General features: G+C 32.8%; 2 protein-coding genes and 2 long non-coding RNA genes across 5 annotated transcripts; 1 reads left to right on the top strand and 3 right to left on the bottom strand.

Moving 5' to 3' along the window:
- Positions 1-1,333: 1,333 nt before the first annotated feature.
- On the bottom strand, positions 1,334-66,130 carry LOC149911198 (solute carrier family 7 member 14). Its single transcript, XM_090106544.1, has 17 exons — positions 65,921-66,130; positions 58,871-59,024; positions 54,591-54,718; positions 42,600-42,702; positions 36,804-37,012; positions 32,655-32,826; positions 30,791-30,974; positions 19,605-19,729; positions 13,227-13,378; positions 9,426-9,490; positions 9,042-9,142; positions 8,397-8,537; positions 5,121-5,292; positions 4,692-4,819; positions 3,964-4,159; positions 2,046-2,150; positions 1,334-1,430 (listed from the first exon to the last, which is right to left on the bottom strand). Exons 1-17 carry the CDS (start codon positions 66,128-66,130, stop codon positions 1,337-1,339), a joined length of 2,439 nt encoding a protein of 812 aa, XP_089962670.1. The 3' UTR covers positions 1,334-1,336.
- Positions 26,235-26,929, bottom strand: LOC149911200 (uncharacterized). The gene is made up of 3 exons (XR_016457715.1): positions 26,656-26,929; positions 26,467-26,528; positions 26,235-26,392 (listed from the first exon to the last, which is right to left on the bottom strand). It is a non-coding gene; the product is annotated as an uncharacterized LOC149911200 (long non-coding RNA).
- On the top strand, positions 44,847-45,442 carry LOC149911199 (uncharacterized). 2 transcript variants are annotated; one of them, XR_016458460.1, is made up of 2 exons: positions 44,847-44,973; positions 45,069-45,442. It is a non-coding gene; the product is annotated as an uncharacterized LOC149911199 (long non-coding RNA). The 2 variants fall into 2 exon arrangements; XR_016458466.1 differs by having other exon boundaries at positions 44,887-44,977.
- Positions 66,131-104,313: 38,183 nt separating the features above from the next.
- On the bottom strand, positions 104,314-108,416 carry LOC149911197 (uncharacterized). The gene is made up of 3 exons (XM_090106529.1): positions 108,161-108,416; positions 105,007-105,215; positions 104,314-104,754 (listed from the first exon to the last, which is right to left on the bottom strand). Exons 1-3 carry the CDS (start codon positions 108,414-108,416, stop codon positions 104,590-104,592), a joined length of 630 nt encoding a protein of 209 aa, XP_089962655.1. The 3' UTR covers positions 104,314-104,589.
- Between the last annotated feature and the right edge of the window lie 13,480 nt (positions 108,417-121,896).

The raw sequence follows: 121,896 nt of genomic DNA, 5'->3' as shown, positions 1-121,896 counted from the left end.
CGCTTACGATTATTGAATCGTGTGTCCGTTAGTTTGCCGTGTTTGAAAATGGAATGTTGTTGGCAACCCTCCTACACCTTTTTACTTATAATAAAATAGTAAACAACGATTTAAGGTAGGTAGTAATGTATGTTCTTCTATTTTCTTTAAGGTGTGAAGGTAACACACAATAAAGAAAATTGAAGAAGAAATAAACACCACTAAATAATTTTTTTAAACTTTATAAATAATTTTTAAACAAAAACTTTAATTCATTTGACTAGAACTTGACTAGACTATTAATTAAAAATAAACTTCTAGGTCTAAAAAATCTTTAATGAAAATCAGTCTAGAATATTTGTGCTGTTTTAACTAAAACTAAATAATTGTGTAAATCAAAATACCATAAAATACTAACAATATACGTAATAAATAGAACTTATCATAGAGAGCAGATGGAATATGTTATGTTTTAAATGCATGAAAGTGTTAAAAATTTCAACCCCTATAAATAAATAAATAAATAAATAAATGTCTTGATGTCTTCCGATGCTTTTGACTGTTCTATTTATTACGTAAAAAACTTTAATAACATAAATATACATTCATAAGATAACTCGTACTAATCCTATACAGTAGTTTTAAAATAAATAAATTTATAAAAAGGTAAAGGGTAAAATTCAATAGACCGATATCATACTGTGGGCTTATTGAATTCACGTCTGTACTATGAAAACTTTATGGAAATAAATATCTTGTTTTCGTAGGAATACCTGTTAAATCGAAATTAAAGACTTAAAACCGATTTTAAAGACTTTTCGACCACTTTTCAGTGATCGTTGGCCGTAGTCTGCCCGTACATAGTTTTTAATTTTTAAATATCAGGTATTCCTATGAAAACAAGAAAATATAGTGCCCAAAAATTAAAAAAAAAAAAAAAACAATATACCACTTAAAATTAAAACATGATCTATATATAGAAATTAAAAACGTTTTTACGAATTTTAAACGCGATTTATTCGTTATATTGTTTAAAATCCGTTCGAAAGTCTTCAATTTCTACATGTAACATGACGTTTAAAAATAATCAAACCAAGAAAATACTATGATTTACATAATTCATAAACACAAAGAGTCGAATAGACAACTCTTTTAAAGAAAAGAAATAAAAACTTCTAAAATAAGATAATTGGACACAAAATAACGAAATATCGCATCGAAAACTAATTTTAAAAATAGAATAAAAAAATACATAAGTATCAATTAATAACAAAACACAATTTTAAAACAACATAATTTGAATTAAACATAACGTTAAAACAAATTTAATTGTCTACTGCATAGCTATAGAAACAATTTAATCATCCCAGTTATCATAGGGCACGTCCGGGTAGGCCCAGGGCGGGCGGCTTGAGGTGTGCGATGTAGTGCTGTTGGTCTGGGCGTCATAGCTGGAAATAGAACTGAGTTATCAGTACAAGTTTAGAATTTAAGGAGTATAATATGTTTCAATAACTCACGCCCTGGAACCATAGACACAATAGAAAATCTATTGTGTCTGGGACCGATCGGGCCGCTTGGGGCTCAATGGGTTAAGAACATTTTGGCTGAGATATCACAATAGTTTTGTTATAAGTATTCATCGGATTATATGCACTAACAAAATTCCAAAATATGCATGCAAACATGCAAATGAATATAAGCTGATATCTAGTTATAAGCAATATAAAAAAGTGTAGCATAGTAACCATGAGAAAATAAATAATCATTGTTTATTTATTTTTATATATTATTGAATGATATTATTTATGATAATTCTATTCTAACACATTATTTAAGATTCATAAGTTATTGGTTATTGGTGATTAGGTATGCCTCGTTAAACACAGCCGTGATGCTCACAAAAAAAACCCAATCATCAAAAGTTGATCAAAAATATTTTCAGGTCAAGGTCTCTACCCTCTTTCATCACACCAACTTTAGATAAGTTTAAAAGAGTGACCAATTATCGTAGACCATAGTCTCCGAATAAAACATATATTTCAGAAAGATGCATTATATCGTACCGTGACTCCACTTGTTTGAAGGTAATATTGCCAGCAGTGCTCCGGCTGGTGGATTGCACCGGCTCCAATTCAGTTACATGCCAGCTGAGCAGAGGGTCGGGGAATCTGGAAGTAATTATTTGTAAGTGTTATTTATACGTACTTGAAAAAAAAAAAAAAATGTGTGCGTGTACTAGAGTACACACGTAAGAAGTGAAACTTCTTTATGACCTTATTTTTCAAAAAATAATTTACTATCTACAGTAATATTATAAAGAGGAAATCTTTGTTTGTTTGTTTGTTTGATTGATTGTAATGAATAGGCTCATAAACTACTGGACCGATTTTAAAAATTCTTTCACCATTCGAAAGCTACATTATCCACGAGTAATATAGGCTATATATTATCACGCTAAGACCAACAGGAGCATAGCCACGCGGGTGAAACCGCGCGGCACAGCTTGTATACAATATTACAGAAATACGTTAGTCTAACACGCTCGTCGTTTCGCTCCTTGCTACCTATTTAAATATTTACACCAGCCGCTGCTGCAACTCGCTCGCTTCGCTCGCTCGGCTCGTGCGGTAGTTCAAAAATCAAAAGTTAACCTAAGATGCTCGTCGCTTTGCTCCTCGCTACCTATTTAAATATTTACACCGGCCGCTACTGCAACTCGCTCGCTTCGCTCGCTCGGCTCGTGCGGTAGTTCAAAAGTTAACCTAAGATGCTCGTCGCTTCGCTCCTCGCTACCTATTTGAATATTTACGCCGGCCACTGCCGCGACTCGCTCGCTTCGCTCGCTCAGCTCGTGCGGTAGTTCAAAAGACCAAGGGAGACGCCAAAAAATTCGAGTTATATAGAGTTTTCAACTTATAAAGGATTTCGACTTAGGCGGATTTTGATTGGACATAAAGAGTTTGAGGTTTATTCTTATAAATATTGAATTCACAAAATCATAATTGAACACCAATCAAGCAAACACGTGTTAACGTGAGTCATAGATTTATTATCGTATACTCCTAAAATGTTTTCTAAGAAACAATACTGTACTTACATTGTCGGCAAGTTCTTAAAGGCGGTAACTTATTTTTGTTCGAACAATAGAGGTAATAAATATAAATTCCTAATGTCGAAATCTCGAAACAGTCAGAAATTAATGACGCACATAGTATATACATATTATGACAGAGGTTAAGCTTAAATAACTTGAAAAATAAATAACATGATCTCGCCCACGTGTTGGTGTTTTAAAAAATTCAATCAAAAACTGAGGTTAACTTTAAATACAATTTTAGAAAAATAAATACCACAATCAACATTCAAGTATTAGAAAAAATTGATACCATAATTCCACCCACGTGTTAGTGTATTGAAAAATACAATCAAAAAGTGAGGTTAATCATAAATAACTTAGAAAAATAAATACCATTATTACACCTAAGTATTAGAAAAATAGATGTAATTACTTATTTACTTTTTTTAGAAATTCACTGGAATTAGAATTAAAACAAACCCTTTGATTTTGCTGATCACTTTAATATAACATGTATAATGTATATAGTCACGAGTACGGCGTAACGCAAAAATGTCACGAGTACGGCGTAACGCAAAAATGTCACGCGCGCGGCGTAACGCAAAAATGTTACACAAAATTTTTGTCCACCCCCGATAAAGAAGTTTCACTTCAAAAAAGCAAAAGCGTATTCATAAGAGTAATTTGTAGCGTCTAGTGACTAGTCTGTATGTCTAAGAAGTTATCATAACTTTTAATTAAAACTTGTTAAAAGTACAAGTGTAGAGTCAAAGTCAAAGTTTAAAATATTGATGACATCAATAGATAGCACACGTAAATAAAATCGGCCAATGAAGCAGATGGTTTGCCACCAGGGCCTATCAGCGCTTGGCGCGGGTTGCACGGGTTGCAATAAAAGTACTTACTGGTCATTTCCGAAAGGTCCAGCTCCATCGCCTTGGAAGATGTTGCGGTCGCCAACTGGGTAGGATTGCGAAGGTCCAGGTAGCAGCATGGTGCGGTCGAGGGGGTTTGGTGGGGGAGGGGTCGGTTCAGCTTCCACGGGCGGGTTCGTCTCCAGTACCGAGTTCTTGATGCCGTATTTGAAGTACATGATCAGGCCTGGAAGCAGTGGTGTGTTAGTTTGGTGAATAAGAAGGTGTTGTTAGTTTGGGGTAAGTACTATAAGTAGTACATTTTGTTAAACTGTATTGTATTTGTTGTTGTTTGTTGTTTTTCGAGAAAAAAAATAGTACCTAATCTTATCCTCTCATTATTTTCAATCTCATTATCTCATCTTTTAAAAAAATCCCGATTAATAGATAAATTGCCGATTATGCCAATAATTAAATTAAGACATTTGAGATTTAAAAAAAAATATTATAGGAATCTGAATTTGAGAATGATAACGAAGCATTTAGGTTCATTTTTCTTATATTCAAGAGACGTATTTTAATTGATTTAGAGAGAAAGAACGAAAGATGGAAATGTTTATATGGTAACACAAAAAAGATAAGAAAAACAAAGAAGATACAATTTACAGCATCGAAAGTCTAAACCAAATTACACAGTTCAAGAAATTTAGAACAGCAGTTAACGATCAATTATTATTATAACATACCTAAGTTCATAAATAGAATTGAAACATTCAAACCTAAAGTCATCCAGACAGTGAATCGCACGAGGGTCAGAATGGATAGGTTGAGGATCAGATAGATGTTGACGATCACAGCGATGGCCGGCACGAACGGGACTCCAGGGGTCATGTAGATCAGCGCTTGACTACAACCATAAAAATGATTCAATGTTTAATTGCATAAATGGGAGAACGTAAAATATTGTGAAAAGCGGCAGTAATAGATACATATCTCTTCATACATAAATATTGGTAAAATTAAATATGTACAAACTTAAAATTGAATGCAAAGTTGTTAATTCTGCATTTTAAAGTTGTTTGTTAAAGCGGGTATTCATTTACAAAATAGAGATAACTTTATGTATTTACGTTGAATACAATTATGATGGAACTCTACATAAATAGATTAAAACTGTTAAGAATACAAAATACGTTTTTATCTCTTACCGGTTCTGTGGTTTACGCGAAATGATCAGAAGGATGGTAATAATCGCCAAAGCAAGCAGCACCATGACTACAGCAGTGAAGGTGGAGGATCCAGGGCTGGCGTAAGCAGCCAGGAGGTCGAACACCAGGACGAGCCCATACATCACACCTACAGCCTTGATGACGAACATTCCTGGAAAGATAACCTTACTAAGGAAAATAATTTTCTCGAAAAGTGATTCCTAAGTAACGAATCGAAAATAGAAACCGCTTCGATTTAGCAAACCTAATTGAAAAACTGGAAAATTAAAAATATGATGCCTAGATGTACAAATAAAATGAAAATAAATAAGCGATACTCGGTTGATAATGAAAAGTTCAAAATTCAAATTCATATTCGTTTATTCAATAAAGTTAGATCTACAAAAAAATATTCTTATCAGTTTTACTGAATGGCAATCGTTTTATTACTGCGTATTTAAAAGAAACAAACCAAAAGTCCTTCTTTATAACGTATACATAATGTATGTGAAATTTTATAAGTTTGAAAGTAGTTTCCCTCCTGAACGTAAACGGAGCAGATAGACCATAAAAGAATAGAGATAACTGATAAGCAAGAATAACAAAGCTTGGCGCAGACATAACTTTACACAAACATACGGATGAGAAGTTTAAACGCAATGTTTAATTTCACTGCGATCGCTTGTTTTAATAATTAATATGGGCAAGTTAGTTACTCACGTATAAAAATCAACATTTAAGAAACTGAAACGAAAATTATAGACCTCAATTCTTTCTGGAAATTTCAGTGTTCAAAAAACAACAATGAAATAAAAAATACTCGCTCTGAGCTTTTTATTTCATCCGTTTGAACAGAAAAAACTTATTCAACGTAACCCTGAAGGAAACCTCGTCGTTGTATAGCAGTGCCTACCCAATAGGCAAAGTTTTAGAAGAATTGCGAATTTACTTTACCTTAGAATTTGCTCATTTTTATTCACAATAATGTACACTTTTTTATGAAATTCTTGGAGCGTTATCACAATTTTCAAGTTACTAGTTATAATAAATTTGGTGTAGAGATTATTTAAGTGTTTTTGTAGAGATTATTAATGGTGGATGGTTATTGGAATTTTAATTAAATTTGTTTATAAATAAACTACGGCTGTTATCTATGGTTTTATTCGTGTTTTACTTCGGTACCTACTAACTAATTTGTGTAACAAACTGCTACCAATTACTCTTTTTCATTTATAATTTTAATTTAAATTGGTTACAGACATTCCAATTCAAACTGAATTATTTATTTATGCAACAAGACTTTTTTCAGCGCCTTTGGAACGTCATATTACACAGCAATTAGGATCCAATCGTTCAGAAAGATGTTTCTTCAGAGATGAGTAGAAGTTATTTTAAAAATATAAACGAGCGAGATCTATTGTGATCGTCAATAGCTATTATTTCCTTAGCTCAATAATATTGGTATAAGATTTGTAAGTTCACCTTTTTATAAAAATTATTCTTCTCGTTATCAGGGCCCGTAGACAAAGTAACAACTAAAAAACGATAACGAAGTTAGAAAAGGAAAAATGTATGGGATTGACATTAGATAGACCACGTGATCTAACGCGGCGTATGTCAATCCCATACATTTTTGCCTCATATTCGCGTAGAACATCGTGGGTTGTAATATCGGCAGGATGTTGTCTTTTGTTGTTTGAGCCTAGCGTAGCGAAATTTTAATAACTTGCTTGTGACCTATTATCTTCTTTTTATTTTTTATTCTTGTTACCTATCGATTTGCTAAAACGGCACTGAATTTTTAATAAGCGAGCGTAATCTCTTGAAATTATCTATTCGATATATTATGCCCCTTTAACATCTACGGTCGATTAGAAATCCTTCAAGCAAAATTAACTACACCTAAGTAGTCAAGATCATGAAGTTCGTAAAGGTAAACACAAAGTGGAAGTGCACTTTATGAATTAATAAGGTATTAATGAATGCCTTATTACGGCTCCAATTATCTCAACTCCACTTAGTTATACAAGTGTTAATTAACTGCTTAATAGTTATTGGCACACTGTATTGTACGTTTACATATTGTATTTCAGACTACGTAATTGAAATTATTAAATTATTCGTCATATCGGACTCTAAATGAAACAGGGATCTATTTTATTTAATTAATATTTGTGAATCGATATCGATTGTATTCAACTCTATTAATAATTGGTTTAGACTTCAGAAACTACATTTTGAACGCTAGTTATTACATAAAAATAACTACGTTTAAAAAAACCGACTTCAAATACGGAAAAGTAAAAAATAAAAAAGATTTGATATTAATAATTACTACATATTATTTAGATGTGCTATTCATAAAATCATAATACTGCGTAGGTAGTATATAGTATATATATAGTATATATAGTAGGTATAGTAGTCATTTTGCAAAACGAGACACTTGAAACATAATGTATTAAAGAATTATTGTACCACGTATCAATTATAAAAGATAAATGGCTATTACTTTGTCACGTTAAAAAATGGCGCAGGATAACTACGTGTTTTTTACTTTATTAATGAACTGGGATCGACTTCCCAGAACCTAAAAATAGAGCTATTTCCGTAGCATAAAAACGAATATGAATTCAAGAATTCCTGGAATAAAATAGACTGGAATAGAATAGTTTTTAATTGGCAGTACTTACCTATGTATTTTACTAAATTTAAACAATATTCAGAAATTAAAGACTTTTTACCGAAATTCAAACGATTAATTTCAAATAATGAAGACTAAATCGCATTTAAAACTTACTAAACAATATTTTTCACCAACCCAAAAATGTATATATACTTGAGCGTATATAAAAGTCTCTGCGTGTTGGATTTGTGTCCCCACGTAAGCCTTCCCAAGGACCGGGTATTTACTATTTTCCTTCTAATGATACCCGTGTTATGGAGACACTTAATTATTTATTTATTATAAGGTACCTTACAGCTAGTGATACAATTTTTTAAATGAATAGATACTAAGATGCGCCACTTAATAGGTAGGTACACCAATAGGTACCTAGTGATGTACGTATGTGAACAAAGACTCATAATCTTATATATAAAAATGAATCGCAAAATGTGTTGGTAAGCGCATAACTCAAGAACGGCTGAACCGATTTCGATAATTCTTTTTTTATTATATTCCTTGAAGTACGAGGATGGTTTTTATGTAGAGAAAACGTAAGTACCACGGGCGAAGCCGGGGCGGACCGCTAGTAAAAAATAAAAAGGACGTACCACTTTGTTCAGTAGCCGGGCCACAGTCCACCCAGGGCAGGAGGCCAGGGCAGAGGTAAGACATCGCGAAGAGTTGACGGTACACCGCGTCGAAAAAGCGTTGGCATCTGGAGACTCCTCCACAGCCACCGGGGACAGCTCCTTGTAGGAATTGGCATTTAAAATAGCGAATAAAGGTAATAATCAATTAAGAATTATGTTAGTTGCACAGCAATTAGAATTAGGTAAAATAGTAGGTACCTAACCTACCTATTTCTTAATAAGAACATTGAAAACAACTCTATAATTAATAGTTAAAATAAAATCCACATAATACCTAGTTGTACCTAGATGCTATTTTATTCTGTCTTAAATATGGAAAGAATGTTTAATCCGCTTAGTGAACGTTTATTTCGCTCCAGCTGTGTTTCGTAAACATGATTAAATAACAACTACTTTCCGAGAAAACGTAGTATACAAATATTTACAGATCGTCAATAATAAGTAAAATAAAAATTATATTTATACAGGTATCAAATATTTGTTAAACATTTAGCGTAATAGCATAAGACTGAAAGAATACAACATAGGCATATCATAAAATACGCGTTTCTGTGAATCTTAAAAAGTTTAAGAGCGTCTAATCCACTAATCGCGTAAGCTTACCATAGAACTTGTTTTCCGAGTTGGAATTTACAAGAAAAGTGTCATCGCGGCCGTATTCCTCGCTCTCGTCTCCGGGCAGAGTGTCATCCGAGTCCGGTGAGCTGTGAACACACTGAATCGCTTAGGGGAAAAAAAGGAAATGAGTACAAATATTAGGTGTCGGCCGGCCTTTCGCGGTGCAAATTACATACTTAATGATTTCGCGGTGCAAAAATATTTTGCAGTGAAACTTCTTTAGGCGTGTTGAGAGTAAAATCAAGATCCTGTCATGGCAATACCGTCACATCATGGAGTAAGTAAGGCGACGATTTTGCTATCTTTGAATCTTGTCAAAGAAGTTTCACTTCTGACACGTGTGCTCGGCGCATACGCTATTTTTTTTACCTGCGCGTTACGCGGCGGACCATGACGCGTTGGGCCGGTGGCATGATGTGGGTCTGGTTGGTCGCCTGTAAATAAATTTCATGTAATTACTGAATATTTTTGGTTTCGTTTCACAGCGATAGTGACATCATTAAAAGATACCCACATTATTTGTGTAGGTTTCATTTATATTTATAAATAAATAAAAAATATAACAAATATAATAGAAAGTTATAAACCTACACATAAATACATTTTTATAAACTGCTATTTATGAAAACGTCGTGCTTTAAATGCTTATTTAAGTATGGGTTCATTTAATTGTACTTGTACTTAAAATAAAACACGATGATCAATAAAATCCACTAATTCAATACTATCTGAAAACCATTAATCATAGTTTAGTTAAATAACTACAATCGAAATGTTATTATTGAAACGTATCATGGATTTATCGTTATTCAATTGAAAAGATAATTTGTGTTGAGCTTATCGTGTTTGTAGTAATTATGAGTAGGTGTTATCTATTTGAATTCAAAGTCTAGTCAATTTAGCCTGATGGTTTTAAAGCACGAATTTCTAGCTTTGTTAATAGAAAAAAATATAACTGATTACTTGTAGTATTCTGGAGATAGGTACTGTTTATCGGTATCTTTTTAAATAGTAACATTTTCTTTTCAAAGCATAACAGGAGCTTAAGTAACTTGTAATGTTTTAAATGTCTGTTTGTTAAATTTTGCATTTTACTCGCAATGAGGGGCGAAAGCTTTTAAGAAATAACACTGAGTGTAAAGCTGTTTCAAGACTAGTTTGAACCAGCGGCATCACTTGCTATTTTCTAATTCAGACTATTAGAATCTCTACCTAATAAAAATAAGATCAGTTGTGAAAGGGTTATAATTTATAAGCACATCCATACATTCTTACAACTATTCGCCTGTGAAAATGAAAATGAAATGAAAATATATTTATTTCATACACACAGTTTTCAATTACAGGAAATGGATTAGTCCTCCTAGTAAGTTTACAAAAACCTGTGTCAGGAGGACTCGCTCTTCCTTAACTAAAGTTTACAAATATAATATGTGTGCAGATGTATGTTTGTGAGTGAGTCAGTGAGTGAGTGTGTGTGTATGTTTGAGCTATTAAAAATGAAATATAGGTATATAATAATAGTATCTACTAGTAGGATGATAATCAAGATTATGTTTGAGATAATTTATAACTAAGTCCAGAACGGAGGTAGCCAGACCCCTCGCATTGCATTTGGCGTTTGTTTTGCTTTGAATTATTCACAAAGACCGATTTGAAAATGTTGGTCAGACTGTCTATTCTACTTCGCTTTTGTTCACACTTCATTCATTCAAGTTCGTGATTTGTTCGTAATGAATACATTCGGTGATTGGAATGGAAAACAATTGGTTTATAAGATTAGGAGAAAATCGTATGCAAATTAACAGACACAATGTAACAGGTATTATATTATGTATACGTATAGCTTTACGTATGAATTGATTATATGTCTGATATGAATATGATAGACGTTTTTCCCATTATGTTAATTAGAACATAGATGCACGTCTAACGTCGAATTGTTATCAGCCATTCGTGAACTAATAAAATGATTGTGTTTTTATTGTCCTATTATTTCATTAGAGACCTATTTATTGATCGTAAATAAATTGTAAAATATTATGAGGCGAATTCAGTTGCACCTGTTTTATCTTAAGGTATCTACGATAAAAAATAGTGGTCTAAACTATAAATAGCCATAGCTAATGCTTGTTAACATTAATTGTATTATCCGATGGAAGCGAAAAGATTTTCTCCGCCACAAAATAAAGAAAGACGGCTTACCCAGTTTCTTAATTATGGATCCGGAAAATAATTTAAAAAATAAGATTAAATAAACATGATGCGTCATGCATGTCTATTATATTATACTTTATAATATGTAGGTACTTGTATTAGTTGTGTAATTAAAATTATAAATTATGTTGAATAATTTTTTCACAAAGCTCTTTAGCGCTGGTTCGAAAATTCATCATTCATCTTTGTTAACTTATCTTCTAGAGACGAAATAAACCCACCAAATATAATATCTTTTAACACAGCTACTAACTTTGTACGCAAACAAAATACTAGTTGAAAAAAAAAAAGATCTATTGCTTATTCTGAAGCTGTTCTACAATAACGATAGCTTGCAGGTACCATAATATCATTCTTATAACGCATCTCTGAAACTATTCTTGGGCATATCTATCAAACAAGATGTTATGAATCTTTTGTTAACTTTTTCCAGTTTTCTTTCAATATTAGGTAATTTATTCTTCAAAGACGATAGAAGGCAGTTTAAAATCATATTTTCTATGAAACCTAGTTAATTTTAGCCGTTCACGTATAAACTTTAAGGCTATAGAGCCATTATACATAGCGGTTTAATAAAACTAAAGGGCTCGTATAACTTTTAGGTTTCATTGATCGACCTAATGTGGCTATTATCGATAAGCACGATCGACTTTCTCTCGTCTTATTGCCAAGTTAAATTGTAACAAATCGGACGATCTGAGGAACGTCACGTTGGAAAGACATTGGGCACTCAGTAATGTTCTTCGACCACGCTCGACTAATAGAGTATTCTTGTAAACTTTCCCAGTGCATGAGCTCTAACTAATACCGAACTATCCAGAGCGCGGCTTAAAAAAGCTTACGCGGTATCCCTTAATTGCTATCCGTCTCGTGTAAACTTCATCTCAATTTAAATATAACGTAAATGCTAAAGTAAAACGAAATACTTACAAGTTTTTATCTGTAATTCTGTATTTTGTTGAGCTAGTGATGAATTTTAATGCCTTTAAAAACTTCGCATTCACTTATTGAAGCTGAAGCTAATAATCTCGCGATGCAGTTGAAGTTAGAATGAGTTAGTACGAAACTAGTGAAATAAACGATTTAATTCAAGGTTGAACTTTTGAATGAAATGGTTTTTGTTTCGTTGAGAGAAGATGAATAAAATCTTATTTTTAGTGGTTAATTATGTATAACTAGCTGTGCCCTGCCATTTTACACGCAGTGTTCCACTCCTGATGGTCTTAGCGTGATGATTCGTTCCTTACTCGATAAATGTGCTATCTAATACCGAAAGAATTTTTCAAATCGGACCAGTAGTTCCTGAGATTAGCGCTTTCAAACAAACAAAAAAACTCTTCAGCTTTATAATATTAGTAAATGGTCTCAGATCCGAACATAAGGCGAAATTCAACGGCGTGATAATAGAATGAGACCAATTTTATAATTAATTTAGTCTATTAAAAAATGTATTAAAAATGGGTTGACTGGGAAAATCCTGGACAGGACATTTTTAATGAATTAAAATTTTTTTATTTATTTTTATTTTTTATTAATTGCAGTTTCGAGATAATAAAACAATTTTGTAATAAAACAGTGTTGACATAATTTTTTTTTTCATCATCCTATCAAGTGAAAGTAACTGGCCGACATATTATTACCTGTTTATACCTGCCAACCTAGCCGTTTGTCCCGGTAAATATTAGAAAACTATGACTGCACATTCTGTAGGTTTCATACTTTAAGTCTATTATATTTTTTTTTATTATCTTGATACTGCAATTAATTAAAAAAAAATGTTTTTTTTTAAATTCATTAAAAATGTCTTGTCCAGGATTTTCCCAGTCAACCCATTTTTAATACATTTTTTAATAGACTAAATTAATTATAAAATTGGTCTCATTCTATTATCACGCCGTTGAATTTCGCCTTATGTTCGGATCTTAGACCAAAAGATTTAAGTTTACTTACAACAAAGGTTGTTTCTTGTTGTCCGGACGCGGTTCCCTCAGGGTCGACGGGAGTTCGCAGACTTTGCGGCAGAAGTTCGATGAGATTGGTCGAATGCGGTTGGTAACGCAGGATCAGGACACAGGTCGACACCAGAGTGTACGCCAGAAGAGTACCTGGGAAAATACTTATATTAAGAAACTTTTTAATGAATGCAAATGAAATTAATGAATTAAAATGTTTATAGTATACATCATTTTAATTTTGAAAAGCTCAGTTGCTTCACGTTGTTTTTTGGAATTTATCCGTTCTATAATACATGTATAGGTAAATATTAGGGATGTAACGATACATGATTTTGCCGATACGATACCGATACCGATATTTGTGGTAATGTATCGGCGATACCGATACCGATACCGATATCGATGGCTTGGTAGAAAAATAAATAGTGAATTATGCATAAAAAAATACCAACATTTAACAGAGACAACTGTTAATCGTATTCTTTTAAATAAAAATGCCAAATCAAAAAACAACAAAACCATTTATTTTAGTATTATTATTTTACAAAGTCAGTTAAACTTTAAGTAATACACATACAATCAGTACCTAATAAAAGCTTACTATTGGTAGAGTTTTTTCAGAAAACAAAGTGCGCACGCGGCCTCCCGCATCGTTCATTGGGCGCGGGTTTTTGAATTTTTTGATATCAAAAAAATTGGTTGTTTGTAAAGTAGGTTTACGATCGAGATGTTTACGTACGTGATAACATAATGCAGTGGCAGCGTTCGAGATGAAACGGGAGATCGGTCCGTCTCTCTCTCGTTATACCTGCGTTCGCGCTCGTGAGATTTTGGTGTGACACAAGTTTATGAACATGTCACCCGACTAAAACGATTTTAAAAACGTTATCACGTTAAAAATTTAAAAAATTCAAAATTATTTATTTCTTTCCTTTACATAAACAAAGGAGATGGTCCAAAAATGTATGGACCAAAAACCCAGAGTCGATTTAGACAAATTGGGTATCATTGGCTTTATTATATTGCACAATTTACCCCACCGAAAAATTAATGCCCAAAAAAGTCATTTTAGTATAGTTGGTTTTTTGATATACTGTTCCTCTTGCTATTTCGGTTAGAGTCCGGGCTGTCTGGCTGGTCGCAGTGGTTGCGTTCTTTAGTGCGCATCTCATCTGCACAGGATAATTTCCTTAATTTAAAGTCATTTTTTAACGCGTAATTTTTAATATTTTGCCTTTAGATAGATCCATCAGACATAATTTTTTTATTGCAAGACGTTTTTTTCGTTGTTAAATAGGTGCCAGACGCAATTTTTTATTTCGTTTTTATAAAAAATTCAAATTATTTTAGAATGTCTGTAAATTTCATATTATTTTCTTCAAACATAACATAATCTAAAATTAATTAGCCAGACGCTAATTCGATTGTTAAGTATTAAATACGTACAAATAAAAACGTAGTGAAAGTAGGTAAGTATAACAATTTGATGATTGTGTATATGGAGAGATAGTTTAAAGTGCAAGAGAGATAGAAAGGGTCGGCCGCGAAAATTAAATAACAATAAAAAATAACTTTTTTTTTCGAAAATATAAGATACATAGAAATTGAATTGTTCCTACTCTAGGATTCCCTGTGTTGTGGGAACAAGTACCTTCCATTGGTACATTTTATTCCTTAGGCTAAAAAATAAACTATTAGGGTACATCAACAATCTTCTATACAAAACAATTTTTTTATTACTTAACTATTAAGTTAAGGGTTTAAATGAAAACAGCGATTACATAAACTTATTTATATTGTTTCCAATAGCACATTGCCTAATACCACACATTACACACCGCGTACAAGAAGAAAAAGAACCACAGACAAAATACAGTGTTGCCAATACAAGTTAAATTTTCTAATATATATCTAATATTAACTAGCGACCCGCCCGGCCCTGGCTTTGCACTGGTGCAATGCTGATACTAAATACACTATAGAAAAACTGTGAACGTTGAATATAAAAACATAGCGGCCCGCTCCGGCTTCGCACGGGTATAAAATATATAGCCGGGCGACCGGCTGGTACCGCCGCAAACGCTACGTCCCGCAATTTTTAAATCTGTAATATCTTCGAAAATATTCACTTAAATCATACGGTGTAAAAGGCCATATAGATCTATATTAAATGAACAATGTATTCAAGGTCTTTAATTGGTTAAGGATTAATGCTGTATTGGTTAAAATCGCTTCGAAAATTAGCCATTATTTGTCGTAAAAAGTAAATGACAAAAAAAGTTATTGTGGGTTATCCATAAGAGATAGACATATACCATCACGGACTTTTCTGTAGACCTTTTCAATGTGTACTATAGTTAGTACATTATTTTGATAAAACTCGTAGGGTGCCTGCGTTTGCACTGTAAGTGGAAAAAATGTAATTATTTACGAAATCACATTAGAAACCTCAAAAATAACAGTACTTCTCCACTATTTAATGGATGTTATTATACATATAAACCCCCCACTTGAATCACTCTATCTATTTAAAAAAACCACATCAAAATCCGTTGCGTAGTTTCAAAGATTTAAAGAGACATAGGGACAGAGAAAGCGACTTTGTTTTATACTATGTAGTGATGATGATAACAATATTAATTCATTAATCTTAATTCTTAATATATGTATATACATAAATCTCGTGTCATAATGTTTGTGATTTGTCCTCAATGGACTCCTAAACCACTTAACCGATTATAATAAAATTCGCACACCATGTGCAGTTCGATCCAACTTGAGAGATAGGATAGTTTATACATGTAGGTACCATACAGGCGAAGCCGGGGCGGACCGCTAGTATACCTATATAAATTCATGCTAACTACTTTAGTTAAATTCAATACAAACTTAAACATGCGAGTGTGTGTGTGTTCACGTGTGTGTGTCGTGTGTGGTGTGGTGTGTGTGTGTTGTGTGTGTGTATGTGTGTACATCAATATTTAAACAAACTTTCTAGTTGTTTACAGATGATGGAATATTGGAAAACAATAACAATTCCTTAGACGGCTTAGACGATAACATAAATAATTCTGACAGTGAGAGGGAAGATGATGATGATGATGATTATGAAGATGGCTTTTTAAATTTAACAATGTAATTGTTTAACCTTCATTGATATAGTTTTTATTTCATTCTTTTTAATGTATGGTAACTTTAATTTATTTTTCACTTTTATGTTTTTTTTTTTTCATTTTAACTTTTTAATTTATAAGAACAAGTGTAAATAATATTGTATTCTTGCAATTATTTCCTGTCGCATAATTAAAATACACTAGCTGATGAGCTGCATGCTTCATTACTTTGTTTTATTTATACTCATTTTTTAATACTTAACAATCGAATTAGCGTCTGGCTAATTAATTTGAGATTATATTATGTTTGAAGAACATAATATGAAATTTACAGACATTCTAAAATAATTTGAATTTTTTATAAAAACGAAATTAAAAATTGCGTCTGGCACCTATTTAACAACGAAAAAAACGTCTTGCAATAAAAAAATTATGATTGATGGATCTATCTAAAGGCAAAAGATTAAAAATTACGCGTTAAAAAATGACTTAAATTTAAGGAAATTATCGTGTGTAGATACGATGCGCACTACTAAACGCAACCACTGCGACCAGCCAGACAGCCCGGACTCTAACCGAAATAGCAAGAGGAACAGTATATCAAAGAACCAACTATACTAAAATGCTCACTTGTCAACGTTGGTAGCTCCTATACGAATATCCATGGGGTATAACAGTTATAGGGTAATAAAGTATATTATATGGAAAAATCATGAGTAACTTGTTATTTTTACCACTTTACAAGACATGTCAATGTAAGTTTGTGTATGTGTCTGCATGGGTGTGTGTGTGTGTTTGTGTAGCTCATTGTACAGTCAACCGCAGAAAGATTTGATAACAAAAATAGACATTTAATGATTTAGATTTTTTGGACACTTATTAGTTCCTTTTGGTGTAACATCTTTTTACGGTTGACTTTACCTGTTTTGTCTCATATTATTTTTCAGTTATTTTTATTTATTAAAAAAAAAGAAAATCGTGGGAAACATATTTATTTATTTCAATTATTTAGGCTCCGAAACTACTGGACCGATGGCGATGGAGAGGGCTTGGAGTTTCCCTCCGTGATCGAATTAGGAATGAGGAGATCCGGAGACGAACCAAAGTCACCGACATAGCTCTCAGAATCCCAAACCTTAAGTGGCACTGGGCGGGGCACATTGCTCGCAGGACCGATGGCAGTTGGGGCGCGCCGCGAATCGGAGGACGTAGTGTTGGTAGGCCCCCCACAAGGTGGACCGACGATCTGGTGAAGGTCGCGGGTAGCCACTGGATACGGGTGGCACAGGACCAATCGCGGTGGAAAACCTTGGGGGAGGCCTATGTCCAGCAATTGACGTCCTTCGGCTGATGGATGGTTTAATAGTATACTGCTGTTGTAAAAACTGGTAAAAATAACAAGTTACTCATGATTTTTCCATATATAGTTTGTTAGCCACACTCATACCCCATGGATATGGGCATAAATTTTTCGGTGGGGTAAATTGTGTAATATAATAAAGCCATTGATACCCAATTTGTCTAAATCGACTCTGGGTTTTTTTTTGGACCATCTCCTTTGTGATTGGAACACTCCTAGTAAGCAAATAAAATGCTTGTGTCAGGAGGTTCCGCTTTTCCTTAACACTATTACAGAAACAGAAATAAAACAATATGAATGAATACAATGCAAAAACATAAAAGAAAAGAAAGAATTTAATAAAAAAATATCGGTATCGGTTGATTTATTATCGGCGATACCGATATATCGGCTTGCCGATATATCGGCCGATATATCGGTATCGGTATCGGTATCGTTACATCCCTAGTAAATATGTATTATGTTACTATATTATGCTTTAGGTAATTCGTTAAACTGTTTAAAGGACAGGATAGGACAGGTAGGATAACTAAGCCACTTAAATGAGTTACTACATTAGGGAAATACAAAATGAACACCTTTAAATATAATCTCGTATATTTGGATGCTCTTTGCATTTCTGCGCAGAATTGTGGTTTTCAAAATCGATGTAAATATTTATAAGTACCTACTCATTCATCAATAAGTACCAATCAGTAATAAATACATTTTGAAACAATAATTATTCCATTTAATTGCATTAACATACTTGAATCGTAGTTAGTATTCCTGTATCGACAATAGTGCACTAATAGCTTTTAAGTTTCAATTGCTGGTTTTGATATATTATTTGGTAACGGTTATAGGCATCGGAAATGGACTTAAAATTAAATTGTTCGCAAATTTATTGTTTTGGTTATAATTTCCATGTTAATACTAAATAGAGAATGTATTTTTAGTTGAAGTGTACTCATTAAAGTAATCCTCATATAATGAGGTACATGCGATTTTGCATACATTTCCTATAGTTTCACTAATCGATGTTTTTGTTAACTAATTGGCTGGTGAGCTTTTAACGCATACGCTAACGACTTTCCTCTAAAGTCTAAATCGAGATGGTTTATTAATTGTTTTTTGATATTATTCTATTTAAAAAGTAGCTTAAAAGGCTACACAGAATACGGATTAAATCACCGTTATTTAATAATTGATTTGCAATAACTATTTGAATGGCTTATTTTTCATATGATATCAGAATTACCTAGTATTCATTCTAATACTGTAGAATTTAGATTATAGAATATAAGTTGACAAAAAGTATCGTTTTTATTCGTAGTTACGTAAAACTGGACATGGATTTATAATTACATCAAAGCGCAATATTAATTGCATTATAAAATATTAAATTATTTTATATTATGGTATATAAATTTGATTAATTTTATATAAATAAAAGGTTCCGTGTTTTAATTGTATGCTTTGATATTATATACCGAATACTTTTCAATTATGTATAGTTAATTAATAAATAAATTCATATTTAACCTTTCCCAATAAATTATTTTTATGAGTAGATAGGTATTTGAGTAATGAAATAATGAAAATATTGGCGTTCAATTTATGCGGTAGTAGATTTTAATTTAGGCACAACTGCGTATAAGGTAGGTACTTGGTATTTATTGTTTATTTAATCTAACTTAATGACTTAATTACTTACGTTTATTAAAGAAGTAAATCACAATATTTAGGGACCAATAATCATTCTGTTATTTTTCACCCTACCTTTTTACCTCGCCGTACCGTCTCACATTAAAAATTGTTTTATGCAGATAACAGATAAAAATGTATTTAGGTACTTAAATAATAAGTTTGTAAAAATTAAACATAAGTTAATTAATATAAAATTTATAATAAAATCATTTACCAATGCTCATCATCTCAACAAGGACCTCCAGTTGAATCATGAGGGCCACCACAGAGGCAACGCTGCCTCCGCACACCGTAGCGAACGCGGGAGTACCAGATGTTTCCGAAATAACCGCCAATTGCCTGATAAATAGAAGAATATTATAAAATATATTATTAAATACATTATAATAAAGACTGTGAAATAATTTCACTCGTAAAAATAAAAATGAAATCAACCAGGAAAACAAACATTGTTGCTTAAAATTAGGGATGTAACGATACATGATTTTGCCGATACGATACCGATACCGATATTTGTAGTAATGTATCGGCGATACCGATACCGATACCGATATCGATGGCTTGGTAGAAAAATAAATAGTGAATTATGCATAAAAATTAAAAAGTTACCAACATTTAACAGAGACAACTGTTAATCGTATTCTTTTAAATAAAAATGCCAAATCAAAAAACAACAAAACCATTTATTTTAGTATTATTATTTTACGAAGTCAGTTAAACTTTAACAGCCGTACAAATAAACGAGTTATAACATTTTATGCAAAGAATAAACTAAGAATATGGAAAAATCATACAAATAAACACGAAATAAATGTAACCTAGTATAACTTCGTAATAAGTATTCATACTAATGCTATTCCGTCCTTATTACGGCTACCACTCTAGTATAAGTCTGACATAACCGAGTTATAACATATCTTTTAGTACATTGTGCTGTGTTTTACAAGTTTTAGAAGCAATTTTCAATCTAAATTTGAGATAATAGCAATGAGAGTAATACGAGAAGTAGAAAAAGTTGAGCAAATTAATAATTTCATTACGTACCTACCTATTGAAATGGAAAATTTTGTATGAAATGTCAAAATATACGAAATTATGAAAAACCCTTTTGATATTTATAATGATTTATTTATTTACAACATGCGCCAAACCATACATACATAAAACTTATTTCTAAACTTATCACAATAATATACACTTTCGTTGAAAATATAAATCTTCTAAGCCTGGAGTTGTATGTTTTGAGTACCAGTTATTTGGCAACTCTCTATCTCAAGGTGGGTTTATCTTCTGTTCTCCAGATATTGGATAGCGTTATCTATCATTTGCTTGCATATTTAATGATATATTTAAATTATTTCCAATAAATATTTAAAAAATAAATAAACAGAACATCGTATGATGAAACTTCACAACAAATTCGATGAAGTCAAACGAACGTCAGCAAAATGACAGCACCAAGGCTTAACCGTAGACAATTTCAATGTTTTTCATAATTTTGTGAATGAATTGCTACGTTGCCGCTTCGCGCCTATTGCATAGCGTGAGCATAGTTACATCGACGTTATTCCAAATTTATTTGTAAGAAATTATGACATCCTTATTCTTTATTTATTCTTATCATATCTATGCATTGCATAAGGTTTGAATAAGCAAGTTTTTATTTGTACGGCTGTTAGTAATACACATACAATCAGTACCTAATAAAAGTTTACTATTCTGCCGTCCTTTAACTAGAAAGCCGTTAAGCCCACGAAGTGAGTTTCGAGTAAAAATTTAGTAATAAAATGCTTACCTAAAACGTCGTTAAGCTACTATAACTACTTTTAAGCTATGACTTTCGTTTTAATTTAAATTTCAAAAACTTTATAATCAGCGTTTAAGGGCTTTTGGATGCTTTTGTACTATGATTCTATATAGTTGTTCTAAATTTTAATCTTACTAATGTTAAAAATTTGCTGCTGTCTGAGGCTTTGCTCTCGGGAATTACATCCTCTAAGTCAACCAATGGAAAGGAAAAGGATCAAAAGCTTTTAGGTTTAAGTATTAAGGTTTTAAACACTATCTAAATTAATGGTTTTAGCGTCTTATTGTGAGTAACAAGTATTTTAAACTCTTTTACTAAATGACTCTTTTAAGTTTTCGATAAAATTAACCTTTATTTCTCGGCATGTTCACGTTTATTTCATTACAGTGGCTCATTAAGGGGTTAAGATTGAGATAAATCTTCTCACTTTTCTTTTTTGGAACCGTATATTCATTTAGAATTGCAATTTTAACGTTATTTTATAAATATTCTTCTGCGAAGCCATCATACGAGTCACGGATATGTGAGTACATATAGAACCACAAACAATGTAAACATAAATCGTTGCCTGAAAAAAAAATTAAGACTTGTGCACAAGGTTTTTGAAAAAATACACCCTGGTTTCAATAGGGCTTCAAGCTCTTACATGTGGGATGCTCTTAATAAATAATGTAGAACCGCTTATCAAATGATTAGAAGACTCTTTCATCCACATTCAGAAAATATAATATACCAGAATATGTGGAAAATAGCAGGAGGTAGAAAACTTTTTATTTGCTACAATGTAAAAAATACAAATCTTAATAATCTAATACATATAAAGATAAGAAAAAATAGCAATAGTTGCGAAATGGACTCCCCGTCAGCGGGTCAAAGGTAGTGTACTCCTAACAATTTTTGTATCACCATCTTTAGTACATTGCTTGACAGTCGATTACTAATTCCACCCAAGGGGTAAATTACATAATTAATAAATAGTTTTAAAAATTAAATAGTACAGACTGTCTTTCTTCTCTTTCTCGGTTACAGAGACAAATCAGAGTCTAAACAGAGAAGTACGATTGAAAGTTCGCACTGTCGTAACCATTACCTACCAAATTTTCGTAACTTTGACTTGTTATATTTTCCGTAATTTAGCTGCTAGATTGTTTAAAACTTAGTAAACCAGATCAGAAACAATACGTCTTGTAAAAGAAAATCAAAAACAATCGGTACTCTGCTTGGGAGCGACATTATTTCATCATCACTCTCATCCCCAAAACTGATGCATCACCAGAATCGGGTAACTACCTTTTAGCTAAAAAATGAGGGTTAGCTGCTTTGTAGCTAAGCAAAAAAGTGTTATTAGAATTTTTCCTAAATAAAATTACTTAACTAAAAAAGCGTTAAGGGCGAGTAACTGCAAATAAGGTAAGGATTTCCATTGGAATCGTTATATGAAAGCATATCATAAAGCAGTTATAGTCCTTTTGCGTCCCTATAGTCAAGTATAATCTGATAACGTACTTTTAGTCAAGTAAAAAGCTAGAAAATAATTATTAAATCTGGCGGTTAAGGTACTTTAAAGGAAATTTAGCGAAGTAGTGTTGGTTAGACGCTTTCAAGTTATGGAATCGCTGAAAATTGTGTTACTTAACGGCTTACAATATTTTCATATATTTATAACTATTAATGCTAGAGAAATGATTCTTAGACAGAAAGATAGAGGATTCTGAAGTCTATCACCCTACATTTAAAACTGAAAATTGACCATTTGAGGGTTAACGGCTTTTTAGTTAAAGGACGGCAGTATTGGTAGAGTTTTTTCAGAAAACAAAGTGCGCACGCGCGGGCGGCCTCCCGCATCGTTCATTGGGCGCGGATTTTTGAATTATTTGATATCAAAAAAATTGGTTGTTTGTAAAGTAGGTTTACGATCGAGATGTTTACGTGATAACATAATGCAGTGGCAGCGCTCGAGATGAAACGGGAGATCGGTCCGTCTCTCTCTCGTTATACCTGCGATCGCGCTCGTGAGGTTTTGGTGTGACACAAGTTTATGAACATGTCACCCGACTAAAACGATTTTAAAAACGTTATCACGTTAAAAATTAAAAAAATTCAAAATTATTTATTTCTTTCCTTTACATAAACAAATTTGTGATTGGAACACTCCTAGTAAGCAAATAAAATGCTTGTGTCAGAAAAGAAAGAATTTAATAAAAAAATATCGGTATCGGTTGATTTACTATCGGCGATACCGATATATCGGCTTGCCGATATATCGGCCGATATATCGGTATCGGTATCGGTATCGTTACATCCCTACTTAAAATGTTAATTAGGTATGTATTAACTATTAGGGCCGATTTTTCAATGCTTGTATAAAACTTATCTACACTAATATTATAAAGAGGAAAACTTTGTTTGTTTGTTTGTAATGAATAGGCTCATAAACTACTGGACCGATTTTAAAAATTCTTTCACCATTCGAAAGCTACATTATCCACGAGTAACATAGGCTAGGTTTTATCCCGGAAATCCCACGGGAACGGGAACTATGCGGGTTTTTCTTTGAAAACGCGGGCGAAGCCGCAGGCGGAAAGCTAGTCTGTCCAATAAAGTATTATACAATAATATTAAAATGACACGTAAAATGTCAAATACGGGCAATTAGAATACGTTTTTAAAACAGTAGGTAGTTTTATACATTATTCGACGAATTAGTTTTATCCAAGCATTGAAAAATCGGCACATAATGAACTTTAAGTATGGACGAAAAACAATTTTAAAAAATGTTACCTTATTTCAAAAAGTGGAAATATTTTTTGAAATTTTCGTACAGAATATACATTTTTCGTTTAACAAGAAGCTCATTAATTTACCTATTATTTCTGTACAAATAGTTAGATAAAAAAAATCTATTTCTTTTCTTCAGAATAACGACGTTTTTATGTTTCTAATAAGGGCCGATTTTTCAATGCTTGGATAAAACTTATCCGTCCAATAAAGTATTAGACGATAATATTAAAATGTCACGTAAACTGTCAAATACGGGAAATTAGAATACGTTTTTAAAATGGTAGTTTTATACATTATTCGACGAATAAGTTTTTACAGAGCATTGAAAAATCGGTCCTAAATCCATTGTTATCTTAAACTTACCATTTGCTTATTATAAACCTGCTTTAAACCTCTGTTATTTTGTTAATATTGATTTTATTAGGTATAATCTACCAAATACCAATGTAGGTACCACAGAACAGTAAAAATATAGTAGGTACCCTTTTCTTTTCTGTACAATATGTTGTATAATATGTATTTCTAACTTTCCAAATTACAATTCTACTATTATTTTTCTTCTAAACGTTGGGTATCTCTTCCGTGCAAACAAATCGTGAAAAGTACGCTCGACTTCCACTTTCGAGAACAAATTTTAAGAATTCAAAATACAAAATGGCTATCGTTAGTATAATGACGTTGCCGTTTTTTCTTATAAATATCCAATTGTGTTTTCACGTTGGAAGACCTTTCATAATTTAGGCGACGAAAATATATTTCTTACGTTTTATTATTTTATTAAAAGAATTAAGACTTATGAATATAATATTATATAATTTATTCGTATACTAATTGTATATCTATACATTTATTTAGAAAATATAATTTGGGCAAATGAGATTAAATAGGTATATATGTCACGGAGTACATAAAGTTAGTCATTAGGTATGATCTAAGGGTAAAATTAATGATTCCGTTTAAAGAATCTAAATCCAGTTTTGTTCATATATTGATAATCGTAGATAGATAGATAAAAGACTTAAGACGATACACAAAAAAAAATCCACTGCTTGGCGGGCGGAGTCTAATAGCTCGCTATCGCGAACGCGGGTGTGCGCGAAGTCATTCTTGCAAACTCGCCGCGCTGCCGCTGGCCGACTCGGGACAAACATGTATGGAGTCGTCATACAGTTATAATATTGTCATACATTTATTTAATTGTTGATTTATTGGTTTTATTTTCTTGCTTATAAACAAATAATCTTCTTTTTAACAACTACTTAGACATTATTAATAATTATTATCATTTCGTAATGTTTACTTTTTTACAAAATAATACAGGTTATAAATAATCTTTAAAATAACAAAAAATATTGTTACTCTGAAAAAATGAAATGGTACTCAATAACGCGGACTACTGAATTGATTTAGATAGAATTTGATGCTGACGTAGATATTACATCATGCCCAGAAATGAAAGGTACTATTTCTGAAAGAAGTTATAAACCCTAATTCTTCTCAGTCAAAGTCAAGAGTGGAAGATATCACTAATACAGTAAAACTGATGCGAAACTTTGGATGTTAATTTGTATATTTTTTTGTTAGTTGTTACTTAATCACGTCAAGACTACATTACCAATTTTGATAAAATATAGCTAATTGCCTGGATTTACACATAGGATACTTTTTATCCGAACTGAACACTTCTGTGGGAAAAAACAGGATTCACGATATAACCTAATTCCACGCGGGCAAAGCCGCGGTCGGAATGATATTTTTTTAAATAAAAAAATTGTTTAAAAAAAAAACAAAATATATTGACGCATGTATTTATTTTTTGCACTCTATTATAATTGTAATTATTCATTACAAATAATCAAAATAAAATAGCCAGAACAAAGTTAGGCCCTGGTAGGGTAGGTAGGCAGGTACAGCAATGTGAGACGAACACTGGCTTATTTATACCAATAATAATGTATTATAAACATTAAATTAAGTTTACAACAAAAATACATAATATTAGCTAATGTGAAAACGAATCAACCAATCATCCCACAACAATGAAATGTGCACACAAATATTCATCCAAATCGGTTCATGTGATTAGGAGGAGCGACTGCAGCGCCATCTTCCGGGCCCAATTATGTTTCCAGATCACCCAGGAACTCAATTTAATATACTTACACAAAATTTTTCGAAATGAAAACTCACATTACTATGTAAATATGAATATAAACCTGTTTTAGTACTAAGCAATTTCCCGCACATATACAACATACTTATCTACCACCTACTAAGAAATGTAATTCTTGAAATTTTTTCGTATTTTTTTAAATATAATACTACTCCAATGAGCTCCTGTTCCATATTACGGCCACCATACTTCCACTAAGTTCACCATGATTTTTTATTTCTTTGCACTTTGTTGCTTTTTGCTAAAAATGGAATCATGCGATAAAACCAGTAGAGCGTTGATAACATACATTTTTGACTGAATAAAGGTACTTACGAAGGAGTGGGTTCACATTGTGAACAATCAGTGGGTTTATTTTCCTTCTGGATTCCGGATTTCTGAAAAGATTATCTATGCTATAAATGAAAAAAATCTTACACATTCGTTATGTACTTAAAACAGGGGTACATATCAAACATCGTCTATAATACAATTATCATCAAATTTAAAATAAAACCAACTTACTTCATTAATTTGTTCCAATTGTAAGCATTCTTTTTCCTCCAACCTTTATGTTTCTTCTTCTTATTTTCTTTATTGTCCCCATTTGTCTCATTTTGTCTTATTGTGTTGTCACCCTTTTTTACGATGGCGCGAGCGACACAAGTTCCCCGTGTGACGGCCGTAGCGGGAATGACTCGTGCAGCGATCGGGGTGGGAAGGTACAGGGCGGCTCTCGCTATATTGGCTGGTCGCGCGCTAATTTCAAGTATTTCTTGTTTATTTCAAAACCATCGCATATTTCAAAATTCTAAATCGGTAGACGTATAGGTTGTATGTTTTATAGTTAATATCCAAAAAGTCGTAACTTTACGTTTGTTATTTTGAAGATGCCAGAGATTAAAAAAAAATAACAATGAGAACTTTGTATTTTTTTTCTATCGAGAAAATATCATGGAATCATGTTTCTAAAACGGTAGACGTATTGTGTTACTATTGAACTTTCTTGTCAAGAATTTTCAAAACGACAACTTTAATAATATAAAAATTACGAAGGTTTAAAAAGGGCCGTAAATGTTAGAAAAATTAATTCATCACCTTAAGATTCATCAACCTCTCGACCGACTTAGCCCTTCTTTGAACTTGATCGATATTTTAATATAACCTCTATGTCTAAATATTTGTAAAATGTTAATGACAAATAATACTTACAACTACAAGATGTCTTCACCGTTTGCCCAGTGAGCTACAACTCTTCTAGCCTAGTCGATACACCCTTATAAAATTACATACTAACATTCTGGAAAATTTATTCCAAAGCTACGTTCACGTAGGAAATGTCAAGTATAGCTTTTAGTATAGAGTTTTCAAGAGGAAAATGTTATGTTTTCTTTCGTTTGTATAAATATTGTTGTTTGTGTTTTTATAACAGTACCTACTCATAATCGATTCCAAAAAAATTATTTTATAAAATGACATATTTATTTTACTTTAAGTACAGCGTTAGTAAGGGATATATTTTTTTTAATCGATGTTTTGATCATTTATTAATATAAATGGAATACCATAAACGGATGCCATAAAAATACTCGGGTAATTGTGATCTCACGTGGGTAAAATAAAAAAAAAATAGTATTTGTGCTACAAGTTGACGCACTCGTAAATATACAAAGTTTTATTTTTAAGCTGATTGTAGTAAATAAAACATAATTACATTACATGTTACATTTACTTATTTATTTATTATGTATTAAATTGTCATGTGTTTGGTGTTTTTTATTTGTATTTTTTCTATGTTAAGTATTGTGATTGTCAGTTGTAATAATGTGTTATTTTTGTGAATAAATGTTTGTCTATTGTCTATTGTCTATAGTAATATTTTTTAATTGTTAGAATTGTCACCTCCGGAGCCGGTGCGAGGAGCTATATTATATAAAAGAAAACTATTTTAAAAGTAATTCCTTATTATTACTAATTTAATTCGATAAAAACAGGATTCGGTTCATGAATATATTTGCTTTGTTTTACTTTTGAGTTTGATTCGTCGTTTCAAAATGTAATTATTTAGAAAGAAATCAGAAAAGGGGAAAGAATACAGCTACCCGAAGTTTACTAAATGAAAATGTTTACTTTGATACATTTTTCATTGGAGTGTTAAACTTTTTTATAAGTTATAATGCTTTTGAACCGATCTCTCCATCGATTTCTTGTTTAATTTACCACACAGACGTTTGTTCAAAAATGTTTTAGCCTAATTAGATGCTTACACGTCTGCATTAAAAAAATAAATGCTAAGAAATCTAGTTTTCAAATAAGACGCTATTCACTGTGAACAAGTTCTTATGTAAACACATCGACGTATATGAATAGGTTTCCGTGAGTTTTTAAGTATTGGCAAATGTCAATAACGCATTTACTATGTACATTTTTGATACAGAGTAACACCAACTGTAATGATGTCAAATTGGAATTTATTTTCATATAATGTTCGTTTCAATTAACTATTAAGTAATTTAATTGATTATATTCTGTTATTTAATATCATTCGTTCGTAAATTAGTGATACATCCAGAGGGTTAAATGAAAACATATTTGTGAAATTCTGATGAAATGTAAAAACACACATGACATGTACTTTTAATAAATTTTGAATTAATAGAGGATAATGAATTTGTGAGAATCCAATAAATTTAATCCTTGTGTTTCTATATGCCCTCAATTTGCAGTGAAATTAGCTCAGTATGTTTACAATTTAATATTCAGTGATTTCCATCAACGTGAAACTGCGCAAATAACTAACAAATAATATTTGCTTACCGGTTTCACATATCATTAGGCTCGGACACGTATCACAGGTAAAAGATAAACAAATAAGAAAATTTGTTTCGTAGATATTGTGATTTTGTTGTTTAATGGAAAGGGTAATTAAATTTTAAATTCACGCGATCTCTCACATGGATGATGGAGGCTTGTAGTTTCATGTTAAATTCATTAATAAGTATTTAAATTAATTAGTGTTAATTAAATCATTATGCGCAAAATGCAAATATTGATTTAATACTCTTAATATAAATACAAAAATTGTCGGTACCTACCTAACTTAATACCTGAAGTGAACGCCAAATTATTATTTTAAAAATCTTCTGGTTTAATGTTGTAATCGTTTCATAAATCTCCACATTAAATTATTAATTGATACAATTGCCAAAGTTACAAGTTTGAAGTGCTACCCTACGTATCTAGTAGGTACACCGCACAGCATTTGCGCAAATGTCGATGTAAAAATAATTTTTCACGGTGCTACATACTATTAGAAAGTAGGTACACTTTAATTAGAAAGAGAGAAGCCGCAATTTCAAAGTTATAAAGGGCGTTTAAATATGAAACAATGAGGTCTAAGGGACGAGGTCAGTAACCTTATTTAAAAATAGAATTCATTTTCTCGTTTATTATTTCTTGTACGATAAAGATCTACTGTCACAAGCCCATTCGAAAACTTTTGTAATTTCACTTCATATTAGTTTTTAGACGCGCTAGTGCATTCCTCATTGTTTTTCAACTACGAAATTGTGGATTTGTGGAATGTGAAATAATAATTTTATAAAAGTAAGTACTAATAATGTTTGTGAAAGCTCTTGGTATAAAGTGTCAAAGTCTTAATGGGCAAATAAGAGAGTAAGCTATTGAGCTTTTGAATACCAATCTGTTTACGTGTCTGCAAAGGTCAACGAACCCGTCTCAATAGGTACTAATCCTTATTCCAATAATAACGCTAACCTTTAAAACAAGAAAACGAAAAATTCGTATTCATTATCGGCATAGCGACGATAATAATCTTAGGTTTTTTAAAGAAAAGAAAAGAAAAGAAAAGAAAAGAAAAGAAAAGAAAAAAACGTTTATTTAATGACACATAGCCTCACACGTTATTTTCAAATCTTTACAAACAATTCATACTAATATTATAAATGCGAAAGTCACTCTGTCTGTCTGTCTGTTACTCGATCACGCCTAAACTACAGAACCAATTTTCATGAAATTTGGTATGGAGATTATTTGATAACCGAGAAAGGACATAGGCTACTTTTTATCCCGGGAAAATGACACAATCCCGGAAATCCCACGGGAACGGGATCAATGCGGGTTTTTCTGTGACTGCGCGCGCGAAGCCGCGGGCGGAAACCTAGTTTTATATAAAGTTTGACACTCTATCAATTAGTAGATTTTTCAGAATCTCATAAAATTATTTAACAGTAAAATTAAGTTTCCGTTAACAGCTCAAAAGACAATAAGTACGTACTTAAGCACCGTTGTAGCTCCAAAGAGGGAACAACATTCTCTTTTAATTAATGTCTACGATAGTGTTGAATCTTAATGCTATTATATTTCGAAGATAGACGTCCCGTCCTTTTCGCCTCTCGATATAAACGATCTCGCTTCAATATTATTTTCATTTAAACTTCCAATTATTTATTTTAATGAGGTGATGTTGAACAAAGATGCATTTTCTTGTTAAATGTTTCTATTCAACCGCATATTATAATATAATCAACAGTTCAATTAGTTCAAGAATTCAATAACAGCTGCTTTGTCTACCTCAATACAGCTAAATGTCTTACCATTTCTAGCAGTCAGGTGGATAAAGTATATTGTACACACTTACTTAAAGATCAGTCCGTCTTGGGCCATCGCATACACCACACGGGGGAGTGGGAACATCGAACCAAACATGGAGACAGTCAGGCCGGCGAGCGCTCCCAAAGCAACGATATACTTGCAAATAGGCGCTCCCACGTATCCAAACATATCCACAAGAGCCGACTCCGTAGACACTTGATCGTATGGCACTGCGTAAAACGAAATCCCTTATTACAAATGCTTGAAATTCAGCGTGAAATTTCTCATCAAACGAGTCAATAGAAGTCAACCGAACTGCTACATGTCACAGAAGTTGTGAAGCAAAAATTCCTTTAAGCTAGGATTTGTTTCGGAACTATTATTACCGAACTTTTATTAGCGTTCACCAAAACGGGCACTCAAAGGCTTTTTTGAATTCAATATTACATATTTGTACGTCGACACTAAACTAGGTTTTAAATTTTAATCAAAATTTGTTGCAGTGAAACTATTCTCGTTTCACCTGACTCGACCACCGGCCTCATGCTAACCGTGTGCATACCTGTGTAATATTTTACTTTTTTACATGTATAGTATATGCCATATACCAATAAAAACTTACTCTTTCAGAATACTAATTAGATTATTTCTATATCTTACTTTTCTGCGATTCTAATAGAAAATGATTCATTTGCTAATTTAAAATAATTAATTGAAGTAACACTTGCTTCCATTTCATTAGAAAGAGTTGCATTTAATTCTATTATAATAAATGTCTATCGTATAGGTTTCATCTACCGCACAAAGGGGAAGGAAAATTTTGCAGGAAAATCATTTCTTCAATTTGTATTTATTTAATCCATATGTCTGTATAAGACAAATGTTTAGAGAAAATATTGGATGTGAACACGTAAGAGTACTTTAAGATGATAGCGATCGCTACGAATGTTATTCATTGTAAATTGGATATACCAAGGTACATAATTTTTATTTTCAAGAAAATATCCCGTTTTGATGCCACTGTTATACTCGATACTTTGTGATCATAATGCAAGAGCTTTATAACCTTCTATTTCGATCAGCAGCTTTGCTTTTATACATTTTTAATTAATAAACGTAATAAAACTAAGAAATAAGTTTCTTTAAACATTTTTCATAACTTTCATTAGAGTTGAAAGCGGTAAAATATATTATTTATTATAGCTTTTCCTTTCAAACCAATTTGTACTTTAACAATTATATTTTCTTTAAGCTTGTATTCTACAATAAGCTCTTCGATAAATCCCAATAATTAACGAACAGGCGTGATAAGAATTCTTAATATTTAGAATTAAGTGTGATAAGACCTTGTTAATTCTGAACATAAAAGAGGTAAATTGTATGGTAAAAAGAAAGTTAATTTTACAAAGAAGAGGTAAATTGTATGGTAAAAAGAAAGTTAATTTTACAAAGATAGATACTTCTTTAACTTTACTCGTAAAGTTCGTTGTCGGACCGGATTGATAGCGGAAGCACTTCTTTAAAAGATTTTAATTTAAAAACTAGAAACTAGAGATAGTTCGTTTATTATCTACTATCTTCTCATACAAAATTATACGCACGTCGCCTAGCGTAGATATTTAGCTTTTATAATTCAAATAATATGAGTAAAATATTTTGAATCCATACAAAATCATGTAATATCTACAAAGATCAATTAAAAAACTGTAGAAATGTAATAAGTCATTGCGATATTGATTTGATACTAAAGTAATGAGATTATCTTGATGGAATGACTTTACTCACTACTTTACATTGACTCGTGTTGGATCAATATTCAGTCGCTTTAAAAATAGCTAACGTATTACCGTGGTATTACGACTAATTCATTTCAGTACATGGTGGCTAATGGCTGGGTTTCCATGACTTACCGATAAGCGTGAGCATTAGCGAGCAGCTCACGTACGCCACGAGGATGATGCCGAGGCTAGACACAATGGCAAGAGGAATGGATCGCTTCGGATTAGTCGCCTCCTCGCCCGTCGTCGCGATGATGTCAAAACCAATAAATGCGTAGAAGCAAGTCGCCGCCCCAGTGAATACCTACATGGGAACAATATTTATATTAATCTATCTAGAAGTTGTGTGCCGTTAAGAATACAACACGATTTGATCGTGGGCATATGCAGCTATAGACCACCATAATCTAATCGTGTCGATTTATGTTTTTTTCTGAATGCTTTCATATATGGCTTTTGAAGTGAACCTTCTTTAGGCGCGTTGATAGTAATATTTCAAGGTCGCGTCATGGCAATACAGTCACATTGTAAGTAGGAGTAAAGCGACGATTTTGGTATATTTTAATCTTGCCACAGAAGTTTTACTTCTGACACACATGACACACGCTTTTTTCTATTAATAAATGGCTAAAAAACTTACAAACAAATAACATTTCACCTCACTGTGCATCGATCGTATTCCTCATGGAATCGCTCGGATTCGATAAAGTTTATAATTTTTTTATTGGAATTTTAGTGGGCATTTTTGAACTGCTTTCGCTTGAAACGGTTATTGGAAAGAGAATTTAAAGTATTCAGATTTCGAAATTTTGTTATTAATAAAGACAGGCAGTTTTAAATGAAACGAATGTATTTTATTTTTATTCACCCGTTTTTCAATAAAAATTGTTTTTAAAATAATCCGATTAAAATTTACACATTCACCGATTAGGTACAGACCCAACACGCGTGAAGTATCAAGTGTATGCATGTGTTAGATAATTTTATGGATATAACACATTCGGGTTCAGACAGGCTAAGCCTTGAGGCCTATGCTCGATCTGCTTCGATATTAAGTGGAAAAATTACAGATTAATTTTAAAATAATGCCAAACATAAGCCTTAACAATTTCAATATTCTACTTATAACGATACGTTACAAATATTCCTTTCTGTCTTCCCCAAATTGAACATTCAAAGGACTTGCCTCTGGGCAATTAATTCTGATACAGAGTACAAGTAAATAGTTCAAATATACCATTGATTGTACAAAGCGTATTTCGGCGTGTGACACATGTGTAAGAGAAAGCTGTGCGATGTATTTTTACAAGTTAATTACTCAGAAGTTGTACAGAATGGAGCTTGTTAAATTGAAACCTATTTGTGTAACTGTTTGTGGAAGATATACCTCGACATTTCCTTTAAAAGGGAATCCATTCAAAAGTCGAGTGGATAACACATTTCCGAGCAAATATTGCAGTTGTCAGAAAACTTTCAAAAATGTTTACGTATTGGCGTTTAGTGGAAATCGTGTCAGTTTTATTTTAAAATTGTTTATAGACTACAGGCCCGTGTTGAAAAAATTATGGGTCATTTGACCCACCACCTGACCTATCTAGAACGATATAAGAGCATAAAATAATAAGATTCAGCACTATGACGTCACTTGTAAGCTGTCCACCTGAGTGCAGATGAGAATTCGAAGGTTCAGGTAGAGGTTTTCTCCCCTTGTCTCCATGATTTTTGTACGGCGTTGCGGAATAATTGATTAAAAGTAGTATAGAAATAGTATGACACAGAGGCCGTACAAAATCAAATGACCAAATTTACCCCGGCAACTGTCGAAAAATAAAAATAAATTCCGACTTTGTGGACCACCATTTTTGTACGGCATCTGTGTCATACTATTTCTATACTGCTTTTAAGCCATTATTCCGCAACGCCGTACAAAAATCATGGAGACAAGGGGAGAAAATCTCTACCTGAAATTTCGAATTCTCATCTGCACTCAGGTGGACAGCTTACGAGTGTCGTCATAGTGCTGAATCTTATTATTTTATGCTCTTATATCATTCTAGATAGGTCAGGTGGTGGGTCAAATGACCCATAATTTTTTCAACATGGGCCTGTAGTCTATTATTACCAATCAAAGTTCGCAAATAAGATTTTTTCTGAAAGCGGTGTTTCCACGAATGCTTCGGGAATATTTGTAATTATATATTACGTCAAAGGATTTATTAAACTGAAATTCAATTTTTTGTAAAATATACATTTTTCCCAGTACAACAAACAACAAGTAATAAACGATACCTACCTAAAATTTACCAAAAAGGATTTCGTAGAATAACATTATATCATGATAATAATATTACACCGGTTAATGCATATTTAAGCAAATCTCAAACTGTATTTAAGGAGTTAGTAATGCAATAGTACTACTGAATTCATAAGATCCAATTGTATGTAATTATTAAGAATTAGGTATCGATATCACGATAAATTATGCAATAAATGTAAAAGAAATTATATTCGCCTCGTGAATATGAAAGTAGTAATGGATTTCAGTAATCTATACTTATATTATAAAGCTGAAGAGTTTGTTTGTTTGAACGCGCTAATCTCGGGAACTACTGGTCCGATTTGAAAAATTCTTTCGGTGTAGATAGCCCATTTATCGAGTAAGGTTATAGGCTATTTAACATCACGCTACGGCCAACAGGAGTGGAGCTACGGGGGTGAAACCGCGCGGATCAATTAGTTTTAATATAACTTGAAAGATTTTTTATGGAATTGGAGTTTTCAATTTCGTTAACAAGATAATAACTCTTTAGTGCTTTTAACAGATTTTAATTCCCTCGCATCGCGTTGCAATGCAATATTGTTTCAAGTAGCAGAGATTAAATATATCCGATTGGCGATCGTTATTAATATCGAGAATGCTCTCCAAGAGTTGTAGATCAAAAATAATTTAATTGTTTGTAAAAACCTGATCCTATTTGATATAATCTTAATGCATTTATCGTTTATTGGATTATTAATAGAAACGAAGAAAACGTTTTGCTAATTTATTTATTTTTTAATGTAATCTGTATTATTTTAAACTTTTTTATTAAGGTATATTATATTATTACATTTCTCATAAAATAAAGATTAACAAAACAATGTCACGCTTCTAAAACAAATTCAGTGAAGCAAATATCACTAGCTCAGTCTGAAGTTGAGCACCATTATGATATTACTGCGATCTTTTTAATATAACAATATGCTTGTTTAATGAACCAAGATTTTCTCATTTACAACATCTTTTGCTAGCAGGAATGCTGTGGTAATATAAGAGCAATTAGACGATGTAGGAACATGTTCATGATAATAGTCTCACCACATTTCCTTATAACAATGAGCGATATAATATAATTAGGTAATATAATGTTGGAAAAATATACTCTCATTTATATTTTATGCGATGCATTGGTTTTGACGTTGCTTCTTTTGGCGTGTTTTAGTTGTACTTCATTATGTTGAAAGTTTTCTTGGAAGTTTTCAACAGTATTAAAATGTGGTATGCATTATAAAAAGTTTCGTAAGGATCAAGGTTATATTATATTTTATATGAACACATTAATTTAATGTGGAATTGGAATTTTATTATAATCGGTTAAGTGGTTTAGGAGTCCATTGATGACAAACATTGCGACACGAGATTTGTATATATTAAGATTCTTCATTAAATGTGGCTAAATAATGTCAGCTTTCAGTATGTTATATTTGTAATATGAGGAATCGAGTAGAGCTGTAGCCTGTACCGGATGAGAACCAATCGTAGGCCGGTAACTTGCATTAGTTTCATAGGACTTTAACGAAGTACCTAGTTATAGAGCGTTTGATAATTGTTTAATTTTTTTATTTATATGAAAATACTGACTTAAGAAATTTGTACTGCATAGGTAATATGACTTTAAATTTCACACTCTCTCTTGAAGTATCTTTTTGAAATGTATATTCCTAGTGTGCTTACATAACCGTTGTTAAATATAGGTACTTATATTAAACTGTTTCAACTAAAATTAAAAAACTTTATGATTCAACAAATCTTGCTTTAGTTTGCGTCGTCAAAATAAATAATTTATTTACCACATGTTATATTATGATGGCTTAGTTACGTAACGCTAATCTAGGAAATGAATATAAATCTCATATGCATAGCAGTAATATCTAAAAAATCATACTCCTAAGTGATAAGAGTAAGGTAGATCAACGTTTACAATGATAGCTAGTATATTATAACATGATCATGATACTTACGCCACTCCATCCAAACGGTAGGAATCCATTATGCGCAGACCAGTTATCCCACTTCGCGTAGAACATTCCAGCAGCGACGATGAACACCCACACGCTCAGGTTGATGATGTTCAGCACGTTGTTGAAGAACAGCGACTTCTTCACGCCAGCTACCAGCACCATCGTCATCAGGATCGTTATCGTAAAAGCCAAGAAGTCCGGAGGTTTGCCTGTTAGAGAAAAAAAAATATAAAGTCTCTTTTTTATGGTTATTTTTTGTAAACGTTCCGAATTTTTAATTGTTATGTGCACTGCTATACGGGCTTTTTATATGAATTTTGATTCATTTCCGAAATAGGTACTTTTATGTAAATATTGTAGAGTATGTTAGTAGAAGTGTTATTTTATGATACTTTATTTTACTCAAACTTCCATGAAATATAATATAGTAGCCATACACATACTCGATTATTCGGTTACTATGCTAAATTAATATTTACATTATGCCAACCAATATTATACTAAGGAGCTTATATGTTACGACGTGAACCTTACGAATGAATGAACACGGTAAACGTTATTTAATGATACGTAAACATTTTTCACAGCACATGCATAGAGATAATAAATACAGGGTTTAAAATATATTATAAAAATTCTGTACTGGGTTGCTAATTGAGTTAAATGAATGTTTACTGGTGGTGTGTCGTATTGAGCGTAATAATTTACATATTAAATAAGAGTTGAAGGATAGCCTTGCGGTTATATTAATGCATGAATGAAGTTGTTAACCCAATAGTGATTCATTTGTTGTATGTGTGGATGCTGTATATCTATAGTTCTTACTTGTAGATGAAACTGTATTTTAAATAATCTAACAAAGATTAGAATTTTGTACACATGGTGGTAATATTTGATTGTTATATTAGAATAACCCTATCTGTGAAATATTATTGGATAATGAAAATAAATAGGCATTTCTTTCACAAAATAATCCATATACATAAGTATAATTTAGATCGAGCTCATATCATAGAATTTATAGCAGTTTCAGAAGGCTTTGCATTCCTTATCACCATGCATGTAAAAGAAGAGTTATTATTATATTGCTTTCATATCATTTTATATCCTTTTTTTATTATAAGGTATAATGTAGGTATGTAGTTATGAATAATTCATTGAAATACATATAATCACTATAGTAGGTATAAGTCTTGATTAATTTGTTCTATGTAAACTTGTGTGCAATGTCTGGAAATATTAATTATATTGAAATTTATTAAGTACACTAAATAAATTACTAGTTACGCTAAATAAATTTAAATTATATTTTTACTTTGTCTACTTAATTACTTTAGAAGTAAATTATTACGTCTCAACACGGCCTCAACTGAAATCTTGAAAGATCGAGAAGAAATATATTAATAGAAACAAAATTAATCTATTTGGTTGGCTCTAAAAATAATTTTATAGGCATCCACGTGCAGCCAACAACAAAGTATATGTCAGAAATTCTTACGGACTATTTCCTATTAGGAGATTCAACTTCTATTCGCCTTTTACATCTTCATGTGTGACCTTTGCACTTCAAGCTATTTCTAGTTGATAGATCTAATATATTTTGCTCGTGAAATTTAATTTAAAAATTCTAATAACGGCACATCTTTGAGGAATCGTAAAATACCTTTCGATATTTGGATCGTTTCGGTTTCCGATAACAATTTCGAGACCTATTTATATATAATAAGATTTAGGTGTGATCTCGGCGATGCAGATGTATCAAATCTGGGAGCGTAGCACGTTTCCTTTGATGTGGATACAATCGACGAGCGTCCTGCTTTTGGCCTTTGAATACATAGGTTAGTCGACTGTGAAAATAGTCCTGTCTAGGAAGGCATGTCACATGCTTTTAGTACCAAAGTGAAACGAACATACGGAAGCGACGGTGTCTACTGTCTAGTCACTATTGAACAATTTCTAAGATAAGCATAACATTTTCCTCCTCTGTAAATAATACCATTATAATGTAGGTGGAAGCGATTTGTTTGAAATAAGATTGGGTGTATTGCACGAGACATGGCTTTGTTTGGATTTGTTCTTTGTTATTTAGCTTGACTCAATAATATATTCTTAAACAACAAAGACAAACTGACATATTGTATTAAGTATTCGTATTGAAACGAGCTGGTTAGGTAGGTACTTACTAGGTACGTACAAAGTAACACGTACAATTACATTGAGTTTTAGTAAAGAGCTGAGGTGAATGAAATTTATTAAAGGAATGAATAATAGTGAATCGAACTATAAAATACCATGAGATGGCATGGCATTTAATAATACTATGCAGTATACATTTAATGGACATAGGTCAATTGATATAATATCATTTATACAATCATTTATGAAAACACAATGAAACACAACCTTCAGTTTAATTACGGAACCAAAATAAATATAATTGGGATAGTTTTGTACAAAATCTCATTAGCAGCTCGCAATCAGGAAGTTTGCGTTATTAGAGCTCGGTGCCTCGGATGGCGCGTAAGGCAGTGTCGAATGTTCTGTCCCATCAGAGTATGTAAGCGAGAATGCAATTTTGTTCATTAAGACACGAGTATAAAGAAGAAAATAACATTTTAAGCATATTATAATCTACATATATAAAAACGTATTATTTACAGTCAATAAGTCTCATGAACTAACTGTAACCACGTTTCAATATTTCAAACAATAAAGATCAAAGATTGTTTACAGAAACAGGATATGAATTGTGGCTTATTGATTGAAGTACAATAAATTAAATTGTAAAGAAATAAACGCGGCAGTCAGTGAGCAATTCGTCCTAACACTTTTATTGAATTTGATCGCTGCGGACTGACTGACTGACCCATTGTGATAACTTGCCGAATGCAATCAAATATTATAGATTGCCCGTTACAATCCAACGATTTATTATTATCAATTTTAATCTCCTACAAACGAATGTATCGTGGAAATTTTTAGAGTTTTGCTGGGATTATTTTAGAAAATTATGTGATTGTATTATTAATATAAATCTATTTGAATACCTACTATGAAACGTTTGAACATTTTTTTTCGTTACAAGCGTATATAAGCTTTCAATACATTTGTCATTAGTGCAAACGTAATGGCACTTGCGCTAATTAAATTTGTAGGTACTAGGTATAAGAACATTATTTAAAATGAAAAATTGTACATTTTATTAATTACGAAACACAGAGTTTCAATCTCTATGTTTCGTATCAATCAAAAATCAAAATCAAAGTTTGTATCGAAAATTTAAATATTATTCCGAAGCTTGGAAAGTTTGTATAAAAGTGACGTCTGCTTTAAGGAAACTTTCACAGGAAAAAGGTACTTACAATATTTTAACTATTTTCTTTGCAATTTTCCTGGAACGTTCTTTTGTAAATACTCAGTATCGGTCAAAACGCAAGACATTATTTTTTACTTATACCAAGTACCTATGTATTCTGTGCTACAGTATCAAAAAATAACAATGCGCTTGTAACTTCTATAATATGTATATAATATTTAAAGTGGCAATTGCATATTGTATTGCTATTACTTATTAATATTGTGTCAGGATTAAGAATCGAAAATGTATCATGAAATCTCTTACATTCCCAATTACGGCCTATAATTACAAATAATTTGGCCATACAAAGACAACAATAAAACTGAAATAAGTACACAAAAGAATAATAAACGAGAAACTGATAATAGTTTTATGAAGTAATAATTCGTTTGTATGATTATTTATGTCAACGTCTATTCTATTTAATATGTCCACAGGGAATAGTGGTTGAACGGATGTAATAATGTTATGTCATATTATATTACAGCGATTTGCGATTACGGCCACCTACGGTGTTATATATCCGTTTATACTGTGTGAGGTTTTCCAGTTAATTCGTGAACCGTAGGACCGCTATACTTTTGGATTTATTAAGAGCAATCAAAAGAGCCGTTTTTCCATACAAACGTAGTCCCCTGTTTCCTCCCTGGATTGTGCCACTAGAGCAATACATTTTTTACTATTAATCTATGGTAATTTTAGCCATGTTCTTACGTTTTCCATTTTGTCGTAACTTAATTATTAAAATAGATATGACTCTTTCAAAACATAAGAAATAGGACTAATTTTCCGTTATGTTCCGTCTTCCATAAAACTAATTTTTGAACATTATATAAAAAAAGCAAAACGTAGGAACATAGCCTATACTTTTCTCTACTAAATTATGAATTATGTTGGCTCTTAATTAATGAAGTTTCAGACTTTCTGCTTGTTTACGAATAGATGTTAGTTTTAAACCTATTGTAACTACATATTTTAATATGCACTGGTTCTTTTGTTCTTAAAGTGGTAGGTAACAATATAACTAAAAAAAAAACGTAGATAATAAATAACGATTTAAATGTCAACTATTCTTAAAATATGTGTTAATATTTATCTACCATATTAAAGTATAAATGATATTCCTTTTCGTGTAATGTGCCCTGAATTGACTTAATACTCCTAGTGCGTCACAGCAAAACGTTCCTCGATTTGATCATCTATGGTGGATAATAAGACAAAGAACTGTCTGATAAGATAATCGAACAAATAAAATGGATCTGCCACATACAAAGGGGGACCACTTTTAGCGTCAAATGAAAGCTTTAATTTGAAATCTGCAATTCAACGTAAAACCTGACCGCTCTGTCGAGAAAAAGTCTCCAATCTGATTTGTCTCCTTGCCGTAGCAGAGGGTTTTTTTTTTAAATTTAATTATATTATTATTACCCTCCACGACAGCGGCTACATAAATTTTATCAAGCTACTGCTATTTATATTAAAAGACCATACAAAGGGTATAGTTATTTATAGTTTTACATACAGGCGCGAAGCTACAGAGAAAAGTGTAGCCATTTTTAACATTTCTCTTTGAAAAAGGTATTGGCGCGTATTTTGTGAATGAAAATGTACTCCGTTGGGATTTCATTATCAGAACCATTATCATCAATATCACATGTCAAATTGTGTTACTTATTTTTTATAATATAAAACTGATTTAGGAAACGTTTTTAAATGCTTTATAAAGCAGTTGCACTATAAAATAAAAATGATAATTAGCTAGTCTATAAAAACGTTTCTATTTTTATTTTTTTTAGCTTAGTTGTTAAAATACTACAAGTTTTTTATAATATTTCATCAATCAGAACTTCTGCATAATCACAATTACTCCGTTTATTTTCATAATTTTAGCATAATTTTTTATTATAAAGAATTGCTTGTCAACACTTTATGTTGTTTAGACTAAAATTACCATCAAAACAGCTTATTATTTAAATAATAATAATTTTAAATGTGAAATAAATACTTATTCTGACTAGACTTCTTTCAGATTATAATTGTTAGTTTAGTTTTTTTGCATTTATCTACGCGTATTATTATCGCGTACGAGCACTTTTTATTTATATTAAGCTTTACTCATAATATTATGTATTTATTAAAACTATTTAAGAAGAATGTTGAAAAGCGATGCTGAAACTATCAAGCAGTATTGAAACTATCAAGTCAATAAAAGTCATTTTAGTTTCAATAATCCTTTTGAGATAAATTGATAGCTCTAAGCTTGTTAGAGATTTAATGTAATACTATAGATAGGTAACTTATATAGACGGATAGATTTTATTCATAAAATTGTACAAATCTTATTCCTTAATTAATATTTTGTTAGAAAGAAGGTGTCTTTTCGCAAATTAATTCAGGTGAAACCGTAGGGCACAGCCAGTTAATAAAAATACACTTACCAAAGACAGTACCGACGTGTAGAGCGAAATAGCTCGTCAGAGCCCCATCACACAATGCGTCGAAGCAAGCACTCAGCGCGCGAGCGCACGCGCTTGTCCCAATCTGAAGAAAATTCTTAATTTAGTACTCTTTAGACCAACTATATACTATATTATGTGATAATAAAACAAAAATATTATGTCAATTGTTGTAAAATGTTTAGTTCTTTATGTGCCGCTCTTTTATCCGCTATAGAATAAATTTGTGATTAAAAAAATAGAACGTATGGTCAATATATATACCTAGGTATTATATCGCAATCAGTATCATATTGTCATCGTCATCGCATTTGGAAAAATATGCTTTATAGGAACGTGCAGAAATAATTAAAATATTATCGCATAGTCATACAGTCCATTGATATCTTTCTTACTATATAAATTTATTTGAGCAAGATTCTCGTAAAATCCCTTACCAAAATTGACATACTTACTCAGGTGGAGCACACGAGTATCAGTTAATAAAAATAACTAAGCACGATACGTCTAAATCGACGTCCATACATGTCGTTCTTAGAAAACTTGCTGTGGAATATCACTTTTATAGAAGCGCTTTCAAAGGTAATTCCACTAGAACGATGTCAAAGAAAGTTAGTTCTAAATAAACGGCTTGTGTCAATTATAAGACAATATTTTTAAGTCTTTACTTAGCAAATAGATGCACATTCTCATGTGACGGGGACGGTTTTAAATTGTGCAGCTTTTATAAAGTCCTTTGTTGATTTTTGTACTTTATTCTTTTTATCATAACGCCCGTTTTACTCCATGTTTTCATACGAAGCCGTGGATTCTGTATAGTAATAAATATGAGATTATTACTGCATATTTTCTAGAGTTATTTTTACACCTTATTCTTACTACGCTTAAGTAAAAATTAGCTTACCTATGTTCGCTTAGATTCTATTAATAGAGTTTTTACAATCTATACGTATTAAGTCAGAAACAACTTATTTAAACCAGTTACATTATAGATTTTTACTATTTTTTTTATGGCAGATAAACAGTATAAAATATAATGACGTATACTGTAGTATACGTTTTTATTGAATGTGATTTATTATTTATTTGTTGCGACGTGGTTGCGACAAAGATAATCAAACCATGGTAACCGACACTCGTGATCCATAAATTTAAATTAGTTACAGATGAAGTAATGTTAACTTGAAATGGGATTGTAGATTGTAAACTGAGTCACGTGTATTCTCTGGATAGCACATTTATTTATTTTATGTTACATCTGTGCATTATATTGCACATTTCATGTAAGTTTTTAAAGAAACTACATTAACCTACATAAATATAGTAAACTAGTGGTCCGCCCCGGCTTCGCCCGTGGTATACATATTTTGCAATAAAAGGTAGCCTATGTCCTTTCTCGGGTATCAAAATATCTCCATACCAAATTTCATGCAAATTGGTTCAGTAGTTTAGGCGTGATTGAGTAACAGACAGACAGACTGAGTTACTTTCGCATTTATAATATTAAGTATGGATTAAAATATTTTCTTTCATAATATTAAATTTATCACATGCACATTCATTTATCAATTATTCTAGTTGCATTGAATTATTTAATTTGATAAATAGATATCAGTATCACTGAAATATATCATACATTTAAAATATCAAACATTACCTACACTAAAAGTAATCTATACTAATATTATAAAGAGGAAAAGTTTGTAAGTATGTATGTAAGTATGTATGTATGTATGTATGGTTTTCACGCAAAAACTACTGGACCGATTTCAAAAATTCTTTCACCATTAGAAAGCTGCATCTTTACTGAGCAACATAGGCTATATTGCATTTTCAAAAAAATTAGAGATCCTTACCAAAAATGCAATAATGTAACCCAAGGTGTAAAAAAATCCTCAATAAAACTTCTGTCATCGCGTGCGCTGCGGAATCTATTGAAGATAGAACAAAAAAATGTTCTACAGTATTATAGAATGGATCAATATCTACAAGAAAGTCCGCGATACCATATGTCCATCTTCAGTAGTTATGTTACTACAACAACTTTTTTACGTTTTCAAAGTAAATAGAAGTGCCGACAGTAATCAAACCATGTTATCCATACACATATATTAATCCTTATCCCATTAACCCTTAATTACTCGCGTGGGGTATATATAACCCCACGGCGTCTTTGAAGCGTCGTATCTCCACCATTTTTAAAGCTACCTGCGTGCCTTTCTGAGTAGCTGCCTAAATACCTTCCCCTGCCGTGAATCACTCGCGAGCGCCGCTCCATGTCGTGTGGTTGTGTCAGGAGATCGCGTCTGGGGTATATATTGCCCCACGCGAGTATTCGTGCAACTTTTTTGGACGAGTGAGTATGTGTATTTTTATTTTATAATGTGCAGTACATATACTAAATGGTTCGTTTTTTTTTACTTATCTTTGTTTTATGTCTATTTGTTTTAGGTTAGAACGCCTAAAATGGCAAGTAAGCGTCTTTCTGACTACCAGATTGTTGAGCGTTTGGAAGACGACGAAGAAAGCATCATAGATAGTTCCGATGAAGATGATGTAGACGAGGACGTGATCCAGAGTGACCACAACTCAACCAAATGTGTGCAAACTATAACGTCGGCAGACGAACAAAAAGATGGCCTATGGTTATATTTACCACACTGCCTAGGGCCATACAAAAACGGCTAAAAAATGCTCAAGTTCAGGATCCTAGCCCCACTTCCAGAGGTGGTCCATCGACAACTTATAAAAGGTGCCATATCTGTCCAAGGTCAAAGGATAAAAAAATAAGATTTATGTGTGCCAAATGCCACCAGCAAGTTTGTCACGACCATTTTACTAAAAATTAATGAATAAAAAGTTCCTAAATTTAAAGTTTCGTCTTTAAAAGTTTATTATATTTATATTGATTAAAGATAGTATTATAATTTAGAACAATGTTGTCTCTTTCTAATTTTTATAATAAAAATAAAAGTATGTCATTAAAAATATGTTTTATTGTACCTTTAAAATTGGGGTTAAATATACCCCACGCGAGCGTAAGTGTAACTATATGGACGCGAGTAATTAAGGGTTAAATGATGTTTTATTATAGACTGTTTCAATACCAGCAAAATACTTTTTACTTTTTAAACAGTATAAAATATAATATTTACTTTTTAATTGGATATTCCATTCAAAAGATATAACGAATTTAAAAGTGTCAATCTACAGAAAATAGTAGGTATACTGTTCGAGCAGGCCGTAGTGCGGGGGTCACGGAGGAATTCTACCAATGCGTCTTGACGGAACACAGTGGGGTTTTGGTCGGTAGGAATCCGACATAACCCACGGCCCCTCCCCTGGAGGCCGTGGGTATCTATGAAAGATTTCCCCACTAAAACAAAAAAAAAAGGCCGTAGTGCGGGACGGGGTAAAGGTGATTTTCATGTCCGACCTATAGTAGACTTTTCACTGTAAAGATATCGCTATCTATGCGGGTGAAACCGCAGGGCATTGCTAGTCTTCTATAATATAAAAATGAATCCCAAAATGTGTTGGTAAGCGCATAACTTGAGAACGGCTGAACCGATTTCGTTAATTCTTTTTTTATTATATTCCTTGAAGTACGCGAGTGGTTCTTACGAAGAGAAAACGTAAATATGTACCACGGGCGAAGCCGGGGCGGACTGCTAGTCGTTAATAAATTTGCTTCGTTAAAAATTTAGTACATAAAATATTCAACGACCTTTAGATAAATGCATAAACAGTTCGCATCTTTAAATTGCTTTGAGAACTGTTTTATTTGCAATGAATCTTATCTTTGTACAAAAGATGCGAGTAAATTGAATACACGGTTCATTTATGTTGACATCAACAAACTGTAAGGGTTGAGAGATGGTTGGGTCATCTACCGTAAATATAAAATGGCACTAATAAAAACCCTACTATTTACGAGATACACTGACATTTTTCCAAACCCAATGTTTTCTTTATGAGTTTAGTTTTTCGGAATTAATCCGTAATTTACGTAAAACATTGTTGTAAAGCTGTAGTGCGATAATGTTACTCAGTAATAACGAAGCTATATTTCAAAGCTTTTTAAAACATCTCATTATGCGAAGGAAAATTATTAACATACTAGTTTTCCGCCCGCGGCTTCGCCCGCGCTTTCAAATAAAAACCCGCATAGTTCCCGTTTCCGTGGGATTTCTGAGATAAAACCTATCCTATGTGTTAATCCAAGTTACCTTCTATATGTGTGCTAAATTTCATTGTAATCGGTTCAGTAGTATTTGCGTGAAAGAGTAACAAACACACATATATCCTCACAAACTTCCGCATTAGTAAAAAGTCAGATAAGATAGGTTAATAGGATAGGATAGGATGAACTATGTTCTGGTATTTGAAAAATTATTTCAGTACATATATACAGTATTTATATTTTGAAACAAAAGTTAATGTGTAAGTATTATTGAAGTGAAACTTCTTTATCGGGGTTGAAAAAAACTTTAGAGTAACATTTTTTCGTTACGCGTGACATTTTTCCGTTACGCGCCATCTTTTCTTATCGCGTGATTCGACATATTTCTGTAAAGTTACATATAGTAAATTATTTTTTGAAAAATAAGTTTATAAAGAAGTTTCACTTCTTACGTGTGTACACTAGTACACGCACACATTTTTTTTAATAGTTTAACGTGTGTGTATCAATATTAAATCAGCCTTACTAAACATCTAGCTTATCATTTATATATTTTGTAAAAAACAAAGTCGATAGAAAAATCTGTTTAAAATAAATTATATTTTACTAGCGGTCCGCCCCGGCTTCGCCCGTGGTACATATTTCGCAATAAAAGGTAGCCTATGTTCTTTCTCAGGGTCTAAAGATTATCTGTGCCAAATTTCATCAAAATCGGTCTAGTAGTTTATGCGTGAAAACCATACATACATACATACATACATACAAACCTTTCCTCTTTATAATATTAGTATAGATTACATTCACATCAAATCCGTATGCAATTAATAAAGCCCGAGTTATCAATGTAAACTCAATTCAATATCTATCGGATTATGATGTGACAAAATAAAATAATAATAACAGCCTTTTAAATCCGCGCTTAATGTGATTGCAATACTTGAAAGAGATACCATTAATATTGCTCATGACGAATATCATTTAAATAAAATAAACAAATAAATAATTCCTGTATTTAACAAGACAGGATTATTACAATATGGTGTATTTCACAATATTAATTAATTTAATAATTTGATATTATTAATATAATTTTGAGATTCATTGGTTCCCGCACTAGGCGAAGCCTGTCCTGCGGGACCAAAAAACGAACAATATAATATAATTTATAACAGAGCGGCATAGATTATGTGGTAAATATTTAAATTCGTATTCAAGTATTACATAAAAATATTATTTTAATTCATTAAATTCATTTAAATTAAATTAAAAAAAAGAAAAGAATAGAAGGAAAAACAAATATGTCAAATTAAATTAACAACAATAGCTACTCAAAAAGCCTGTCACATACTTATTGAACACAACAGCACTTTCAGGTAAAAATCTCGAGGATTTCCATAAAATAAATAATAAATTAGGAATCAGAGTAATTTCTTTCATTTAAGTAATGAAATATGGAAAAAACAAGAAGGTAGAAAATCTCGTTATATCTTATTTATGTAACAGTGTTAAAGTATTGCCGACGAGGTAAAGAGAAAATAAGAATAATTTAACCTTTAATGTCGGAATCGCTCGTAGTTGAGCAATAGCTGAATAAAGATTGTAAGAAAATTGCAGCTTTCTTGATTACAGAGTGAACTACAACGAAAGCAACTACACGAGGTTAACGGTATATATATGGGTGATTATACAAAAATGGGGTAACTCGATGTCATCAGCCAATTTAAACAAATTCTTATTATATTTTATTCAAATAACAATCTATTTTAAAACAATGAAGCGTCCTTTATTTGGTCACTCAATTTCACTTCTTTATTTAAAATACAAATGAATAAAAATAATAAATCAATACCTCAAACGTCAGTACTTTGGCATGTCACAACTCCGAAAACCAACAATCAAGTGACTATCGTTTAAACATTATCATCGATTTAAGAAAACTTACTAATTCACTACAATCTTTGATGTACATAGTATTATATACTACAACTTTCATAACGCAATGTTTTCCATTTTATTTAAAAAATAAAATTAAACTTTGTCATCGTTTTCACTAGTCAGTCCGTTGTGTGTTTTTTAAATTCGAAATTCTCGCTAAATATCACCAAGTCGAGGTCAAATCCCTGTCTAAGTATTAATGTTGGTAATGAAGTTACTTGTGCACCGCATATTTTGACGGCCGTCATAACTGTACCAGCGCTAGGGTTGTGTTTGTCCTCTAAAATCTTGCTGCGCCAGTCAACATTTCAGTCCTATGGTGAGTCGTTATTTTATTGTTAATCCGATTTTTATTTTCATTTATAAATGGTTAACTATGATTTGTAAAAATATAGTTTGTTGATATTAGAAATTAGGCAAAAAAACCTAATTTGTGATTATAACCTCATATTAAGTCCCTTTTCATCAATCCGCTGGCATCAGTCCTTTGTCAGATATCGCGCCAGAGGACTGACGGGGCCCCATAGTACTGATGACTCTATCATTTTTGAGAACTTTTATCTTGATTGCTATTGGTATAAGCATTTCTATATTATATTTCAGTTAAAAACATCATGCGCCATGCTAAAAGAAACTGAATTTGACTAGGGAAGAAACATTTAAAAAAGAGTAGCAAAGAAAAGAGCTATTGAAACAAACTACTAATAATTTTATTAAAAAGATCTTATTTTCTTTTAATTATTGATTTTGATGCTTTCAGGGCATAGCTTTTTATATTTATCAGATAAATACGTATACGTATAATACTGTGAAGTAAAATTACCTCAAAATAACATAAAAGTTAATTAATATACTTAATAACATTATAAAAATGTCAAGGGGCTCTTATGAAAACTCAGATGAGACTTTCATTCGAGCCTTTGGTTTTTAATTTTATAATAATGAGTACTTTTAACATAAATATTGGTAGATTTTTAGGGCTCCGAACCTCAAAAGGAAAAAAACAGAACCCTTATAGGATCACTTTGTTGTCCGTTTGTCTGTTAAGACGTTTTTTTGGAACGCGTGGAGGTATCAATCTGAAATTTATATTGGATACTCAAGATTAAGAACCCTTGGGGCTGTAAAAAAATCAAACTTATAACGCAACGCAATCAAAAGATACCTACATCCGTTAATACTGCAAATTTCCACAAAATTCAATATTCGCAAGGGAATAAAAAAACACACAGGATGCTTGCCGTGTATACAGTCTACTATAGTTTACTTCTACTCGGTAAATAGCAACGTCTTATAACACAGATAAAGGAAAAATTGCTAAAAGTGTAAATTTTAAGTTACAAACATAATAAACAATAGGTTTGTTAGGAGTCCAACTCACACTTGGCCGTTTTTTTGTTTCTATTGTTTGTGAATTACTTAAAATATCAAGTAAAACTAATTCAAAGTAGTAAAAGTTAAGTAAGAGAGTAAGAATATTCACGTTGCGTTAAATGTCAGAAGGCTGTTTTAAAAATTGAGACATTGTTTTTCCCAGTATCACATATTATTAATTATCATTTTTAAACATGTTAAGTACGTAAAAGACATGTGCCATTATTAAAACTGAGAGATTTGTAGTAATTTTCATTGAATTTCTTTAAGAATATTACAAGTTATAGTTTTTTATCAGTACCATGTTAGCCTCGTCAGTCCCCTGGAGGACAAATCCAGAAAATTTAAAATATCTCATAATCTATTTAAAAAAGTGGCTGGCCCGATTTGGAACAATATATTCATTAGATTAGCTATCATATACACCCTAATTTGTAACAATCTGATATAAAAAATATAGTAAACAAAATATCCTCAAAAGTTACCCCATTTTTGTATAATGACCCATATATATGTTACGGCTAAAGGTAGGTGAGAACATAAACTTAAGATTAGCCGGCTAAACTTAGGTTTATTTTCTACGAGGTGTTAATGTTAGTTTGTTCTATCTTTAGCCGGCTAAACTTAAGTGTAACCGCAGGCCCGTGGCTAAAAATGTCGGGGTGGGTAGATTGGGTGGGATATATATATATATATATATATATATATATATATATATATATATATATATTTAATCTTTCTATTGTGATCGAAGCTTCCTAGATATGGTGATTTTATTTGATGTTTTATATGAAAAAAACGGCTTTATATAAATAACTAGCTCACGCCCGCGGCTTCAGCCGCGGCCCGCCCGCATAGTTCTCATTCCTGTGGGATTTCCGCGATAAAAACTATCCTATGGGATTATATATCCTAACTTGGATTAAAGTTACCCTATATGTGTGCCAAATTATATAAAAATCTGATCCGCAGTTTTTGCGTGAACGAGTAACAAACATATAATATTACTAGAATAATTAGTATAGAAGGCATTGAGGGAATTATTTTACTTTTTACAGCACAGTTTATTTAAAGTATACAGAAATCTGAGCCTCCGCAACTTTTCCTTATCATTATATGCTTAGTTACGGAATAATGCTGTAAAGGAGAATCTGAGTAGCTACTGGAAATGCTAATGGAAATTGAAACAATCAACGCTTTTATTGAAAATTGCTTAAAATATATTTACAAAAATTCTTGCGCGAACCGAGGCGAAAATCTGAATATATATATTTTAAAAAACTAACAAAAAATATTTTTTTAAGTAAGTAGCGTTATTTTTATTGGAAAATAGCTTCAATATTTTGTAAAAATATTTCACCAAAAATTTTAAGATACGTCTACCGAAAAACAAATTTTGCAATTTCATAAATCATTTAAAACCTATCGATCAATATTTTAAATGTTTTCTATTTTTTAAAATACTTCAATGATATTTTATTTACCTATAGATTTGTAAGCAAAAATAACATTTGAAATTTACCCTGTACAAATGTACATTTCATATTTTTTAGCGTAGCTAGTAAGTTCAAATCATGTATTGTTACATATACATTTAAAGCTTATTGAACCGCCACGAAAATAAAAAATAAAATTAGAGTTGGTCATTCCTTAAAACTGAAACTCTACCAAGATCATTCATGTTACGCCAAAGTTTAAAACAGAGTTATAATGTTTGACAGTAATTAATATTTTTTTTTCCTTGTTAACTTACAGACTAAACATATAAATTACGATATTTTAATAGAAATGACACATGAACAGATATCGGATTCCATTCTTTCAGAACCACGGTCCACGGCCGCAAAAGCGATACCACAAATCCATGTAAAAAGGCTTTGATTACAAAAGCTTGCCTAAACTGTGGAGTTTATTGGATCCGTGGAAGTACACTTTACTGGTCTCGTCGTTACAAGCCTTTGTGCCATACCAATAAAATATACAGTTCACAAGTCCAGGTGACTGCGCTCACAAACAGATTTTGTTGGTGTTGCACTAGGTTTCTATGGACAACACTAAATTATTCAGAACTCCAATGGATAACCGCTTTGATCCCAATTGTACTATTGCGCGATTCAACGGATATTGCTACACTGTTTATTTGTTTGTAAAGAGCTGCAAGCGTGAAACTAATACAAAATAAAAGCGTGCTAAACACGCGCTACACAGTTCGTAGAATATGTAAAAAATAGACACAAATAAAACTAAAAATAATGTTGTATTAATAACGTTGTTGTGATAGATGTGATTGGTTGATATAAACCTTATTGAATTGAATTATGAAATTTTAAACAACACTCACATTCAGGACATAAAGAGGCTTTATCCCAAACAAGTATTTAATATGATCTACATTTATTAATTATTCTTTCCTCCCAAAACCTTTTAACATGTTAAATACGATATTATCTATTTTTAGGAAAAAGATTAGTGTACCTAATTATGACGATATTTATTATAATAAACTACAACATCGATTCTGATACTTGAAGGCTTTAACATATTTTTATTAGGTATACCCAAGTTAAAAAAACTTATTAAAATCTTTTTCCCTTATTTAGAAGTCACTCTCATTGTCATATCACCATAGGTAGTATGTAAAAGGTTTTTTTTATATTCAAGATTAGGCAAGCATTTGACCATCGCTTCGCCTGATGGAAAGCGATAAACATGGTTTAGGATGGAGCATGCTGACCTTTTTTTTTTTTTTTTTTTTTAACGTTGGGAAATGCATTTACGCATCCCCCTCGGCAGTTTTGCTGTCCAAGGGGGTATGTGGGACTCGCTGGAAGCCATACCCACTAAAACCCAACGGTGGCCGTCTTTCGCCCTGGGCGGCGGGGGTTAACAGCCAGGCCTTGTACCCCCGCCGACCGTGTGGCGACTGCCGCTTCATCGCGGCCCATCGACGCCCGAAAGTGTACAATGGCCGCCGATATTGAATAATATCGCCGTCCATTTCCGGACCTAACCACCTTATGACGCGGGGGGATCCAGTTTCCTTGCCGCGAGCATAACTACAGTATGCGCGTATCTACGGAAACCTCCCCCCGTGTTTTTCCCTTAAGTATTATGTTACGGCTGGCGCTGGTCATATAGACGCCTGCGCCTACCGGGTCTGCGCCGACGTAGAGGGTCTGCCGCTGGGTCGTTTTCCCGGGCCCTCTCTGCGTCCTCCTTTCTTTTCATTACCGTCGTGCAGAACGTGACGACGGTCTTCCATGAATGGTCAGTGTCGTCCGTGACCATTGCCTCTACAAGAGCTTGTAGGGTAAGCTGAGTGTCTGCTCCCAGCAGGCTCCGGAGGGACCCACGTTCGTCTGTCCAGGAAGGGCACTCCACCAGGGTGTGCAAAGCCGTGTCTTGGAGGCTGCTACAGTGATGGCAGGCGGGAGCTGGCTCACGACCTATCCTGTTCAGGTAGCTGCCGAAGCACCCATGCCCAGAAAGAACCTGCACCAGTTGGTAGTTGATCGACCCCCATCGCCTTTCCACCCATTCTCTGAGTACTGGTCTGATTGCATTCAGAGTCCAGGCCCCCACGCAAGACGAGTCTAGTTCTCGACGCCATCGGCGAAACACCGCGTCGTGAGCTTCCCGTTTCCATTCTTGGAGTGTTTCGAGAGGCAGGTTCTCATCTCTCCCTCTTGCATCAGCTCTGCGCCAGTAGACCTGTGAAAGGGCAGCGGCTTCAAGGTGCCAGGGTGCTGTTCCGGCGATGACGCAAACCGCATCGTAGGAGACGGTGCGGTACGCCCTAGCAACTCTTATGGCTACCACTCGTTGTGCCCGCCGCAGTACGATTGTATTGCGTGTCAGCAGTTTGTCCGCCCATATCGGACACCCGTACAATGCTTGTGATCGCACAACACCAGCGAAAAGTCGGCGGCACCCCCAACTCGGCCCTCCAATATTTGGCATAATGCGGCAGAGAGCCGCTGCCGTGGTGCTGAGCTTGGTGGCCAGTGCCGAAAAGTGAGCTTGGAATGTCCATCGCGGATCGAGCACCAAACCAAGGTATTTCAGTCTGGGCCCAATTCGGATGGGCACTCCGCTCACTACAATCTCTTCCCCCGGTGGTGGGGCCCTCCGGTGGCCATGGAAGCATATAGCCTCGGAGCATGCTGACCTAATAGATGCCTATTCACATTTTCTTTTCAATAAGTTCAGATTATAATGATCAGGAAACACGAAGGCCGGAAGATTGTTCCATTCCCTACTGGTACGTACGAGAAAGGAAGAAGCGTAACGCTTAGTGCGTATAGGTGGAATGTCGATGACATAACATTAGTCTAAGATCCGACGAGGGGTGGAGACTAGCACCGCGTCAACTCGACCGGTGGTAAAAAGGAGAAGCAGGTATATGTAAATATCTATCTATTCACATTAATATACTAAAAAAATAAAATTTCCAAAGTCACAAATAAAAACAAATAGCTTACCAGATATTCCAAAAGCATGTTCCAGCCAATGATGAAAGCAATGAATTCGCCGACGGTCACATAGGAGTAGGTGTACGCGGAACCCGTGGTGTTCGGGACACGGACCCCAAACTCAGCGTAGCAGACACCTGGGATTATTGTTTTAAAACATATTTAAAAAGTTATAATTATAGTAAGCTATGCGAGAATTTTCTTTTCCTATAGAATATAGATCGTACAAAACAATTACCTATTTTAATTCTGAAGTTATTAATATATCATCTGTTATTAATATTAGTTGTTAGAAATAAAAACCATATAAAATATTATTTATTATATGATTATATTAAGATAGATATGGTAATCACAGATTATTTTATTTCACTACAACTTTAGATTTAGTAACTCGAATTCATCGGAAAAATGTCATAAAATGTTCACTATGATCGAACATAAAACCTTATAGAACCTACTGATAACCTGATAAGTTGTTAAAATAACTCGTAATTATAATGGCCTATATGAAAATGACATGAAAATAGAAACCCCGATAACCGGAGGCAATTGTAGTCTGAATGTAAAAGTTGTGGGATGAATGGAAGGGCATTACAATTTTGAAGCCTTTGTCGGACTAGACTGGGTACCTACAGACAAAGGCGTCGTATTCAAGCACAGATAATATATTTTATCTGATAGAACACGCTGCTTTTTTATTTACCTTATTTACAATCATCTGGTGCCATACTTTCTGGAATTTTTATACACGTATCAAGGTCAAATTTGACATCGGTGTGAATAGCAAACTGCTTTTCGATTGACGTGAAATTCTGTTTTAAGTTTTGCAAATTTTATTAGTTCGATGCAATAGAAAACCTACATACATACGAAACAGTTTCTTGCATTTCCATATGTATTTATTTTATTGTAAAAGAAAGTACAAATCAACACTTTTTATTACCTATAGTTGAGCCAATTTAATAGGCAACATTTGACGTCTATTAATTTTATCTTCATAGGGTGGTTAAAAACATCGATTAAAGCGAATTAATCGATACGGACTTGAAACAATTGTCAATCGAACTTGAAACACATGTCAATAATTTATGATGATTTTTATTCCCAAGTAATCAATGCATTCGATTCTAGATGTCAGATTACGATTTTTAGAGTAACGTCTCTGGTATTTATAAAGAAAAAAGGTTTATTGACACAAAATTGTAGCGACGTCAGTTCTTTAAATAAGAAAATGTTTATTATGTTTAGAATGGTTTATCAGTAAAATCAAATCTTAAAATTAGTTGCATCGGTCATTATTATTATAAATATGTAATCGTAATTGAAAAAAGTTAAGCAAATGTGCAGTTCTAACAAAACGAAATATCATGTTATTCTATGTCGTCGTTACTAGGTTACGTTGTTGAATTTTGTTGAACTGTCAAATGTTGCCTATTAAAATGGCTCTAATATAATTTAGATTAAGACGTCTGAAGTTCTAATGAACTGATTAACTAACTGTTAATTGTAACTCTCAAACTTCTGGAACTAGGAAAAAGGCTTGCAAATAGATAGAAAGTGAACACTAAAATAGTAGAAGCTATTAAAATTAGCCTTTGTAGAAAATAAGAACGAAAGTGAACTTTCCACATCAAGAGAGAGCGTATAAATTATTTTAGAAGAGAATTTGACTCCGATATCCCTCTGAGAATAAAATATCTGTGTACCGTGAATGTAATATTGTTAGAACATTTATCTATTGATGGATGTGACGGTTAAATACAGGTCACGACTCACGACGTATTCCTGGATACCCATATTGAAGGAAACCTTAGCAAATATTTCTCAGTGAGTCTTGACAACACACGCGTTGTATTGTTGGTTGCGTTACCGACTGTATAAGCATTTCAAATACTTCCCCTTTAAATGTGTCACAGCATTGAATAGTGAGGTGTATGAGCAATACAGGTCAGGCTTCTGCTGTAGAACTCTGAACCAAGATATCGTGTTGAATAGAATAATATTTGAACATGCGACGGTTATGTTTCAGATGAGTCTATAAAGAACATACAAAATGTATCAATATACGCAAAGGCTTTTTATAGATGAGCACAAGAGTACAAATCGAAATATTAATAAATGAGATGGCGTCTAAGATATAAGCTAAATTTTGTTAGTATGTTGTATCGCCAATATTCAAGGGAATTGAAACTTCAAACCAAGATTAGAGCTAGTTATAAGCGGCAATATGTGGTTTTATTGATATGACATGATCGAGTTATCATTAGCTACATAGCTACATGATATGTCATACGTCACCGGTATGATATATAATTTTCAGTTGCATTTTTTTTATCCGACAACGATACAAATGGCTTTTATCACCTACGCAATTACGCATGTTTTACCGAATATGAAAATAGAAAACATGATTAAATATTGGACAAAGAAATAATAAATATTCAATTTCAATAGGTATTGTTCTGAATGTTGACGACACAGCGGGAAATTTGCAGTTATATTTGCCAAATCGGAATATTTTTCTATTTATATTGTAATCCTATTGCCTTTGACATGTGGAAATTGATTGTATTATTATTTTTCTTTGAAGCAGCATATTTAAACAATGTATTTTTAAATTAAAAAGTACGAACGAAAGAACTATAGGCAACCTGCAATATTCAGAAAGTACGCACCCAGAAACAAATTTGTACTACTCTGTCTGCGAAATATTGAGATAGAATTCAAAGAAATAAAATGAAGAGTCAAAGCAAAGATGTAATAAACGTTTCAGATAAGCTCTTAAAATGTTGCAATTTTTTAAATTAAAAATCTCTTGGTTTTATACGATTTAATCTGATATTTGAGACTAAGTTATTTATAGCAAGTTAAAAATAATAGAGGCTACCAGCAACAGGAAAACTCTGGTAAATTTTATGAAGAATCAATAACTTAATTTAAAGAAGACGTAAAAATCAGAAAACAAAAATCAATCACTCAGTTTGTATCCAAAAATAGGATGTTTGATATTAGTTCTAATCATACGTCAATACGTGGGTGCTCAATATATTCTTTGGCCAAGAAGCTTATATCTAATACACTACAGATTTCAGTATGAACATTAACTTGTAACAAGAAAATATGACGTTGAATGACGCCTGTATGTTTTTTTATCCCTTTCACACCTAGGTAGTTAGTTAGGTAGGTAGTTAGATAGTTGAAAATAGCCGCAAGTTAATATAGTATGTTTACCTATAAGCTGTAATAAAGCCTAATATAGCTGTGTTTACCTATAAGTGTTTTTTTACATTGATCATATAAAATTGTATTTTAACTTTGATGTTTTATCTGTGATGTAAAGAAACGTTGGTAAATCAAATAAATAAATAAATAAATAAATAAATAGTATCAATTTATATTCATCTAGTTTTTTCAGGAAATCAATACTTTTCCAATATTTTTTAAAACAATTCATGTATAGGTATTAGGTAACCTTGAGCTACTATCCAGCTCTTAACTCCAACGAAATTACTTAATGATTCTTAGTAATTGAAAACGGAACAAAAAGAAACGTGTCGGTATTTCTGACTCAATGCCTCCATTGTTTTTTAAGTACGTTTCAGCAAGACGTAGTCAGAATTACTCTTATTTACGTGAAGACATCTTGACACCGTCTTTTCTTTTGCCTTAAAAGTCCCGATATTGTTATATCAATAATTTCTCTTTGCTAAAGTAATTCTTTGTAGTAACTGTTATATTATATGAGTAAATTCTCGAATTACAATTATTATTTATACTAATTTTAGTTCATAAGTACCTACTTTATTGATGGAAATATTAACCTTTACCACAGTAATATTGTAATATTGCCTTCAAAAAAAGGGCATACACATTTCATAAGGCCGGCAACACATTCGCGGTGCCCCTGACAACGCGAATGCCTATGGGCGGCGGGCATCACTTTCCATATTCAGGTGACCCGCCTGCTCGTTTGCCCGCTTAAGTATAAAAAAAAAAAATACTGTGCCTTTACTGCATAATTTGTTATAGTCGCGTCGTCAAATTTAATGACCGGCAAATGAAAATCTTTATAATGTTCTCTGACAGTTACAGGTTAATATCAAGTAGACGTTTAATTACAAAAATTTGGAATAGTATTTAACTAATGAACTAGTAATTTATGTCCCTATATATTTTATTAACTCTTATGGTGAACGAAAAGCATCAAAATTGTTAAAAACTTAAAACTACACGGAAAACTGCCATTCAATTTTCCGTTAATAGTTTATACAAACAATGACATTTACCAGAAAAGATGCTCGCCACTGCTGCTATGATGAAACTCAAAGCTGCTCCCGGGCCCGCAAACTTCTGCACAACCATCCCGGCCACTAAGTACATCCCCGTTCCAACGCACGAGCCGACCCCCAGCGAAGTCAGGTCCGTGGTAGTGAGGCATCTCTGCGAAACAAGAGCTCAATTTAAATTTGCCATCGCTAATACCTCCAGCGTAACTGTTTGAGTTCCGATGCGCGACGTGACTGTCGCACTTCCAGTGGACTTTTATATTTATCACTAGAAATGCATAGTTTATTAAATGTAAACCATTTGCGTCTTAGTTCATATCTCTCGCAGTGCTAGTTGAAGCATGCTTCGGCACGAATTAGGTCAGCTACGTTATGGTGCATCATCCTCGAATGCAAAATTCTATTTACGTTGGAATTTTCATACAAATACGCGTTTAAATTAATGATATGCGTGCTTTCAATTACATCGATATTAATATAATTGATTTGAATTTAACAAACAAATAGCGAACATTCTCGTATTGTGGATACAGTCGAGCGCTATATGTGTAGCCAACTCATAATTTGAATTAACCCTTTGAACCAAGTTCTCAATATTGCTCAGAGTTGTTGCATCAAAGCAAACATATAGAGTTTTACTGTGTTAGCAAGTATTAATCCAATACACTCTTGTTACAGATCTTCTATTCCCCTAATCTAGAGCTATACCGATAATTATATCTTTGAACAGCTTTAATTAAGGAATTTATAAGACACTTTGAAGGTTCATAATAATCTGTTTTATCGGTATCTATTATTAAGATAAAGATTCGAAGTGCTATAAAGGAACACATTTATAAATGTTTTTATAATAAAACGAAATGTAAGTATCACGTTCAGTATAGCTAATCCTGCTAATACCTGCTATGAACGTATTCTAGAGAACATTATAAATATTTTAGGCGCACTAATAACTAAATATTTATTTGCAGGATTAAATTGTGTCTGTGATTGTTGATTGCAAAAACAATATTACTTTATTAAGCGAAATAAATAGGTTTTGTTCACGACTGTAGTTTGCGGTTCTTTCTTTCCCGTTTTCATGATTGTCAGTCATAACAAGAATAGATGGATTTTACAGTTTTTAAATTTTGTCTCATTATTTTAAAAAGGAATGTTCTTACAAAACAAAAATGGTAGATAATCCAGCCCCCGGAGTCACAGACACAATAGAAAATCTATTGTGTCGTGGCCCGATCGGGCCGCTCGGTGGTCAAGGGTTTAAGTTGTAAATCTGAATCGGAAAATTTATCCACCGATAAAGAAGTAGGATTTAAAAATAATTAAGTTTATTGAAATCAATATTCCTACGTATCATTATTTGCACATAATTGGATTCGATGGATACTAGGTATTAGGTATTATTATCGACATACATTAAAAGCACGTGAGTCTAGGAAATCATTATAAACAGGATCAAAGGATGGTGCCGGAAGGGACTTTAGCGCAAATCCTCCAAATTAGCTGACCCTTTCATGGACTGGCCTTCCGCAATTCTTATGAAATCCCGAGGAATAATATTTACAGAGTAAATATAAAAAATCTCAATCTCGTCTCAGTAAAAGAATTTCATTATTTCCTACTGACTTATTCACTATAACGTTAACAGAATATTGATATGGAACAGATATAGATTTTAAATTGAAATAATTAACGGACATTCTGTATATACCCATTGATTTAAAAGAGAACCTCATGTAGGTATTTTAGGTAAGTTCAATAAAATGATAATTTTAGTAAGTAATAAATTTATTTCAAAACGTGATAGTTCTCTTTCATAAAACTACTACTGAATTAAAGAAATAGTTCTTTCGATGTTAATATGCAACGCTTCTATGAAACGTTCACAGACGGCTTTGTCGAAATATACATAAAGGCTAATGAAATATTCAAAATGCTATAAATTCATAAATACCAACGATGTCGATATCAAGAAAAAAAATCCGCGTTATTTTGTTAAGCATTTCATCACATTGATTAAAAAAGGCTGTGTTAATTGCCTCTATCGACGTATAAAGTTTAAAACGAACCGTTTGTACACTTTGACAACATTAAAATAATCTGAACATCACAAATGTACATTTATATTTATCCAGACTATAGCTAGACAATAGAATGCTTGCGGTTAATGTGGTTTCTAGCACAGGCGTGACCTTCACCCCGGAGTCCCGACCAGCAGATTTCATGCGTAATTTAACCGATAGGTATGATTGTTCAACAGGCCTTGAAGCGCATCCATATGAGCCTATATATACATAGTTACATCTTATGAAGTACTGATCTATTTTGGGTTACTTAATTGAAATATAAGGAAGACTTTTCCTCTTTGTGAATAGAATACTTACTAAGGGTTAAATGAGAGGAGAATTTTATCCGGTCATATAATACATTTGGGTAGTTATTAAAACGTTGATAACTATTCGTACTTCAGAATGTAAAAATATTTTTAAATACGATTTACCTACAAGAAAATGTATTAAATACATATACTTAATAGTTTAAAATACAATAGTCAAGCGTTAAAAATTCATAGAATAAAAAAATGATAATACATATTCTTATGAATTATTTATATTCCTCGAACTGTCCTTTCCACGCCTATATTATTATCACGTCCTATTACCAAGAAAATTGCTATGCAGAAAAAATTATATTCGAACAACGTCACTTAAAATATGCTTTATTATATTTTAAGATACTTTAATCAATACCATGCAATTTATCTTTGTGAAATTCCGACTCAATATCTACAATATCTATACAGGAAATATCCATATGTAATACACATGGTTACTGTTCCTGTTAACAGAACACGTCAGTCTGAAGCAAATGGATTAAAGAATGAAAAGAATTTGCAGAAGGCAGAACAAAAGCCACCTCTGTCCATAATCAGTAAACTTTCTAGAGATAAGCGTGTTTTTTATCATCGAAATAATAACATTGTAAGTATATTTACCATATCCATTAGTTAATAAATAATGATATTATTTATCCTAAGTACACAATATATAGAACGATATAAAAACACTATCACCACACATGTTACAAATTAATATACCCATACAATAAAATTGCGTTCCAAAGCTAAAAAAGCTCCTTCTTCTACGAAAATTAGTGAAAAAGAAATATTACATTATTATTAGTACCTATTATTTAAATCAATACCAAAAGTAAGAAAAACACAACTGTCACAATATTTTCCTAGTTGTAGGAATAGAACCAAAACCATCTGTCTGCGAAAGTCATTAATCACTACGCCATCTGCGTGTTTCGGATTTATGCCTAACTATAATATAAGATCAAATAAACTACAAAATTATTAACCTTAAAGCAAAGACCTCTATAAAATTTTATTCTGTATTTATAATTCAAGGAAATTAATTCACATTTCACATATAATTTAGTTTCGCTCGGAGTAAATTTAATAGGAAATTATAATAAATGGGTTATCATTTTAAGTGTGAAAACGACGTCGATTTTAGTTATTTTCGTGACATTTTACACGAGCAATGAATTCCAGAAATAGATATTATGTACGTAAATTTAATTTGTTATGCTTTTCTACGTAAATCAGAAATTAATTAATGAGTACCACAAATTTGCCGAAAATAGATTTGACAAATTTGCTAGAAACCATTTTTGTATACATAAATGGACCAAATGTAATAAAATAATTATTTATTAATATTTCTCGATGAATCACTTTTACAAAAAAATAATCATTTTGGTATATTATCTATAACGAATGTGAGTTGTATATTCTCTATAAGATTTCATCTGAAAGTAATGAAACTCCTACGAGGAATTCTATAAAAAACCTATCCCACTCTGTTTTGCCAATGTCAGATAATTATTGAACTAAACATGTTTTTCAAACGTAAGTAATCAATTCTTGAGACGACCTTCAAGCCGTTATTCAAAGGAAATCAAGATTGTTATAACCTAATCAATAAGAACAATTCAGTTCTGATATTTCATTTCCAAAGCTCACTTTCGGTGCGAATGCGAGATGCGGATGCGAGTGACAGATAAGTGGAGGCTTCTTGGCATAGCTATTAAGTTCATGGAGTCATGACATTTTCCATATTACGTTATTTTACTCGTGAACGCAATTTAACAGAGATGAAATTACTAAATAAATTTCTGGTTTAATAATTAATTAAAACTATTTACATTAGATTAATGTAGCTACAGTTGAGGATTGCTTGTGAGTTTTTAATAAAATATTTTCCCATGATAGGATCAGATATTTTAATGGCTTTTGCTTAAAAACCAACGTATTTTCCTAATTAGGTGCGAAAACGTTTCAAACTATGTCTCAAACAGAGAAGAATGTCGCCCTGCATGTTCTTTAAAAAGAAAATATTTTTACTTACTTACACCAAGAGTTTTCTACGTAAATAAGTACAGTATTTCACTATAAAGGCTTTTCCTTGATATGGTTCATAAGAAGTTTACAAGTATTTAAACCGCCACTTCAAGACTTTAACTTTTAAGCGTTTATTTTATGATTTTATAAAGGAACACAGTTTTTATACACGTTTCAAGAAAGCTAAGATGTAGAAAAGACCCCTACATAATAATATATATAATATAATAATAGTAATTTTAGTTTTTACAATCTTAGATAGGTAATTGAATAAAACATGCCCAAAAAAAAACTACCGTATTTATAATTCACTACGTTAAAATGTTTTTTACAGTACAATTGCAGAGAAAATGTAAACCAATTTACATATTTTAACATTCGAAAGAACAATACTAACGCTGTAAAGCTCTAAAGTGTTTGTGTATCGGAAATAAAAATCTACATATTATTGTATTATGGATATATTATGTATGTGCCTATTAAAATGTATAGTCTGTGGCTGTAAAAGGTTTACAATTTCTGCACGTGCCTATCCAGGATCCAGGAATTGCGGACTTACAATATTAAAACTAAATAACATGTATGCTTCACTATACAGGAAGTTCTTTTATGATTGAGTGGTGACAATTGATATGAAATATTTCTTTATTTTAACAAAAAGACGCAAAACCGCCGTTGAATTCATGTCAGAACTAAACCAAATTTAAATGGCAGGCACCGGCTTTCAAATAAAAAGTCAAAAGGTAAAAAGACAAAGAAAATATAAAATCGATTTATGAACCTGCACCCTTTTTCTGAAGTCGATTAACAAAAATAAATCGCGATAAAATCTTATTTGAATAATACAATCCTTATTCGAAATATTGTTTCATACACAATAAAAAAGAAGATATTTACTTTACACTTTAGTTATCTTCAACATTATAAATGCTTCTTCAGTAAGGTCAACCGCAGGTATGATATCTCAAACGCTTAACTCATTACGGAACATCCTGTATAGTATGAATAGTTCTGTTTATGTTATCCGGCTAGAGGCGGCTTTGAACGCGCAAGGAAAGCATCTTACTTTCTGCTAACTCTTTAAAGTTATTAAACTTTAAAAACATGAAAGGGGTAATTTAAAGTAGGTAAGTGGCACATAAAATTTGAAGTATTTTATGCTTGGATGTTATCACATGCACTAAACTTTGTTATCTTGTCTTGACATCAAGATATTATACAGGTAATTTATAAATATTTCAACATTCACAATATCGATTAAATGTTCTAAGAAACTAAATTTAATTGTAACGAAATTAAAAGAAACTAATTGTACGAATATAAAGTTCGCTTTACACAAACAGAACAAAGAAACTATTATGTAAATGACCTTTCGAGTGTTTAAACGTATTTTCCGCAATGACCGCATTTGTATGGACCGAATCTTTCAACGTTTGGGTAGCTACATTCCGCTACACTCAACGGCTTAATACTAGCAGGACAATCCGGTAATCGCGCACTATTTGTCTATAAGCTTTCGCATACGTGCTGCCACATGCATAAATAATACGTGAACCATGTCCCAATTACACAGCTTAATGCGCCGTTATTTCTAGAACGAAATTTCATAAGTGCAATTCGGGGCATTAGAATGATAATAGCGCGCTTGAAATTCACTTACACGAGCATTATGATTGGGACAATCGCCCAATAGATCTTATATAATATCTAATAATATCCCTCAAATCGAATTCAGGCGCTGTAGACAACCTTTACTTGGCTAACAAGCCCCGCTTTGAGTGATTAGAAATTTCAGATATCTTGCTATAATATATGTATTACTTTACATTTTATGTTGCAGAACTCTCATAGACAGAAAGGAGAGATTATCTGTTATGATTGGAGAGGACTCAGCAGTCAGGAATAGTTTTTTAAAACTTTATGGATCACGGGTATATTCTAACTGTTCGTAACTGGTATTTTTTTAACTGTTAGCGTTTGGCGAGCTTTTTGTAAAACTTTTACGTTTTCATGTTTTTCAAGCTCAATAAATGTAGTTCAACTACAGACTTCTGAGCGATGACGTGTTTCGTTTTCATTTCCATTTCTACGGCTATTTTCATTGATATAAATATGTCTACTTTTATTTTAAATAAATATTAGCTAAATATATGTAAATTTATGCTCGATAGTCTAGTGACGATATAGACGATCTATTCTTAATTTTTACGGTACATTGGCGGTGCACGTGGTCGCTAATCGCTAATACACTTTATGAGAACTTCGCAACATAATAGTAATTTTACTTCGAATTTATTATCCATCGCATCGGAGTACTGCGGTAATAAAATCATGGGCAAATTGCTTCTATAAAGGTATTCGTAACTTATCGATGTATCATTTTCTAGCAGATTTGTTTTTCTGTAGTTTTGTGTAAATATACAGAAAAATCGTAAAATCTTGATAGCCTTGTTCTTGGAAAATATATTTAAATCTATAGTTAGTTTAGTTAGCTAGCATACATCGAACGCACGTAATTTAAAGTTGATAATATTGAAGATATTTCAAGCTATTGAAAGGGATTTAAACCCGAATGCAATAATAATCTCTATGAAAGGCGCTCTAGACATAGATCAATATAATATAAATAAACATAAGCATACCGACAGCCGCTGCTTCCCCGGCCCCGGCAGCTCCTGGCCCTCGATGTCCTTCGGGTTGCGAGTCCGGATCAGCTTAGTGAAGATGTTGTGTCCATCACGGCGGACGGTGCCCCAGTCCACCGCCCTCAGGCGGTGTAATGCGCTGTAAAGAATATACCATATTATAGTTTCATCATCATCATCCCTTTTGTTCCCACTGCAGCAGGACATTATATAGTATACGACCGAGTAATTTACTAGCAGCTTCACTTATATTAGGTTGGCTAGAGATAAGAAAAGTTAGTTACCAGATAATAAATAAAGTTTAAAAAAAAACTCGCTTTATTAAGAACCCATTTAATTATTTTATAATCACCGATAATTGATAAGTGTGCGAAGTCGAAGTTAGACAGTAGATTAAAATGGGTCAAAATCGAGTCTTACACGTAAGACTCGATCGTTTATATACAAAAATACACATTATGATTTGAACATAGACATAACATACAAGTAAAAGCTTGGTTAAAACCATGTATGTTATTTGAAAGCTTTCTAATAGTAGAGCATGTCTTAAAATCGATCGAAAAGTTTTTGAGTTAAGTCATAAACACACAAATATCAACTCAAACTCAATGACTGTTGAAAATAAGAGGAGTTACCATCAAATATCACTCAGCTCCTTGAAAGTTATTTGTTATTGCTATTGTTTCTCTCGATCGATTTTAGATCTACTATGTATTGTTCAATACTATATTGATAAGTTTAAAATGTTTATAAACAATTATTTACAAATAACTTAATTAACAATTAGTATCCTGCGTCTTTTTGTTCTTAAAAAAAAATTCTTATCTTATTCCTTTATATAGTATAATTTCAACGATATACACATGCACTGATATACAGTATGATTACGAAAGCTTATAATAATTTATACCTTCATGTAGAAAACAAAGAGATGAATAAAAAGCAGTTTTATAATGATATAAAATTACCGTGTTGTAATAATTTTCCAACAGCAACGTAGGTTATAATTTACCTATGAAAAAAAAAACAATCTAGAAGGACAAAGCCCAGTAATTACTCGTGAAGAAAATCGATTTGTAAAGTTGATGTAAAAGCATCCGACCCCCCCCCCCCCTCGTCTAAAGGACACATAATAAAATTTGAATCGGAATCGAAAGGAAAGGAACGAAGCGCATCGGAAGCGCTATTGGTGCGCATTGAGTGCGCTATTCAAGTTTTTGATTTTGCTCTGACAAGATGTCGTCCTCTGACGATGAAGATATGCTAGCCCTGCGCGGCGCAACCGTGGCGACTGGCGTGCAGCTGTCTCGACGCCTTTCCAAAGTTCTTTCATACAAAATGTAGAAGAAGGACGTGGTGCAAAACAGATTGAATGAGGTGTGCTAATGGCACGCGCCGCTTGTGTTTGACCCGCGCCTAACCTATATGTCGTAGAGTCTGTAAATTGAAGATATCGAATACCGAAATACCAAATCATCTCTTACTTTCACATATTATTTTTTATATACTATTCTTTTCAGCGATGTTTGTGCGACCAGACTTGCAGGAGTCTGTGACTTTTAGAAGTCTTATAAATGTGATTCAAAAATTAAAAGTGTCGCAAGCGACTTTATATTTAAAAGAAACCTGTTTAATGTAGAAAAGTATTTCTCTCTGGCTGTGGCGTAAAACTTGTATATCGTTAATATAGGTTATTCTTGTTATTACTTTAATACCAATATTGATATAGAATTAATATCCATTAAATAAATTAAACACGAATTGGATTTGTTAAACTTATTCACTTGATAAATTAACAAATAGTTATTTTCGTACTCGTCAATATAATTTACTTTGGTGAACCATTAATGTTTATTGTATCAATTCATTTGGATCTGAGTGACGTTTATAATAATTAATTAATAATATGGTCAATTTGCTTTATTCGATTACAGAAATTATCGTTTCATATGCGTTATACATGCGGCGCAGTGCTTAGGTTTTTTTCTGCATAGAATTATATCAGTAAAAGTTTGGCCGTGACAGCGAAGGTATATAGTAGGTAATATAGGTAAACTACATTGATTATTTATTAACTCATACTTACACATACAAATTACCTAGCAAAAATGAACTAGGTATAGGTACTTACATACTAGGTATACTTTATACACTTAAATGCAAAATACTTTCAGTACACGACCACCGAATTTGTATTCGCACATCCGATTTCGCGTGTTAGCTCGCAAAACAGTATTTAAATTTCGTTGATTTTCACCTGAAATACAATTTTAATTCAGGATGTTGGATATCGAGAAGTTTTAATTAACTTGTCCATCACTTTTATATGTAGTTCAATTAACGTGATGGCTCAGAAGCTATAGGTCAAGTTGGAGTGTATATGTATAATATCCGCTAAGATGATTGAGATCTCACCTGTACACGTGTGGCAATATACATATTGCTGTATATATTTGCTTTCCACGTATTTGCTTCGAGGAAAATCTTTTTAAGATAATACCTAGCAGTCTTCTTATCTTTGTATAAAATGATATTATATCATTTAGCATATGTATCGCATCTTTTAAATAAATAATAGAATGATGTTGATACAAATTGTACACTCAAGATCTAACAAATTACGTATCAATTACTTTTAAAACGCAGAAGGCGTAGATAAATAAATCAACTCGTTTCAATAAAGAACAAAACAGATAAGGCAATATATCCACTGAACCGATAAATGTAGAAAACTAAACCCGTTTGAATACCATATTTTTCTCTCAATCTAATGTTCCCACAATTTCTTGAATAAAAACAAAAAGTTTAATTTCTTCACTAACAACGTACCTCGTCTAGCTAATAATTTAATATTTCACAATGTTGTTGTATAACTAAGAACAATGTTTCAACTCTACTACATGAGGCATTTATACATATATAATTAAATTCCTTCAAATACCTGCTCATTCTTTTTTTGTTCCGTAATTGATTTGTGGAATAAGTTATTGTTTTCTTTTTATTAATATTAAAATGAAAACCATCAATACAAAGAGCTTTATCCGGCGATACATTTTTATAAAGCTGCGTTCATCCCGAATAATATACTTTTGTCTCTATTGTACCTCCCACGTTGGAAAGTGCTATTAGTCTGATAATCCCTTCAATTCTCAATTCATGTTACAAGGTAGTCATAAGCGATGATAGCTTTCATCTGAATGATCTTCAATGGGAGTTTAGTGCTTTGACAATTTGCACATATCGACTTGATGCGAGCCAATACGATTCTCATTCCATGAAAGCGTTAGTTAGCTTTGTACACATAAAATTGTAGCCGTCGTATATCTCTCTATTATCCTATATAATGGACAAAGGCTATAAGCCTAAGAGGACTAGACTAAGAGAGCTGACAGGGTGTGAAAAAGCTTTTAGATAAAATATACGTGGAAAACAAATCCCACTCGCACCGGCACCAATTAGTCGAAGTTAGGTGACATTAAGAAGAATTGACGCAAAGGTCAGATGTGCATTGTGCAGGATACGTGGAGGTAGACGGAAAATAACGGTTTGAGACTAAACGAATAAGACTTATCTGGAAAACTACTCCAATCCGACCTTCTGAAGCTTTCTCGTTGTCCATTCGTATGTTTTTTCAGAACCTTTTTGTAAATATATCTTATGACCTGAACTTTTACATCCGTAGAATAAATGAAATGTAATTTTACTATGATGATATCTGACTTTATTTATAAATGATAGTTTAAGGGGATTACTATGGTCAAAACCGAAAAACACCTTATACATATTGAATTTTGTTGAGGAAACTGTTGGTACGATTGTGTTAAAAAAAATATATGTGATACTCAAGGATATAATTAACAAAGTGTATTGTTTACTTTTCATTTTAGAACGGCCTAAACATAAAAAAAATACATACAAATCAACCCCTTTTTGAACATAAAACGCATTTTGTTAGGAAAACGGCTACATATTTATACATGAAATTTATACCAAAAAATATGTTATGATATTTGTAACAATTTGTATTGATTGTTTTTTCAATTTTCATTATTATCGTTAAATTATCAAGAAAAAACTCGAATTTATAATAAAACCCACATAAAACCTCACCTCTATTGCATATTTTCGACGAAATTTGACGGTGTCAGTTCGACTCGGACGGGGGACTGTACGTGCGGTTTTTTTTGCAAAATAACGCTAAAATTCACCGAATTGAATGTGTTGTTAAATTAAACCAGATTGTAATAGGAATTTACATGAGCAGTCCATGAAATGAAAGTTAAAAATAGGTATGTAAAGATATAAAAATCTGTTTGTAAATTAGTTTTGTTTTTGAAAGGCGTCATTGAATAACATACAGTGTTGATAATTTTTGACAGTAAAATATTATCAGAAAACACATACCTATAAAACAGTAACCAGACTTTCCCTGTGTCTTGAATATTTTTTAAAAAAGATTAATTGCTGTTCTATCGTATATTTTAAGGGTCCAAAACAATCCAAAGCCGGGAGATACTGACAAAATTTTGGGTCATTTGTAACAGGATGGCGGTTCTACAGTGGTCTTAGTACGCAATGACAAAAAGAAAAATCATGGTCAGAACAGTGGTACCGGCAGACTAGTCGCGTGGGCGTTAGTCGAACTCGTCGGATAAATTACGGAAGGCAAACGATTTGTAACACAAAAATTTTAGGATTTACCGATAGCCCATAAAAAAGAAGTAGGCGGTAGTGTCATGCCATACTTTTCCGGTGTAATTTACAGCCCACAATACCGACGTGAATGCGTTGATTTAAAAAAAATCAACCATTTGTACCAGGCTAATTTTTGCACAGGTAATCATCGTCCAGTAGCCATGTACGAAAATCGCCATGCCATACTTTTCAAACAGTTCCAAATGGCCGCCATACATCCGAAAATCAGCTTTTTTTTTATATTGTACAAAATCATTTAATTTTATATTATTGTATAAAATCGTAGGAAAGTCAAAACTGACATACCTAAACGTATAGCAACATTTTTAGCCGACGCCATTATAGGACGAAATTCTCAATTCAACTGAATTTTTTGTTGGTTCCGTTACCTCCGCACTTTTAACTGGGTGAACCGATGATTTCTTCTACACTAATATTATAAAGAGGAAAACTTTGTTTGTTTGTTTGATTGTAATGAATAGGCTCATAAACTACAGGACCGATTTTAAAAATTGTTTCACCATTCAAAAGCTACATTATCCACGAGTAATATAGGATAGGTTTTATCCCGGATTTTCCACGAGAACGGGAACTATGCGAGTTTTTCTTTGAAACCGCGGGCGGGGCCGCCGGCGGAAAGCTAGTGATTCATAAAAATATAAATTATATAACAATAATTCCTTTGCAGTGACTCTCCGAGGAAAAAAGAAATAGATTCGTGTTACAAATTTTAAAATCATACATAGAACATTTCCATCGACAAGGTTTTCTGGTATTTACAATCTACCGCCTTATAATTTATAATCTACAACTTAACCTCCCCTCCAGTTGGTTAGTTGTCAGTCGATCGCTTACATTTTTTGAAGAGACGATCAGCGAGCCAATTGATCTTAAACAGCCGACCAGTGCGGTCTATAAGTGCCATAGCCGTGCCTTGTGATTTATGTAAGATTTAAGAAAACTATCAAGTGAATGTACCAAGTGAAGGAATAATAAAATATGAATTGTGACGAAGGCGTTTTTATGCTACAACCCAACATTCAAATTAGGATTTAAAAAATTAACCCCGAACTAACTACAAAATACATAACAAGTCGAAAAAAACGTGATTTCTTGTCCGTTCCCCTATTTTTTTCGGTGTGTGTAGGTTGCATGCATATATTCCTACTAGGTATGAAGAGATATACAGAGAACGCTAAATACATTTGCCTGGTCAACATTACCATGGGGTACATTGTTGTTACCATGGGGTACAACATTTGGGGTACATTGTTGCTCGCGTCCGTAGGCTTTGACTCTAGATTCCCTACACGTGTACCCTGGGTAGTGCCAAATGAGCAACCAACTGGTGGGAGACTTCGGTCGTGGCTCGCAACCACCCACCGGATAGAGACGTGCCGCCAAGCGGTTTCGTGTTCCGGCATGAGTTCCGGTGTAGCCATCTCGGGGGTTGGGTCTGGTTAGTTGTTTAGTGAGTTACGGTTCTATGAAGCGGCGTTATTGGTGTGCCGGGTGCCTAGCTTTGGAGGGTAGCGGGATCCGTAGCACGGTTGACCGCTGGCCGACCGTTAGTTGTAGGGGGCCCAAGTAATAGGAGAGCCACCTGTGAAAGGCTGCCCCGCCGCTTTCGAAAAATCCCAGTTTTGCTCCATCGTGCCGGTTGGCGACCGGACGGGAGGACCCGATGGCGATAACTGGGGGGGTACGGGCGTCCCCGCAGTCTCCATGCTAGCCCCCCATCAGCACACCTTTAATGTTTGCTTCGACTAACCTACTCACTAAACCTCGATCAACTTCCAATTTCCCTGTCTATTCACTCCACATTTTAAAAAGAAATGAAAAGTTCAAAAAGGAAAAGAAAGTTTCTACAGCGGTTGCACTTCCTCCCCTTTAAAGTGCACCATACTAACATTCGTGGTTTGCACTCAAATCTCGACCCTGTCCACCACCACCTGGAGACAGAAAAGCCGCATTTACTTTTTCTTACCGAAACCCAGATTAAACCACCTTCTGACACGGCATACCTTGATTATCCAGGGTATGTCCTGGAACATAATTTTCATCCAAAAGCCGGTGTCTGTGCTTATATATCCGACAAGATCTGCTATAAACGTCTTCGTCATTTCGACAATCCTGATTTCTCCGTTCTTTGGCTTCTTGCCGACATCGGTGTTGATAAGATAGTATATGCCATTGTTTATCGCTCCCATACTTCAGACCAGGGCATCACCAAATTCTTCCAATATCTCAGTGTAGCCGCTGACTCCGTTCAAAAGAAATTTCCATCTGCTCAACTTGTTCTTTTAGGGGATTTTAATGCCTGTCATCAAGACTGGCTGTTTCCCTTTAAGAAAACCGACCATGCTGGCAGAGATGCCTACAATCTGGCTTTATCCCTTAATCTCACACAACTCGTCAAAGAGGCAACTCGGATTCCTGACGTTGAGGGTCATACGGCTAATTGTTTGGATCTCTTGCTAACCACAGATCCTGGTAGGTATTCGACCAGTGTTTCATCACCCTTAGGTACCTCAGACCACTGCCTTGTTAAAGCTGTTTCTGTATATTCCCCACCGGAACCTAGCACTGTGCAAACTAGGCGTATTTGGCGTTACTCTCAAGCCGATTGGGATGAGATGCGCCATTTTTTCTCATCTTACCCTTGGCGGAGAGTATGTTTTTCTTCAAACGACCCGTCGATCTGTGCTAGTGCTATTGAAGATGTTGTCCGGCAGGCTATGGAATACTTCATTCCATTTAAAGACGTATCCACCGGTGGTAGAGAACGGCCATGGTATAATACCGAATGTGGACGAGCTGAACATCGGAAACACGAAGCATATCGAATCTGGGCCGATGCTAGAGCACGTAAAGACCCTGACATCACAAGCAAAAAGAGAGAATTCAACAAAGCTGCTAAATCCTTCAAAAGAACGCTTAAAAGATCTCGCGTTGATCGGATCAGGCAAATTGGGGACAAGCTTATTTCTTACCCTTCTGGGTCCAAAGCTTTTTGGTCCCTTGCAAAAGCAGTTGAAGCTAATTTCTGTAAGGCGTCTCTACCACCATTGCAGAAACCTGACGGTGCACTTGCTCATACTGCAAAGGAAAAAGCGGATCTCTTTGCAAATCTCTTCGCTAATAATTCCCGTCTGGACCCTAGTAATAAGCTACCACCTTCTCTACCTCACTGCGGTCAAAATATGCCTGAATTTCGCATCACTCAGAGAGAAGTTCTTAAAGCTCTCCAAAGTCTAGACGTGAATAAAGCAAGTGGACCTGACGGTATCCCTGCTGTGGTACTAAAAAGTTGTGCTCCTGAACTTTCACCGATATTAACACGGCTGTATCGTCTCTCATATGACACTGGTAAAGTTCCCAAGACCTGGAAAATAGCCAATGTCCAGCCAATACCCAAAAAAGGAAGCCGCAGCGACCCAGGTAACTACCGGCCTATCTCAATCACCTCCATTATCTGTAAAGTTATGGAGCGTATCTTAAACAACCGGCTTCTGAGGTATCTAGAAGGTAACGATCTCCTCAGCGATCATCAATACGGATTTCGACGTAAAAGGTCTACTGGGGACCTTCTGGTTCACCTCACTCATATGTTCGGTTCTGCTATCGAGAAGCTCGGGGAGGCAGTAGCCGTATCCCTCGACATTTCAAAGGCATTTGACAGAGTCTGGCATAGTGGTCTTATCAACAAACTTCCAGCATATGGGATCTGCCCTAGCCTGTGCAACTGGATCTCTGATTTCTTGTGTGAACGTTTACTTCGAGTGGTGATCGATGGTTGTGCGTCCGATCTACTACCCATTAACGCCGGAGTTCCTCAAGGATCAGTACTATCTGCTACTTTATTTCTGCTTCATATAGATGATTTGTTAGGTCCAAATATTTACAGTTATGCCGATGACAGCACAGTTATTGACAGTTACGCATCCGAGGCGCAGACGGTCAATGTTTTGGCGGCCCAAAGAAAGGCTTTAGTTGAGCGATTGAACACTACTTTAAAATCGGTTTCCGAATGGGGCGATGCCAACTTAGTCAGGTTTAACTCCTCGAAAACGCAGGCTTGCCTTTTTACAGCTAAACGTACCGACTTCAGTTTAACACCTACTTTCCAGGATGTGTCCTTAGAGTTGTCCAATGAACTGGAGCTTTTAGGCCTAACGCTCTCCTCCAACCTCAACTTCAAGACCTTCATTGAGTCCAAGGTGCAGGTTGCCGCTAAGAAGCTTGGAATACTCTCCAAAGTGGCAGAATTCTTCACACCGGAACAGCTCCTAAACCTTTATAAAGCTCAAGTTCGGTCAGGTGTGGAGTACTGTTCCCACCTTTGGGCTGGTGCAGCAAAATACCAACTTAGCGCCTTGGATTCAATTGAAAAACGAGCGATTAGGCTAATCGGGAATGAAGCCCTTACCACCTCGAAACTGTATAGCTTAGAACATCGTCGAAAAGTGGCTAGTTTGGCAGTGTTCTACAGGATTTACCACGGTGAATGTGCTGAAGAACTGCACAACCTGATACCCGCTTCTCCCTTTTATCTCCGGGGGACTCGACGCCGTGCTGGTCTCCACCCCTATGTCATCGACATTCCACCCATACGCACTAAGCGTTATGCTTCATCCTTTCTCATGCGTACCAGCAAGGAATGGAACAATCTTCCGGCGTCCGTGTTTCCCGGTAATTATAATCTGGACTTGTTCAAAAAAAAAGTGAATAGGCATTTATTAGGTCAGCATGCTCCATCCTAGACCTCGCTTGTCGCTTTCCATCAGGCGAAGCGATGGTCAAATGCCAGCCTAATCTCAAATTAAAAAAAAAAAAAAAAAAAAAAAAAACCATTCGATACACCATGACATGGTAGAGGCCGTTCTATAGAATTACGTCAAATAATGTACTCCATCTTTTATATCTCTGTAGGTGAGATGTTCTCCACCCTAGCCATCATCAGGTCTCCAGAATATAGTAGAGTCCGTGTTGAATAAAATTAATTTCTAAATCGGTGTTTTCTTAACTGTTCCCCACTCTAGAACTTATAATTACTTGCTTAGTCATCTTAAGGTCTCCAGAATGGGTCATGTAGTAGAGACTTTGCTTATAACGGTTAATGTTGAAAGATGAGTCTTTCTACATTACATTTACAACATACATAGTACACAATATTTACTATTCATAAATGTAATATGTTAGATACTGCCTCTCAGAGAAAACATAAATTAGGTAGAAACCACTAACACATTACGATACAACAATGATGTATATTATAGAGGGCGGTTAAAAAAACAAATTCAAATATAGTGACAGAATCATTAAGGGCGTTGAACCATGTAATTGCCTTAATTAAAATTCAATTCAAGTAGGTGCCTAGGTACTTTAGTATTGCTATGTCTTTTGCATTTCCATTCCTTCATTAAGCTTTTAAGAATAGAGTATATGGTAATGTTAGAATTTTATCTATTGCAGAAAAAATGTTGTGTGGTTTTATGAAACCACGGTAAAAGTGAAACTGTTCGAACGGTTCCGAACACTGCTTTGTGTAGCGCATGTCGCGTGACGGTCGGCTGCCGAGTAGGTATACCTACTCTACACAGACCAAAAAGTTTGAGACGATGTAATAAAAGTTTCACTTTAATAAAAATATACAAATATTGTAGAAATCCTATAGTTGGAACACAATATCATTTGAAATCTTTAACATACGTTGACAGGGCTGTTTTAGCAAAATCAGGGCAAATGTCGCCAAATCCTATTATATAACCATTTTAATGGTCAGCTCTGCCAATTTCCATTACTGGGAAATACTAAATCTGTGTTTTATTCATAACATTTAACACAGTATAGTGACAAGATTTATACGTTTCTTGATTGACGCGACGATTGTTTGCAGGAAATTTAGGTGTCATAATTTAATTGAGAAATTGCTAATTTTTATTTTGCTTAGGATTATTTATTACGAATAAAAGTTTAATGCGGTCACCCTTAGCCACACTGACGCCCTTGTCGCATGTCCATGACAATGCACTAAAATAGCCTTGTCGTTGCTTGCTGACACGCCCGTCGAATAAAGTCGTTTGTTGTTTTAGGTTCCAACTACTTGTTTCTCAAGTGGGACTTGGGGCGGATATATTTCATTTGCTTCAGACATCGATTGTCTCACTTTCCGAATCAATATTAATTCTTTTAATTCCCTTTGTATGAAATATAATATGCCTTCGCATTAACGAATAGAGCGGAGGGCCTTTTCGATTAACATTATTCTGTCATTTATTATTCTATTTGCACATCGGTGTGTATCCATACACACTACCCTAAAATAGCTTTTCATCGTTATAGAGGCATAAGTGACGTGAGGGTCAGGCTCGATACCTAATGACCTGTCCGTTTGCTTACTTTGCCATTTTATAATGACAATACAAACTAGATAATTCAATGTCGATCCACCTGGCACTATCGCATTATACCAGAATATACTATTAGTATTTGCAACAAAGCAGTGTAATAACATTAAGACAACATGTAGGTCACGCGTCCACGTAATTATTATAACATCGATAATTCTAATTGTTATTCATTTACCGGATGACATTATTACGCTTCAATGATTAAGGGCACACGCTTGTTTAATAAGGGTTAAACGGCAAAAACAAGCTTCTAAATAATTCATGTTTAACTAATGTAAATGATGTTACATGTAGTCACATTATTGAATCCGACGTGTAAGGAAAAGGAAGGACATATTATTTAAATTTGCGTTTGCTCAAAGTTATATGTATGTATTTAAAAAATATTCTATAACTAGGTATATAGTCTGTCTTTGAGTCTCGTACTCCTCATATTTTAAGTACAAAAATAGACTTGTGTAATCGAATAGGTACCCCGCTTTCAATTAGTGAAAATACATTTTTGAATCCATTCCGTGTTTCTGTAACAAGCGTAACAGCGCCTTTTTTCATTTATTACGGACCTACTCTTAGCGCTCTAAATAATCATGTTGTTTATATCAGGACACGGATAACAGTATGTGGTTATAAAACAATCTTAATTACTTACAATATTCATTATAAAATAATTCTTTGAATTTTATACACGAACGATAACGTGCGTAGGTACTTATTGTTTTTTTTAATGTAAGTATTAAAACCGTATGATTATTTATTTTTGTAATTTAGTGCAATCATTGATTATTCTGTAAGAATATCTGCAATATTAATTCCGTAAATTTTTTATTTTACCATTAATTACAAATAAAATTTTGATAAAGAAACCAAGAAAGAAAACAATTAAATTTAATTAATGCAGTCTACAGCAAAAGACATTAATATGCCCAAAGAAACAGCGTATACAAAGAACCAATAACTAAGGAGCATCTGGTAGATACAACCTGCGACATGGACGACGAAATATTTGCCCAGTTTTCCTTAAGTTTGTCTTGTGCAGCGAATTCTCTGTTCGGCCTTTTACAGTTTGTTCAGCAGAACATATTATTATGTATTAAATATTTAATATACTGAACAAAATAAAAACACAAACCTTTTTATATACCTACATCGACAGAAAACAGAGCACTAAATTTATTTACGGAAATGTATTCGGCTGGTAATGTACAAAGTTAGAATAGTATTATTAATAGTAGATATTATTTTGTATTTGGCGTATATGGGTCTCTAGCTATTAATTTACATTTTTGTACTGTTTGGTAATAAATTCTTGTTATTGATATTTTAACCAATAACAGAAATAATCTAATAGCTTTATTATATTAAATTTATTCATAATCATTATTTTTAAACTTATTCAATATTCATCTCTACGTTATGTTTTCAGAAATACTTAGACTACTTACACGAGCATAATATTATAACGTTTTACCAGTTTTAGTTCATCGCATAGATACGGCTGAACGAAATCAATTGAATATAGAAAAATAATTTCTTATCATGTAACAAGGAATGCTTTTTATTCCAACACAGCGAGCAATGTCTTAGAAAACTAGTAGAAATACAGACCAGGAAGAAATACATTCTAGTATTTATTTTACGAAGCGGTACCTACTTTTTATATTTCATATAAATAAAAACGTAAAACTTTCCGATACACTTTTTCAAGCGGTATGGAATATTTTTATTGAATGTCTAGGTAGAACTGTCATCTGAGAAGTCGCCGACCGGTTGTTCTTCGTTGATAGCAATTAAGTAAACTGTTTTGTTTGACCGGGCTTTTTATACAATTGGCATATTATTATTTACTTTTCACAAAATTGGTATAATATTCAACAATAATAAATTCGATGCTAACTATGACGTTTGATGAATAAAACCTGACAAACATATGAGTAGTTTTTGTCCTACATGTAGACAAGTATAGATATTATAGGTACCTTTACGTACGTAATCACTTTCGTCAACTATTAAATAGCTATGTTTGGGATAGCTTACGCAAATTGGCTATTAGCATTTGGTGTGAAGCAAATGGAACCGGTAAAGGGTCGGTCACTTAACTGACGAACACAGGGATATAGATGATCTAATATAAAGACCATTAACCAGGAGGCCAGGAGCGTAGCTACCGTGATGGAATCTATGAAGTGTGAGATTGATCGTGGACCAATCAATGTAGGAGCAACTTACTCTGTCCCATCTAGTTATAGTTAATAACTCGACGAACAGATACCGTCAAAACTTCGTGTATTATGTAACAAATGAAGACCCAGTCTACCAATATTATCCAATTATTTCAAGTATAATGTCGATACGTTTTAATGTGAAAAAGATGGCCCATCAAGACGTTATTTACGAGGATGATTTGGATTACAGTCTTGTTTCTACTTCTTTGTTTTTGTGAATTATATGAAGGTTTATTTTTATTACTTTTGTACTATTAAAAAAATAATGACATGTGGGTCTTAATAAAAGTTAAAATGTTAATACTTTATATTATGATCATAGTAAATGTGCAAAAGCTTCATAATAATATGTCATGTAAAAATGTGCAGCGAAATAGAATGAATGTACGTCTTTTAAAATATTATGCAAATACGATATAGTCCATAAACCAACGCGTCTATGACAAGCAAATTTATGTAAATACACCCTGCTTACAAGTTAGCACCCTCGCTCCACTTCGGCTCTATAGTAAAAAGAAAAGTCATTAAATATTACCAGTCAACTGAAACCTACACGAGTATGTTAGCGCGTTCATATAAATCAACGTATTAATTCAGAGCTATTTTTGTAATACGAGTTATACGATCCAGTTTGTAAAAGAGACTTAAATTATTCTAAATTTAATAAATAAATTTCTAATCATTATCTAAGTTTTATCATATTTCCGTCATATTTGGTTTAGGTTACAAGTAAAGATAATATTTTAGTTCAGTAAGTATTATAGGCTTGGTTATTAAATCGCGAAAAATAAGCTTCAACACAGTATAAAAGTGGATCACCTACGTTAAAGAAAATCGATCAGTGAGACGGATAAGATACATAATATCGGCTCCACACCCACGAGCGGACACTGGATTAGCTTTATAGAAGAATGAGATGATATATCACGATTTTTTTTTAATAATTTTGAATTAAATACAAGGGCATTTTAAATTTTTAAAGCTCCGAGTACAAGCGATCTAAGATTGTGTTATAATGTACAGGATTCTTGTTTGACTCCTTCGATTTCGTATGTAATGTGAAAATTGCAAGTGTATGTAAATGTTTTATTGGACTAAATACTTCTAATGTTTGAGTGTCGGTTCGTATATTAAATAATAAATCATTGATATAGATTCATTCATTATCCAATGCTTCACGATATCAAAAATAGCGACGTCACTAAGCAACTTGTTAGGCTTGATAATCATTAATCGCAACAGCTTGTACGAGTATATTCAAATACAAAGGTTATCTTATACCGTTGAAGTCATTCACCCCGATTATATCACGCTCTGTACATGACTGTAGCCAAAGTTCTGTTTGTCTCACTGATCGATTTACACAACGAGGGTTGTATCTCTTACGTACTAGAATAAACGTTAGATAAACGCTTTCGCTAATATAAATTAAATGGATGTAAGTGTTAGTGTTTGTTGCAACCAAATTATTTACTCACTAACTATTGCTTAAACGTCTTTTATATGGGAGTTGTTTAAGTCTTTGAAATACGACATTATTTAACTATAAATATTCCTATTGAATAATTAATCGCATTTGCAAATTTCTCACCGGCTGTGGAGGTTTTAACGCCCTATAAATATAATATTTCTCTTTTCTATTTATTTCTTTATATTGATTTCTCAAATATTTACTAAAAGGAGCATAACATTTTATCTAATTAAGGCCTTAATCAATAAAATAAAATATAAAAGCTATAAATCTTTTTTCGCTTTATGGAGGACCCAGCGAACAAATTTAAACAGACGGTGATTATGCATTTTGGACCGATAATTCTAAAATCTAGTTATCCAGTATCCTACTAACCTAAAGCGGTGCGATGGTTCGTAGTATTACCTAAAAATACCGTAGTGCTTTCTAAAAATGCTGTGTCAAAGCTCAAACTCAAAAGTGCAATAGTCCCCCTGTGAAGTGTACGTGAAAAATGCATAGATTGAGGGATAGTGCTCGCTTTGCAAGTACAGATAACACTTCCGAAAATATGGGTAAAATCTTTTACCATTAAGGAGTAATAGCAGTACCAGTAGAATAGTTTAGACTATTGCGAAGGTTTGAACTAGCATAAATCTCATATAGCATACCGCTAGATTGGTAAACTGAGGTTAAAATTATTATGTTAGGCTAGCCGTTCAATTTCCGCTAACCCATAGCTTCCGTTACAACAAAAACGACTCAGTACTTTATACTTTATATATGTTACCTCTAAATCCTGTCCAAAATTCCAGTCTATTTTGCCTTACAAAGGATGTTTATCCTCATCAACAAAACAGTAGAGCTTCAACGTATAAACTGGACAAAGGCAAGTAATTTGTTACTTTGAATGATTTATATTATTTTATCCTCATACTATTTGGCGTTTAATTACCCGAGCTTTAATAAATATTTTTTTATATAATTTGATTCACTGGACTTAATTAGACGCTTTATAAAGATTAGAGGATTTTACATTTTTTGTTTATTTGTATTTAAATAAACCTATTATAAAAATGTTTTTATTGTGAAATAATTATACTATAACGGATGGTATGAATCACTTGCCTTAAATGAATACTCGATGCAATTTCGATATTTTAATGTATACCTACCTAAAATACTAATGTCTTCCAAATTACTCAAAATCATAATAATAACTAAAAGTAAATAAGCTGTCGAGCATTAATATACATAAAACTGGGCCTCATATCCGTTCAGTTTATTCTAGTGTAGGTATTCCTCGGATATTGTTTGAACCCAAAACGTCAAAATCAAGATAGATAGGTTATTGTGGTTATATCTTTATATAAAATAGTCTAAAATAAAAATTATTTTCATAAGAATAAAAATATTTATACTTTTCATGTAATTCTGCGATTCTTACATGCTGTATAAAATTAAAGTATTTACCAGTATAATTCATAATATTTAGGCCCAGTTTCATCATGCTCTGTTAGTTAGTTTAACACGCTGTTAACTCTTTTAACGGGTCTTTAATGTAAGGGAGTGTCCCACCATGACCTGATGGAGGATTAGTTTCCTTAACACGGCGTTATACTTAATTACTGGTATAGAGGCTCTTTAAATTTTTAACAAACGATTAGAAAAAATGATTTGACGTTTTCTTGCTGTCAAGATGGACTCAGCACTCTGCATAGGCTGCTTATTTTTGAAAATGAAGATGTGTTGGATGATTTGTATAATGTGGATAATATAGTGCGACCGCGACGACCCAGAATTTATAAAGAACGTCGTCATTATTTCGAAGAATATAATGATGTTGATTTTAGTACAAGATTTCGTTTATCAAAACAATCGGTTTTGGAAGTATTGCAATTAATTGAAGATAAACTCGAATAACCTTCGGATCTGTAAGTAAAACTATCTCGTGAGATAATATTTATATTTATGTGCTTAAAAGGTTCCTTCCTACATACTGTATTATTTTCAATTAAACCATAATAATCCTGTGAGTCATGTCAAATCTAGTATTGAATACCAATATAGGTACTTAAAATGTAAACTTCACCACTACTCAGGTAAGGCTCAGGCCTCCTCATGATTATGAAATGTACTTATCTTAATTTTAAATTCTGTTTTAGGAATCAATCAGTTTCACCTACAGACCAACTGCTTCTTGTAGTGCAGTACAGTGATGGCTCAGTGGTGAAAAACATCGTGAGGAAACTGACATATCATAAGATACATATACAACATGTGACATCTCCCAACCCACACTTGGCCAGCGTGGTGGATAATGACCTGATCCCTTATAGCGCTACCAATCCCATGTCCCAGCAGTGAGAACGTATATGGGTTGACGATGATGATGATCCTTATTTAATTTAAATGTGACATTGTAGAAATATGTAATTTTTCATGTTACCAAAATAAATAAAACTTGTGTTTTTATAAAACATTTTTATTGTACCTATCAACATCATTCAATAAATAGGTTATAACAACTAGATACTAGGTTATTACAAACAAGAATTTACTATTAATTTACTTTAAATGTATCTTGCTGCTTTCTTTTATCTTTGTCTTTATTTTTCTTGTTTTAATTGCTCTTCTAGTCTTCTCTCCACTTTCCTTCAAATTCAGAATTTTTTTTCGTAATTTCAACCAGATCCAGTTTACCGTCTACCAAGTGAAATTGAACCGCAATTTTTCTTCAACATTATTGTTGTATTCAACTCAGAATAAAATTAAAATAACACAAGAAAAATCACAACAAAACAATCTCCAAATAGCTTCAAACATTTGTAACCATGGTAACCAACAAATCGTTTGACATATAAACCAGTAAACGTAAAAGTTACTACATGATTATTAAATTTTATACTGTATTAGAACATTTCTATTTAGTCGAATTACCAAACATGACAGTTATTATACAACTAGAACAAATAGCCCCAACGTGCGAAACTATGGCATTGTCAACTATGAAATTTTGTTTCGGGCGGTTTAAAATACGAATGAATGATTCGTGAGTCGGTCAGTTAAAGGTCGATTTGTTAATGGTCTTTTAAATTTCCTTCTTGGAACCTGTAGAGTTGACAACGATGTTAAAATACATGTTTATTTTGAAGCTCCGTTAATAAATGTCTGATTTAGAAAATATTGGTGAAATTGGGTCTTAAAGTGTTACAATGTAATTCTAGTGTTGCTTTAAAGACTACCTACATGTAATTATTTATGATAAGATATTATAATTTTTTAATTAATATTTGCATAAACAAGTGTTAGCTCTTCAAGACCTTTAATGAAGCATTAGTTATGCCTTATGTAACTGGAATATTATTATAGCATTACACTAATGGATTTCAATTAAGTAGGTATAGAATTTCTAAATTAGGCATAACCTTGTCTTTAGAAAAACTCTCATTTTATTAACATTAAATCTTAGCATCAGCTATGATGAAAAAAGAAAATTCTGTTGTTACTTTGGGTGATTATTTAATTCCGTAGGAACTTTGTTATATTTAATTGTGAGGAAAATATCTATTACGCAATTGGCCCGACTTTGAGGAGAATGGCGAAGTTTAATAATTCTTAATGTGATTGGATGGACATTATACAAATTAATATATAAAAATCATAATCAATTAACAATATATTTCTGCTATCCAATATCCATTGTTATCAGAAATAAAAACATGTAGGATGTAAGCAAACAAATTTAAAGGAGTATTTTAAGAAAACTATCATTTAAGATACGAATGGAAATTAAATGTCTGTAAAAGATGTCTGTGGTCCCTTGACATTTGCTGTATAATTCTTTATGTCCTAAGATGATCCTCAAGATAAATGTTACCGATTAGGAAAAGTTTCACATCAGTTTTTCTTGGCAAATACAAAAACTAGTAGATCGAAATGTGACACTATTGAATAATGCGACCTTCTGAAAGACAAATATCAGACGAATGATTTTTTTGTATCAAATTATACGGTAATAAGTAGGTAGCAAGTATAGGCAGATTATAATCCCTTCTCATTTAATATAAAATATCTATTTTATGCCCACAAAATGCATTTTTTGCAGCTATATTGAAACATATTCCTACTGCATTTTTGCATTTTACACAACACACGAACAGTATATTTCATAATAAAAGGTATATGAAACCACATTTTCTTCTCACATCTTTCATACTGAATTTTGTTGTTCAGCAAAATATTTGATCCTCTAATCAGACGTTGCTATAATCCGTATTATTTCCCCGGACTGTAGCCTGCGGTGCTTGTAACCTATGCAAGACTGTAGGAAAGATTTTATGTTGGCTTCAGACCAAGCAGAAAATGCAAAATGAGTAAAAAATACTGTACCTTTATTAATAGAAGAATGAATTCTTCTTTTAACATGTACCTATGCTATTCGTGTATGCGGCTTTTGTGATTTTAGAAAATCGTTTTTCTTTAATATCCTTAAGAATTCTACAAGGCAAATCAACGTCGACTTTTCTTCATTAAGCAATGGATAAAAAATGCATTGTACGACCATTTAACTTTCATGGTCTGAAACGATAATGTTCCGTGTTTAAACCAACTAGCCTTTGTTCAATATAAAACAACACAAAACTTAACCTAACACAATTAACATTAAACCTGTAAAAACAGACATCACGAGCTATAGAAGGGAGATTAAATCTATAAGACCCTGACTTTAAGCAAATTCAGGAGTAATTACAAGGTGCAGTAATTGCCGAAGCAAATATTATGCATCGGAAGTTGCGAGCTTATAGCCTCAAATTTCTCGCTTCCCCGTTCTACATTAGAATCAATTTAACGTAGTTTACACGCTGTTAACTGCATTGGATAAAATTGCGGTAAATGGTTTCGTTTAAGTAATACACTCTTTTGATTTATACGGTGTTTTTGATATCGATTATTCCAGTAGTTTATGGTCCGTTTAAAATAGGTCACAATGAGTTATTATAGTGAGTGAATAAATATTTTTCAACATCATAACGTTGAGTTATACGCAAACAATAAATAATATAATATATGTACTTAAATAATTAATGAAATATTCTTGTTGGTTAAACGTAAACAAACCAAAGTAAAGTGCGTGTCATAGCGTGTAGGTACTGTCTTTACAGATTTACAAACATAACTCAATATCGAGTTTTGGTTGAGACATGCAATCGATAAATCTGTGTTGTAATACGAAAACCATATATATCATAGCGATACGTGCAGTGGACCGCAGGCGAGAGTCGTTAGAATGCGAAGGTCGAATGTCGACCGTCGATGGGCTCTAGTATACAACCCTCCTATTAATAAATAGACTCTAGAACCTATATACACCAATGTATGATGAAATAGTTTATTACATATAAGCTTTCCGCACGCTTTGTTTAAAACCTCATATGTAAATAATATACTAAAATCTTCATCGAGAGTCACTCTACCTTTTTAAAAATACCGCAGATCTATATAAATGTTTGTTTTACATCCAATGTGTACCTATTCAGGGTCATTCGAAATTTAATAATTATTATTTATTACTATTATGAAGAAAAATATCAATGTTTATTAGTTACTTAACATAATGATTGCATATTTAATGCTCTTAATAATTGTGTCACGTTCCTCTGTCTTTTATATGAATGCAAGGATGTATCACGACTCGAATTTTTATGTTATAATGTTAGCTAATTCGTAAATATTTGTTATCGGTTTAAAATCTACTCTCATTTTGAAACATATTTATTTTCTGGTTTGAGTTGCTGTTATACTGTACGATTTAATGTTCCTCCAGTTTAATGCAAATTTAAACAATAAGCGATTTTCAGCTATTTTTCCAACACTTTAATTAAATTTACTAACGAGATATTGAAAGTTAATGAAAAGCTGGATGTAATGAATTGATTCGCGCCTACAAAATGTTCAGAGTTTATTAAAGAGAGGAGTTTCATTGAAAGAGATGAAAAGGGCATCCAGCAAAGGTAGAGTTCAGCCATTGTTTGATCATAGGTCGAAAAATTTAAAGCGCCCGCTTTTTGAAATATCAACCGTGTTCGTTTGTTGTCAGACTTGAGAACGAAAACAACTTCTCACGTACGATAGTTACAGAGTTTCAAAGCACTGAGTGTGTATTATGTTGAGATAACCTTTTTAACGTTGTTTGTGAACTGGGCATTGAAGTATATTTATTATGTATCACAATTGGTATAGCAAAGCCTCTTTGATCGTTGTACGAAACATGCTCAATGTATGAAACAAACTTTGTAATGAACACGTGTATTCACATGTATATTATGAAACTTTTAACTGTTGAACATATTGAATTACTATTCTTCCGATACTGGTTAAACATATTCACATTTACTTGTATGGGGATGCGTCGGTTTACACTCCACACTAAATAAGAATAAACTAATGTAAATATACTCCAATGTTCAACAAAAAGGTTAACCGAGTGATTGAAATAGATCCACGATTTTACGTCAATACTGAATAAAATGCCTATCAAATTGGACTGCGCTCGGTAAACATGAAATTTCTTTTATATAAAGATTACGATCGTCATTAGAAGCGAACAGCAACAAGTGTTGAGAATGCTCATTTTTCACTGGATATTATATCGAGGTTCATAAGAATAAATAAATGATTGAATCGGGTGAAATATTACCCTATTATTTGTGTCCGTTCTGTAGCGATCCTATAAATAAAACGACTCGAAGGTGATATGGGCTTTATTGACATCGTATCACAGTTACTATCTTCGGGCCGTATCGTATAAAACAAAGATTTGAATATGTACTAAAATGTATTTGTATTATTGTCTTTCTCTTACGTACAGAATATAGAACGACTGATTTAGGTGCGAATACTTACAAGGTAAATAATGCTTTAAAGGATGTATTTAAATTATAATAATTTCAAATATTTATTTAAAATAAATATGCATTGGCATTTATATTTTCATGCCGATATAATAATAACAAAATAAAAAAAAATATGATCAATTAGTTTATGTAAAATTCTAAAACTCAAATATTTGTGCATCATATTTGAGCTGTGGAGCGTGGCAGTTTGTGGATTTACGTAAATGAAATAAAAAACAAATAACTTTACCCACGTAGCCATACGCGCACACAAATAACAAAGATTTTTTTTAAATATTGCAGAAATGGTTCCCCAAAAAAAGCTTGATTAACTACTAGCTTGCACTTTATTTGAAAAACAATTGTAAAGGCTCGCCTCTATTATGATTGTATCTATGAATTTGTATCTATCATTTCTATTTCGAGTAAATTATACCTCACACACAACGAATTGAATCCATTACCGTATTAGAACTTTCTTGTGTTTTGTACCACACTAGCAGGGACTGGTATCATTATAAATCTAGTTCATACTCATACATTTACGACTTAGGACCTTACTCTACTCAAGGGGCGTTATTAAAATAGTAAGCTTGCTTAATGTTGCTTTAATATTTTCCCACTAATGTAGTCGGTAGAGTTTTGTTTCGTCTGTTATTTTAAGTTGTCAATAATAAAATAGATGAGTCTTTGAGATATGACGTGGTGCATTAGCGTGAATGTAAGATTATATCCTAGTCTATCTGGAACAAAGGAAAACTCAATTACAGAGTATTTGATTAATTGATGCATATTCATGTCCGAACAAAATAATGGAGAATGAAAAATATTTCGTATTTCGGTGAAAATCTTTGAATTTTAGATAAACTCCAAGTTGATATTATTATGAATATACACCATACATTGAAGGCTTAACGTTACAAGGCGCAGACGTAAATAAAATAAATCACGCAGATAGAATTTTCGATACTGAGCATTACTGAACAGATCGAGAATAAACCCTGAAATATCGTAATAAAGAAAAGTTCGTGTCGAATACAAACGTAATACGGGTTTTGAATAAAATAAGTCTTTTTTGTATACAAACTGTTCACATTTTAATAAAATGTCTTGACACGGCATGTTGATACATAATATATTAAGTAGTGAGATGAAAGACTGAATTTGAGTACATAACTCCACAATGCCTCCCTATGGGAGTGTTTTGTCTGGTATTTTGCGGTTAGAAAGCGACGGTTATATAATCTACTAGACATCTAAAATATTGGAGAGGCACACAAAAATGGGTCGTCTTGTACGTGACCAATTTTCAATCATAGTTTAAAACACTTGAGTTCTTGGACGTTCTATTCGAGCAATAATCAACGTGATATACGTCCCCTTTCGAACTTTAACTTTCCTGTAATCTTTGACTTATCAAGTATACCTTTGATTCGCAGGTCAAGATGTTTTCCTTCAATGTTTTGTTTCACAGCAAGATAAATTCAAGTTATAGTACGACAGTTTTCTGAAACCACGATTCTTTAATAATTTTTCAATGCTTACCTACAGATTGTAATTATTTTTAATCAGATTCTGCTTTATTCAAAGTAACAATTTATATAGGTACAACTTTAGATTTCTTCTCATATTCATCGACCAAAACAATGAAAAATATAAGTAGTCCTTAACTATGTGTATAAATAATATTATCAAAAATATTGTTTGTTTCAATAATATTTTGTCTGTGTTGTTTAATCTAATTATACGGTACTCATATTAAACGAAAACAATAATAATACACAGAAGAAAATAAAGACAACAGTGGAATCAAATATTATCTCATATACTTGTAACATGTTTACATCAAACCCATAATAATCATCGGCCTAATAAGGGTATTTTCCACTTATTAGCTCTGTATTAATTATGATTTGTTACCAATTATGGCACAACAAAAATCCCCTGCTTATTATAACATTTCCAATATATACGTATCGATAATAGATGCTATTATCTTTTTCTGTATATTAAAGGAATGTATGGGTTGGATTCTTGAGCTACTGAAGGTCAGCCTACAAATTTAGTTATTGAAGGAATGTAATTACTTGAATACCACGGTCTAAAGATATATGTTAGTTATATTAAATAGGTTTGCTTGCATGTAATAGCACATAAACTTGTTATTTGCATGTTTGGTCGCAAAGCTTCCCTTTGGTATATTTAGATACGGTACGGTAGCCTTCCCAAGATTAAACTCCAGTTTAACTTTTTTAGCCTCAAAGAGCTGGAAATCTCATTTTCCATTAAAACTCCAGTAAATGAAATATATCTCTATATTTAGGTGGCTGGAATATTGAGCTAGCATGAAATTTCAGAAATGAGAAACTTTTACGACCTGTAAGAAATAATAAATTGTAAACCTATCGGCACAAGTACCTTATGAACATATAAACATTAAAAAGAATGGTCAGAATCCTCAACACTACGCCAATAAATGTTGCAATATATCAATAAAATTTCAGATAAACTTTAGAATAGATTTTGAGCGTACTATTTCAAACTAAAAGGAAAACAGGTGAAACATTTTTCGTGATTCGCTCAAATGTCCATCAATCTAGGTAAATTCGTTATCAATTTTTCAAGCACTTGTCGGCATTCTATGTATCGGATATTGGGCCTAACTTGGTTACGTCACCCATACCATTGACAGCCGTACATGGATTTTATATATTTTTGTCATAGAAATCTGTTACAGCGTTCGATAAAAATGAACTTTCAAATCATACCTATTGTTGTCTGTATTGATGAGGTGTGCGAGAAAGATTTGTAAAATGCAAACAAATGTCTACAAAACGTATCAATAAATATTATAGATATATATATATATATATATATATATATATATATATATATATATATACATACATATATCCATTAGTAACATTTTTTTAAAAGTTCGTTTAGTAATAGATTCATTGTGGATTTTGTTAAAAATACGTTCCTAGTATAAATGCAATTCAATCTTTTATACAATAATTGAATCTATTAACTCATTATTTACTTCAGTATTTACATAAAACGTAGTTGTTACAATAAAATCTATTAAAGCTTATCAGGTTCTTGCCACAAACAGATGGGATTGGAAAAGCGACATAAAATTAAAAGCATTGATATACATTCGCACTTGTTAAGAATTCCAATCTACGACTTAGATGTTGAAAGCGTCTCTCATAATAGATTAACGCGCTATCTCTTTGCCAAAATAATGGTAAAGTGGTTTATTTTCCAATTATTTAAGTTTCCTTATAGAAAAAGATATTGTTTGTAGAATATTTGAAACAGCCGATACTTGTGTAGTGTATCTACGCTAGAACTTTATATAATTCATAAATAATAGATGTTTTCCGGGAAGTTGTTTTATAACAGTGAGGTAGATGATATGTAAATGACCAACCCTCTCCGAAAGCGAGATTTCTTTCAACTGCAAGATAATATGTACCTACGTATATTCACACTGCAAGGTTAGAACTAATGAAAATGCTCCGTGAGCACGTAATGACGGCGCTAAGTAGCCCATTTAGACTGCTAACCTCAATCCCATTCAGCCTGAATGAGATATCTTCATATTCCCACTCAAAAATCCTACATATTTCTGACTGTTTCAAAAAGGTATTTCACCGTTTTATAAGAAATCAAATCGCAAAATTATTTATGTATAAGATTTTGTTGGAATTGAAAGTATATCTGAAATACCTTTTATCTCTAGGCAATACTGACGTGTTTATTTGATGAATGATACCAGACGTATAAGCATTATTCGTATAAGTAAAATTGAATGGTATTTGCAGCGCATTATTTTCTTCTCTGCGGTTAAATTTTAAAACGAAAATCATTTAATGTTTGATGTTGTTTGATTTGGTGACGAACTACCGTATTTTTCGTATTTATTCGTGTCATTTGAGCTGGTATAATCAACAGGTTAGAAAGACTGAATGGCTGGCGAAATGTCGACACTCCAAGCCTCTTCACAGCGTAGCTCAGCGAATCTAGTGTTAGTTAACTAGTTAGCCCTTTCCATGCAATTTTATTCACTCTATCGCCATTCACACACTGACCTATTTTAATCACCCTGCTAAGTGCAATGTCGTTTTGTTCCTCCACACTGTGTAGTGTGATGCAATGGACAATGGACATGCTTCTGACAAATATTTCACGATTTAAAGCTGTCGTACTATGATCCGATTTTAAAAAATAACGGGTATCCGGAATACCTACGTTGTGATTTTACCAAGGATTTTACCAATTCAAAATGTCATGTCAAATGGAGTTCTCATTTAAATCTTTGCATTTGTATACCTCGTTTATCGAAAATTTAATCACGATATCCGTAAAAAATATTGGTTATGTATTTTGGTCATTATTTTGGCTATTAAATCATGTGCTAAAATATTCATGATATTAACATGGGACAAAGAGTACCCAAGTTAATAACAACATGAAAACTATCTTATTCCACCCTTCAAACTCACATGCATAGAAATCTATAATAATCCCTAGTTTCAGCTTGTTGCATTTAGATATAAGAAGCTTCGAATGTGATAGATCATCCTATTCATTGAAACACGTTAAACTCTAGCATTCAATGGATCGATCGATATGTTAGGAAAGTAACTACAGTGAATCTCCTTTCACGTCTTGAATTTTTAACATAATTCCTTTCCTATTCGTCCGATATCTTACGAAGCGATATCGAACCTTGTTAAGTTTGAAGGCGTTGAGAATATAGATGTATATGATTTTGTTTATTGCTGTATTAAAGAGATGACTAAACGTTTTTATAGCAAAGAGCTTCACTTTAATTAAAAACGGTCAGATAAAGTCAAAATTTTTAAACTTAAATATATTTCAAAACTATTGTAAAATTTTAAATATCACTAGATTAACATTAATTAATCTTACATTACTCTAATATATTCCTAAGTTTCTGCTGCACTGGTAGTAATAGGTAATATTCAAAACTGTTTGATATGGAAATCTTAAGACTTATACGGAGATTAATAATTTATCATTTGACAAAATGCAAAGTCAAGACATCTAAAGTTAATTGGCCGTTAATATTTATAATTACATTTTATTTTACTGCTTTATTTTATTATAATGGTTTTTGTTTTCATAACAAGACTTCTATCAAGCCGCAGGCAAAACAGTACATTAATGATCATAATATTTTCCACGAACATAATATTATCCCACTAATATTATCTCACTAATATTAAAAACAGATAACATTTTGTGTTGTTACCGAAACAAATTATAATACTTAATGATTTTATGAAACTACATTATCCCTACTAATGTTTAGGTACATAACTGCAAATTATTTGTTTTATTTGTAATAAATTTTCAGAAACAATGCGCTAGGAATAAATCGCATGATTGAGTAATGAGTACCTAATTATAATAATAGGTAGTAAAATTGAATTAGTAAAATAAATAATCTTATAACCCAGTCGAACGTATTTTTGAAGTGAAAACTTCTTTAGCGGCGTTGGGTATAAAATCTTAAACTCGCGTCAGGACACGTGGCCTGATAGAAAAAGCGTAAGACGGATTTTTTTTTAGCCCTTATATTCCATGCGTAAGACGGATATTACCATTCCAAAATATCAAAGATGCTGAACGTTAATAATCAAGTTTTCACTTCTGCCGGCACTCCCGGAGTGCAACCCGTCTTTTTTTATTTTTATACAAAGTAGGGTAATTTGAGTAAAACTAGGAACGGATAGTAAAAAATATAATTAATAAAACACCTTGCAAAACGATGCCCGTAAAGTTGGCCAGTGAAAGAGCAATATCCATTTTGCCAGTTTTCATGTTATCTTTAAAATATTAAATACTGTTACTGTAAAGTTCAAGAACCTTTTTTTTTTAAAGTGAAAACTTCTTTAGCGGCGTTGAGCACTTTTTCTGTAATGGGTATAAAATCTTAAACTCGCGTCAGGACACGTGACCTGATCGAAAAAGCATAAGACGGATACCATTCCAAAATATCAAACATGCTCAACGTTAATAATCAAGTTTTCACTTCTGCCGGCACTCCCGGAGTGCAACCCGTCTTTTTTTTATAGTGGGGAAATCTTCTTAGATACCCCCGGCTTCCGGGGATGGAGCCGTGGTTATGTCGGATTTCTACCGACTACAGAGTGGGGTTTACTCTGTTCCATCGCGCTGCTTTGGACGGAACTGCGGGAACGGTTACGACTCTACCGCGTGTCCCGCCCAGAAAGTTCAAGAATCTAACTTTTTGTTAGAATATTAAAAATATATACAAATGTAGTTTTTAAAAGGTACAAAAATAGGGAATATAGTCTTCTGTACATCTTATATTATTATATTCTCATTTTGGACTTGAATACCTACATAATAAACTATAAAATATATTAATTATATACTTGTAAGATTAAAATTGAGTTTCCCATAATTTAGTATTATGCGTTAATGGCTTGTTAGCGGCATGAATATCACAGATTTAATGTGAATTCAGATATATTATAAGAGTTCATAATTAACAAACGACAAAGCTAGAAATCATAAAGAGCGGCGGAATGCGCTGTGGCATTACAACAAAACGAATTATTACCGAATTTACATGAAACGCGTCACATTTGAATTCAAAGCTGATATTGTAGGCCTACTATAACGTTGTTTATACATAATTTTGTTCGCGTCCACGTTAAAACGTAGAAGCCCTTCTGGCTAACATTGAGAGACACTACAAAAAAAAAAAACAATAATTTTGCTTCATTTCAACATTTGTATTGAATTCGAGCAATAAAAAATACAAGTAAATTGATGTTAAGATCGATTTTGTTTATTAATGTATACGACCTTTCTACGAAGTATAAAAGTTTCTGATTTGTTTGAAAGAAAATAATGGCTTTAGAAAAAGTAAAGTTTAAAACAACTTCTATGTAAAAATTAGTCGATTAAGGGTGCACTCACACACATCAGTCACCGTCACGGCACGTCACCGGACAGGATTAAAAAAAAATATGTATCAATAGTTCTAGTATGACTCTGTTCCCACACGACAGTCGCCGGCACGAAATCTATCAGTGACGTCCCCGGTCAGGCACGTCAAATAATCTTTCCATACATGTATCATACTTTTATCCCCACTCACCCGGTGCCGTCACGTCTCAGTTCAGTCAGCGTCGTGCTACCGTCAATTGCTACATGTTCTCTAGCGTGACACACGTCTAATCACTCACTAACCTGATGTATGTGTTCAATGATTCAGTCAAACCGGCGACGTCACTGACGGACAACATGACGGTGACTGGTGTTTGTGGATACGTACACAAACCGTCACCGATCAGTCATCGGTGACTTGACGATGACTGATGTGTGTGAGTGCACCCTTAATTGAAAACATGTGCTATTTCCGAGCCAAATATATAGTTTGAAAATCGATAATGTTGTGGTTTTATTTCTCTAAGGGCCGATTTTTCAATGCTTGGATAAAACTTATTCGTCGAATAATGTATAAAACTACCATTTTAAAAACGTATTCTAATTGCCCGTATTTGACACTTTACGTGACATTTTAATATTATCGTGTAATACTTTATTAAAAAATATTAAATTTAATTACTACATATTTTAGAATATAAATTTGAATTAAATATAAAATCTAGGCTAAGTATTTAAGTTGAAAACATGACCAACTAAACAAACTTAAGATATAATACGATTATGTGAGCGTGTTGTATAATTTTGTGAGAACGAATTCCAGTTTTCATACCATTAACTGGGGTGCAATTTTAATAAAACCTGGAGGATATTGATATGAAAGTTAGTACTTATTTTAAATTATTCCACATTTCTTATATTATTTACGTTCAGAGTACCTCACGATAACTATAAAATTAATTTTTTAACTCCTACTTTCTTTCCCATCAGTTATCACACATGCATTGTTTTCTTAACTGGATAACAAATTTATAATTTACTTGAATCTGGTACCTCCAAACAATGAAACAAAAAAAAAAACTAATGAAGGATAAGAAAATAATTATGTATTTTAAGTAATCGTCGATTACCAACTGTTAACATATTACCTATTATTTAAGTTGGTTTTGTTTTTATTTACATTTATTTTTATCTTATAATTAATTAAATATGTATGATGTGAAATAAGATCGTCCCGGAAATTTCATTCAACTGTATTTAGACACGAAGAAATGCTTATACTATAAATTAAACAGCTGTTAAACACGCTAAAAAATGTTTGCAATAACGTAATTATGATATGTTTTTGAACACCTGAAAGATACTAGAGAGACAATATTTTTCAAAAAGTGTTGATCGAACCAACACTCCTGAGAATTGAGGTCAGCATCCCTTGCTCCACTCAGTTCGTCAGAGTATTATAGGTATAAAATACTTTATTCAAGTAATGAAAATGATTACATACTTTATTCAAGTAACGAAATTGAAAGTAAAAGCTATTCAGTAACATAAGCATGTATTTGTAACACAAAGGCTTCGAAAATTATTTCTTTACGATACTGAACGTTACGCACGAGCATTAAGCACGTACAGTTCACACGAAAATCGAGTTTGTGTGATAATTTTCGATATTCAAGTACGTATTACGTACAATTATTAATAATGTAGGTACGTTAAGTACCTCTCATTTTATTTTCTCTCTTTAAATCTTTAATATGAATATTGGTGTGATGTAAAAGCGTTTTCCGTGTACTTTTAATCAATAACGTCATATTACGATATCATATTATAATATAAGGGTAATTTTTATATTCCATTAATATTTCAATAAAATTTATTATGGACTATTTTATATAAGAGAGCGCATTTAAAAAAAAATATTTTTTTTATACTTATGTTTATGGTATAATGGCTTTTGTTAATTAGGTATTTACTCAATCTATGAATTAAATCAATTAAACAACGCCTGATGAAATAAAAAAGAAAGAAAAGGAAGGAATTAGAAAAAAGATTAATCTGGCGAACCTCACCTATAATTTATTTATTTACTACAAAATTTTAATAAATATTTTGTTACTAAATTATAATTATAATATTTTGTTATTAAAAATCTGCTTGAGACATGGAATTTAACGCATTGCCCCAAGACATTGCCATTTGTCCGCCATGACAGTAAGAATTCCTGGCACATTGCCGGATTTGCCGTATCATAGACGATAGATCTAGAATATGTAGGTTTGTATATGATTACAATAAAAACGTTTAATTGTTTAACATATTTGAAGTAAAACCGAGAAAAAAAGTCGAGAGTAAAATAGTAAGGCAACGATTTTATAATAATAATAATAATATATATTTATTTCAGATAATTATCCATAATTGTGTTAGTATACATTAAACTTAGAAACTATGTTAGTAATACATTAATTATAATTAAATTACATACAAATCAAAATCATACAATTAAAAAACAAGATTAAAACCATTAAAAATTATCCATTATCATAATTATTATATTGCATACAATGTAAATTTGCCCACCGCTTAAGGAATGGACCGTCTACTTTATCAATTAATGTCTTCAGAATACCATTGGAACTCTCACGCATTCTCCTCATCATAGATGCTGCCCTTTTCCTCATTATCGCGTAAAAATCGTCGGTCTGGCAATTTGCAAACATCTGAGACGCGCTACAGAAGCGCGGAAGCCCCAATAGTACCCTAAAGCCATTATTGTATTGTACACGTAGGACATTGTAAGCCCGCTGCGTAAAAGATAGCCATAGGCTGCAAGTATAAAATGTTTGACAGTACGCTTTAAATAAAGTAACTTTAACCTGTGGAGAACAACGAGCAAATTTCCGTGCTAGCATATTGCAGCGGACTGCCAATGCCCTACGCTCCCTCTCAATATCTTGTATGTCATTCATATCTTCTGTCACAATATGCCCTAGATATTTAAACTCAACTACTTGTTTAAGAGGACTGCCATTAATAAACACAGGTGGTATGTCATGTACAGGGACTCCCTTACTTTTAAACACAAGAAGTTCGCATTTTTTTACATTATATACTAGACCATGAGAAGCTGCATATGACTCACAAATTTTAATGAGCTGCCTGAGAGCACCAATCGATGGACTCAGCAAGACCATATCATCCGCGTAACTAAGATTATTTATAGTTAGTCCATCGATAGAACACCCGATACCAGTCTTGCTGAGTTCATCAATCAGCTCGTTCACATATATGTTAAAAAGTGTCGTAGACGTCAGGCCGCCCTGTCTAAGGCCACACTCTAACACATATCTATCAGAATACTCCCCCGCCCATCTGACTGAGTTAAACTGGTTGTTATACCAATATTGCAACACTCTAACAATCTCAAAAGGAACTTCAAGATATCTTAGTTTTTCCCATAGCTTTTCGTAAGAAACACGATCGTAAGCCTTAGACAGATCAAGAAAAGCTGCGTAAACAGGTGTCTTCCTGTCTGTGTAATATTTCACAGTCTGTTTTAATGTTAATATTGCATGCTCTGTGGAGAGGCCGTGCCTAAACCCAAACTGTGCATCGTTAAAGTTTACATATTTTTGGAGGCGTCGATCGAGCAAGCAGTCAAAAACTTTGCCAAGAATCGCGGCTAGTGAGATTGGTCGGTAATTACCTTTATCTCCGATATCGCCCGATTTGTTTTTAACTACTGGAACGACGACGCTCTCCATCATGTCTGCAGGCAGATAGGAATGACGGATACAAAAAGTATACAACATTGCTAAGACTCTGTAAATATGTTGTCCCGCGTTTAAAAGGTGTTCTACGCATAAACCATCGTGCCCTGCTGCTTTCCCTTTCGCTAGATTTTTTACAGCGAACTTAACATCATTGGCATTAAAAGATAATGCACTTTCTTTTATAGGTAAGCAAGCATGAGACATCCGCTGGGACGACGGTGTATTTGAATGTACATGGAAATAATCTTTAAATATATTTGCTATACCTTTTGGCTCCGTCTCTCCATCGACACTCATAGGGAGGCCCGCCCTACACTACATTTTGGTATCTTTGAATCTCGCCAAAGAAGTTTCACTTCTGACACAAGTGCTCGGCACACACGCTCTTTTCAGAATTCAGATTATTATGTAAATTAATAAGGAAAAAAATATCGTATTTTTAATTGCAGTCGAGCACGACTGTCATTGGTTTAAATGTACCAGTAATTATTTATGCAAACAGGTGATGTTTCACAAAAAATAATGGCTCCCATTACTGAGGTTTGTATGTGGGATAAAATGTTTATATCAAATTTTATAATATTTTCAACATACAAATTTGCAGCAACTAGATACCATAAATAAGGTTATTAAAAAAGTGCCGTTTAAAAAAGAGACTAGACTTTTAAATAAAAAACTGATTGAGTTAATTCGTTGCGACATTTCCGTAAAACTATAGAGAAAACTAAAACTCTTTACGTATATGATAAATTAAATTTATTTGTTTCAATTACTGACTAAGGTCTAAGATAAGTGGTCTATCGTTTTCTGGGTAGTTGCCCTTTTAGAATGTATTTTTAAATTCAATTGCATGTTAATTTTCCTATGAAATGAATCGTAAAACATGTTCAATTTAACTAAGGGGACTATCTACAGTCTAATCAAATACCTAAGTTTACTACACATCCTTTCATAGAATTAAAAAAAAACATTTAACTCTATGAAAAATTGAAAAGGCATGGAGTTTATCTTTTAACAAAAAATTAAACGACCTGTAAATGGGTGTAACCGCTTTCAAATAAAAAAAGAATCATCAAAATCAGATCACCCAGTCGAAAGTTCTGATGTAACATATAACAAAAACACAGTTGAATTGAGAACCTCCTCCTTTGAAGTCGGTTGAAAAAAATATGTAGTTTTATATAAAATTCGAATGCGATTTGTGGCAGTATTCAAGTGACAAAGGCCAATGAAAACTGTGGAATTGAACCAACGTACGAACGTGACCTGACCTCCATTTTTCAAATACAACCACCCTTGTGTTCGTGTCAGGAATAATAATTCAACGTAATTACGGCATGCAAATAAAAATATATTTATCTTAAACGCTTATATGTGGAGCTGGGAAGGTCGAGAAAGGATCTCTCTCCTTGTTACTAAGAAGCTAGGCTCTATATCTCTACCATGCCAAAAATACTTGCAATAATACCCTAAAAGTTAACTTTCACATCACCTTTATGTAAATATTTTCATAGTAACTAGTACACAATTTGTTTTGCATAACATTTTTTTCTCAGCGTTTCCAGCTAACACAAGCATATAAACACACTCACACGCACACTGTGTGAGTCTACGTGTGAGCACACGTACGCACATAAACTTCAGCAAACCAATAAGGTACCTTATATCAGCAGGTAATTAAAAAAGCTAATCTGTACGAGGTGTCGTGAGTATTTTCCTACTTACGTCGTTTATAAACGCCTATATCAACGAGTGACCTGAATTACCCACAATAATAGATTAGACAAAAACGTTATGCTACAGTAAGGTCCGTCAGTAAGGTCATTTCCTTTGACGTATATTCTACGTTAAATCGAATTCTAACTCAACTTTTGTTCTGAAGTAAAATATCTAAACATAATATTATTTCACATTGTGGTTTTCAAACTAGGCGAGTCTTTGAGTTGCAACCCCATCGTGTGCATAGTTTGCTCTTTGAAAGACGTGTTTTATAAATAAAATATAAATGGACTAAATTTTCTTGAAAGAAAGAAATTGAAAATTCTAATGAACATTTATAATTAAAATATTATGTAATCAAGCTTTTTTGTTGTGTAAAGCGTATTTTTGCGGTAGCTGTTCAAATGCGGGCCTTTAATTATTTCGTCATTATGTTACTTTTAAAATAATGGGCCAATTAGGATATCTTACTTTGTATCCATGTCAACGATCTAAGTATAAATAAAAAATAATTTACCTGTTAAACACCGTAAGTCTTAATGGGTTTTATAAATTAATTAAAAAAAGAGAATAAACAAGCACAATAAATATCATTTGTTTTTTTTTTTAAGTTTAAATAGGGTTCAAAATAGTTTTGTAGAATGGAAGAAACTTATTACTTATCATGAAATGTCTAAGATAAAAATAGACCATCCTAAAAATTGACAATCTACCACTTGGAAGAGGTATTTCATTTTACGTGTTCATTACTTTAGTCAGGTAGAGTATTAATTGAGTATTATAACATTGAAGCATTAATGTATCTGAAAATAAGTGACTTGTCGTTTAGAGGTGTGAGATTTTTTTTCGGTGGTAATTACCAGCTAACAAGTGGAACTTGTTAAAAATGTTTGTGGAAGTTATGAGGGCTAAATGTTGCTTGTTCACCTAATTCCTAATAGGAAAATAATTACTTCATGTACGCCCACACATGTACTTTTGCTAATTACGTAGTCCTTAGAGGGATTATTTTCTCTCGTAAAAATGCCCAACAATGTAGCATAAACTGTGAAACAACAAACGATATTTTTCCATGCGGAGCGAGAGTCATAAAACAAATTACTTTGCCCAGTAAGCGTTTAAAACGATGATATTTTTCATCGGCAACTTTTAAATAGTTATTCTAATTATATTTACATTCGTTCCATTTTAGGGATGACAACATGCCAATACCTTACGTAAAAACTAAAGATACTTTGACCTAACCACCCAACCACGAAATCTTATATAGATAGACTGTAAAGTCTTTAATTGATACAAATAATGCTCAAACAACACTTTTAAATTTGTCCTTTGTCACATTATGTTGATTAATATTTTATATTGGTAATCGCTTTATATCGATACGTTGTGTATTATTAAAATTAATTTTATTTTATAGCAAAGCTGTCCCAAAATATACGCGCAATAAAATATTGTAGAGTCGATAGAATTGTTTCTCAGATACTTTTATGTTTCTCCATTGAACAAGCCGAAATAAATTCGTATCTATCATAATTTATTTTTATTCGTCTAATAATATCTATCGATATATCTTTTATGACAAAATATTGTGAAGCGCAAATAATTATTGATTACGGCAGATAGAAAGAAAGACGGATTTTAGTTTATTATTATCTTTCGGTACTAGATAAAGTTTAATGTATTTGTAATTCGTTTGCGGAACTTGAAAAACCGCTGATTGTTTACGGTTGAGGTTTTGCGTGTTTTCAATTACACACTGTATGGTTGGTTAGTATCCTTGTTCCACACTAACCGCACAATCCTTCTCGACTAAAATATTTTCTTCCCGAGATAAATTAAAATTGTTGCATAATATGTTCCAATTAGTAGTCTTTTACATAATTACTGAGCCATATTTCCTGAACATGTTTGTGTAATATAACATAATAATATAGATAATATAGATGTCGATAGTGTGTTTGATATAATCGATTAGCGATTTATTAAACTAACAACTAAACAGTATTGAATGGGACTTGAGAATGTTCGCACTAGTTAAAGTTTAAGAGTTTCTGACAGGCTTCAGCTTGATGTTGTGTTTGTTTTTAGATTTCTAAAGCTGTATAGTAATATAAATGGTTATATTATGTAATATTATGCCTGTATATCGTGTGAATTTAACGATACCATAGTTTTCTAATATAATATCGAAAATATACGAATTAAATATTAATTTCCGCGGATTATTACGTTCACCGCAGCCAATTTAGAGACTAGCCAACTGAAGGATCTGGAATATCCTCTGAAATATTCCTGTTTTAATCATAAAATTAAAGAAAGATAATTGAAAACATATAGTAAATTTTTTCAAGATTATATAAATACAGGGTGATTCAGTGATTGCAATACAGCTAGCATCGTTAAACCCGCCGCGGCCTTGTGGTTTCATCATCTTAACTTGCATTTAAACCGTCCTTATAATCCGTTGTTTGAAATTTAATCAACAGAGTTTGCTTTGACTTGTTAGAGCTATTTAATTTGAACGTATAATATTTGGTTTGTATTTAATCAGACCTCTATGTGCGAGTTCTCGATAGATTACAATTAAATTATGACTGCACTAGACTCTGAGCTCATTATGAAAATTTTACTTTTTATGCTTTGTTTGTGATTAAGAATTGCTATTCTTACGTGCATAGATTGAATAAAAATAAATCAAATACACATTATTTGTACTAATTAAATAATTATTCTGAGAAATACATATTTACTTCTCCAAAGATATTTATCGCACTTTCACGCTAAAACTATGGTGGTACTAATTACTAAAGTTTTACCTTAAGTATGAATTATCATATACAACATTTTATTTTTAATTATCCTACAAATCATGTTTAATAATTTGCTGGTGAAAGTAAAAAACGAAGCCAAGTTACGAGTTACCTAAGATTAAGACATTTTCAAAATATTTTCTCTCGTTATGTTTATCATTAATTTCCAATCAATGAAACAACCATACCAGTATAGATAGTGTACGTAATCTCAATAGTTTTCAGCGAATAAGTATTCAATTAACCAACACATACAATCGAAGATTTACAAGCAATTCGGCTCAAAACCAAAATCAAATTCTACTAAGCCGGCGTTGCTTTAACTCTCAGTAACGATGAAGCTTCAAGCCTATCCAGATTAATACTGAACTGCGCTGTTAAATGGTTATCAAAATGTAGAATACACGTTATAAATGGATGATATTTACATTGCTCGTAATGGAGAATTCTAAGTTTATTTAATGAGACATAGCTCTAGACGTTTGCGTGTTGCCCTTTTCTAATAAACTTTGTCTCTGTATGAGAAATACTTATTATTTAAATAGAGGGGAAATGTTGATTTGTTCTTATTAGATAATCATAAAAAGACAGAATGAAATGAATTTAAATTCTTAAGGTGCGGTAACTAACTTCTCTGGTAAATTATTTCAACGATCTTCGTAATATGAAGTTCATTCGAATTGAGTTCAGTAGATTATTTCGTATTACTCTACAAGTACTGTATAAAAAATTTAAAGAAGGTGTACGAGTAGCATCTGTATTATAATTCAATGAGTCATACAGTCTAAAGCTCTCTCAAAATGAAGTAATTTTTGAATATTCCAAAGTTACCCAAAAAGTACCCCAAAAAGTTGCTATTTTCCTTCCAAGAATCTGAGCGCTGGTAACGAAATATTTAATAACGTTAAAATTTTAGTGTATATAAAGTTTATTTCGATGGTCTAAGTTGAGCGTATTTCTTAATTGCTTCGGCGCCCTGAAATCGAATACGTAGGGGAGATGGGCCCAAAGGGGGCACCTTACGGGAAAATTAAAAAAAATGAAGTTTGAAAAGAAGTAAATCCATTTATTTTTTAGCCAAAAGTTCCATTAATAAATACTTTTGAATGCTAAGTGGTTAAATTTGTCAAAAGTTAAAGTATATAATAATTATTAACAGATTACTAAAAGCCTACGATTGCCCGCTTTGCCCGAAGGGGAGGCCTAAAGCGGGCTTTCGTTTAGGGCAAAACGGGCAGTAGTTGGGTAAAGCGGGCATGCCTGGAGTTAAACAGTAGATTTCATAATATACAGCCACAAATAATATATATATGTACAATAATAAATAGAGTAAAAGACACAAAAATATTTTATAAGTTATGTATTTCAAACAGTCATACAATTATTTTAAAATGAATATATGAAACAAAGGAACTTCTTAGGAGCTTAATAAACTTTTAGGTACAATATTTCCAGATATATCTGAAATAATATTTAAAAAAAATAACGCCCTGTTTACAGTCTATCATTATTTAGTCTCTAATAAGCGATACAATTATTTCATATATATATTTTTTTATAAATCCTAAAATAATGTAATAGGTAGGTATACAAGTTCCAAAAATTCTTGTTTAGACAGCCCGTAAAATAAAGAGTCCATGTGGAATACGTATTCCAAAAGCTCCATTTCTTGTTCCGTAGAAAAGACAGTAAGTAGTAAACCTACCAAGCTTTACATTACACGAACCCAATTTAAGATGTCTGCAATGTCGTTCTTGGAATCCCATATTTAGTTGTTACTTTTTTGACAGGTTTTCCTAACTCTTGCACTTCTCGTTTTGTTTGCTGCATAGTTGAGCGTTGCCATGAGGCTTGTGAAGTTTTACGCTTATATTTACGCCGGTCATAAGCGGTCATCTGAAAGGAAAAAGCAAATTAACAAAAGAATGTAACATTTTAGCGGACGGGGCAAAGCGGGCGCGTGCCCGCTTTACCCTGCCCGCTTTGCCTTTTTCGACATTTGAAAGGTTCTGACGAAATTCTACCTCAAAATTTTTAGACACGTGGATTCTTATGGAACCAAAATATGGCCAGATAGCCACTTAATAACTAACAAATTTTGGTTAAAGGACTGCAAACACCAAAATAAAAAGAACACATATTACATACCTTGCAATATTTTTCAAAAATCGTCGAAAAACATTTATTTGTTGCAGCTTGTAAATGCGTGCTCGCAAGCGAATCCAACGACTGCCGCGAGGTGGGAGGGGTGTGGGGATCGTGCTCACGAGTCGCGCGCGCGCCATTATTTAAAATTCCGATACTATACTGAGTGCCCTCTTTAGGCTCTGTGCCCACTTTAGGCCCCTTTCCCCTATCTATATTAAGTTTCATCAAAACACTTGATCATTTAAAAATTAACGGAGCAAAATTTAATTTATTGGGTCAATTTCGTTACGTAATTGGTAATAGGGATTTATTTGGTTTACATTGTTGATTAAATCGTAGGAAGATATTAAGAAATGTTATTGATTGCTACGACCACCCCTGCGTCGCCCAAGACCCGTGTATAATCAAATTTCCTCCATTTACTCTCTGTAAGTCGCCAATCCCTAAAAACCGTTATAAAAAAGCTACGTTGTCGGCCTTCTTTACTAACTTTATAATTAGCTTCATTCAGTCACGATGACGACAATATTTGTAAATAAAAAAGATAAAGAAAAAGTTTATCGATTATTGCTATGCATTGAATCAATAAAATGATATTTTTTTAATAATTATATGAAGCAAGACTATTGCTGTTCATAGTTTAATATTCAATAGTCAGAAAGTATTTGATAGTTAAAACAATATTATTAAACTTAAACACAGATATTACTAAAGGTAGGTGTTAAGCTGTATCCATTACGATCGAATTCCTCAACTTGCGGTTCCGATTTGTGGTTATATTCGTACTAATATCCGATCCTAGATACGGTGAAATTCAGGCAAGCGTAAGGTAACCAAGACGTATTTCCGATAATCATATCTATAATAATTGAAGATGTTCAATACAGTTAATAATAGACGATGTTATTATAGTGAAGATAGAAATAATTATGTACAATTAATTTATTTGCGAGTACCCAAATCTACCAAGTTTTAATGAGAATGGCTAAATTATAGAATAATAAAATACCACATAATTATATTATCTTATACGTCTCAGTTGGAAAGTATAAAAATAACCCTGAAATTTCATATTTCATGTGATTAAGTTTAAATCTAGACTTCAATTAAGGATAAATAGTTAAGATATTAATTAATAAAATTATAAGAATTAAATCGTAAAGACGGTTCCAAATAGATGAGAAATTTCACGCAGAGAGGCGCCGTAATAATGTCTACAGAATAGCTATCTAGGGAAGGCTTGCAACGTATAAATGGCATTGCCTATACGCTTGGTTCTGCAATTCTCTTGCTCTGTTTGTATAATCACTGATAAGGTCCTAAATCAATTTCCGTACTCTTTTTAAGTGCTAATTAGTATATTGTTTCATACATGGTCATTTGTATAGAAAGGTATCGATTTATAGACAGGAAATTTCAATATACCCCATTTCATTATTATAATGTACCAGGCATAATAAAAACTTTAGATTAAGTTTAAAAATTAACATGATTTTTACACTCAATTAATCAACTGACCAAATTAATCATGCTTGATAAACGCTAAAATTGTATCGATCTCTAAAGGTTCTATATATTTTAAAAGAACACAGTTCCTTTAATTTATTATTGGTATTCATATTTAAAATGTAAAAATCTAAATATAATTTTTACCGCCATGTAAATAAACAACAATAAGCAAAAAACAAACTAGAGCAAGCGCAGATTCAAGTATCACATTATTATACTAATGAACGAATGTCGCTTAAACTTTTACTTGCTACTTTGACTCCCAAGTCCTTAATTTCAAAATAAACATGATATCTTTATAATCCATGCTTTAACAATACTGTGAAAACTTAAGGAACAAGACTTTCAAGTTTGACGTTTTGGATGGGTCGTAAATTATATGTTTTGAACAGAATATAGATATTCGTGAAGTTAAATCAATTATGGAAATTTAATTTCTAAGAAGTCTTTTATCTTTAAAGAGATAAATCGATCTATAATAATATCGATACTAAATAGTATCCATTAATCCTGATACAAAATATTATAAAATAAATTAGGTACATTTTTTTTGATGGGAAAATTTCAGCGTATAACTTTAAACGCTTTTCTTTTGTATATTAATTTAGCTCTTATAAAAAGTTAAGAAGAGTTGCTCAAGGAATTTAAAATCGTATTGATTAAGTCATATTGGTAATTATTTTCGAAGTGTAATAAAATCCAGGGCATTAAATGTCGTCTGCCGTAGAGAAATATATTGTCAAAACTTTCAAAGAAAAGCTCTTATAAACAAAGAGTCATAAAACTGTCTTACAAGGTTTCCCTTCCTCTCACTGAAACTCGTAACCCTAGAAATGATTTGGACAATAATATAATTGTTGTTAGTACTAAAGTTTGGGACTAGCAACAAGTCATTAACCTAACTCTTACTTTTTTCTTTTTTGCTAACTATAAATTAAGGTTTTCTTAATTGTGACTAATTTTCTTTGTAAATAAATAATTCAAATTTATATTATTTTATTATAAGTGTGATTAACATTTTTAAATGGTCTTTAATTTTTTCCCATTCGATTTATAGGACGGTAAGGGTAAGGTGGTTACTTAAAGCTTTAGTAACTTTTATTTAAATGACTAACAAACGTAATTTTTCCATTTTCTCTAGGGATTGGTAAAATAATTGAATTTTTGGGAAAATATGATTTTTTAACGTTTACTTTGTAGAAAAGTTTCTTAGTTACTGAATACAATGGTAAATGTTTATTATAATAAGATTAATTCAGACGAGAATAAGACTCAATATGATGCTTATAAAAATCGTAAAAGTTAAATAAAAACGGTTATCAACATGACCTATAACAGTGAAAGTTGGCATTGAAATTCTTCATTGTTATCCGCATACATTCTGTAAACATGCGGCACGCTGCTGCAACCGTAGTAAAATAACGTAGTTTAAACTGAAATCAAGACTCAGCATACCGTCGTAGGCTTAAATTTAAATATCGCCTCTCACTCCTTTTACTTACGCCTTTGTCGAAGAAAGTAAAAGTAGCCCAAACTGGGTGATCCTTCGAGCGTTGCGGTGAAATATTAAATTTAATCGCACCCACCAGACCATCAGCTAAACGTCGACGAGACTCTTAAAATTATTCTTAAATCTAAAACTTACTTCTGCATTTTTCCGCGGACGAAAACTTATCAGCGATGTGCAATAATAAGATTCGCGGCAGAGTTCGGAACGCGCCTCGCAGACGTCCGTTCGAGCTGGCGTCGTACGTACGACTAGCCACTTCGGCTAAACGCTTCACACTACTTATCGACCCCGCGCGCGCCGCACCATCAACCCTCACTGGAACACCGCGCCGCGCCCGCCCATCGCGCACATTGCCAAAATATAAGGAACCACTAAACAATTCATCTGTCATTATTCTCGCTGTCTACTCGATCGATGACCATGTGACGCTGATTCACCCACTGAGCCACCTGAATGTATCGGTAGTCATAATCCCGCAACGCGACAATTTCCATGATCGATTTTTTTTGAACCAGATTAAGACCTCTGAACCCGCTGACGTAAATATAATTAAGCGAATAAAATTACTATAACGGTAGCATGACACAAAACATAGAACTGTGGAAATGAGATTCATAAAACTGAGAGCAAAAACCTGAAGTCGATTTAGTTCTAAGCTTTCGCTTTACAACTTACTTATATTTGTAGAAAGATTTAATAATAAAGAGGAGATTTCATTTTCCATGCCATGGAAGTAAAGTAACTTAATTTCAGAGGTGTTGGACTTAAGAAATAAAAATGGAAAATGAATTTTTATAATTTAAAATATATTTGGACGGAGAAGATAATTTTAGTAAAGTAAGTATAAAAAGAATTCAAAATACATAAAAATACATTGTTAAACACATTCTGCTCTACCTTACTCTAGCCCCTACAGAATGGACCAAACAGTTGAATGTGTAGCTATGTCATAGTGTTTGCTTAAACAGTTCCTTACGCTTCGATTACGGGTATTGTGGTATCGAAATAAACACACTAGATGCTGTAGTCTTAGTTACAAACTATAGTTTGTTAAACTAATTGCTTATGACTAGAATAATGACATTTAAATATAACAAATATGTACAACAAACATTATTGCTGCATCTACTTTAATTAAAATACAATAATTTGATAAAATTCATCGCACATTTATTTGACAAAGAAAGTATTGTTACGAACATAAAAGGATCGCTTAAAACTGTGTAAAGTGCAATCAACAGCTTGCAGTAAAACGATTAACGCACGTAATTAAGCCTCAGTGTTACACAGTATAACTGCGAAAGATCACACCGATAAACCTATTTTAATTTCATTCATACTCTGTTTACTGTCAAGCTCCGTTTGATAGGTTTCACCGATACGAAAATAATAAAATTGTTAAACCGCTTTTTGTTTAAATGTGGTTCTGCGCGATCCGTGCTGACCCACTTTTCTTGTCAACTGCGTGATCGGGTTCCAGTGTCTTTCCGAAATTCTACACCGACCTTTTTTATATACTGCATACTTCTAACGAGTTCAAATATATCTCACGCACGTAAACAATTTATTTGGATGTCTAGAATCTTCGATGTGAGTCGAACTCCATACTGGTAAGGAGAGAACTAACCAGGGACCACGAAACCACGAAGGCGGTCACTATGATGTGGATAATTTCATAATTATTTAGTTCCAAAGCGCGCCTCAGCCACAACCTAAATAGCAGCTATTTGCTGATATTTATATCTATTTACTGTAAATCGATTTCTGGATGTTGGGCTCACAATTAAATATTAATTTGAATCTATTTTAAATATACCAATATGTGTCAAATAAGCTTTGTTTAGACTGACCTACCTGGACTATGGCTATGACCTGAGTCACCTGAGTGACCTATCTAGAATACCAAAATGAATCTCTATATAAAGAAAATATAATTTTTAGCACCTAGAACTAGACAACGAGTAACTTTATTAGATTAAGGGGATTAGAAATATATAACTAGTGTATAATTTACCTTATATTACCTAATTATTCTTGTTGTTCTAACACAATCCATACTAATATTATAAATGCTTAGTAACTCTGTCTGTCTGTCTGTTACTCAATCACGCCTTAACTACTGAACCAATTTGCATGAAATTTGGTATGGAGATATTTTGATACCCGAGAAAGGACATAGGCTACCTTTTATTGCGAAATATGTACCACGGGCGAAGCCGGGGCGGACCTCTAGTATGTTATACTTTATTAACGAGTAGTTTACTCTCAGTCATCATGTATAGGCCGGTCGATTGAAGAGTTCTATTTATGGTTTTAAAAGAACCGTTGAATGAAGCAACTAAGAAATTAAAAATATATAATAACTAATTATTACACGATATTTAATATTTTATAATAATTACTTGAGAAATTGTTTTCAATTCTCTTAAGCATCATTATAATAATTCTTACGGGAAATGCGTTATATATAGAAAATGATAAAACAATATTAAATTAAGTCATTTAAAACAATTACGACAATCGCATAGTAATAACTGTTTGATATTTTACACTTGAAATAATAAAATTATTTAACTATTAAAAAGGAAACATTTTAAAATAAAATCAAGTAAATATTTAATAAAAGGTATCCATCGCTAAGTACCTTCTTTTGTAACATAAACTCAGTATTAACTGAACAAAACCCTATTATAAAATTCAATGTAGCGAAAAACCTTATTCTAAAAATATTATAAGGATAGTAAATCTCGATATTCATGTAACTTATTATCGATGAAAAGGCTCGTAGCTTTATCCATTATACCCCTTTTATACTCATATTAATTCAACTCATAGCTATTGTGTGTAAATAATGCCAACGTCGCATCTACGCCGTAGCTCACCGTAGTATTTCTAGCTACGAGCATCTACGGCGCTTTAGGCGCGGGACATATACAAGCGGCGCGGCGCGCCGCGGGCGCGCTGCCGGCGTGCATCGGGTGCGCTATTGGCATTTTGTATGAAATAATTTTGGAAAGGCGCAACCTTGGCGCAACCTTGGCACAACCGTGGCGTGCCGTCTCGACGCCTGTCCAAAATTCTTTCATACAAAATGTATAAGAAGGACGTGGTGCAAAACAGATTCAAGAGGTGCGCTTATGGCACGCCCGCGCCCGCGCCGCTTGTGTTTGACCCACGCCTTATATTTCTTACAGCAATTAACGCAATCACGGTTACGTGCCTACGATGTTTATTTTATTTAAAAGGAACTATTTTTACAGTATCATTTTTAAATAGTACAACTTTACTTGCTTAGCATAATATGCTTAAAGAATAAGTTTATAGAATAAGTATAATAATAATTAATTAAAAAGATATTATGTAGTGTTCTTATTATATTTTAATCAAAGTTTACATGTAAATAGCTAAATATTTTTTTCCTTTTAACTAGAAGCTATATTCTAAATCGGTGACATCGTGTTAAAAAGGAATTTCATAAAATTAAAAATACTTACAAAAACACACCTTTTCACACAATTCCAAATAAGTCTCTACTCTGTTTAATTGTTAATAAATACCACTAAAATCTGCCAGATAAAAGTTAAACATAGCTCAGTTATTCTTATGAAAAATCGTAAAATTGGACAAATCATTCAAGTTACCTATTATAGATATAAGTTACCTATTCGATACACTTTTCTCTATTTAATAAAAAAGTTTTATATAAGATTATCTTATATAAGAATTTTTTTCGACTTACAAAACGAGAATTACTTTTTATACAACATTTTCACAAGCTCAGTTTAGATGCGTGCTGCAATAGTAGCTTATATCATAAAATGCAATTATTGTTATAAATTATTATTAAAATATATGTCATCAATAATTTAAACAATTAAATATATTAAAAAGCATACATATTTAAAAGCTTTTACCTTCACAAATTCTACCGTAAGTGAGATCAAACTAAAAGAATGCAAAATAAAGTGAGGTTAAGAACTATGCTACGAACATACGAAATACACTCGAAAGAATTCTACAGCGATGAACTAAGTAGGACGAACCACATATTTCTGGCTTTAAGTTATGTTCTCTAAGAAGACGACGTTTAAAATTTACTCCACGTATAAAATGTGCAAACGCGTATTTTCAAACTACATGGGTTTTCCATAATTCACGATAGAATTCCATCGAGACGGAAATTGTAAAAGAATAGTAAAGAGCTTCAGTCAATACTCTTTTATTGTCACTAAAATTCACTTCCATAATACTTAAAATAATATCTTCTTAAATTAAAAGCTTTGCGATTAGCAGCAATTGTTAAGACAACTCACTCAGCGTTGAAATTTATTAAAATAATCAAAATAACAGTTCCGTTAAAATTAAGACAATCCCTGCAATGTTTTAATTGCCCTTTCTCGTAACTACAAACCCACAAAAAACTTATTTAAAAAAGAGTAAGAAGTTAAACTTTTTTGGCAAGATTCAAAGATACGAAAATCATCACTTCATGACGTGACCGTCTTGCCATGACCTTGAAATTCTCAATTTCTTAATCTCAATGAGCCTAAAAAGTTACACTTCAAAAAATGCGTCTTTTTCCTTGACAAATCTGTCAGTTAACGTAACGCGTCGGATAAGAATATAAGCCGGTGTTAAAAGTGAAAAGGCTCAAAGTTAATACTTCGTAATTAACATTCCATTGTTTAGTTAACAGCTATGAGCAGCCCTGCTGTAAGAGATTACGTTATGCATTGTATGCCTGTATATATTGTTCGAGAAATCCTTTATAGTTACGATCGATCATAACTTCTATTTAGTTCTCAATTGGAATATTATTACAACTTGCAAATGTTAAGTAGATAAGAGTTAATTAGAAGGTAAACTGTTGTATTGAGTCATAAATAACACATTTTTCAATATATCAATATTATTATATAGTGAAAAAAAAACGTTTAAACAATGTGTTTCTATAGAAACTAGGATTGTTTAGTTCATTTATTTCACAGAAATTAATTTAAACAAAGATTAATTCGGTTAAGCCCTTAATCCCTCAGCCCCCGGAATCACAGACACAATAGAAAATCTTTATGTGTGGCCCGATCGGGCCGCTCGGTGGTCAAGGGGTTAAAAATGAATATAAGATAGAGTAAAAGTAAAACCAAACTATAAGTTTACTTAAAAACATTCAACTGTGTATAGTATTAGTGATTTTAAAATATAAGAATATAATATATTGTTGATAAAGGTCGTAGAAAGATAATACATTAATCTCGGTTGCAGTACAAAACAACGGATATATGTACATACAAATAGCATCAATACGTGTGCCCAAGGGTAATTTATTGCTTTTGCCTTGGAAATGTTTTGCTATTGTATAATAATTGTGCTTTCAACTTCCAGTAACTATAGCTGCACCTGATTTGTCTCAACTTTGATAATACAATGACTTAACTTTGTTATAGCAAAGAGCGCGAACGCTTCTGTATTTTGTAATAATTTTCAAATGACTAAAACAGGAAAAAATAGAAAAAGGTTCAATCTCAATTCAACTGCTTTTTTGTGTTTCTTACTTCAGAATTTTTTGCTGAGTGAACCGATTTTAATAATTCTTTTATTTGTAACTAGTGGCTTCCAGTCAATCCCATATTAATTTTGTCTAGTTCTGAATTAAACAAAAAAAATTCGACATAGTCACGAAAGAGGGGAGATAGTCTAGTTTTGATACTGCTAATACTTAATCCTCAAAGGAATTATATTGGGATGTATAGCGTAAAGATATCATGTTGTGTTCCGCCTAATTTCAAAAAGGCTTATCAGTTCCATTCCATAAGATTACAGAGATAATATCTATATATCTTATATATAAAAATGAATCGCAAAATGTGTTGGTAAGCGCATAACTCGAGAACGGCTGAACCGATTTCGATAATTCTTTTTTTATTATATTCCTTGAAGTATGAGGATGGTTCTTATGTAGTGAAAACGTAAACATGTACCACGGGCGAAGCCTGGGCTGACCGCTAGTATAATATAAGACTGCAGTACAGTTTGTGTTTACAACTAAGTTACCTTTACAACCACTACATGATATAAAACAAAGTGGCTGTCGCTGTTTGTCCGTCTCTATGTAAGCGGAAGTTAAGAAGACGATATTGTCCATATCTTCGAACGCAGTCGGTGCTGACCTTGTAAGTCGTTTACTAAAATTACATTTTAACCTATTTGTTACTAATTATATTATATACAAACACAAATTATAATTTCTTCTATTAATCGTATTTCGTTTCACTGTCCACCCACGGGCATGCATTAAAGAATTTATTCATTTAGCATCTCGCTCTCAGCTATCCGCCTCCGCACACTTCAAGCGTTTCCTATAGACAAAGAAACGCAGTTTTATCGTAATGAAAAATATATATGTATATGTTACAAGACGTGCATTCAATATTTGTAATAGAATTTAATTCAAATGAAAAAAAACGAAGCTTAGCGTCATATTATCTTAATATATATAAATATCGTGTCACAATGTTTGTCCTCAATGGACTCCTAAACCACTTAACCGATTATAATAAAATACACACACCGTGTGCAGTTCGATCCAACTTGAGAGATAGGATAGTTTAAACATGTAGGTACCAACTACCACGGGCGAAGCCGGGGCGGACCGCTAGTATTTAATTATATAATATTATGTTTCAGCAACCAACATCTTCAAAGTACTTTATAGTACACTAGCTTCCGCCCACGACTTTGTACGTGCATCCCCGTTTTTCCCCGTTCCCGCAAAAATTTCGGGAAATCCTTTCTTAGCGGATGCCTACGTCCTAACATCTAATGCCAAATTTCAGCCCGATACGTCCAGTGGTTTGGGCTGTGCGTTGATAGATCACTATATCAGTCACCTTTGAGTTTTATATATATAGATGTATCATGTCATTGACAGACAAACAAAAATCTTTAGGCGCGGGTCAAACACAAGCGGCGCGGGCGCGGGCGTGCCATAAGCGCACCTCTTGAATCTGTTTTGCACCACGTCCTTCTTATACATTTTGTATGAAAGAATTTTGGAAAGGCGACGAGGCGGCACGCCACGGTTGCGCCGCGGGCGTACCGCAGGCGTACCGCAGGCGCGCTTCCCCCATCGCATCCAAATAGAGGTCAATTCACGGTCATACACAATCAAAAACAAATCGGGTGGTAGTAGACCGGGAGATACTGACACAAAATTTCGAGTCATTTGTCTGTTACAATTTTTACAAAAAAAAAAATTGCAGATTTTCGGCGGTATGGCGACCATTTGGAATCGTCCGAAAAGTATGGCATGGCGATTTTCGTAAATGGCTGCACGACGATGGTTACCTGTGCAAAAGTTAGCCTGGTACAAATGGTTGAATTGTTTTTTTTAAATCAACACATTCGCGTCGGTATGGCGGGCTGTAAGTCACACCGGAAAAGTATGGCATGACACTACCGCCTACTTCTTTTTTATGGGCTATCGGTAAATTCTAAATTTTTTGTGTTACAAATCGTTTGACTTCGCTATTTTTCCGACGAGTTCGACTAACGCCCACGCGACTAAGCCGACGGTACCAGCGTTCACACCATCGTTTTTCTTTTTGTCATTGCGTACTAAGACCCCTGTAGAACCGCCATCCTGTTACAAATGACTCGAAATTTTGTGTCAGTATCTCCCGGTCTATAGGAGACGGTAGCCTGTCAGTCAAAAATGTGTTCTCTCTGTGTGGAATTATATAGAGCTGCTATTACATACCCTTCTTCGTTTTGTTTTTAAAGGTGAATTGAATTAATCGATGAAATGATTTACACAGGTGATGGCAGTAGGGAAAGTGAAAATGAAGAAGAGCATAATGAAAGTTTCCATGTATTTACAATGTCAGAAATAAAGATAATCCTGATTTTGATTGTGTTTTTTATTTATTTGTTATTGTAATAATATTGTGGAATGATCAGTACTGTAAATACTTTTGAACTGAGATTTTAATGATAAGATTTATATGGTTTAAATGTAAACCTGTGTTTGAAAACCATATTTTATCTATACTAATATTATAAAGAGGAAAGGTTTGTATGTATGTATGTATGTATGTATGTATGTATGTATGTATGTATGTATGTATGTATGTATGGTTTTCACGCATAAACTAGGTACTGGACCGATTTTGATGAAATTTGGCACAGATAATCTTTAGACCCTGAGAAAGAACATAGGCTACCTTTTATTGCGAAATATGTACCACGGGCGAAGCCGGGGCGGACCGCTAGTACAATATAAATTTTGTGTTATTTTAACCTTCTTTTCTTCCATCATTACACCAGTACTACTTTAAAATTACTTTAAAAGTACTATAAAATTTTCCAAGTAAATTCCAACATTTCCAACAAAGATATATTTGCAATCGTGGGGTTATCCTCGCTATTTACTTACAAGGAAATATCAAAACAAAATCGTTACTTTCAAATTAACGTTACTTTCAAATCTCTTTTAGCACAAAAAACATAATTTTACTAAATTATGCATGAAGAAAATGCATTTAACCACTCTATATAAATATCATTTTCGGACGCCAACAGCGCGCCCGATGCGCGCCGGCAGCGCGCTGCCGGCGCGCCTCGGGCGTGCTGCCGGCGCGCAACGGGCGCGCTGTTGGCGTCCGAAAATGATATTTATATAGAGTGGTTAAATGCATTTTCTTCATGCATAATTTAGTAAAATTATGTTTTTTGTGCTAAAAGAGATTAACATTAATTTGAAAGTAACGATTTTGTTTTGATAATTCCTTGTAAGTAAATAGCGAGGATAACCCCACGATTGCAAATATAGGTATTATCTTTGTTGAAAATGTTGGAATTTACTTGGAAAATTTTATAGTACTTTTAAAGTAATTTTAAAGTAGTACTGGTGTAATGATGGAAGAAAAGAAGGTTAAAATAACACAAAATTTATATTGTACTAGCGGTCCACCCCGGCTTCGCCCGTGGTACATATTTCGCAATAAAAGGTAGTCTATGTTCTTTCTCAGGGTCTAAAGATTATCTGTGCCAAATTTCATCAAAATCGGTCCAGTACCTAGTTTATGCGTGAAAACCATACATACATACATACATACATACATACATACATACATACATACATACAAACCTTTCCTCTTTATAATATTAGTATAGATAAAATATGGTTTTCAAACACAGGTTTACATTTAAACCATATAAATCTTATCATTAAAATCTCAGTTCAAAAGTATTTACAGAACTGATCATTCCACAATATTATTACAATTACAAATAAATAAAAAACACAATCAAAATCAGGATTATCTTTATTTCTGACATTGTAAATACATGGGAACTTTCATTATGCTCTTCTTCATTTTCACTTTCCCTACTGCCATCACCTGTGTAAATCATTTCATCGATTAATTCAATTCACCTTTAAAAACAAAACGAAGAAGGGTATGTAATAGCAGCTCTATATAATTCCACACAGAGAGAACACATTTTTGACTGACAGGCTACCGTCTCCTACCACCCGATTTGTTTTTGATTGTGTATGACCGTGAATTGACCTCTATTTGGATGCGATGGGGGAAGCGCGCCTGCGGTACGCCTGCGGTACGCCCGCGGCGCAACGGTGGCGTGCCGCCTCGACGCCTGTCCAAAATTCTTTCATACAAAATGTATAAGAAGGATGTGGTGCAAAACAGATTGAAGAGGCGCGCTTATGGCACGCCCGCGCCCGCACCGCTTGTGTTTGACCCGCGCCTTAGAGAATATCAAAAATAGATTATTACAACAAAGAAATAAACTCTCCAGCTTCATATACAAGAGACATATACGAGGACTTTATCATCCATTCTCTACGCCGTAGCACCCGAACCGACGCGCAAAGCTCAATCTCAGTGTAGTCTAGTAAAGAATTGATGGTAGACCACGCTGAGAATTGAACTACAAAACCTGCTTAATTTCCCGTAAAATAACGTGTAAGTTATAAAATTTTCCCGAATTCAGAAGCAGACGTGGGACGACAATACTGGATAATTTCATTAAACATGAACGATAACATAATAATATCATAAAAAGTCATCCATATAGGATATAAATAGAATTGATATTAGATCTATTCATCTGTATTGCGTAGGCGCTAAAATTGCCTACAAATTTGTCGATGTACATTATTAAAAAATTGAATGAATATAAATCTGGGTAAAATGAAATAAGAAATTCTGAGAACTACAACAGATAGCACTCAAATTACTTTTCTGTGGAACGGTTTTTTTCTCTTTGCAAGATTTTTCAGTTATTCAGGATTTTATTGCCTGTACAGGGTGCTTTTAAAGCCGATTATTACGCAAAAACTGAGTGACCTGCATGCCTATAGGGTAACTGAATAGTCGTAGAATTTACGCGTGCTTGCTGTAGCACGATAACAGACTTCAATGCGGCACTTAAGCTGGATATCCTGCTCGTATTTTACCCTACAGTCTACACACTTCAGAAAATATTACGTCAACGTACAATTTCACAACAATTTTAGAATATTTATTTTATTTTTTCAAAAGATAATATCCATTAATTAATCGAACTCCATTAGTATATTTCTGAATATCTTGTTTACAGTTTACGATTTAAAAGTAACTTCCTGGATTTGGAGTTAAATAAACATTACCGGTTAAGGTGATGAATTAATTTTTCTAACATTTACGGCCCTTTTCAAACCTTCGTAATTTTTATATTATTAAAGTTGTCGTGATGAAAATTCTTGACAAGAAAGTTCAATAGTAACACAATACGTCTACCGTTTTAGAAACATGATTCCATGATATTTTCTCGATAGAAAAAAAATACAAAGTTCTCATTGTTATTTTTTTATAATCTCTGGCATCTTCAAAATAACAAACGTAAAGTTACGACTTTTTGGATATTAACTATAAAATATACAACCTATACGTCTACCGATTTAGAATTTTGAAATATGCGATGGTTTTGAAATAAACAAGAAATACTTGAAATTAGCGCCCGACCAGCCAATATAGCGAGAGCCGCCCTGTACCTTCCTACCCCGATCGCTGCACGAGTCATTCCCGCTACGGCCGTCACACGGGGAACTTGTGTCGCTCGCGCAATCGTAAAAAAGGGTGACAACACGATAAGACAAAATGAGACAAATGGGGACAATAAAGAAAATAAGAAGAAGAAACATAAAGGTTGGAGAAAAAAGAATGCTTACAATTGGAACAAATTAATGAAGAAGTTGGTTTTATTTTAAATTTGATGATAATTGTATTATAGACGATGTTTGATATGTACCCCTGTTTTAAGTACATAACGAATGTGTAAGATTTTTTTCATTTATAGCATAGATAATCTTTTCAGAAATCCGGAATCCAGAAGGAAAATAAACCCACTGATTGTTCACAATGTGAACCCACTCCTTCGTAAGTACCTTTATTCAGTCAAAAATGTATGTTATCAACGTTCTACTGGTTTTATCGCATGATTCCATTTTTAGCAAAAAGCAACAATTAGTGCAAAGAAATAAAAAATCATGGTGAACTTAGTGGAAGTATGGCGGACGTGATATGGAACAGGAGCTCATTGGAGTAGTATTATATTTAAAAAAAATACGAAAAAATTTCAAGAATTACATTTCTTAGTAGGTGGTAGATAAGTATGTTGTATAAAGAATTTGATGTTGATATTTATTTCATTTATACTTACTACACCTGTGCGGGAAATTGCTTAGTACTAAAACAGGTTTATATTCATATTTACATAGTAATGTGAGTTTTAATTTCGAAAAATTTTGTGTAAGTATATTAAATTGAGTTCCTGGGTGATCTGGAAACACAATTGGGCCCGGAAGATGGCGCTGCAGTCACTCCTCCTAATCACATGAACCGATTTGGATGAATATTTGTGTGCACATTTCATTGTTGTGGGATGATTGTTTGATTCGTTTTCACATTAGCTAATATTATGTATTTTTGTTGTAAACTTAATTTAATGTTTATAATACATTATTATTGGTATAAATAAGCCAGTGTTCGTCTCACATTGCTGTACCTGCCTACCTACCCTACCAGGGCCTAACTTTGTTCTGGCTATTTTATTTTGATTATTTGTAATGAATAATTACAATTATAATAGAGTGCAAAAAATAAATACATGCATCAATATATTTTGTTTTTTTTAAAACAATTTTTCTATTTAAAAAAATATCATTCCGACCGCGGCTTTGCCCGCTTGGAATTAGGTTATATCGTGAATCCTGTTTTATCCCACAGAAGTGTTCAGTTCGGATAAAAAGTATCCTATGTGTAAATCCAGGCAATTAGCTATATTTTATCAAAATTGGTAATGTAGTCTTGGCGTGATTAAGTAACAACTAACAAAAAAATATACAAATTAACATCCAAAGTTTCGCATCAGTTTTACTGTATTAGTGATATCTTCCACTCTTGACTTTGACTGAGAAGAATTAGGGTTTATAACTTCTTTCAGAAATAGTACCTTTCATTTCTGGGCATGATGTAATATCTACGTCAGCATCAAATTCTATCTAAATCAATTCAGTATTCCGCGTTATTGATTACCATTTCATTTTTTCAGAGTAACAATATTTTTTGTTATTTTAAAGATTATTAATTATAACCTGTATTATTTTGTAATAAAGTAAACATTACGAAATAATAATAATTATTAATAATGTCTAAGTAGTTGTTGGAAAGAAGATTATTTGTTTATAAGCAAGAAAATAAAACCAATAAATCAACAATTGAATAAATGTATAACAATATTATAACTGTATGACGACTCCATACATGTTTGTCCCGAGTCGGCCAGCGGCAGCGCGGCGAGTTTGCAAGAATGTCTTCGCGCACACCCGCGTTCGCGATAGCGAGCTTTAGACTCCGCCCGCCAAGCAGTGGATTTTTTTTTGTGTATCGTCTTAAGAGTTTTTCTGATATCCATTTTCCTTTTTCCGTGTTTATTTTTAGCCCTTTGTTATCATACAAAATAACAAAAGAACAAATAATGTTAATTCGAGTCCATCTGTTGCTTTTAACGGGAAAATAAATGATATTTACATTGTAAGATGCTACACCTAATAAAACTTAAGATAGTAAATAAATATGCAGTATGTCAGCATTCACGCAACAAATACAAAACTAATAAATTACTGGAAACGTGTTAAGTTTTATCACAGATAGTTTCAATGTTCTTATATAAATTGTAATAAGAAAATTTATTAAATACTTTGTCCTTTTGTAATCAAAAGTTATTCAGACATCTATATCGAAATACGAAGTAACTTTATTTATTAGGATACCATACAAATTCTTGTTTTCATTCTCGGATTGATATCAAGTTACTTAATCAAAATCATGCTTAATCAAGAGGTAAATTATTAGCTTAGTTAGACTTCAAGCAAAGAGTTCATAGATTTATCTGCATCATATAAACATCACCTCTCCAAACGAATAAAAATAAAACATTTCAATTATAAGTTTAATGCTAATCTTTGATGATTGGTGAAATGTACAACAGTCCGATGACTAAAACATGACTGCAATAAATAAGGATAATACTAAACAATTAAACAGAAAACTAATCTAGATAACTTCCTGAAAGCACAGAACTTCCAATTCGTATTTATTAGTTCACGGATAGAGTCATTAAAGTACGACCTTATACTTGATAAAAGCACGGTATAATTTTCTATCAGCGAGGGCAACAGGTGATGTTGAATAAAATACACAATGCATAGGGGACGCTGTGATTATAGCCACATGCAATAGTAGCGGTAGCGGCTAGTAATAGTCTTGTGGTCACTATCTCAAGGTTATCGTATGACATATTGACAATTC

This window comes from Colias eurytheme, chromosome 1 (assembly GCF_061535395.1).
Source record: "Colias eurytheme isolate Ceu_HAF_F1 chromosome 1, ilColEury1 Martin Lab GWU primary, whole genome shotgun sequence".
NCBI lineage: Eukaryota > Metazoa > Arthropoda > Insecta > Lepidoptera > Pieridae > Colias > Colias eurytheme.
Note: the sequence above shows the minus strand (reverse complement) of the source record. Positions and strands in the feature narration are given on the sequence as shown.

What these genes read in the sequence shown, in the direction of transcription:
- LOC149911197 (XM_090106529.1), bottom strand. Translation starts at nt 108,416, where the DNA reads ATGACAGATGAATTGTTTAGTGGTTCCTTATATTTTGGCAATGTGCGC. An exon ending in GTCCGCGGAAAAATGCAGAA is followed by an intron (nt 105,216 to 108,160) that starts GTAAGTTTTAGA and finishes AACTTAATATAG; the next exon opens with ATAGGGGAAAGGGGCCTAAA. An exon ending in TTTTTGAAAAATATTGCAAG is followed by an intron (nt 104,755 to 105,006) that starts GTATGTAATATG and finishes TTTTCCTTTCAG; the next exon opens with ATGACCGCTTATGACCGGCG.
- LOC149911198 (XM_090106544.1), bottom strand. Translation starts at nt 66,130, where the DNA reads ATGTCCTGCTGCAGTGGGAACAAAAGGGATGATGATGATGAAACTATA. An exon ending in TACCGTTTGGATGGAGTGGC is followed by an intron (nt 32,827 to 36,803) that starts GTAAGTATCATG and finishes GTTCCCATGTAG; the next exon opens with GTATTCACTGGGGCGGCGAC. An exon ending in CACTGTCTGGATGACTTTAG is followed by an intron (nt 4,160 to 4,691) that starts GTTTGAATGTTT and finishes CACTGCTTCCAG; the next exon opens with GCCTGATCATGTACTTCAAA.